We start from the raw sequence: 144,179 nt of genomic DNA on the forward strand, positions 1-144,179 counted from the left end.
TACAAATTTTATACTAGTGCTGTAGCAACTTGCTGAAAACTCGCTGATCTGTTTTGGGATCTTGTAACATTTTAAAATAGGCAATTAGATTGTAGTTCTGAATCAGCCTGCTATTAGTTTAGCGAATATGATATACGTATGCTTCATTAGTTCTTGTTTTACTGTTCATCCCCTGATCGTAGATAGTTTTAATTAGGTTGTAATATTCTTCATTTGTTTCTACTGCAGATTTCCGAGCCTCATATGCCAGAGCATCCTCAGGGTATGTTCACATTGTAATTATTTGTTTAGAGCGATCTCATCTAATACAGTAGAACAGAGACATATGTTACTGCTCTTTGTAGTGTTTTATACTGTAGGCTGGTTTAGTAAACACTCCTGCCTTATAATGCGAGAATAATCAGTAGTCGTAAATATCTGTGATACTGCGAATTTTTCTCTTCAAGTGAATGCCATATTCAGTCATCATTTCAATCGATGTTTGTTACAGACAAACAAGGAAATGGAGACGAGCATGAGAGTGAAGATTATGCTCAAAAAGATATGATATACTCCATCAAGCGTGAGCGTGAGATGATGTTACGTATGAGATTCATCCTTGACCACCCTGAAATTAAGGAGGTTAGTTGTCTTTCTTTTTTACGATTATTTTACTGCAATACCGATGCATGTATGATATACACAAATGGTTCGTTAAAGGTTGACTGGCAACAAAGTTGACATTACAGTTATTTGGTATCAAAAGATTCACCATGTCTTACTCTGTTGTGTTGTAACTGCCAAATATGTGGACATGGGATTACAAGCTTTTAAAAGCTCGCTACTTTACAGTTTTGTTTCGGCATTATCCAATCATCAAGCCGTTCTCTGATCATGTGACCCTATACTTCGCAAATAATTTTTGCAGCACTTTTCGATTATCACAGTGACCAACAGGTTGTCATGATTATCAGACAATGATTTGTACTCCTTCGAGCTAAGGTTAAAAAGTTTAACGATTTTTTACGGTAAGTTATAAGATATCAGTGCTAAAAGTGACAGCATTACAATGACGATAAAATAGACGCATAAGAACAATAGACATAGTTTTATTGAATGCGTGAAGTATATTTGTGAAAATATTTCGACGAATAAGGTTGCAAGAAAGTGTAAACAGAAACCATCTCTCACAACTACATCACATTTGAGCCGTTTTGGAAAGGGAATCCAAACTACGGCGGTCTCGTGTGGCTGCGATTTTCTGTTCGTTTTTGAGCTTTTAAGAGCTTGTAATCACCTTTCCACATATTTTGCACCTACAACACAACAGAGTAAGACATGGTAAATCTTTTCATATTAAATAACTGTAATGTGAATTTTGTTGCAAGTCAACCTTTAAAGCTCCTAAAACCGCGTGGCATGATAATCTTCATCGCATGCATAGAAGATTATTTTAGAATAATATATTAGATTATAGAAGAATATTTTAATGCCTGGATTTATTGCAAAACAGTTTGGCATGTGGCTGGTAGCTATTATAGTATAGCTCAGAAGGTAGATAAGAAAAAAACTGTTTACAGCTGATGCCAATATGGATTTCTATTCTAAGCCTACTTTCACAAATAATCATTTTCGTTGGACACTCTTATAGGCTATAAAGTTTTAAATACAATAAGATTGTAATAAGAAAGAGTTATGCAATAAAAAGCCTACATTTATAATATTTAGAGAGATGTTTATGTTGTTCAGAACGATTAAGGCTAGCAAAGCAGGACAAGAATGGCCAAGACAATCGATTATATAAAAAGATGCATGAAGTGTAACTGGCGGATTTTAATTTTTGCCTTTAGCTATTGCGAATGTGGAATTTCAAAGAAATGAAGGAAGGCTCTCACTACACATATTATATGGATGAGCACGGAATGACTTATCCAGAAAAACACGTTTTAAATATGCTTTACGGTATGTACATATATTTATCTAATTTATATGTTTAATGAGTGCTATTGTCAGCTCTGAATCAAATCAATGTTTCACATGGTGAGGTTGTGCCACCACAAGGGGGAGATAACTTTATGGCTGTGCCACCCGCTTATTAGTTTTATTTTATTTTGTGATATATTTTCGCTACATAAATTATACAGAGAAACATTTCATTGATGACCACAAGGTGGAGGAAGTCATACGCATGAAAAGGATGAGATTCTACAATTTTGTTCTGCAACAGGACGGGATATTTAGGGTGAGCGAATTTCTATATGATTCTGTTGGTAGGAAGGAACACTAAAACTGGCAACTAAAATGGTAATCTTGTTGTCAATGGTATTTGCCGAAGGATTTTGTTATCGGGCACAGAATTATTTCTTGTCAAATGACTTGTAATAGATACTTCTAATATAATATAAAAGAACTTGTTTAATAATAAACAATTAGTTATATATTCAGAGATGATAAAAATACATATTATTTTTTAGATGTTCTTGAAACAGATTGTAGGTCATGAACTCATGATTTAATCTATAATTTTCATAAAAATTTGAAAAAATACAAAAGCTTTGGGTTGATTTTGTTTTTATAGAAAGACTTTTGTACCACATAACCACATAGCTTAGCTTTTTGTTTAAATATAGATAAACTGTTAACCACGGTTGCTGAGATTACAAATGACTTTTGTTTGTTAACTTTTGTTCACTTCAATATTTTGGTGAGATAAAATATATTTTATAATAGTATTAAAATGATTAATAATGACAATGAATCGATTCAAAATGAAATAACATTTTGAAATATTTTTTATAGTTTAAAAAGCATATCGAAAAAATGAAGCTTTTTGTTATTTTGCCCATTTTACCTGCATTTTATTTATTCAGAGAATAATTAAATTTAAGAATATTAAAAATATAAATAAAGAATTCATGAATTTATAAGCTTTTTATTTATTCAAAGAACCAAAGTTTCAAAATTCAGTCGATCCAGTATAATTATAGTATTTCAATAAGATGATTGATTCTAGTGCAGATTATTTCTATGTAGAGGTTGGCTAAGGAATGGGGTGTGATGATGAAAGACAATGAGCTCTACTGGACTGACGGGTCAGTGTATGAATGGTTGAACAAGGAGGATGTTGTAGCAAAGATATTTGGTAAGTTTTTTCTACTACTGCTACAACTGGAAGGTGATGAATATGTTTGTTTCTTAACCCGGATTTTTTCTTTTGATGGTTTCAAAACACGAGGAGGTCATACTGTACCTAGATTTATTATTGAAACCATTAAACATCCAGTAATGTGAAAATTATTGATTTGACCTTTTGTAGCATTTGCTGAGAGTCTACACTGTTCTGATCACTCTATTTGAACACCCTAGCTCAACTGTGTCTAGAGTTTTTGTTTGTTCCAAACACTGACGAAACTTGTGCTGAATTACTACTAATGTAAATTTTTAAAAATTTTGCGCTCATCTGTTAACATATAAAACTTATAATTGCGTTTTTGCTTTTTGCCCATACTGGAACAGTCTTGCTAGCAATACGACGCATAGAAATATACTTTTTGAGTCAACTAAAAATTGATTTTGCTGCATCATAATTAGATCAAATGTGCCAACCTCTGAATGGCTAATAATTGTCAAACTCTTTCTCGTGGTCGCTTACAAAAGAGCAAGTAGCCTATTACAGATCAAAAAATAGTGATAAGTCTTACAACTACACATATGTCCTTGTGAAGCCTCCTACTAGTCACTCGTCAGCTAGGATTAAAAATCTCTTGGAAAGTTAAAAATTTGACTCACTACTCAACTTATCTATGTAATGTTTCAAAATAGCATTACCAAGTCAAGTAATGTGAATGTGATTTTTAAACGACTGAATATAGAATCTTTTCTATTCCTGAGCTGGTGAAGGTAAGGTTGTAGGGACACGACGGAACATAGTCCTTACTTCCGTAAGTTTTTGAGGGCAATCGCTGACAAAGAGCTTAACACTATCCTAATTATACAAATGAGCTCATTAGAAAATTTGTGTTACTGTTTGTTTTGATGATACTAATCATTTTTGTACGTGGCCATTTCTAGTATTAAAACTATGGTCAACCCCATAGTTTCTCGATTGAATTCAGAAGCTGCCTATACCATCTTTTTTCTAAAGCTTATCCCAATAACTTTTACCAGGAAGTGTTGTAACGTATTTATTACAGATAATTGCAGAATAGTAAGGTTTACTGATTACAGCTTGCCTGTAACAATTAGCAAGGCTTCTCGATGATTGTAAGTTATATTGTTAGCACAGCAAACAATATAACTTACAATCAGTAAATTCAGTAAAATATGCAAATATCAATAAATTCATGTTTGTTCATGTTATTGTCATAAAGAATGAATTTCTAATTTTCTAAAAGTTAATATCACTGTAATTTAATTTTAAATCAATTTGAAATAACTTGACAACTTGGAAGAGGAATAAAACCATCAAAAAACCTTTTTTACTAAAACTAGTGTATAATTGAAATATATTTGTACTGGCCCGGGGCTCCATTGATTCCATACATCAGACTCTGTCATATCGAATGGTAGCTAGCATAACGAGGCATTTTCATAATCACATATACGTAAAATCAATATTTAGCAAAAACTATTCACCAGTACAAACCATTGCAGTGGTTTAGACACAAAGCAACAGAATGAAAACCCTCTCTGAGCCGAAATAGACAACTTTTACGAATCCATTTAGTAATTGCCTTATTTAGAGTTCTCTTATTGATGTTAGGTATACTAGACTGAGTCACAAGGATTGCTAGTTCCTAAATTATTAAACTGTAGTTATGCTCTCTTTCTGCTTCAGCGCCACGCGGCCTTCCGTGTCTTGTAGTGACCAAACTCAATTGGTTATGAATAAAATGTATAAGTCTATAAGATATAAACAGGGATGGCTAAATAAGTTAATCTATGTGATATATACCGGATATAAAATTATATATGAAAGGTTAGTTACATCTATGACATTGCAGATGCTGACATGTTAAATTGTGAACAGACAATTCTTATGTACATATCATCACACCAGACCATGGATGCTGGGGACATACTCATGGAACCGCATGAACCCGAGGGCAATGTCAATGTCATTTCCCTTATTACTGAAATGGTCAGGAAACTATTCATCGACCAAGGTATAGTAGTCACTGATTGTAGAGCTGAGCACATTGCTGAAGCATACTGTAGTCCATTGCAGTTTTGTCTAATTCACTTTGCATTGGTTGCTTTATTATTGCCAGAAAGTCAATGTGGACAAGAAGGCTTGCTGAGCATATTGAAAAACCTAACTAGCCTCAGCACCATTGATGAGGTAGGAGCTCTTCCTTAAATGCCTGATTTAGGAGAAATTGTCATTGGAATAAATTCTCTCATTCAGTTATTGTGCTATTTCGCCTTCTGATGCCAAATTTGAAGCTACAAGTGTATAACCTTTGTGCTAATAAAAGGACAATGGTAGAGTTGATGACATGTGTATGATAAGTGTTGTAGAGTGTATTTATAGGTCCACAAAACTATAAGATTAAAAACTAATGAAGTTTCAAGTCTTTGTAGAACTTTTGTTTACAATCAATATACATTCCTGTTTGTCTAATAAAATTGCACTTCTCACAGGTTATGGCGGTACATCCAATGTTCTCATACATGAAGAATGCCCTACTTATGCGTTACGCTTTACCAGGCAAACCAGCATACACTCAGCTTTCATATGTTCTGGAAGAGCTGTTAAAGAAGATTTATCCAGCAATCGGCTTGAATTACTCCAACCCTCTTGATGAACCGGATGTCTTTTCATTTGCGCGCTTTCCGTATCATGTTGGCACTTACTGCAAGTATGTTTGTGTCTGTATCATGATTAGATTCTTACCGATTGTGAATAACTACGAACAAGGGTAAACTGTGTAACATGGCATAATAAATACTAATTTTTGCAGCTTAGAAATGATTTGCTATATCTCTTAGTTAGACACATATTAGAATTGTTTTATTCTGTTGATACAAAATCATGGAAACACTGACTTTCATCCTTATATACAATCACTCAAAAGATTATGTTTTGAAAACAGTTTTTATATAGCTATGCAATCTTCTAAAAGTAAAAATTTAAAAGATATTATATAATGTTACTTTTTCATAGATTTTATATCATATTAAAACTTCAATGCTCTGTACTATCAACAGTGTTTCAATGTTGTGATGGGGCAAGTCGTATACAAAGATTATATTGTCACAGGTTTGCTGATGTCATGAACACGTGCAGCAACAGAATGATGAGATATAAGCAAGTTGAAAAGCATGCTTGCCATGACAGGTGGCCTGATATTATGTCTTGGATGAATAGTGTTCCACTCGGATTGTGTACCAGGAAAGGGGGAAAAGGACTGGTGCCAAGTCCTGCTACACTCAAAGGTTGGTAATGATTTTTCTTTTTTCTGTGAGAAACCACTTAGTTTATACCGCATAAACAGAAAACCACATATGTGTGTATTATATGTGGGCATAGAATTAATCTACAGGCATGAAGTTGCATGAGAAGTCTGTGACCAGCCACTCTGGTGCTATAGTTTTGAGATTGAATGATGCATCCGCTGTAGAGCTTTTGTCTCACAGTTTTGTCTTTTTGCGCATTCCATATTTTATCGCTTAGGACCATTTCCATGATTCCATTGAGTTTGTCTGACAGTTTGCATGAGTCCAGTGTCTTTGTCTGACTGTTTGCATGAGTCCTGTGTGTTTGTCTGACAGTTTGCATGAGTCCTGTGTGTTTGTCTGACAGTTTGCATGAGTCCTGTGTGTTTGTCTGACTATTTGTGTGAGTCCTGTGTGTTTGTCTGACAGTTTGCACGAGTCCAGTGTGTTTGTCTGACTATTTTTAACACCTTGTAGTGCTGAAGGACAACTTTGGATACATTTACAATTTTCTGGATTGCTTTCTGATGGATAATGGACGATTAACAGATTTCTCTAGTGAGTATATCTACAAGTAGCTATTGTGTCGCAGTAGATTGATCATATATGGAGTCCTTCCATTCTTGAATGGTTTAAATTGAATCTTCTGTGCATTGCCGGAAGGGCATAAACCCTTGTATCAAGAGTCTTTGTATTTAGTCTGTAACATCTCATAGGCGACAGTCTTCTGATTGGGTGAACTCTTGTGAACATTGTGTACAATTATTGTTCACAATAATTGTACACAATAGGAGGTATACGTTATAGACGCTCCTATAACATATACCTCTTATAACGTAAATTCCAGCAAACGTAAAAATTTGTGCAGTTTATGCTTCGCACTACATAAAAATTCCATATAACGCAAAGTGTCTAGTAGAGGCAATTTCTCAAATTTTATTTGATTAGTAACATATCTCGCCGCACTTGGGATCAAAAACAGCATACATGTATAGTGTTATATCTATGATATATACAATTATTATGAAATTTAGCTCAGCGAAAATAGATCATCAAGTCTTTCGACAAAACAGACAAAAGGATAGTTGCGCAATGTTTCATAGTTACGTAAAGGCGATCCATTAGTGCAGGTGTTACATCGTCGGTCCACCAATCTGAATGTCACAAGTTAGAAGTATCGCTGAGAGTTATCTTTTATCCAAAATTTGACCCTGGATACAGATAGACGACGAACAGGATTTTTGTTTTGCCTTATTGTAGACATATAAGTTATGTGTTACCCTATACAGGATGAAATTATGCTCGGAGTTAAATTTCGGGAAAATTGTCTTTTCATGCATATTCGCGGACTAAATTATTTGCGGATGAACACATCCGCTAATAAATTAGTTCGTGAAAGCAGCTAGCAATAGAGTAAAACCTTCATGTGCGTATACTACGTGTTTAGGTTTCTATTTAGCTAATTTGATTTATTCTCTTGCAGCATATAAGATTGTACTACCATAGATTCTGAACTATGAGCAGTTCAATTTTTCTGCACCTCTAACGCTTCAGCTTTTGCAATGTTGTGGCTAATTCGTGTTGTTTCTGTGGCGGTAAAAATAGCAGACCAAAACTGTATCTGTACGATCAGTTTAACGCACTATTACAGCCATTGTTTGTAAAAGTTATTATCAACATAAAAGATTTTAAAAGAAAAATATGTTGTGGTTTTTCAAGTTGAAAGCAACACCTTTGTGGTTGAAGACGAAAATCGAGCTGTTGCTTCTAATCTGGGAATCAATTAATAAATAGTAAGAGATGGAGACAACAGCAAGAACTGAATCAATGCAAAAGAGAACAGAAGTTTTCAGAGGTAACAATAGCAGGTGGCCAAAGTTGAAAATCTTCTGGAAGACAGAATCGAGACATAGATATTTTTGCGTTGCCAGTTTGCCAACCAGATGAAAGTAAAAAATTTTATAACTGGGATATTGTGGCCTTTCAAATTCATGAAAAGACAAGGCCATCAGTTAGGCTATGCATGACTCTGTGTCAGCGGCTTCCTCGAAACTATAAAAACTCTTGCTTCATGTATTTACTTAAACAAGGATAACTGAGAACTCCGTCGAACTACACTAGATGAGATTATTACTATGGATGAAGAGATGTAATCGCGATCAAGTTTTATTAATTTCAATCTATAAACATCCTGGCAGTTTTATCACCTCAAACATCAGAAACAAATGATTCATAAATACCGATACTTTCTGATTTAATTCACCAAAAATTTCTCGAAGTTCATCTTTAAATGCATAGAGCAGTTTCATGTCAATCATCGCTAGTGAATTAGGAAAGCCAGGACTGCTATGTGAGTAAAAGGGTGGTGAGCAATCCTAAATGCACAGGGCTCTATCAAAACATCACCAATCAATTCAGAAAGTTCAGACTGTTGCATGGTGAAGATGGTGTGTGCATTAAGTAACATTGAAATTGAGGAGAGTAGTTCAGTGAGTGATGAGATCTTGAGGCAGTTTCATTTGAACACTGAAGTAGCGGACTTCAATAGTTTCATTGTCGTGGAGGAGAGTGAAGAAGGTGATCAATGTTTTCTGTAAATTTTTCTGTTAGAATATAGTATGCCGACACAAACAGTGCATGTCTCTTACCTGTCAGTGACTAAATTTTTTACTAAAATATATAATGGAATAGTGAATGAGTTCTTGAGCTAAATTTTTTAATATTACCAAGTAGGCAAACTGTTGCTTGAAGTTTGGTGCTGCTTGTACAGGTACAATATCGATTGGCCTTCTAAAACATAAACTGCGCAACTTTTAATCAGGCGCGCTCTGTAGCCCAGAATTTACAGTAATTTTTGTAATATCAGAGAAGAAGGTTCACGTAACCGTGGCACATACTCCTAATGTTTGAAGGCCGATTGACTGATGTGAATTATATATTCATTATTAGAATTATCAAACATTTAAGTAATGTCCATTCTTAGTTTTTGCTATCCGCTAAAAGCTAACAAATTAAAGAAGTGGAGTTGTCCTATTTGTACACATGCTGAATGAGGGTCTAAACATCATCATTTTTCATATACAATTTGAAATGATGATTTGCTGTTTCTCTTACATTATTTCATAAATTGGTTATGAACTCTGTTTATCGCTACGTAGATTAGCTATCGTTACAGTGGATGGAAAGATGGGTCAACTGTATCATACACTCATCAAGGCTGCTCTCAAATGTCGACTTGAGGATTATGCGATGCGAGTTATTAGGAAATTAGAGGGATTTGTGAAGAGCTATGAGAGACGACCGATGGATATGATGACTGTGATGGATTTCATTCAACAAGTTACAAAGTATGCACACAGATACAGTGAACTCTCGCGATATTCAATTTGTTCCAGGATAGGCATCGTAAGGCGAAAATGTTGTATAGAGAGGTATAAAAACCCGTAGTAAATACGTATCTAACGCAAACACCCCCTGGTAAAAATCATCAAAATTTTATATACATTATCCCACGACCAAACGAGCGGGAGCGAAGTTGAGAGTTTTTATGATAAATGCATGTGCACACAACTTACAAAAAGTTATTCATCAACAATGAGACGAACCCTTGTTTTGAAATCTCATCAACAAATTTAACCATCGTTTTGTAGAGTCGTTTAAGTATAATAACGATACAAAACACATATAAGCCTATTTGAATATGTTACCAAGTCTTTGTAAACTGTCGGCATTATCTTAAAACATACCCATCTGAACGAATTATATACAAATAAAGAAATTAATTTGGCTGAAATTCTTCACAAAACGCTTGAAAAGCTTGGTTTAATAAAAGTTAAGACCGGAAATTGAAACGCTGAGCGACAGAGAATAGAACAATTAAGTTGTGCGCATTTCACGGAAAAATAATGGGCACATTTCACCAGTCTATAGCATTGTCGAATTGCCGAAGGTTTCTGTAATTAACGTAGGAGTACTGAAATCATTTCAAGAAAGATTCATTTTTGCCGATTTCAAAGTAACTGACATTTTAGACACTCTTGAGTGCTTTGGTATTCTAACTGATGTCCAACGCAGTGTAAGTAAAGGAAATGATGATGATTTTTTTTCTAACGATTTGTATGAGGTTATTACAATATTTATTTATAAATTTGGGTGACTACAGAACAATGACTATGTAGCGCAGATTTTCTAAAAATCTATATAAATATCACAACTTCTTGATATTGCTAGCTATGACGTTTTGAAATGTAAACAAACATGTGCATTGGTTTTATATTATTACTATATTAATAATATTGGTTATTCTAATATCAGTGCATTTTCTTTTAATATTGGCCAATATTGCATTTCTCCTATTGCAGGGGGAGAGATATAAACATATAATCTTTTCCTTTCATTATTGCTATTTGTTGTATATAATAACACCCAGTGCATTACAGCTACCATTGCAGTTATTCTATTGCACTGCAGTGCCATTTGATTGCTAATATTGCATTTCTCAACCATCAGTACCCTTTCTTTTTTTCCAATATCTCTTTGGTGGTAGGCTGTATGACAGTGGAATTTCTAGTAATATATAAAATAATTATATATACATACTAACATATTGCAAATTAGTAAAAAATAACATTAATGCTTGAGGAAGAAATCCTTGTGGAAGAATTATGAGGTAAAAATTTGGTGTGCCCCAGGAAAGACAACAGGTAAGTAGAACTTGTAAAGTCATTTAAAGTTTTATTCTATTTGGTCTCTAGTTAACAGATCTTTACAAAGATGTATAATAACAATACTTATTTGTTATGCGATGCGTTTACTAAGCATTTTATATGTAATTATTTCTGTGTTTATTTCATAATAATATTATTATTTCTGTGTTTATTTATTATGTTTAGTCATCAGTCATAATTGACATATACTTAGATGTTTTGAATGTGAAATTATTGCATCGACTGTTTCAAAGTACATCAAGCATGAAAGTGCTGTAAAATTCAACTGTAGGACAAGTTAGGGCCACACAAGTGTATCTTATTAAAATTACAGTAGATGCTCCAATAACATATACATGTACCTTTTATAGCGTAAATTCCAATTAACGAAAAGAATTTATGTGAAGTTCTTGCTTCGTGTGACGTATATAATTCCACATAACGTAAAGTGTCAAGTCGGGTGAATTTTCAAAATTGATTTGAATGCTACTTTAACTCGCCGCACTTGCAGAAGAATAAATGATGTACGTATAACGTTATATCTATTATATATAATTTTCGCGACACTTTTTCGTCGTAATAGATCGTCAAATGTGTCGAAAAAACGGAGAATAGGACAGCTGCACAATGTTTCATAATTGCTTAAAGGCGATCGATTGGTGCAGGTGTTACAACATTTGTCAACCAATTAGAAAGTCACGAGTTGGAGTATCATGGAAAGTTATCCTTTATTCTAACTTTGACTCCTGGATACAGATAGACGACGAACAGGTAGAACCGCTTCTATAGTGAAAAGATTTTGTTGTTTTGCCTTACTGTAGTCGTACAAAATATTTGTTATTAGTTTTACTTTGCAGTATAGACTTTGCTGTTTAGAAAAATAAGCAAATTGTTGTAAATGAACAAATCGGAAATGTGCAGTTCTTAGGAACTTCTAAAATCACCGCGATCATGGTCCATAATACTTGTGAGATTGATCATAAAAAGGAGAAAAATTATCGATCCAAACCAATAATACTGCAGTTACAGTACAGCTCACAAATTAAAAGAGTTCAGTCAAGTTTTTCTTTTTTGCATGGCCAAAGGTGTGAGTTTTGAATGATCTTCGAACGGATCAGGCAATTTACATATACAATTATTTTACTGTTCTTATAACGTAAATTCCTTATAACGTAAACGTTCCTGGAACAGATTATTTACGCTGTAGGAGCCCCTACTGTATTATCAAAATCATAATTAACAAACGACGGGTGACGATCTGTTGCAGCATCAAGTATGGCCTTTAGTGTACACTCATTAACTTGGGTTCAACCGTTTGAAGAGGAGCATGCACTGAATGTTAGTAAATTTTATCAGAAACTATCGGTATATGTTATCGTTTGCAGTTTTTTTCATGTGTGACATCTGACTGCCAGGATGTTTCAAGATAAAAACAACAAATCTTTGATCCCGGTTTAAAACGCTCAGATCAAGTGAAAGTGATGCTATGACGTCTATCGTTGCAAAGAGACTGGCGGAATAGAGATGCGTATAATGCTGCAACTTCTGCGCAATATCCAATAGCAACGATAACAACTAGTGACGTCATTTTGCACATATTTTCCTCTTGAATATTTTAGCCATCATCAAGTTTTATCGATTTTAACCTTGAAACATCCTAGCAGTCTGATTAACCCAAACATCAAAAATAATCACAAATGATGAAAAAATACCGATACTTTCTGACAAAATCTACAAAAATTTTGTGAAACTTCATCTTTAATTCGAGTTGAATTACTTTAATGGGATATGAGGTAGGAGTAGATAACTTACATATGCCATTATAGCTCAACTGCTGTACCATTGAGATGTTTGGCCAAAGAGTTCCATCCGATTTGCGCCAAGATGAATGTTGACCTCGGGCTGGCCATGAATCAGATGATGCCAGTCATGGAGTTGGCCTCTCTTGGCCTTTACTCCATTTCATCATCACAAGTTGACTACAGAAAAGCTACAGTAAGTGTTGCCAAGCCTCACCATTCCCTTGCCTATTGCCAGGTAACACAAGAGCTGTACCGTTAGTCATTAAAACCCATTTTAATTCTGTGAGATCTTTAGTTCAGCATTTATGTATACAGTTGGCTTCAAAGTTCTAAAAATTAAAATTTAATCCAAAATCACCTGCGTGGGTAAAATAAAGTAAAACTAATTTTTATACATCAATGTCTATGTTCATAAGGCTACCCAAATTTTTTCTTATTCTTAAATTTGCATGCATAACTTAGTCTTTGTATAAACTAAATTGTTATGTTTAGCAGTTGAAACAAGTTTGTGATTATTTATTCCAGTTTTACATATTTATCTAATATTTTAACCAATTCTTAGTTATGAGGCATAAATGTACCAGCTGCAATGTTGTGATTGGGCTGCTCCATTAAGGTATTGTTAGACAAGGCATTATGTGAGCAGTTTGTACTGGTAAGTACAATTAACCATAGCTACGCTAGTCAGAACTTCATGCAACCAATTGACCAATAGCAAATGGATCACCCATTTGTAGCTTTTACCCTTGAAGAAAAAAAAGTTGATTGTTGCTTTTACCCTTAAAAAATAAATATTCTGAACAGTACTTGGTTTTATTGGCCAATGCCAAAAGTCAACAATTTATTACAAATTGCTGATGAGCATGATTGAATCGCATGCCAGCATGTATGGCATGTTTCTCAGGAGTTTTGGCTGCAAAATTTTTATGTTGCTGTGTTATTTGCAACTATTTATGATAAATTAGCGACGACCAATCTGAATTTTTAGTTGTTATTGAAGGGTGAGAACAGCATACTAGATATGACTTTAAATGTACTCTAGAATTATTATAAGCTCATTTATATCGCCTGGTATGTAGATTTGAGGTAGGAAATCAATTAATTAGCTGTTTGCCTCGAGTTAGCACCTCGAACAAGCATGTATAGCATTTTCATATTTTTTCTATTCACACCCAGCAGAAAGGTGTAACAAAAATGTCTGTGCTTTAGTAGTGCAGCGCTAAATGAAATAACTATATTGTGGTAATATAACTTTAGTAGATGAGCACAGTAGATGAAACCAAATTTGTTTGGCGTTGCTTTAATTTTGGATGTCTTGATGTTGGTATCATCACTTATCACCATCATTATTTGCAGAAATTCAATAGTCGAGACCGTGTTACCGTTATGGTTGTCGGTGATCCACATGTGAAAAGCCTCCGATCACAAGGCGATTATAAGACGTGTAGCCATCTTGAATATTTTGATAACCTTGTCGATCACACTGAGAATGAGCAGTGGAGAGCAAAACGAGATGTTAATGAGTCGTCTACCACAAAATCTTCTAACCTGACCAATCACCATCCCGAGTTATCAATTAATCCAAGTTCAAATACCGAGTTTTCAAACTATACCACTGTCAGTGGGGAGTTGTCTAATCATATGAGTACCCAAATAGAGCCCTCTCATGAAAATGCCCACACGATGTCATCTAATCATACAAATGCCCACACGATGTCATCCTTGCATACCAATGCCCACATGATGACCTCCGATCACACAGATGATCTTATGTCCTCCGATCACACAGATGACCACATGATGTCCACAGATGATCTTATGATGTCCGATCACACAGATGACCACATGATGTCCTCTGATCACACAAACGACCACTTGATGTCATCCAATCAGGAAAGCTTCTACTCTACAAAGACCAAAGACAACAGAACCCACGTGCAAGACAGCGGAGAGAAGCTTGTTACACACACTGTTCAACAGACAACTAGTTGGCCAACTAGTGCCTTATTTGAAGCATTATCAACACTACGCAGAGATGCAGCCCCAGCGCACTCTATCCAGGTTGCAAGAGACAAGGTGCTCCTTATTGCGAATGAATGGTTCAAGATAGAGGGCACTCTTGCTCGGTGGTCTTCAGAGGCTAATGGCACCTACTTTAAGGATGTAAGATGATATTTAATATTTTACTCTTGCTTTTGTCTAGTGATTTTAACAGCTGCAATCACAAACCAATGATCAGTTTTATGCCGCACTTGTCTCTGTTGCCGTTCTCTGTTTCTGACTAAGGGTCTTCTAATTTAGGATTTTGTTATGGCTGGTTTGTGATCCTTTTATGTTAAGGTTAAACTATGAATGTTTAGTGGTACTACAATATATTGGTACTTACAATATACTCTAAAACCTATTCGAACGCCACTTTCAGTTAAACCCAACCCCTAATAGAACCCCGCGATAGAAGAAGATTAAAAAAATAATGCGCCACCCTCTAATTGAGTGCCACCTTTATTAGAACGTTAATTTGATATTCAGTTATCACTACTAACCTATATAAAAAGTGATCATTGCAAAAGTGTCCACAAAATAGTACTGATAATGACTTGGTTACATCGATAACAATTAACTTTTTAATTGTTGCCATGATTATAGTGATGGTGTACCGGAGAAAATCGATTGTTACGATCATCAGAACTACATTCTGATTCAAAGACACTAAACTCTAAAGGTCCGACCACACGTAACGAATTATTCTTTCATTCTGACTGAATTCACGAGTTTCACAGAATTCACAGATTTGTTCGGCCGAATATCCCATAATCGTCTGAGCTGTGCATGCGCACCGAATTCGTCAACTAAACGCTTTTAATTGGCTAACCAATTTTTTTAGCGAGCCCGACTTTAGTAGCTTTGACAAGTGGTATAGTCCAAGACACGTACGACGACACGCAATAAAAGTATCACCGCGATATGACTTTATACATACGATGCAACTGCCTATATGAGCTATTGTTGGTTCTCTCTTGTTGATTCACCATGACAGGAACTTCTCATCGTGTATCCAGTAATTTTTTTTAAATGTTTTAGTAGCTATAAATTGTTTCTTTTTCAGTAATAATAATTTATTTTTATGCAGCAAAAGCTCCGTCGTAAAAACAGTCGCTATCTCTAGCGCATATAGGCAGTTGCATCGTATGTATAAAGTCATATCGCGGTGATACTTTTATTGCGTGTCGTCGTACGTGTCTTGGACTATACCACTTGTCAAAGCTACTAGAGTCGTGCTCGCTAAAAAAATTGGTTAGCCAATTAAAAGCGTTTCGTTGACGAATTCGGTGTGCATGCACAGCTCAGACGATTATGGGATATTCGGCCTAATAAATCTGTGAATTCTGTGAAACTCGTGAATTCGGTCAGAATGAACGAATAATTCGTTACGTGTGGCCGGACCTTTAATCATAATCACTGTTGTCAGATTCGTTCATAATGTTGATTTAAGACTTTAAAGTGTTTGATAAACCATGAGAATACTCTGCAGAAACACTGAATGACAGAAAAGCAGCCATAGATATGGCGTATTCTAACTTTAAAACATTAAAGCGTCTTAAAAGTTACAAACATTACATTCTAACTCCAAAGCTTTATATTTTTTCAACTTTGAAAGCGACACCATCAAAATATCTATCAACAGCACTTCACTAAAATTTTATAATCAAAGTAATTCCTTGCTTAGCTTGATCTGATACTTCGACATGTACGAAAAATGGTGTAGCAAAAGGCTGAGACCAACCGAATTAATGTCGATCCTCCCTAAGTAGAGTGTAAGATGTAGGCGACGTTAACATCGCTTCGCCCGTAGATGTGCTAAATTTATCTTGACAAAATTCTGTCGAGCTAATTGAAAAAAACAGTACCACTTTTTATTTGAGCGCCACCTTTAATTAAACAATAGGGGAAAGGTTGAAGAATAAAGCTATATTTCGTTCAAATAAGTGTATATATACTTACAGTATCTGTAAGTATAAATGTACATATACATTGTCGCTTAGGTATACCCGAGAAAAGAAAGCCACGATTAAATTAAGCGGTTATATCATAGATTTTGTTAATAGGCTACGCTGATGGTACTGGAGGGATTGGCTGGACTGACATCATGGCAAGACTATGACTCATATATTGGCTTCATGTTCAACGAGGACAGCCATATGGCTAGTTCGCTTTCCTTTGTGCGATATAAGAACTACTATAAAAAGAACGAGTTTGGAGATGAGTGGAGAGAGTGGGAAGAGGAGTACCTTGATAGGAACACATTTGAGGTACCATTAACATCGACATGTATATCTCAAGTGGCTTTTGATTTACAAAAAACATATAGTTTTTCACGCAACATAGAATTAGGGTATAACTATTCTATACAGTTTCAATAAAGTACATGTTAGATCAGGTTTTGTATTACACTCAGTGGTAAAAATTGTTTACATCTGGTAAGGACTTCATTGGTTACTGAACAGCTGTTCGTATCATTGTAAGTTGTCTATTCAAATGTTTGGTCTTGTAAGATTTAGTAGAACTAGTGTTGTAGAGGTAGTGTTTTGCTCGATTAATCGATGGCCTTGGTTCATTTTCACTCGTTAAAAGAGAGCGGCTTCCGTTAAGATCTACGCGAATCTAAGGGATGTAGTTTTCCTTGCCATCAAAGAATGTTACAACAGTAGTAGTAGTTGCTAGTATGCTAAGAGTAGTTAGCTACTGGGAACTGAGAAGAAATGTAAGAAATGGAACCAATATGTTTATCTGTGGATAATGTTGCCCAATTTGTTTCAGGTAGAATGATGCACAAAGAAGATATTGTGACTGTAAATTAACTATTTTTGTGCTTAACAATTAAGTAAATAGTCTCACTTAGTGTAAGTTTTGAGAAGCTGTACGTTTTGCATATTCATAGACCGTGCACTTAGCGCCTTTTTGCATTGTATTGTGGCAATTGGGATTTGTCTGAGAATTGCTATATAACAGCTCATTCCTATTTGTTTTTATTGTTGAACTTGCTGTGACTAACCAGGGCAATCTCGCACCCTTGTTTAGAATTAAAAAAAGGCACAATACAATGGAAAACAGACATATTTGAAAGGTCATTCTTCTAAAAGTCTAGCATTTTCACACAGCAGTAACGTATAAAAAACAACACAGTTGATGATCATAGACGTTCTCCTGTTTTTTCACTGCTATTATTTGATCAAAATGTGGTTCCTCGGGGATTAGTGAAATTTTCAGATCCTTTTCAGTGTTGATGGTGTTGCGGTATTATTTTTGATGTATAGCAGAAATGAAAATATGGATTCATGTGACAAGTTGTAAATGTAACAAGAATTTTCTTTCGAGAGAGTTTAATAACCAGTCTTCATGATTGATTCTTGTACACCCGGGAACAACAGCTTACAACCCTTCGTAATGATGTTCAAGTTTGCGCAGAGCATAGCTTGTGTTATCGCTTGCTGAATTTATTAGTCAGAGGGAAGGCGGAGGGGAATGTGGCTTGCTCGCACCCCTACATGGGAAGCCAGGCTATACATGTTCGTTCATGTACTAGTAATAACAATAAGATAGTTTCTCTGCGAGCGATATGTAATAGCGATATGTAATACATGTAGCTATATGTAATAGCGATATGTGTAAAAGAGTCGTGTTGTCCCTATAAGCATGCTAAAGATAGTTGTACAGCAGAGATAAATACAGCAAAGTTGTTCCTATAAGCATGCTAGAGATAGTTGTACAGCAGAGATAAATACAGCAAAGTTGTCCCTATAAGCGTGCTAGAGATACGTAGTTGTACAGCAGAGATAAATACAGCAAAGTTGTTCCTATAAGCATGCTAGAGATAGTTGTACAGCAGAGATAAATACAGCAAAGTTGTCCCTATAAGCATGCTAGAGATAGTTGTACAGCAGAGATAAATACAGCAAAGTTGTCCCTATAAGCATGCTAGAGATAGTTGTACAGCAGAGGTAAATACAGCAAAGTTGTCCCTATAAGCATGCTAGAGATAGTTGTACAGCAGAGATAAATACAGCAAAGTTTCATTCTTTAGATTATGGGCGAGTTCAAGCTCAACCTGGAAATCAATAAGCGAAAAATGCAGGGTGTGGAAAAGGTTGTGATCACGGAGGAAGCTTCTGGAACCATCATAGCATTTAGCAATCCTTCACGGTATTTGTTCACTTACTCATAACCTTATGATTGATGGAATGCTTTTTGTGCTAGTTTCTGTGTGGTTTTCCTTTAAAAAATGTTTGAATGGGGGAAGAGAGCAAGCATTGCCACTTTTAGCTCAAAGCTGCTAAATCTCAAGGGTTAGTCTGCTCATGATAGCAAATGCATACAGGCAAAAATGTTCACAGACAGTCATAGTTTTATGTGTTCAATATCTATTATTACATCATTCATTTTAGTTTCATTTACATGATAGTCTTTGTATATTTGTATCATATACTAGATACATGGCTAGATTTTCTTCATTCTACATTTTACCAACTTGCGTAATGTTCGTACTTTAAATCTATAGGTTAGCTTACAGTACAAGTTAGCTTTGGCAAGGATACTTTTTGCTTATTGATCGTTATTAGGGGTAGCGCATTCAAATTCAAAATTACTTTGTTAAAAATATATCTCCCGGCGCACTGGACTTCAGACCTGCTATTAGCCAATAGTTTTTCGCAGTTGTCTATTTTTTACCCGCTATTCGCTGGGCATACATGTACATTTGACAAAAATACAAACACTTTATTTTATATGTATAATATGAAGTATACGTATGAATATTATATTTTACAATCTGCTAGTAATTTTTTATCTGTAGTTTCACCAACACATGAGGAGTACTTGCTCTGCCATTATTAAGGGTTTGGAAAAGCTGCACACTTCAACTAAGAACTTATCAAAAATAAAATTGATACGTTACATTTTCTTCAAAAGGAAATAGCGAAGGAGTAATGAAATGCTGTGTTCATTTATCTACGGTCTTTTTATAATAACTTGACTGTTTATTGTCAGAGTATACCAGAGTTTGAAACTGCTGTGTTACAGCTTGATTAAATGGCTCCTTCGGAGCGATCGCTTATATTAAACAGGCTTTATTTATGTAAACACAACAAGACAATGATAAAATAAGCAAACAGTAATATTCTCGCTAGTCATGGAGTTTTGTAAATAAGTTACTTCATCGACTCCGTCATCAGTCAGAAATGTTTTTTACTTTATGGTAGCATTTAAAATTAAGGAGATTTCTGTCCCAACTAGTCGACGAAATTTAGTATTTCAACTTCCAAGGACATTTTACTGGTTTATTCATTAAGGTGATAGTATACAAAACTCAATGGTAGCTCTAGATTTATTGACATCCTTGACAGCTCTAGAAGCGCTCACAATAATAAAACTGTTCTATTTGTTAGTATCTGATGGTTGTGTGGCATATATAAATTTTTTTTTGTAGGGATATGGTGAATGTATATGTACGATCGGGTAGGCCTCTGCTCGAAGTCTCCACAGGATTACTCATTGATGGCTGTGGCAATGCGATGAATCGATCAAGCGAAGTAAACAGGGCGTCTAGCAGCAGACCTCGTCGGTCACTTGATTGCTCTACCGACTGCGCCTCGACACCGGATGATGCTCTTAAAGAATTGTGCATGTTTGACTGCGTTTCAGCAGAGGTTTCCGGTTTTGATGAAGGCGTAAGTGTTGTCACAGCGGTGTAATTACATAATACAGCGTTCCATTACTTGTTGCGGTTAGTCAGGACCGGCACTCCCACTATGAGTGAAAATATAAACTAATATATCCAATATAGTCACTTTTTCATTTATGGTACTCATTTCTCGTTTTTTCTGACAACTTTGAGAGTTTTAGAGGCATGATAAAGAGCGGCATAAGCACATAATACTTTCTAACTTCCCAAAATGTAGCAGGGAAGTGGTGAACTGCAACAGCCGCTAGCGCGATGAGGCTTGCAGAGGGATCTCATAGAGTGTGAGAGGTTTATGTATTTTATTTTCAGCAAGACAACTTGTGAAAATGTTGCACATTTCTTTAGTTTTGGCTCATTTGTTGACAAATGAAGATCATTTTACCAGCATGTGGTTAGCAGTTGGTGTTAACTGGCCGCAGTTAACACCAACTGTTAACCACATGCTGTTAAAATGATCTTCATTTGTCAACAAATTAACCAAAACTATGGAAATGTTCAACATTTTCACAAGCTGTCCTGTTAACTGGCCGCAATTAACAGTTAACACCAACTGCTATTAACAGTTGTTGCCATTTATGTTATTAACAGTTGGTGCCATTTATAGTGGTAATGATTTGCTAACTGCTTGCTTGTCAAGAATTCAAAACAGAAGCTTTGTTTATTTTCTGTGCCTACAGTTGTGGTCAAAAGCATTAACACCTATCATCAATTTGTGAAAACAATTTGGTCCTTTTACTGCCACTCTGTACCACCCACGCCTTGTCATATACATATCAAATGATTCCCAAGAATATTTGCTATCTTTTGAAAACATTTATGTTACGTGAAAACTATGGCACTAGTCTCTGGGAGCATGTAAAACTGACTAAGTTTGGTTACTGAAAATTATTAGTTATTAAATTCTTTCGCTACCATGAGCCACGTAGTGCAGCTCATGTAAGGTTGATGTGAGGCTAAAGCTAGGTTCCCATATCGATTGCGATACTCTGGCGGTAAATTGCGCAGCAAAATGTTTGCGACGTTAGACTCGACAACATATGTTCACATATAAGCTGCATCGCTAAACATAATCACATAATCAAATAAAATGTTCGCTCGCCATGCCATTTCTATAATGGTGACCTACACCCGTACAGTGCATTTCAGGAAGGTTTTGCCTGCGGTCCTTTGCAAAATTTGAACAGCGCTAAACTATTGCGATGCCGCCGGCAGCTACCGGCGGTACCCGGCGCGTAGGTTCCCATTTCACTGCTAATAGCCTGCGGTGCTGTCGCCGGTGCTTTGCAACGTATATGTGAACCAGGCTTAAGTTCCACATAGTGCAACTTCAGTAAGCTTCGTACTAAAGGTTTCTGGTTAGTGTGTAGTCAATTAATTAGCCTATTGTGTCTCTACTTGAGCGGGAAAAAACAATCATTTGCTTGTGTTGAGCCAATAGAAAACATGTTTACAGACCATGCTGGGCTTAGTTTCGCTTTGCAAAAATATTTTTATCGCAATTTCTTCGCAAAGGCTATAGTTGCGTCAGATGCTTTGCAGTGACCGAGACTTCAGTAAGTGTAGATTCATGGACTTCAGGTGATTATTTATAGAGCTACTTAGAGTGATTATTTATAGAGCTACTTAGAGTGATTATTTTATTTTTGACAGTAATAAGAGCGCCATAAGTTGTAATAATATTGATAATTCGTCCAACCGGAACATTATCGGAACAGTAGCTGCAGAAATTATGGAAAAAATGTTCGGGCTCATTCTGCTTTTGTAGTGGTTTTATGGCATCAGCTGATGTGAAATTTAATGCGGATTAATTTGGTATCAAATTATTTTTTATAGACTTTGTGGTTCAAAGTTTATGACAGTTTATCACGCCCTTGTCAAATATTGGCTTTTATCGAATATATAATTGCCCCAGTAAAAAAGTTAATTTGGTAGCAATAGAGTTAATCTCACGTATACTGACATCAAATACTCAAATTAAACAAATATTTTTTTATGTTTATCATAAGGTAAGATGTAATGTAGCCATCTATGGGATTGTTTTATGGTTAGAAAGATTTCGAGTATTATAATTTCGGTGTGTATTTGAGGTATTTGCAAATAAAATGTAAACTGTGAAAATGTCTAAACACCTTGAAGTAAAGGATAGGGCTGTGATAGTTTACCTTTACCAGCAATAGATAATCTGTCTTGTCTGTTCAGCAAAAGATTTGTAACTTATCCAGTGCGCTAATCTCCACGACATATTGTAGCTTTCACAACTTCTGTTACTTCAGTCATCTATGTAGCCTGAGCTCCATCAGTTTCTGTGTCTAGTTGACCATTTTGACTTGTATAGTACCTAATAGCACCATTGTTTAGCTTAATCTACTACCTCATCCGTTTCCCAGCTCGTTTATCACGAGATTCACTGTTGTTACAGCTCGGAGCATCAGCCTACAACGAAATTTCAGAGGTGGTTTCAGATGTTGTTGAAGCACCTGATGAGGCACTAATAGAGAAAGCGGTAGAGGAAGTGGCTGTTGAGATGGTCCCAGTGACAACTCCTTCTCCAGCAGATTTGGAAGCCTCCGGAGGAAGCAACCCCGGTGAGTTATACTCGTCAACCGCTTAACGATGTGTTTCTAAGTCTTACGTTCTTTACAAACTAGTCTGACCGGTGACCTCTGACCTAGTATTGTTGAGCGGGTGTTTTGAGATGATATCTGATTTATAGTCAGCCTAAGTGTAAACTCTGGTTTAGGTTAATTTACCAGAGCCTCAATGTTGGCTTGTTTCCCTACTATATGACACTTTAACAACACAAACTCGGATAGTTTGACTATTCTGAACTATATGTATAGCGGCTGACGCTGCCAACTCTTGAAAGATGGGAAGAATAAGTGCTGCCCTCTGGCTGTACCAGATCTGCAGCATAACTTATAACTTGAGTAAAAGCTGTAGATCTCTTATCGCTAGATGAGATCTACAGCGTAACTTATAACTTGAGTAGAATCTGTAGATAGATATCCTATTGCTAGATGAGATCTGCAGCGTAACTTATAACTTGAGTAGAAGCTGTAGATCTCTTATCGCTAGATGAAATCTGCAGCAGATGAGATCTGCAGCGTAACTTATAACTTGAGTAGAAGCTGTAGATCTCTTATCGCTAGATGAGATCTGCAGCAGAGGAGATCTGCAGCAGAGGAGATCTGCAGCGTAACTTATAACTTGAGTAGAAGCTGCAGATCTCTTATCGCTAGATGAGATCTGCAGCGTAACTTATAACTTGAGTAGAAGCTGCAGATCTCTTATCGCTAGATGAGATCTGCAGCGTAACTTATAACTTGAGTAGAAGCTGCAGATCTCTTATCGCTAGATGAAATCTGCAGCGTAACTTATAACTTGAGTAGAAGCTGCAGATCTCTTATCGCTAGATGAGATCTGCAAGACCTGCTATTCTTTTGACTCACTTCAAGTTTGCATTTTCTTCATTGACTTTAAATTGACTTTTATCTCAAAGAGCTCTTTAGCTGATAATTGGATGAGTATTATATCAGCATATAAAATAGTGTTTATAAGGAAATAATACATTTTAAAAACAATAAAAGAGGGGAGGTACTTTAGCCAAATCACATACTTTAGTGAAGCCATTTTTTCATTAAATTTATATAGGGATATTTTAGTTCATGCTGCTGTAGTTATTATTAATTTAAGTTGATACGATCAACATATACTTTGTACTAATGATTACAAATGATGTATTTAAAAAGCACTGGGGGTTATCTCAGCTTGAGTAACAGCAGTGTAAGTATTCCTTGGACTAGAAATAGGATGCATAGGTTTCCTTACGCGAAAGGTATGTAGTTCTGGTCAGGGTTGGCTCAGTTTAAACCAATGGTTTGAACTGATTGGTTTAAACCGGCCGAAAAAAACGGTTTTCGGTTTTTTCATTAATTTTTGTGAAAACATAATATTTTAAGCTCCTAGTGGTTTATATGTGGTAGAAATGCAATTATATGTAATTATCAGTTGTGGAAGTTTATTTAGGACACAGTGGTAAATTGATGGCATAGCTCAAGTTGCAACTACATGAAATCCTAGCACAACAATGAATTAGTGGATTTCATTTTCAATTGGTTTTATCAAGTGATATGATGATCTCTTTACTGATGAAATATAAAAATCATGTGAAATATTCTAATCCAATCATCATCTCTAATAATGAATGAATACTTTCTCAAGTCTGGCCACTGAGAAAGGATTACTTATAATTAGAAATTAAAACAATAAAATCCTTTTGGGCAAAAGCTTTGAGTTTGCAAACTCATATTTCATTTATTGGGCACAAGCCAATATAGTTGGATTGTTAGAATTCAGTTTATCAAGTTTTTTGTGTTTTGAAAAGTTAAAGTTGTGCCTCAAATTTTCAACATGCCTTGCAAACAGGATCTCGTTTGGCAGTTTTTCACTCGAACTGCAAAAGGCAAAGGTTTTAAGGCAAAATGTAATAGGTGTGCATGCTGTCGTAACGCAAGGTCAAGCAGATAGGCTTAAAGCTCACGTAGCAAAATGTCAAGCTGAAAACACCAATATAGACAGTGATGCTAGTATTTAGGTGATAGAAATTGAGTCATCTGCCACTGCTCCAAACACTAGCATTGCATCTGCATTATGCTTTGCTCTACACTACCACACGACTAATCACTTGGATTAAAATCCCTACTTATACATAGAGCTGTATGTAAAGTATTCACTTTATGTGATAAGATTTCAGCTCTGTATTTCATTGATCATGTTTGATTAAAGACTCATTCCGAAATTTTCATATATTTTCTCTTTTTTCCATAACAACTCTCACAATTTCATTTTTAACAGATGATTCCACATATGTATGTTCAATGCTCAACCATTCAGCTATAGTGAGGGATGTTAATTAGACTTAAAATTATAAAAACTTTGATAAAATTATAAAAACAGGTGTAAACCATAAAAACTGGTTTAAACCATAAAAACTGATTTAAACCAAAAAAACCTGGTTTTTTTGGTCTAAATAAAAGCTTTAGCATATATTAAGGCGCACATTGATGCATGATAACAGATTTGCAGATTTGGTTCATTGACAGCGTCATCAATAATGATGCCCTAGATCTATATGCATAGTTTGATGTTTAAGTCTGCGATAACCAACTGTTTGCCTAATAAGAAATTTAGTGTATGCTTATTGGATTTGTTTGAAGATAAGCTATAGAGTAATAATGACTGTAACAGTTGTGTGGAAGATAACTCCAAGTTTATAGATACGTACAACACTAGTGAAGGCTTATTACGTACTGTACCTGATGCCGCAGGGTACACTTTGAGAATTCATAGGTGCCCATATTAGTGAATGGTTAACCAAAGCATTCGTGCAACATTAGCTCTGTTGCATAACATCAGGCAAATAAAGGCCTTAACATATCTACAATATCAATGTACCAAATATTGGAAAGTAAATAAATTCATTTGTAGGATGGCTTTTAGAACTAGCATTTGATTGGTTGGCTCATTGTTGAAATTGAAAACTGATGGCATTTTGTATTCTGTTTGTGTTAATTGTTGGCTTTGAATTCAGCGAGTTTGTAAAAATAATTTAAGAAAAATAATATTACCACATTTAAACGACGAGAAGTTAGAGCACTGCGTTTAGATATGAAACAAGTGCTCACCTGGGCTACGATGTTTGTGTTATATGATTTTTCGTCTTACGATTTGGAACACGATGTTTTTCCACCTCTGCAACATTTTTTGCCGTACGATATCATCAAAACTTTCTCTCAAAGTTCAAATCTAGCAGTCGGTGTGCTCAATATGCCGGAATAACGAAGATGCCGATATGCTCTTTGCTGAAAGCCCTCCCGCACAGCACGAAAGAGATACGATGCCTACTCACCCTTTCAGTTTTTTCTTGTTTCAAAAATGTTTGATATTTCGTAAGTGAAACGAAAGTTAGTAAGCAGTAAGCGAAAGCTTTTTGTACATTTTAGCGATTAATATAATATTTACTATGAACTTTAATTCATTATAACTTTATATGTAAATCTCAGTTTGTTTGTCTGTTCTTCTGTGATTCTGTACTTCTGTGTGTCCAGCTAAAGCTATTAAAATCTTGGACCGAAAAGCTCACATCATGCTGGATTTGAACTCACAAAGACTGCACCCATATGTTAGGAAACTATTCATCTAACCACGAGTCTGTGAAGGTTCTTGCAATTGCAACGCTCTTACTACATTATATACCGTAGACCCTTTTCCCAACTTTGCACGCTAAATGACATATTAATTGATACATTGCGCCTACGGGTTACGAGGCTCCTGTTATAAAATATTGTTCGCCTAACTCTACAAAACACGATGCTTTTTTTTCTTCGCCATACTAGGGCGAATTTGTTTTCCGACCATATAATAGATGTCAACAGAAATTTCTCCCGAAATTAAAATTTGGCCATATGTGTACTGATTATATACGTTATATGAAGTAACGTTGCTTGCTATGGCGAGTTCAGCGTTGCAGGTAAAATCACGGATTGTTTTTTCTTGTATTTATTAACGTATAATTCAATTAAAGAAACTTTTTTAATTTTATTCTCACTTTCGCATTATCAGGTCATCTTGATAATTAGAGAAACATCATTTCCGCACTTTCATATCCAAGTTAGTTGTAGATTGACTTTATTGTATTTTTCAAAAGTCAGTATAACTGAACTCTGATGATTTTTTAGTAATGATAGAAGAAGCTCTAGCAGCCGCGATTGAACAAAACTCCAAACAGGACATGGATCAGCGCGTGACTGATCCAATCGAGGAGCCTCGTGAAAGTGTTAGAAATCGTGATGTTTTTACTGCCTTCGGAAAGATGATTAACGATACTACAGTTACCAGCGAGGTTGTGATGACCAGCGAGCTTGAAATGACCACCCGACAACCTGGGACCACCCGACAACCTGAGACCACCCGGAAATCTGAGACCGCTCGACAACCTGTCACCACCCGGCAACCTGAGACCACCCAACAACCTGAGACCACCCAACAACCTGTCACCACCATGCAACCTGAGACCACCCGGCAACCGGTAACGATGATGTCAACAACAAGGGTGACTACGAGGACCACTACAAAAAGACCAACCTCTAAGAAAGCCACAACTACAGAGTCTCTTCTCACTACCTCTTATGATTCTTCAAATGACCTACTAGCTGAGCAGAAAGCGAGGGGAGAGATTAAACACAGCAACATTCTTCTCATTACTCTCCTACTCTTCATTCTACTTTCTCATTTTTAGTAAATAATTTGTTGCTCTGTTGTCTTTTAGGATAAGTCTTTCTGTAAATCACTTCCTGTGCAGTTGTCACGAGGTCTTTAAAATTATTTGTCATGTATCTAGAATTCTGGTGGAATTTTTTCTTGTTATTTAATATGCGTTTTATCTCAACATACACTATTTTAAATACAAAATGTTTACTTACACACAATTGCTGCAGTGTGTTATTTGCTGGTCATGGTGAAGTATATTCTTAAATAGGTGAAATGAGAAAGCATCTTCATGTGTAAGTTTTCCATAAGTTAACTTTATTGCCACAAACCACATATTGAATCTGCGTTAATGCCTAGCCCACACGAAGGCAAATACTCTACAAAACCTGGAACAAAACTTAGTAACTATATTCGTTTAGGCCAAAACGAAGGCTTCAAGCTTTCATCGCAATAAAAGAGTGTTCAATTTCGTAAAATTATTATAGGTTAAGGTCAACACGATTGAATAATTATCGTCACCTCTATTGGACGAAGCTAGGTCAAAGTTATTGGTCAATTATTTGCGGGAAAGTTGTGATGTTCAGGTTTGTGCCAGGCTTGTGTAATCTCTGGCCGAAGTGGTAGGACTGATGTAGTGGCTGGATAAATTTTGCTTGTTCGTGCAAGAATGTAGTATCATTAAGTTGACTAATTTCAATTGTTGGCAGTTACAAATTTAGGCTTTTAATCATTGTTACCAACAAAACTTGCATGGTCGACAAACTGCCTTTTAACCCTAAAAGCATTCTGGTGGCTTCTTTTTACATTGAATTCTCAGTAATTTGTGCGAATGTTGCATGGGACACTCATCTGGCATGTTAACATCCCATCTAACAACAACGTTGTGTTTCTTGAGCGGATTATTAACTCCAGTACGGCAATAAAGTATAATAGGGTTTGTACTTTTCTTCACAGAGTTGTTAAATACCAAGTAATACATTTATAACATACTTGTAAAGTTTATTCCAAAGATGTCGCTGTATCCTTTGTATTACTAAAAGCATTTAGGATACACAGATCTAGTTTAGTGCTGATTTAGGGTACAAATCTTCAGCAGAGTTTATGTTATCGCTAAAGACTAGTTTATGTGTGAACTAGGCAGTACCTCAGGATGAGCGCTAAATTGGTTTTATGTTGTCTGTAGCGACAGCAATGCTGTCCTTAACGGGTGACTAGCATTAAGCGTATAGTGCTCGGAATTCCTTCCATTTTTGATCGGATAGTTTCAGATAGGTGTTTAGGAGGCTGGGTCTCAGAAACCAGATGTAGTTTTGGAACCAAATATTTTTAACAACCTGATGGAAGGCTTGAAGCATATGCGTGTGGAGTTGGGTTGTAGTTGTTCAGAAAATTCAAATGTTGTCAAAAATGGATAGGCCTAAGTAAAATTTAAATTGAACTTGGGTAATATGGATTAGCCTGGATACAAAAATTTTTAATGGATTTTTTGTAACGGTAATTGAATAATGATTATTAGCTCACCTATATTTTCGTTTAATAATTAGCATTATTATTATTTATTCATTTAAGGAAAGACGTATTAATAATAAAAAGTTAATCATTCATGTGGTGGACACTCACGGCTTAATAAACTACAAAATGATCATTGACAGTGTCTTGGATCAACTGAAAAATATTAGTAGAATATGCACCAAGAATATGCTATACACTTTGTCTGCATAATTCCTTAGCTAGTTTTCAACAAGCTCAATATTATATACTTTTATGTTTAAATTATGTATTTTTAAATAAATGTGAGTAGCCCAAAATTAATGTCTGTTTTTACATTATTTAAATGGCCTACAAGACAATAATTATTCAAAATAACCAGAGGAAATTATTCTGGCTATTTAGTTCCAAACTTCGATGAATTCAAAGTCTAAATTTGCATCTCTAGAAAGCATCACCAATTTATATCGGAAATCTAAAAAGGAACAACCTATAAAAATACTGAATAGTACACTTAATGGCCCATTTTCATTACATTTATATAAATCTCCAATTTTTGATGCTACAAACAATTCTATCAGCTCCATTTTATTCTCAAACTTTTAAAACAGTAACCAAATTTTTTAACTTTCAATCCCCTAATGCTCACTAATCTTACTCGTGCTGCATACAGCGCAACATTTTACTCTATGATCAACCCTGTGAACAATTTAAATATTTTACATAAAATTGTTATATCATCTATATATATTTCTCAAAGTATGTTTTATGTATGCCATGTGTCTGCATTCCAGCTATAGCTATTAAAATCTTGAAATAAAGAATTCCCACCGAAGAAGATTTGATCTCAGACCCTAACATTCACCAGTCCAACACCCTACCCAATAGGCCACAGAGAATGAGTTAATAACATGCATACCCTACATACCCTACATACCCAACGGCTTTGCATACTCCGTAGGGTGATTGCGTAAGTGATTGTCATTAGTTAGCTTACTAAAATTTTCTATTGGCAGTCTGCAAGGCTAATAGCAAGTGGCAGGCAACTCTCATTACTTCTCATTGTTTATAAGCTGATTTTTAATGCTCGAGCAACGCCGGATAGCCCAGCTAGTATTATTATATATTAGGCTGTTACATACTATTATGTTAGCTTACCCTATATTATATCGTGTTATATTATATTAAAGTATATTATGTTGTGTTTACTTATATGGTATCATATTAATATGTATTGGACTATATTATGTGGTATATTATTTCTCATAAAATTATACCATATTATGTTATATTATGTATTGCTTGATAATGATTAGAGAATAATCGCATTATTTTTTTAGTATTTATCAAGCTTTTTAGTGAAAATTTTTGCTACTCAACACCTGTGAACAATTTGTAGTCTCACATTTGGTATGAATTTGTGGATCCAAGAACTGTTTCAAAATGGTGAGCATGCATAAGTATATTATTGAAAGGATAATATAAAACACTGCATAATATGTTATTTTGAATTGATTATATTTGTATTTATTTCCTGATCACGTGCGTTACAGTTCATCTGAGGATGTGAGCCATTACATCTCAGCCAAATCTCATGAATGATGTTAGCCTAGGTTTCAGTAATTCACCGTAAATAAAAGACGCAGCTTGATAACACAATACAGATGATGTTTCAAAAATTATTATAGTAAGTACAGTAAATCAATACAAAGAGTAAGTACAGAAAATAAGTACAAAAGGTGAGTACAATAAGTAAGTAGATCAGCTTACAAAAGACATCTTTTGTTGGAAGTGAATGCCCTTATATAAGCTTCGCTAATCCTAACTTGTTGAAGTCCCTAATCGCCTCCTTATTAATGTCACATGATAACAGGTCTACTCATGGCTCTATCAGAACGTAAAAACTGCTGAGTCATTTGTTCAACTGTTAACAAGTTGGAAATCAACACGAGTAGCTTGTACTGGTTGTGAAGGTTGTGAAAGTATAAACACTGCATATATTGCAACTACAACAACTCCTACAGTAATCCAAATTTTTGAAGGCTCTGAACAAGGCTCATGGCTTCTTTTGCCAGGAAATGTTACAAAAGGTATTATGTAACATTTTAGTGTCACATGCTCTACCTCAGCTCTTACAGCATCACACAATTTCAGTAGTGCTGACTGAACTTGCTTATTTGAAGGCTCGACAAGCCATCATTTTAAAACTTTCCATTTCTGGTTAACGTAATTTGGCAAGTTATTAAGCACGAAAAGTTTTACAAGTGGTTCTTTCTTTGCTGTGCTCCCGTTTATCTTTGGCTATGAGTACCTCATGTGAGGCTAACTCAGGAACTCTTAAGGTTCTCATTGCGATATATACAGTACGGTATATATATAGTATATATACTATATATATAGTATAAATACTATATTTATAGTATATATATATATAGTTCATTTCAAATATTTCATACTCCACTAATTATCTTTTCGGTTTTTAGTGTAGAGTTCTAATTTTATATATATAATACTTTAATTTGTTCATGTGACAGCATTGCAAATCAAGTGCTTATTAGAATGTCTGCACTTTGACAGAAGCTCATTTTCTGAGTTTAAACATGCAAGCTCAGGTTTGTATAAAATAAAGTATTTCTCCCATATGCACAAATTACAGAGTTTACTGGTCTTATTGTAGCTACTCGCTTCAAAATAAGCTTTTGTCAAGGTGCAAACATTCTAATAAGCATTTGATTTGCAATGCTGTCACATGAACAAATTAAAGTATTATGTGATGTTGGCTTTAATCTTTAGGCTTAATGTGTTGTTGCATACAGTCACGTGAGCTCCAAATCATTCCAGCTTTACCTGATGAATGATAACAATCGAGAAACTTTAAGTAGTAAACAATTTTTAAAGTTTTCAGTTACACTATAAATACATTATATATAAATACCTTTTATATACCATATGCATAGATAAGTGGTCAGGTCTACTGCTAACAGCACTCTACGCTCTAAGAAGTGTTGAGAGTTATAACTAACTAATGTGATGGAATAGGTTAAGGGTACTTTTTTCCAGATTGGTGTTTGTCTCTGCGCTCACAATAGGTCCGTTTCGTGCTTCTACACTCGTCAGGTGACTTGAGTAACATAACCAACCAATTAACGCAAATCTATATATAGTTTATATATATATATAGTCTATACATATACTGTATATATAAACTATATATATACATGTAGTGAATATATATACTATATATACTACATATATAAATTATAATATATACTATATATAAATCTATATATAGTATATATAATACATATACTATAGTAACTAAAAGCAGGTGCAAAAGCATATATATTGTTGGCTTTAATCTTTAGGCTACTTGATGCGTTCTTGCATACAATTACATGAGCTTCGGATTATTTCAATTTTACCTGACGAATGGTAGCAACCATGAAACTTTAATTAGTAAATAGTTTTGAAGCTTACAGTTCCAAATACAGCTTATTTAATTGCCCTATTTTAATATTGAGCACTCTGCTTTTAGTGAACTGCAACCTTCTTCTTCATCAGTATACACTCTCCTTTTAGTTGAGCACTTTTAGCGAACACTAGCAAACAAGTAAACTTTGACTAATCAGATAAGAACGTTCCGATACCATCAGAGAAAGAGTATATCAGGTAGCTCATTAAGAAAATTGAGCAGTTTTGTAGAAGCATGAGATGGAAAGCTTTTTTCTATTTAAACCCGAGCATGGCATCAGAAGATAAGGATAAAGTTTATGTCTTTTCTAGTGCAACCTTCTTCTTCATCAGTATATTATATGTATATGTATATATATATATAAATGTATATACATACATTTTATATATGTATAAATATACATGTATATTATATTGTATCTACACGTGTATAGTGTTATGTATATAGTATAATGTATAATATGGAGAGTAATTAGCTGTTGGTGATAATGACAGATCTGTTTCGAACAAACATAGGTATCCTCTCATCATTGGTCATTTGAAATAGTTTATTTATGAAACTAGCGTTTCTAGCAATAATAAGTATATATATATATATACTTATTATATATATACTTATTATACATATATATATGTATACTATATATGTATATATATATATATATATGCATGCCTTATATATACCTGTATATATATATATATATATATATATATACAGTGAAACTCGGATAACTCAAACTTCAAGGGTCCGAGCAAAAGTGTTCGAATTATCAGAGCGTTCAAGTTATCAGAGCTCTGTCACAAGTCCATGTATTTACTTATTTATTAGTAGATACATGTACATATACAATCTATAATATAAATCAAAAGCACAAATGGCTTGTTTCAAATTAAATGCTTCTAATGTAAAGTTTAAAACGTTTTTATCAAAAAGTATAGAGATTTTTCTATCACTTGAGATTGGTTCGTTGTTTGAGGTGATGTTATTACCAGGACGTTTTTTAGATTGACATTGGCAAAACTTGATCGTTGTTGAAATGCTCAAAAGAAAATACATCAGTACATATACAAACTATAATATAAAGCAAAAGCACAAATGGCTTGTTTCAAATTAAATGCTTCTAATGTAAAGTTTAAAACGTTTTTATCAAAAAGTATATTTTTCTATCACTTGAGATTGGTTCGTTGTTTGAGGTGATGTTATTGCCAGGACGTTTTTTAGATTGACATTGGCAAAACTTGATCGTTGTTGAAATGCTCAAAAGAAAAGACATCTTTTTCTTTTGAGCGTTTTACCCACGATCAATTTTGCCGATTTTTCTTGAAGTTTATGCAAAGATTACCTCACTTTACCTCCCTTCCGAAGGGCGATCACTACGCAGATGTTTGGTATAAATCAAATTTCACCAAACCTTTAGAAAAGTCGTCGACAAAAATATTTTGCTGATGGTGGTAATAACGACGCTTATGAATTACGAAAAGTTGAGGTTTACCTCTGTGGCTTGGAATAAAGTGATTTTCTAAAGCGATAGCAACCGTTTCGGTAGCCGTTGGGCAAAAAACAGTTCGAATTAACAGTGTTGAGTTCGAGTTATATAGAGCCATTTATCATTGCGTGGGAACAGACCAAGCAAATCCATTCGAGTTAACCATGTGTTCGCTATATCCGAGGGCGAGTTATCCATGTTTCACTGTATATATATATATACTCATGCTACAGACAGTACTGTTTTGGCTATTGAAGCCTCATCAGTGCAGCTCATCAGTGCAGATATATATATATTTATATATATATATATATATATTTATATATATATATTTATATATATATATATTTATATATAGATATATATATAGTATATGTGGTTTACACTGTAAAGTAAAGGGCTCAATAATCGAGTCAATTAGAGCTGTGTATGAAGTTTATTAAAAACTACAGGTTAAAGTCATTACTACTATTTGATTCATGCAATCGCGTTGCAATCTTCAGGTAGAATCTACCTGAAGATTGCAACGCGATTGCATGAAACTAATAATAGTAATGATTTTAACCTGTAGTTTTTAATAAACACTATATATATATACATATATCTATATATACTTATTATTGCTAGGACTGAGACTGAGGGTGGAATGGGACTTTTTGGCTCAGATTTTCTGACACAGGATTTTTTGGTGCAAGTTACAAACTCAGAATATATCCATCTTCCAAGACTTATGATTCAAACAATTTAAATAAAAAGCGCAAGAGAAAATTGTGAACATAACGGCTGCATTTGCGTATTTGGCAGGTGTAGTTCACGAGAGCCTTCCATTAAATGTTGACGATGTGAACATAAAAATTTATCTTTTATGTATTTCTAAGAAAATGATATTATGTATGAAGTTTTATGAATAAAATAATGTTGTTTTGCATTTTTTGTTATCATCGTGCTGTTTATTTACTATATATAAGCATAATTTCTTTTGTATAAAAATCCTGAAAATATTAAAAAGTATATAAAGTGCTAAAAAGTTTGGTACCAAAAAGTCTGTCACCAGAAATTCTGGTACCAAAAATGGTGATACCAAAAAATCTGATACTAAAAGGTTTGGCACCATAAACTTGTACCAAAACGTCCTGCGCCAGAAAGTTCTAGACCAGTACTTGTGTGGTGACTACAGTTGATTACACGTCTGCATGCTGATCAATTAGATTTATCAATAATACATTCCAGGGTTTAATAATGACAATTGACTAATCTCTAGTGTCATCTAGCTCTGAAACTGCGAGATTAAATCCTTTGGATTAGTAAGAAGGTTTAGGAAAATAAATTGGTTCGCAAGCTTTGAACGCTTCCTTTTAAATCTTGCGCATGTGTTTTCCTGTGAAATGCAGAAGGAAATGGTCTTGTTCAACACAATGATATTGAAAGGCTAACCGAAAGATCGAAGGAGAGAGCCTTTAGAGATGAGCCTGATTGGATTAATGACCTTAGTAAGCTGTAATGAAGCTGAGAGAAGTGTCCGTGTGTGACATCTGACAGTGTCTGGGGTGCTTTCTAAATTCCTATGCTTATCACCAAGTGGTACGCAGAGCAAAATAATGAGTGAATATTGAAAAAAATATGTATTCTTGAATTGGGAACTATTTCCTAATTGCAACTTTGACAATAACATTTTTTAGCATACATTGAATATATTGTTCCAAGCAAAGCATTTGCTTATCAAAGCATAAAAATAGCAAAATATTTTTAAGATCTCGGGTCAAAGAATTTAATGTTTGTTTTCATTTACCCTGATGTAGGCTATGCCAATCGACACATTTATCATAATTTTCCTAAAATTGTCAGGTTTATGCAATTAGAATTAAAATACCTCAGTTGGACTTAAGCATTTTCAGTGTCTCAAGGGCATCAACCTCCTCAAAGGCCTCAAATATTTCAAAAGCCTCAAGTGTTTCAAGGGTCTCAACTGTCTCAAGTGTCTCAATGGCCTCAACTGTCTCAAAGGCTTCAAGTGTCTCAGAATCCTCAAGTGTTTCAAAGGCCTCAACTGTCTCAAAGGCCTCAAGTGTCTCGAAGGCCTCAACTGTCTCAAAGGCTTCAAGTGTCTCAAAGGCCTGAAGCGGGCCAAGCATCTCAAGTACCTAAAACATTTCAAGTGCCTCAAGCGTATCCCCTCGGTGCATAGAAAATCTCGGCACAAAGGAAGTGCTTCCTTGATTCAAAACAACCTTGATCTATAAAAGTAGTTAAGCTTCAGCTACTGAACAGGCAAAAGTATAAAACTGCACAGATTATGGCGCAGGTCTGTAACGTAATAAAAAGACTTGAACTGTCTCATGATGATGGTTACACTTCGATCCTACCCTAAGAAAATAAATAAGCTAGCATGAAAACATTTTACAGTCCTTGATACAGCTTGATGAAGGATAAAGCAGTAAGACAGGAAAATCAGCGAAGACTATATATTACAATCTATTTAAGCACAAGACAACTCAATTATTTACAGGTGGATTCCCATAACTCGTTTATGCTGGTTTAACCGACTTCTATTTCATTTATCATGAAATACCAATATCAAGAGTTTTCTAAATCAAATATTAGCGAGTTGATAAACCCGTGTCAACTCTCGTAAGGCATGTGATTAGATATCTGTTGATTCAACTTCATTATATTTAAAATACTGGGAAATGCCTATTCAATTTGTTTTTGGCTGAAGGTATTTTTGGAAGAGTAACGTCCAATCAAATTTTGTTGATGGGAAAGGCACTGTCTCGGACACATGGGCAGCAACATGCATATTACAAAAACAACAGCTTTAGGTGAATACGTGGCTTGCGGATAAGTATAACTGTCCTCTTCAACAGTTAGTAGGATTCCACAGACTTGAGAACACTTGATTTTTAGTATTTTCCCTTACTCGTAGTTTCGTTACTAGCAAAGTGATATTATTTTAACTTATTATATAAACTTGTTTTTAACAACACTATCTGTTAACCAAATAATGGCCTTCTTATATTTGTTGTGTTAGTTTTATGAAAACCAGGAGTGGGCAACTCTAGCAAGATGACCAAATGCATCCATATGTATTTTGGTAGGTAGTTGATGATTATCACATCTGTTTTGAGTGTGTAGAATGAAAGCCTGAGTTTGACATTAATAGAAGTTTGATGTGTGTTTGATATGGATTTGAACAACTGTACCTGTCTGCTAGACTCAGTGAGGTCAGTGAGCTTGCGGGTTTGAGCAGACCTTTCAAGCAGCAATCCAGCACAACCTTTCTTTTACTAGCTTACCTGAGAATTAGAGCTGGTCTAATCTTATTATAAATGAACAGTTAAAGACCTTATGATTATCAGAACGCAGAGGAAAAAGGAAATGACATCTCACAAAATCATTGGAAGGGCGAGAAAAGCTAAGCTTTACCAGATTCGCTCATTTTCCATCTATGGATTATTGGTTTCTAAGCAGATTATATGTTGTATTAAAGAAAAGTGTAGGATTAGGTATCAACATCTGGAAATGATTGCCAAGCTGTTAAGATTTCAGAAAATTGAGTTATCTCTACAGCATAATCTTGTTGTATCGATGATTACCGCACAAATGTTTTTAGATCACAATGTGATTGCTGATTAGAACTCATTGGAAGCTGTCAAAAGGAGAGAAATCAAAAAGAATACAAACGCAAATATCAAACAACATTTGCATAAAATACTTCTTAATGGGAATATTTCAACAACTGAACTTTGAACGCTTGTTACATCGGCTATTTGGATTATGTTGCCCTTCTCCTCCATCTTTGCTATAATAGGCATCTTCACTATAAACAATGGCGTCCAACGCCACCATTTTAGGTTAAAATAGCACTGCACCACACGGGCTTTGAACTCGCAGCGTTTGGCTTACCAGCCAGACATGGTAACACTTGCCCTTAGACATTGCTGAATAATTGTGCGCATATTTATTCCCTGTGCTTTATCAAATCATCAGACTATTTCTCACGGTAATTGATCATGCATCATGAATCATGAATAGTAATGAATAGTAATGGTTGAAGGCTTACTAAACAGGCTATTAGTTGATATCAATGTTATGTGGTAACCACCTGCTGTTGATGTCATCAAAACTGAGTCTACCATTTTTGTCTTCTTTCACATCACATAAGTTTTTAGCAATGAGTGCGCTTTACATTTTTGACAGTTAGAGGAGCTAATCAATTGCTGAGGCTACTACTAGTTTAATGAAAATATATTAATTTTATGAAGTAGACAAGCACCATAAGCATAATCAAAAATAGCAATTTCCGTAGATAGCAAAGTTACAAAAAAGCATCGCGGTCCTAACACTGTGGACACTGCAAATGACGTCTTTTAGATTAGCATCGGTATAACCAATAGGAAATATTTATCTACACATATAGGCTAACATCTTTACAAGAACAAACATTATTTGCTTGGAATATTTCGTGGATATTTACCCAAAAAAGAATGCTGAATTGAAAACGAAAACAAAAAAAAATAGTAGTACTACAGTATCTTGGAAACTTGACTGCTTTTTAAGAATGACTCACTCACATATAGAGCTTAGGTAGTATGGTAAGTTATTAAATTATAATTATTATTGCATTATAGTTTTGTAAAATAGACCTGCATGCAAAATATTTTTCCAACTTTTGTTTTTTTTAAACTATATAAAGAACTGGATGGCTTTGTATATTAGAACATTTCTGTAGTTTGTGGTAAACCTTGTATCCAATGGCAAAGCCAACAGATTTTGTTAAAAAATAAAATGAAAAAGTTTAATGGCAAAGTCTATTAATGTATCCAAAATTATCAAAATTTGTAGTCATGTTGTAGAAAATGTGATAAAACATTAAATAGCTTTTACATTTATAAATTTTTCATCTTTTAATTAATCTTAATTAATTTTTGAGCAAATCTTTTATTTGTCTTCTAGTTTGCTCTTTATGTAATAGTAAGTTTAAATGCTGGTAACTGCCATACTTCTTAACCTCATGTAAGAAAATAATTAAAAAGGTATTGCCTTGTTTCTAAGGCAGCTGAAAATAAAAGGCTCTGAGGCTATTTTAATAAGTTTGATAAAAATTAGAGTGCAAATAATAATGAAATTTGTTTAATTTTTAAATACTGCAGAAGCAATATAACGATGTTTGTAATAATGATCAGTGACACAGAATAGAAGATCCGTCCATAACAGCGTCTACCTGAGAAGGCCGGTTTTTTAAAACACACGCATAAATATTTTGGTTCTATGCATTCTTTCAAAAAAATTATTGGGATCATAGAATCTTGAAGGTTCTATTTGAGCAAGGGGAAAAATTGAAAGGTTTTTTCACTTTGTTAAGGTATTTATCTAAATAATTTAGCCGAACATACCTCCTAGTGATCAGAATTTATACCTAATATTTGTTTACTATTTAGCAACCTTTCGAAACAAATACCCCAAATCCTAGTTTTTCAACAAAACTCTTGATAGATTCTGAGAAACTAAACTGCTATTACCGTGTTGTTAAGCAGAGTCATTTATGTTGAACTATCAAACTTCAAGTAATGTGAAGCGAAATTTTCTTTGTAACTAGCAAAAATGTACACACATATTTAACATTGGTTTGAAATATAACTACAGTGACCAGCGGCTTAATGACATTATATAGAATTGCGCTGTACTTTACTTGAACTGAAATACTAATAATAATGCTTTTTATGCCATAAAGTTTTAAGCAACGTTCTAAGTAGCACAACCATAACGACATAATAGCTTGTAGCACTGGTTAGTGCCAGTACTTGTTAGAGAACATGGTCCATGAACCACTTATGTTTAAACAGTCAGACCTTCTTTTAAGGATCCTCTAAACTATAATAATAATATTATCTCAAAAATAAATCTGCCAATTTTACGACTACCATGATGCGTTTTAAGATTGTAATCATCAGAGAGCTGGAAATCCGTTGGGCATTTAACTTCACTAGTTTGTACATTTAGATTGCCATGGACTGATTTATGATGAAAATCATCATATTGTTTGACTAAAGTTTATTCATTGAATAGCTGGTGAGTGTTCTGAGCTACTCGCTGGATAGCTATACAGAAAGGGGAGATAATTACCAAAACAAGATTTAGAAATGTTTCCTAAGCGCAACTGTAGCGTAATCTGCAGCAGACTGCTAACTTTGTACATGCATGCTGCGCAATGTAATCGTTGAACAGCTGATGTTGCATTGCGCTATAGTTAAACAGCTGATGTGGTATTGCGCAATCCATAGTTGAGTCATACTATTCCTTTAATTAATAGAATTCACTTACTCAGTTATTACGCAATATTCTATTTTTAGCAACTGACTAATAATGCTGTTTTTCTGAAAATTACTAGAATAACTTTTTTAGTATAATTATAAGGACTGACATGCTGCTGGCCTAGGTCGATCGTTATTCACTTGCAATAAAGACAAAATCTAATGAAAAGTTTGAATCTTCTCTTGATCGACCCGCACAAGGGTCGTATATAAGAACTCGGGGTGTCGCCACATCTACTCTGTGACAGCAACAAAACAGATATTCACAGGCAATTTTTTATTTCTGTTCATTTTTATAGTGCCTAATATATTTATATTTATGGCACTATAAATATTTATATTTATTATTATATCCATAATAAAAAAAGATTACTATCCTTTTTATATGGTTCATTTTATTTATACATTCTCCATTGATATAATTTGATTTTTTAATATTACAAATTTTACGTAAGTAGACTTTACTATTTTAAGTGTGTATTCTGGACCAGAGACATTTTGAGATATTTAAGCTTGTAGATATGTTCACACGCCTAAGTCTACGATGTTACATAAAGTAGTACCTATCTTATTCTGCTCAGTCATGGCCATTAATTCAAGAAACTAATGCTTAGGAGCATTTTTTGCAACTTCCTTAAGCATGTTCAGTAACAAAGATTTTGGCAAAATATTATTTGACGCCTTCAAATGGCTGCACTAAGTCTAAGTAGGCTAGTGATCTTTAATCATCTCAGGCTATGAAGTGATCCGTTGTTATAATCCTCTTAAAATGAGTCGCTGTACAAACCGTTTTTAACCATGCTGTAGAGAATTCAAGATAAATTTGTAATAAAAGTTATTCCTAGGGTTGCTGTTAAAATGTGCCGACTCATTTAAAAACACTTTTTCAGAAAATCTTTAGAACTAAAACGTTTCATTACTCTTTGTTGGATAATAGAACCAAGGGCATTTTTAAATTTGGTTTTTGGCTATGAAATCAGTTTTCTTTGAGACAGATTATTTGAGCTAAAAATGTCTGTTTTTAAACTAAAGTAGTTTTGGACAACGTGATACAATCTACATTTCTGTTAGTATCATGTCAAACAATATGTTATATTATATAGATATTCAAAACACAAACAGTCTTTACATGACAATATTGTTTCCCATGTGTCTAAACCTACATCAAAGGTCACGATAGAATCAGTTTAGAAAGATTTTTCAAATTGAGTTTAAATTGCTAAAGACAACACAAATATATTGAAAACATTTTTTAAGTAGATATATTGAATGAGTTTTCAAGTGTATAAAGAAAGCTTAAAGTTTATACTACTGTGTATGTTGTGCTCAACAATGTTGCTATATACCATCTACAGAGCCTTACGTAGTACTTTATCTTTGAAATAAACAAAAACAAAGGCAAACACTCGAATACACAAAAGTTATCAACATAAGTCAATCAATAAAAGCTTTTTTGGAAAACTAATGCATTGCACTCATTATGGCGCCTTCAATATATTTTTATTAAAAATTCTCATATTTAAATGATATTGTTAAGAGGGCTTTGATATACAATGATATATAACAACAACTAAGAGCAACAATAATATAGCTTAAAGTATTGTATACGCTATTCAATGTTACCAGATACACCATTTTACAGATGATAGAGATTCGAGGTGTAGAAAATCAGTGAAACCTTTTTAGGTTTACCATTCTAGTCTGATAATGTTGGAATTTTCTTAATTCCTTAAAATGTTCCAGATTTTTTTGCTTTATGACGATTGATTACAAATGATGAAACTAAACGAATATCTCTGTTCACAAAAAATTATATTACAATCTTTACGACAGTTTTTATAACTTGATCCAAAGGCTTGTGGTTATCAGCAAATCCACTTTATCAATCGCTCCATTGTGGCAGATAAACTCAAGCACTGGAGGTCATCAGCAAGACAAATGACATTTTAGTTAGATAATTTATAATGGTTAATATTTTGGTACTCATCCTATTACTGAATAATAAATCTGCAGTTGTTAACCTCAAGGCACAACATGGGTGTCTAGAGTGTCGTGATAATCTGTTAATATCAGTACTTATACACTTCACTGCTCAATTCATAAAACTCCTGGTACAGAGTTGCGTCAAGATAGGTATAAATAGGAACCAAGTAGAAATGTGGATCAGTATTGCCTCTAATCTCACAGCGAGCTGGTAGACATGGAGAGACTGATCACCATCATTACCTTGGGTAAGCTAAACATGTTAGCACTGGAGTTTTGCTCACATTCTACACTATCTCAATTTTTCATTTTCATTTATTTCATGATTTTTTACAAACCAAAAATGTAAGACGAAAAGACCAGACTAAAAATATGGCTGAAAGGCTTAGCTTACTTATTGTAAAACAATCAGAGAACTCAGACAAAAATCTAAAAGTCTCATCAATATTTGTAAAATAGCCTTAATAATTGACATCAAATATATGCACGCTAATTTATATTGCAGATTAAATTTTAATTATTTAGAAAATCATTAAATATATTAATGTTTTATTTCATAGAATTTTTTAGCACTGTTTTTAGTTTTGAAAGTTTATTCTTTGCCACACTTTATACACTCCAAAATTTATGAAAAGTTTAGAAATGTTTGTAACTGAATTCTGATACAATTTGAAGTTATAAGCATTTGCCATTTGAGCAAGGAATAATATAGGTGAGGCATTTTGATAAAACGTATCAAGTTTACATGTAGGTCAGCTGACATGCAGTTAACATCTTAGCTTATGCCTGCTGAATATATGGCCAAAACAATCTTTAAGCGTGGAATGTCTAAAATCTTCTGTACAAACTTGTCGAACTTGAAAAAATAAAACAGCGACAAAATTACCTGCATATTAAACTGTTTAAGCATGTTATTTTACCTGTTTTGTTTGTTACAGGTCTAGTGCTGACAAGCCTGCTGAAGGGTGCATACTCCTGGGTCAAATGTAAGCTTCCTGTTTCACTCCTTTTTACTTGTTCCCCAAATGCTATGTGACAAGCCTGCATTCTTAAGCTAACCTGTTAACAATGTGGAGATAACTCCCTCTGGTTACCTTTCATATGATAGGAATTATAAGCATATATATATATATATATATGTATGTCATTATGGATTACATGGATGTGTGTTACTGGCTCTATTGAGATAAAACTATTTGGTTTACTGTCATTTTACTGGCAAATGACCTTAATCTCTGCCGTATATACAAGTTTACAAGCTCACCTCAGGATTGCTTTTTAAAATTTTCATAATGATATAAATACATTATTTGAATAAAAATTTATGAAACTCATTTGGAACCCTGCTTAATACGAAATTACCAAAACAAGAAAAATTTGGTTGCTAGAAGCACAATAATTTAAGGATTATATTGATATTCAATCAGCAAGATCTTCAATGTCTGTTTACACACTACAGAGTACATAACAACTGACAGTGTAGCAATTATTTGGTTGAACTAAGTACATAACAGAGTACATAACAACTGACAGTGTAGCAATTATTTGGTTGAATTAAGTACATAACAGAGTACATAACAACTGACAGTGTAGCAATTATTTGGTTGAACTAAGTTAGATTGCATTTTTTTTAAAAATTGATCCTAGAGAAAAAACATATATTACAGCAGCTTAATACAGTTGAAAAAGAAAATTTATAGCTAGAAACATTATAATCTGAAGATTATATTTATAGTGTTATTAATAGTAAATATAATCTGAAGATTATATTTTCTATTAATAAAACTAGATTTTTTATATTTGATTACATAATATCATAAAATGGCCAACACTTAATTAAAACTTATTTAATCTAAAAACTTTATATGTATTATATTAAATTGAACTTATGAACGCGGTAGAACATGGTAGCAGGAAATAAGGGAATTACGATTATTTGTTGAATTCAGTTGAACAGTGTGCTCAGCTCCAGGAGTGCATGGCCTACCATGAATCCGGCTGCAACTCGGATGGCACAAGGCTTGTTTGTCTAAGGTGGGAAGCCGTCTCTGGATGCGCCAAACTCTCGCCTGGTGATTTCCTCAAAATCTGCAAAATGAATGGTAAGTTTATTATGAAAAACACGCTAGTCGATTATTTTAGTTGTTTTTAGTTTTTATTTTGTTTAAGACATTTTTCGTATGAAATATAAAAACTACATTTACAATTATTTCAGATTTAAAAATTTCTCTGACATTCAGCTAATTTAAAATGATATCCTGTGTAGAAAAACACAAACCAGCAAAAAAATTGCTCACTTGCCAATGCTGAGAAAAGACAACTTTAAAATTCAGTTTTAGCTAAGCAAATATGAAGTTACTTGGCATAGTTGATGGCAAATTGAACGACAAGTCAGCACCAAGCCTATAATCCTGTCTCTTATAACTCTAGACAGTCTTCTTTGCTTTTAGGAATTGTCTTCTTTGCTTTTAGACTTTGCTTCAACACAAAACAAATGGGTTGGAGAAAACATTTGTGAAACTGTTCGTGGAGGTGAATCGTACAGTTTTGGAATCGAAAGTGTCTTATTAGGTGAACCTAAAGGTATGTAAATGCATAATATGACAAAAATTATGCTAAAGAATTATAATTTTTAGTCCGTTCTCAAGCTCAGCCATCTCATTAGCGGCTGCCGTGACAATTACACAGCAAATTTGAACAAATAATTAAAATAAGTTAATAAAGTATTTTACTTTGATTTTCGGCGTAAATAAACTTATTGAATAAAGTTTTGGGCACTTTGGTTTGCTGACATTAACATTTAACGAGAACGTTTAGATGCTGTCTGTAACTTTCAACAAATTTTTGTCTGTTTAACTTTAACAATTTTCAATTTTATGAGCTTCCTTCCGTTTAGTTTGTTACTACAATAGTATGCTGGCAGGCCCGTGTGCCATGAGAGATCATCATGTGTAATGAATATATGCACCATTATTATTATTATTATTATTATTATTATTATTATTATTATTATTATTATTCTGTGATGTGCAAGGTGGCTGAGTGGTGCAGTGGTTAGTGTTTCGGACTGTGATTCAAAATACAGAAGTTTGATTCTTCTACTAAGCAATATTTATTTCCTGAACGCCTACGGCGTTCAGGAAATAAATATCTAAAATAAATATTTATTTAAATAAAAATATTTAAAATATTTATTTATTTTAAAAATATTTAAAATATTTATTTATTTTAAAATAAATATTTAAAATAAATAAATATTCACTCAGGAAATAAGCCTGGTTTCCATATACGCTGTAGGCTCCGGTGGCAGGATCGCAGGGCTATCGCCCGCAAAATGGGAGCTTACACACCGAGTGCCACCGATAGTTGCTAGCGGTCAACGCAAGAGTTCGGTTACCGGTGAAGTCATGTGTTGTACAGGTGAAGGTCAGCTGTACATGTACTGGACATTAACAGCTGTATAGCAACTGTATAAGGAAAGGTCAGCACTTTCAAAACGGCATCGCAAGCAGCCATTTTTATGCGATAATCAGTGATTTGTGTTTTGCCGTGCAACATTACCGCCGGGGTCTCGCAGCCGATTTGGGAACCAGGCCTTACGTTCTTAGCGTACCTTCTAACAGGCATACAAGTGGACATGACTCTTATTATAGTAAAGACTGTTGCCATTGATGTATTTTAAATTTTTATTAAAATCTGATACATTGCTTTTTCAGCAAGGGCAATTAGCATCACAGGATATACCAACGGACTGGCCCAGTGTGACCCGTTTGTAAGCCATTGCTCATTCTCTGGCTCAAATGATTTCAAGCTGACGTTTCAAGTGACCCCATGCCCTACAACAGCGGCTGCCACTACTACATTAGCACCAGTTCCATCTTCACCCAGATGTTCTTGCCCAAGCTGGTCTAGCTGGAGTGCATGCAGTGCGACTTGTGGCTCTCAGGCTATGAGAACCAGAACAAGAGGTGCCTGCTCGTCTGCCTGCACATCAACGCAGACACAGAGCGAAACTAGTCTTTGTCCAGGTGTACCAGTAAGTCAACCAGCTTTCTATGGCAAACTTTGCCATAACCTTAATTAGTTTCATTAAGAAAATTTGTCGTCTCTTTGTTGCTAAGCGGGATGAGCAACACTTGGCTGCTGATCTGATCAAAATTTGAGCTGATATATCTAGATTACAATTGATTTTAGAAACCAAAATATGAAAGTGTTAGATACGAATGCTTAAAAATGGCTCACTTCAAAGCTTAACCAACTCAACCGGTTTGTGAACTTACTTGATGCAAGGAGAATACAGTTACGGAATTTAAGAGCACATTTGATGTTATTCTTTTAGCCATGCCTTAGTAGATGCCCTGTAGTCAGATCACTACATATATGACAAGAGTGATGCAAAAAAAGCAATATTTTAATGATAGGCTTAAAGTTAGACGTATACATCAAACGCAACATAATATTAACTTACCAAATAGAAAAAAGATTAAAATCTTTGTCCTATTTATAATATTTTATGAAAACCTATCAAACTGAAAAAATTCATTGCCAATCACTAATGTATCTTACAGGTAGCAACAGGTGAGGCTATCCTGTTATAAACCAATCCTACCCTCTTATAAACCAATCGTTTGCCACTTGTAACACTCACTAATGTCTCCACTCCCTTTGTAGCATGAGTTACCGCAGTTTAATAAACCATATATAGATTTCTTGAGTTTCTGAAATGCAAAACCTTAAAAAACTAGAGTCTAATATATTTGTAGCCAATGAAAACAAGGACTTCAAAATAAGTCATGGTTGCTGACCTCGAGACTCTATCAAGCGAACCGCTAGTGCAGTCATATTTTTAAGGTTGTCCTTTTCTCATCTCTCGCATTGTATCTGTTGATACTTTTCTGTCTGTTGTACAGGCTAACTGCCCAGTTGATGGCCGATACACGGGATGGACTCAATGGTCTTCATGCCCTGTGACATGTGGTGGGAGTGAACAGACCAGAAGCCGAACATGTTCTATGCCTTCCCCACGATTTGGTGGGGCAACTTGCAACGGGCTGTCGAACGAAAGAAAACCCTGCGCATTGGTGAGAATCATGACTTCTCTGTATTTTGTTAAATTACTGGCACCATAGGTAACCTTCACAGTTTTTGCTGTAGCCGATTAGTTAGTGGAAAAAGGATTGGTTTTGGTTTTAAGAGTAACAAACTCAGATAACTAACATAAATAGAAAACAATCTAAAAAAAACCTAAACGCCTAGAAATTTTATCCCGCGATGTTGTGTTTTAGCTGCTACTATGCTACTCTGTCTCAGCTGCTGACTAGCCTAAACCTGGAACAGCATATTAGGTGTAGCCTTGATAACCCTCGATTAGTTGCCAAGGTGTAGCCTTGATAACCCTTAATTAGTTGTCAAGGTGTAGCCTTAGTAAGACCCGTTCAGTTGCTTGGGGGAAACCTTGTCAGTTAATTATACAATGTGCATAAGGTATATTTGGAGCAGACCTTTTGTCATTTCAAAAACTGATTAGCAAGCTCATGGTAAAAACTCAGTTTTACTACTGACCATAAACTCTAGTCAAGATGTTTGACACTATTTCAGTGTTGACCATAAACTCTAGTCAAGATGTTTGACACCATTTCAGTGTTGACCATAAACTCTAGTCAAGATGTTTGACACCATTTGAGTACTGACCATAAACTCTAGTCAAGATGTTTGACACCATTTCAGTGTTGACCATAAACTCTAGTCACTATGTTTGACACCATTTTAGTACTGACCATAAATTCTAGTCAAGACTTTGGACACCATTTTAGTGCTGGCCATATACTCTAGTCAAGATGTTTGACACCATTTGAGTTCTGACCATAAACTCTAGCCAAGATGTTTGACACTATTTTAGTGCTGACAATATACTCTAATCAAGATGTTTGACACCATTTTAGTACTGACCATAAGTTCTAGTCAAGAATTTGGACACCATTTTAGTGCTGGCCATATAAATGTTCTTAGTCAAGACGTTTGACACCATTTTAGTGTTGACCATATACTCTAATCCGGATGTTTAATACTATTCTAGTACTGACCATATACTCTAGTCAAGATGTTTGACATCATTTTAGTGTTGACCCAGCAAGTATTGCATAGAAATCTTAGCTCATGTTGCCTTTCATGAAACTTTACAGGCTGGCTGTCCAGCCGGCGGCTCTGGCAGCGGTGCAGGAGGAAGTGGTGCCGGTGGCAGCAGTTCGAGAGGTAGGGGTGTGAACAGACGCGCTAGAAGGCGCGGCCAACAAAGAGGACGTAATAGAGGTTGTAGAAGGAGAGGAGGTTTAGAAGGCTGCAGGAATTCTCGGCGTCAAGGCAAAAGGCGACAATAGGGCTTCGTGGATTGATTGTGGAATATTGATTTTACCCCAAATAACTCTGATATTTTTATACCAAACTGGTTTTTAGGTGGAAAGTTAATTAATTTATAAATACAAATATAACTAAAGCTTTTTCAGACTTGTTACTTTTAGCAAGAACGTTTATCTCTATTAGAAAGCTGTGAAAGCATTACAAAAAGGACTGGTATTTTTCCAAATTACATATTTGGAAAAATTATGTAGTTTTTCCAAATATTATTACATTTTTGGAAAATATAATAATATATTATTATAATATAATAATATAATATTATATATATTATATATAATAATATATAATTATTATATATTATAATAATATATAATATTATTATAATATAATATTATAATAATATATATTATAATATTTTCCAAATATTATTGGAATATTTGGAATATCCAAATATTCCAAATTTAGTGTAATATGTACACTAAATTACCTATAATTAGTGTACAAAAGTTTAAGTAGTAACAGCAACAAAGATGCTCTATTTAACCTCAAATGTCAAATCTAATGGTAAAAGTACTCAAAACTGAAGTTCAAATCACTTTTTTTATTATCACTATCAATAATGAGTAAAGACTCAAAGTTTTTTACTATTACCATCTGGATGACGAAGAATAAAACTCGGTCCCGTAACCAGACCTTACAATCTGGTTCACATTAGATACTAACATGTCGCCGGGATTCAAATCAAACATCGGCATGATGTCACGAATCACATTAAACACCCACATGCTGCTAAGTGTCACATTAAACACCCACATGCTGCTAAGTGTCACATTAAACACCCACATGCTGCTAAGTGTCACATTAAACACCCACATGCTGCTAAGTGTCACATTAAACACCCACATGCTGCTAAGTGTCACATTAAACACCCACATGCTGCTAAGTGTCACGTTGCCAAACAAGCACAACAAAAAGGTTTAACCAAGCCATACAGCTGCCTATGACGTACACAGTTTATACTTTTGTCTTCTGAACGTTTTGTTTATCTTTTAGTTTTTTGTGTGAATGATGACCAATATTTAGCCTATTTTTAAAACCTAGCACAATAGCTTACGTCTTTAGGAAATCTGGGCAATGCCACTAAGGCTACCAGCTAGTTATTTAGCAAGCGTGTTTTTCAACAGCGACAAAGAGATTGATCGGATCGCTCTACTAGAATGAGTGATTAAAATGTAAAATGCTAACACGAACAGTTGCAGTAAGTCCATATGTTATACATGCACTTGTATATGTCTCTTAGGCTACCAATTGTTGCTCTGCTGCCAAATCTTTGACCAAACATGAATTCAAAATCAGTTTTAAATTCATTGCAATACGGCAACAAAAGTATTTAAAGTCTGTGAGCTGACAGAAACGTTACTCATGCCAAGACAGCTTGGTTAGCAAAAATTTAATTGGTCAAAGATTGCCATCGCTTTTACGAGCATTTTTGGTAGCAGTCACTCAGCACCATATCATGATGTTCTCACAAAATGAAATATCCTTGTAAACTCAAAGACTTGTTACCATCAATAGAAGCTCTCACGGACACTCTGCTTATACAGCGCATTGAATAGCTCTGCGTTGAAAATCCTGTTCATGTTTTGCTTACAGCGTGAAAGTTTAAAAACGTGTGCAAAATGATAGAACATATGAGATTTACATATTCAGGAAGTAGCAGAATACTTTTGCAATGATTGTCATTGATGTATTGTCTGCGCAGCATGTGCTAAAGTCATAACCAATAGTGTCAGGCTTAATTGACAAGAACGAAAGGATTTAAGAAAGAAAATAATCAGCTAATAAAGAGGAATGACATCAGCGTAAAAGCAGCTAACAGTTTATGAGATAATCTCATCAGGAGCCGGGCAGCGGTTCTTCAAGCAGCATGGCAGCGGTATGAAGCTGAATAAGGTTTTAGGTATATCTGGCTATTAATGAGAGGGCAACTCCTCACAAACACTTCAGATTCAGTCGACAGGGACGAGAGCATCGGTCAAAGCTGGTTGACTGTTTCTCGGAGTAGCAAGCATCTGAGGGTCTACAAATAAAAACTAGCAGTTATTATATCAGCAACATTGACACCATAGGTATAATAAACCTTATATTATATCTATGATTAACACTAATCAGGAGTTGCTCCTCTTGCAACTAGAACTGGCAGCAACTAGTAAATAAGCACTCATAGAAACAATAACAGAGTGTGTAGTTTATGCTTTAGTACTATTTATACAACAACCGAGACTATATATTATTCCTAAATATACACTACTAGCTGAATATGTACTATTGTTTTGAATAAGCAGTTCTGTATCTTGAGTACTCTGAAATGCTGCTAAACAAATTCTATAGAAACTGTGAAAAGAGTTGAGAGACAAATTTTCACACACGGGAGAAATTGATATTCAACTATAGATTACGACGGAGTATTTGTGATATCAAACTCTATTGAATGAATTATTATTGAACTTCAAGGATTACCGTACTAAATCTAATCACAATATAATATGTTACTTAAGAGGTGTCAAAATTATTACCAAGTTGAGATTCTTTATTGCTGGAGTAAACGTGTATTGTATAATCAGTGATGGCGAATATTTGACTGGATACGGCTGCAGCAAGACTGTGAGTTGCGGTCATTGTCTTCACCTTAAACAGAGGAAACCATAGAGGAAACCATTAGAGCTCTTGTAGGTACTTCCTTTGCACATCACTGTATGTTTAAATATGTGATGCATTTTATAAATCTATGTAAAAAAATGGTACAAAAAGTTTGAGCATTTGCTTGTAGGAGTTGTTGACTTGACTGCCACATCTGGAAATTTCGTGATCGGAATATCTCTGCAGCAAAAGCTAGGCTTTGCTTACTCCAGATTTAGAGATTAATGTTTCATGTTTAATTGTGCCTAAATGCGTTGCTATCAAGTCTCTAAAATGTTACAAAAAAATTCATAAATATTGCAGTTGTTTTCATTAAAAGGAGAAACAGCTGATGTGATGAAATGGTGGTGTTATATCATGGCAACATCAACATGGCTCTTTGTGAAAAAAAAACAAATCAAAGCGCTTGCACATTATTCGTGAATGCAAGGGTTGTTTTGGATACAGAAGGCTTCCTAACCAACAAAGATTTATAAAAATAAAGTTATGAATAGCTAATTTATGCCAAGCCCGAGAATAATCTGACAACGGGAAAAGCTGTGTTCAGCATTTTAAGATTGGCTTCCTTTACAGATGGAAAAGTTTGCATTTTACTAAAAATTTAATAAACCATAATAAATCACATTGAAACATAATGTATGCTTGTTGCTTAAGGAAGTCGAATGAATGAAATTTTTTTAATGGTTTTAAAAATTGAGGTCATACATAAAGGCGATTAGCAAATCAAACTGTATAATTTTGTAAAAGCTACGTACCTCACAAAGCTAGGTATGTCACAAATCTAGGTACGTCACAAAACTAGGTACGTCACAAAACTATGTATGTCACAAAGCTAGGTACGTCACAAAACTAGCTATGTCACAAAGCTAGGTACATCACAAAACTAGGTATGTCACAAAGCTAGGTACATCATGAAGCTAGGTACATCACAAAGCTAGGTACGTCACAAAGCTAAGTACGTCACAAAGCTACATTTTCCTACAAAACCTTCCTTAAGATAAGTTAAGAAATTTTTATTTTTTGCAAAATATCAAAAAACAAGGAGCTAAAATACAGGTCATTTTCTCCATCCTTACAATTTACTTAAATGATGCACAAATTGAAAGCATCTGAATTGATAAACATTTGATGAAGAATTGTTGAAAAAGTCGATAAACATTGAGGCACTTGAAATTATGTTTTTATTATGAATTTGGATCTCAATTAAAAAATCTTTCTAGTCACTACCTTGAGAGTGTTGGCATGCAGGTTATGAAGAATTCCAGCATTTCAAAAAATTCATTTACACAACTGAGATCTATGCTATAAACTAACGCACTTGTTATCTAACAACATTGATTGAAAGGGCTATGAATGGCGCAAGCCACTTTTAACATACAATTTTATTGTTCTAATATTATCAAATAGATTGAAAAGTGAGCATGCTTTTCTAGAGCACTAATTAGCACAATTTATTTAAAGTAGATTAGGCTGAGAGAATGGTCATAAAGAAGCAGGTTTCAAGACTTGCAGGTAGAAAAACTTTATATAAATTGCTGTATAACGAGTCCCTATCAGTAATTTCTAGACAAATGTAAAGAAAACAAGTTAAGATAAATATACAACTACCTTATTATGTTTTTCAAGTTTGCTTTTCAAAAGTGTACTAGAGGCTGCGAGGTAGACGACAGACTTGTCCTCCTTGCTGTAACAGTCTTGGTACAGGATAGATGTAACTGGAACTGGGTTTCGAGGTTTCAACCTCCTCACAGGAAGCGGCTCTAAATGATGGTGAATAACATTGTCAACACTCTAAAACGTTGTTTTCTTTCTTAATAGAACAGTGTTTCAATTACAGTGGAACCTTGGTTTTCGAGCGACTCGCAGTTCAAACAAATCGGAGTCTGAACAAAAATTCGAGAAATTCTTGCTTCGTAGTTCGAACAAAAATCGGAGTTCGAGCGCCGGTATGACGTGTGAGTGCGTACGTGAGGGTGGGATGCTGAGTGGCGTACGGGTGTAGATCGCTCTCTCTGTGACCAACTCTTGTCGCATTGTCAGAGATTAAACAAATGTGTAGCAAATGAGCCGAGTTACAGAATTTCGTCGAACTCCACCACCCTGATAAAGCTGCAGCCACCAGAGTCATCAATGACTTTAACGACACTATCATGAACCACTTCCGAAAAGTGCTAAAAAGAAGGCAGAAGCAAGTGTCATTGGATAGATATTTTAAGAGAAAAGAACATCCTGTAGCTGAGTGAAAAATTCTATTCATAATTCTTTTCTTTATCCTTTTGTTTTATTTTTACACGTTCATGTTAGCGTAATCTTTCGTATGGAAGATTACGACAACGCGAACGTACGATTAGCCTGGGTTACATTTATGTTTATGTTATTTGTGTCTTTGCCATTTTGCGTAACATTTTCTGAGATATACATTGCTTTTTATGTGTTGGTCAGCATTTTAATGTGCAATTTCATGCATAAAATAATGTATAAAATACTAAAAAGGTAAACATTCAGGGTGCTGGAACGGATTAAAACTTATATTTATTAATTCTAATGGGAAAACCTGTTTCGGATCTCAAACAACTCGGTTTTCAACCAACCTTCTGGAACGGATTGTGTTCGAGAACCGAGGTTCCACTGTACATCGAATTACTCAGTGGGTAGTTTCAAGTTGTCCAGCAAATGTCTTTAAACTAGAATAATGTTTAGGCTGAGAATTAACCAACAATTACCATACTATAGTGTTTGAAGTTTAAAAGCAATAATATAGGAAATGTTTGCGACTTGCTCAACCTTTTTCCAATTATCAAATAAAACTTGATAAAAACTGGCATGAACCACAACTTACCAGTTGGGCTTTTGAGTACTTTGTAGTTTACCTGCGATTCTGTTACTTGTTATTCTGAATTTGTTTTTTTTGTAAACTTTCTGGGCTATCCAGTAAGCTGGATTCATAGATATGTACAGCATGCGTATACAGTTAACTCTAACGTGTACTCCACTGAATATCTTTATCTATTGTCTATTATTATTTATCTCAATGTTTGTTTGTTTTTTGTTGGTCTGTCTTTCGGTATGTCCAACTATACTGATAAAAAATTTTAGGAATGGAAAATCCACTGAGCACTAGATTTGAATCCCAAATCTCCAGTTTTGCTGACAGGCGTTCATCCAATACACTATGCTGTCCAACTAGCTATATCATAGAATAAATTGTGCACATAATTATTACGCCTGCCAATCTTTCATGGCTTCACGCTTAACACTTTAGCTAGTGTTATGTGTAAAAGCATACCAGAAGAAAAATACGTGCCCATAGGTAGAGAAAAATGTTTAAACTCACATGACCACCAAAACTATTGCAATCAGTATAGTCTTTACCAGCTGTAGTAGGCACTGCAGCAGGTACAGTATGAATTACACAGAAAAAAACACAAAACGCAGAAATAAAAAAACACCTTCATTTAAAATTTAAAATGGCAAATAGTGAAAATATGTTGATTAAAAGTTAATAATCTGTGCAAAAACTTTTTTATTACCTGTGCAACGCCAGGCATCCAGCTAGTATTTATATAAAACAGTCTTATAGATAGATATCAACTTTATTTACAATGGTCAATGCCAGTTAGAACAAATTAGAGCGCAAAAAAAACAAAAAAAAACAAATAATAATAAAGTAAATTATGTGTATAGAAAGGAAAAAGCTCCTTTTGCATAACTCTGTTCTATACTGTAAGTTCTTGAAGAGTGTTAACTTGTAACATGTTTACGGAGCTATTCTTTAATGCAGCTTTATGTCATGGCCTGATGAGATGATCACATCTGCTAAAGGTGTGATCTGCTAAAAGCTAAATATTACTTTGTCAAGCAATTTTAAAGACGTTTAAAAAGGTGTTTGATGCCTGAGTGCTTTGTTGAAAGGTTCAATGAAATGAGCTGTAAGCAGTTGTTAGTAAATATGCTTCGTGCACGAGGCATTTACATTAGCTTGATTTGAATACTCCATTTAGAAATATAAGTAATTACACGCGTGTTCAAAAGGTTATCATATGTTTATGTTCAAAATTAATTCTATGACTAAACATAAATAAAATAAAGCAAAATCTAAAGTTACAAAAAACTCTCTACTAATAATAATAAGTGGAGAAACTCATTAGACTAAAACTTGTCTGGAAAGTTGAAATTTTCACTAAAAATCTATTTTTGAACATATTCGTAGGATAACCAACTACCGTATGTATACTAAAGTATTCATGTTATGCTGTCTCTCAGTGGGGCCAAAAGACTGACTGCAAATTGACTGGTGGAAAAGAAGCCTTTTGGCTTCTTTTCCACCAGTCAATTTGCATCTTCAATCAAATAAATTTGTGTTGTATGTCTATATGCTTTTTTTTGCTGAATCGTACCAAGAGTTTCTTGTGTTTCTAGCCATAACTTACACACAAAACACAGACTTGTTATTCTGCAGCTAACAGATCAAGTTTAACCAACATTCTTTGACGCGTTTACAAGCCATCAATCAGTGTGTACTAACGCTAGAAGCTGTTGAGAATTCAGTGACTAGTAATATCTTTTGTGACGTTGAGCTTCATTCAGTGATAATTAAACAGGCAGCGACTAGCACACATATCTAGTGCAAATACTAGTAGGCTATAGTGAGTGACTAGCATGCCTTTTTCATCAGAAGGCTCATGTTGACCCTTTTTAGTTATTAACAAAGTTAGAATGTTTGAGCATGAGCACTCTCATAGCATTTGATAAAAACATCTTGCTCCTTCATGACCATTCTAATGCCCACCCCATGCACATACAGTACCAATTAAAGAAAAATGCAGACATGAGGGGAATGTACTGTAATATCTCTTTAGCTTTTTGGTAAATGATAAAACGTAGGTACATGTATAACATAACTGTCATGCGTGACCATGCTATTCTTCCATTGTGGCTATATAGAGTATAAATAATTATATATATTTCTGAAAGTACGTTTTATGTCGTTTGTCCGTAAGTATGCATTCTGATTTCAGCTAATAAAATCTTGTATTAAAGATTCCATACTTAAGAAGATTTGATCTCGGACACTGCTCTTTGCCAGTTCAACGCCCTACCCAATTATAGGCCACAGAGCTTGAGTTGTCAGCTTGCTGATATAAGTCGCTATATGGGAGCAAATGACCGACGGCTTTGCATACCACACAAGGGGATTGCGTAAATAAGTGATTTTTGTTAGTTAGCTTAGTAAAATTTTCCATTGGCAATCTGCCAGGCTAATAGGAAGTGGCAGGCAACTCTCATTACTTCTCACTGTTTATAAACTGATTGTTCATACCCAGGCAAAGCTGGGTAGCACAGCTAGTATCTAATAAGCCGTACAATAACGTATTTTTGTATTTAGTCAAAGCTTTCAAGACATTCTGCATGCTATAATAATTAAGTTGCATCTTTGACTATGTATAATGGCACTTTGCTGCTATTCGTTGACTCTCTTGTTATTGAGCAGAAACGGTGAAAGATGAGATAGACAATATAATCTAGTTTCTAGCATCTTGACAACCTTGAGATTCCCTCTCACCACTTAGGTGGACGAATTAAGGTAATTTGACAGTTTTTGTAATATATACGTACTAGTTTATATATGTTGTTAAGTTACCCAAAATATTTTGATATGTGATGTAAAAACACTAAAATACCGCTGCAAAATAGGGATAGAAATGCCTAGTTTAGTAGGCACTTGAAGTCACAAAAGTGGTAACAATTTACTATATTGTTTTTACATAAATTAAACTATTGATCATAAATCTTTATTACATATAATGTGTGTTGTTTTAAACTTGGAAAAGTCACTTAATTTCAAAGGCACGGAGTATAAAGCTTTCAACCTCAAACCCTTGTCCTACCCTAAAATAGTAAAAGTTCAAGTAGAGCATGCTTCTGTCATAGTTGACAGTGCTTAAATTGTTTTGCATCTTTGACATTAATCATCAGAACTAATTAAGCTGCCTTAGGTAGTCTTAAATTTGACCTAGGATTTATCTTGCAGCAAAACCTATAGAGTCAAAAACAAGGCACAGCCAATGCATTTGAAGGAAATTCTCGAAGCAGAGACTGTTGAAGAATCCTAATATAGAGCACCAGCAACAGGTTGCGGCTGCGGGTGATAGGAGGGGCTTTTACTCCATGTTGAGGCATGTAAGGAGCTTGAAACAGGATGCCCTCCCTGGCACCCCATAGCGAAATTTGAACCAATGACCTAGTGGGCAGACCTGCACACTAACCATTACACCACGACTGCTCCCGATGTAGCATGTTACTATTTGCTATATTAACAAGTACAGGAACTATATATAATTTAACAAAACTAAAGCTGCTTGCTGTTACACATGTTTTCCAAATAACATGCTTGATGTTTTCTACCAACTACAGAATCCATGCTATGCTGAGGCGCAGGAGCAATTTAAGACATGATGCCCTCTCTGATATTCCACAGCGAAGCTTGCACTACTCATGTGCTGCTTGGCAGTCTGAGTGCTGACCAATGCACCATAGCTGTATGGGTATAGTATGAGTAAACCCTGCATAAAAAGTCACTTGCTAGCCACACATATGTGTATGTGAGGTGACAGAGTCTCATCACAGCGGAAGACTCAGCTGTAGGTGCGCCAGCTTAGCCTACCGAGCTACCGACCTACTGTGCTAGCTCGGCCTAATGAGCTGGCTAGACCACAAATCGATGAGCCGAGATGATGAAAGGGGCGGAGCCTAAGGCATGAGCTTATTTATATAAGGAGCCGAGATGAGCAAATGAAAACGGAAATAGCTGGCAGTCTCTCCGCATGTTGTTCATTGTAATGTGCACACGTTGATCACATGTACCCATTATATTTGCAAAATATATATTCATATTGTTACTTATACTTGGTGTCTTTACTCTTGTGAAGCAGTAAAGGGAGCCCTCAGTTTCTTTTACATTGGTGGCAGCAGTGGAATTGCAGATTCTGGCTCCACAAGAAGCGGAGACCTCCGAATGCCGAAGCCGAGGCTATCCTAGTAAAAATAAAGAGAGAGCATTGGAGACAGAGTGCCCCCAGACAAGATACATCGCTGATCTTGACACGCCGTATTGCCCTAAAGCTATGCTGCTCTTAATTGATCAGCGAGCTCTTGCATGGGTAGCCTGAGAGAAGAGACTGATAACAACGGACTGTATTGCCTGAAGCAACGGCGCCCTTCACCGTTTGGTGAGCACTCCCAAGGGCAGCGTCAAGATAAACACCAGATGCGCTTGAAATTCAGACAGATGTACCGACTGTCTCACCGAGGTACTCGATAAGATGTTGTTGGCTCTCCTGGGCCCCGGTCAGACAGTTCAAATCACTCAAAATACTCTGGCGCAAAAAACGTCAAATACTTCATCAACTGATTTCAAAACGTAACTGATGCAAACAGTCGGATAAAGGGTCTGCTCCAAGTCTGAGAAGTTTTGCAATTAGAGGCAGAGAACTTTAAGCAAGCCGACCGGGTGGAAGCTGTCTTTGAGGTGCTACGAGCTGAATTGGTTTCTCCCTTGGACAGCCTTGGTGTAAGCTGAGTCCCCTTAAGCAAGCCGCAGTCACCACTTTTCAGGAACATGCTTGCCAGGTAAAGTACCTGGTTTGTTTGGCTTACAGAGACTTGTTTGGGCCCTATAGGACGGACATGGCCAAGGAGCTGTTTTGCAGTTTTGTAGTTCTCGCGGTGCTACGGTGCCACCTGTTGGCCATGCTGACTGCCGCGTTGACAAAGGTAATTTGAGCTTGGAAAGAATTTTACTAGGTCAAGCTGAATGGACATCTATCAGCAAACGTTAGGTCCGTGGAGGAGGCCTCAAAAAAGCGATGGGCTATGCTTTAGAATCAGACAGTCAAAAAGCTAGTACTGCTCATGCAGCAAATGACAAAGCAAGTTCAAGAGCTACAGCAGGGGAAGGGTCGACTTAAGGAGGTCACTGAGAAAAAACCCCTACAGTGCTGAAGGTGTAGAGGCCAAAGACACACTTCCTGGGACTATCCTAGCAAGAAGCCTCAACACTGAAAAAACGGCAAAGGGCCGCAACAGCAGGGCCAACTACTGATTGAACCAAGACCCCCATACTGATTGCTCCAAGGGCCCTACTCGTGTTGAAAGCCTGTCTTAAAGGCCAGTTAAAAATGTTGCCAGTTGGAGACATCTTGCCAGAGGGAGCTCTAGCCTGGAGGAGCCCAAAAATTAATCCAAATCTGATATCTATACCTGCCACACTAGCCGAGACAGTGGTGAAAGGGACCCCGACTATAGCTATTCGAAATTACTACATGACTCAAAAGAACTGAACCCAAAGGCCCTGCAGAGTGGGTCAGATATGGCAACATGCACTGAATCATATCGACCCACCCCAGGCTATGTTGACAAGAGTGCTTTTAGATGTTGGCTTGAAAAACCCTGGCTGGGGCTATTTGGGAAGCCTATCTTAATGGGCAGTTCGACTTGCCTTACGCTCTTTTTTCAGCTCAATATGACACCCCAAAAGCCTGCTCTATAACGGTGGTCTTTCGAGGCTAGTTTTGAAATTGAGTCAGAGCAATTGACCAGCACACTGTCAAAAACCCGTTTTAAAGGCAATAGAGCCGACTTGCTGTACACTTGTCAGTCAGATTAAACAGACAGTTTAGAATAACTTACCTTGCAAGACGAAGGTAATGCAAAACCTATCAGACCCCAATCTACTAGTAACTTCCACATCAGAAAGTTGGAAGGGCGGCCCGCTCAGTTCCTGAGTGGCACGGGTTCACTATGAATTTGCTGAGCAAGCAAGTGTTTGACAAGCTCCTTTAGGGCACCAAGGGACTTGTTGGAGGGGAGTGACAGTCATGGTTTCTTGACAGACGGGACCTGGCTGTCATTCTACAGAGGCGTGTGTCTGCTCGTAGGGCTCCATAATATAACGATCGAAGAGGTCTTTGTGGTGAGTCACATCAGTGAGGATGCTATCTTAGGGATGCTATTCTTGGTGGTACACTAATGCTCAAAAGAATTCCAACCGCTCGTGAACTTTGTAGATAGTTGGCCACTGACCTGCACAGACAGACATGACCTGTTGTTGCTCGATGAAATCCAAGTGGTACGGAACTTGATGGTACTGACCAGAACCAAAATGACCATTCCATGTCGAGTGGCCACTAGGAATTACTGCCTGTTAGGGTTGATGAAGAGCTGTCCAGGTAGGCTGTCATTGGCTACAAGCTAGAATCGTTCTGGACTAAAGGGAAGCATATTCACATGGTGCATCTACCTCACAGACCAACCTCTACACCTCTGAGCTGGTGTCACAGTTGGCACATTCACAAGAATGCAGGACCACTAGGTGGATGGCAAACCACCCCTCTTCATCTAGGGTGTTGCACCTCCGAGTGTGAATACGCCAGATGTAGAAATGCCAGCCTACCTGGAGAACCTGTTTGCAGCAGCAAAATAGAGCTGTATAAAGCCGAGACAGGTTGAATGGCTGGCATGGTTGCTGATGCGCTATCGAGGTGAGCCACCAGCAATAGAGACCTGGAACAGACTACTGAAAGAGAACATTCTATCCCACTGAAAGAGGAGATCCAACCAACCTGGCAGCTTCCCCATCGGTTGGGACAAAAGGCGGGGGTCATCAAAAATAAGTTGGAGAAAGGGGCGAAGGTTGAGCAGCAAGTCTAAGAGTTGCTGAGCAAGAGTTTGATCAAACTGGCTAGAGATGCCTGGAGCTTTCTGATCTGGCTGGAAGATCTCGCTTTGCTGGTCTAGAAAAAGGATGGCAAGTGGTGGTTCTGTGTTGACTACCGGCGGCTGAATGCCGTCACTGAGCAAGATGCCTACCCCTTTCTTGGGTCGATTGCAGCCTCGATGCACTGTCGGACAGCAAGCACTTCTGAACACAAAACCTGACCAGTGGCTACAGGCAAAGACCACTGGACATCGATCGACGCACAAGAAAAATCGACATTCACTACTCGCTCCGATCTCTGGAAGTAGAAGGCCTTGCCCTTTGGTCTTACCTTGGCACCGGCCACCTTCTAGAAACTAATAGGGTGTATGCTACACAGCTTTTCTAGAAGACGTTGCTGGTCTACATGGATGACATCATAAAGACCACTCCTGACTTTGACACCCATCTGCAGCAATTGGAGGAAGTGTTTCAGCATCTGAAGGGGGCCAAGCTGAAGCCCTCCAAATGTGAGCTGCCCCAGTCACAGATGCGTTACATAGATGATGCGGTTAGCGCGAAAGGTGTATTTACTGATCCAGAAAAAATGCTGCTGGTCCAAGAATGGCTGATTCCTAAAGGGCTCAGGGAGTTGCAAGGCTTCTTGAGTATGGTAGGCTACTACCGGCAGTATATAACTAACTTCACTGCCACAGCATGGCCTTTGCACCGGCTGACTGACAAGAGCGAGAAGTGGACCTGGGGCAAAGAAAAGTAGACGACTTTCGAGAAGGTGAAGGAGTTTTTGTTCTTGGCTCCTGTACTGGGCTACCCTGGTCTGAGCCAGCTGTATATCCTGAATACAAATGCCAATTGCTGCAGAATCGGTGTTGTGCAATCACAAGTACTGAAAGGGACTGGGAGGGTATTCGTATTTTTTAACTAGACCATGGCGCTGAGAGGAGTGCAACCCGGACAGAGTTGTTCACTACAGTAACGGCTGTGAAGCATTTCAGGCCTTACCTGTACTGTCATCTGTTCATTCTGCATACAGATCATGCTTCTTTTCAATGACTATTCCAGTAAAAGGAACCCTTAAACCAAGTGGTCAGGCCGCTAGAGATCCTAGTCAGGTTTTAGTACACGCTAAAACACCAAGCCAAACTCTGCCACGAGAATGCTGATGCTTTAGCTAAAGGACCTGTGAAAACTCTCGGATGTGCAAGCTCATTGATCTAAGAGGCAAAGGACTCACTCACAAGGAGCTTGCCATAAAAATCCAGATCTCATTGGAGAGACTTGAAAAAAACCCAACAGCTGTGCCAGGAATCGCCAGAACCGCACACAAGACAGCCAGCCGCATGAGCCTGTTTGCTGCCACAGCAGTAAAAGGAGCTGGCTCAGGACCAACCCGAGGCCACCTTGAAACTCTATGACACAGCTCAAGTGATGACTCAAGGGAACACCAACAAAAACTGGTTTGGATGCAAGCTGTCGACCGGGGTCCGGTAGCCACCACATACATGCCACTGCTCAAGCAGAGGAACTGATGTGGGATCATCTAGAGCTGAGAGGACGGGGACTCCAACAGTTATAAAAGACTCAGTTAATTTTTAGGCTATGACCTAATGGGGTACTAAAGGCCTGGATATCTCCTAATGGTCAACCTCGGTGGTGCAAAGTCTGTTTACGAGCCATCAGAGAAACAACCCTTTGGCACACTTACACCCACCCTTGCTCACTTGGGGTGGGTAAGAGGATTAACTGACTGTGACTGACCCAGTATTGGCAAGGAAGTGCAGCCACGGTAAGGAGACTGATCAAGAGCTCTAAGGTCTAAAGCACAGTGGCACCAAACCAAACAGCCAGCACTAAGCATATACTCTACATCAGGCGCCATTGGCAAAGGGTGGCTGTGAACCCAGTAGAACCGATGCTTGAAACACCGAGAGTAGATCCTTGTGCTCACTGACAACTTCACAAGGTGGCAAAATGCCTTGGCTTTCCTGAAGACCACGGCCCTAGTGGTGGCAAATGCGTAGCATGAATGAGTGTTCTGCTACATAGGCCTGCTGGAGCAGATCCACAACGACTAGGGAGCACAGTTCGAGATTCAGTGCTCCAGGATGATCAAGCTGTGCCAACTCTGACGGGTGAAGAAAACTCACATGACGCCTGCCCACCCACAAGCCAACAATGTAATAGAGTGCAATAACGAGCAGCTGGGCAACTCCTTGCGAGCACCACTGCTAACCCAAGGTCAAAAGGAATGAAACAGGCTGCTCCCTCAGCTGATGAGAGTGCACCGAGATTAGTGTTGGGCCGGTATCTAATTTAGTGCCGGATCGGATATCCTTGAAAATTTTTATCGGTTTTCCTGGTATCGGTATCCTCGGTATTTACCATCTTTGGTATCATTTGCCAACTAAGAAAGTTCGGTATTGTCGGTACTATTGTTCGGTATGTGGTTATCAGTGTGTGTTTAAATGGTTTAAAGTTTAATAGTTTAAACTTTAAATCATAACTGCCTCGAACAACTTTTATCGTTGTGCAAAAAGTAGCCTGTGCAAAAAAACATTCTTTAGTCAGCAGTATATTGTTACGGCAAATAGACTCCTTGTTTTAGAAAGCCAAAAAAGAAAAGAAAAATAGAAATATAATTTTTATGATAGATGTTTTTATTGTTTATTCTATTAAAAAATATAGTTATTGACACAAACGTTATGTATAATAAAGAACAAATAGATAATGGCAAGGGGCTCTCTTTGTTAAATATACTGAAACAGTTTACAGAAATCTTACTATCACATATTGTAATCAGGTAATGTAATCACATAATTATGCGCAGTCCAATTGGAGTCCAGTCTCGTTAGAGTCTTTAATCTTTATACATCCTCCCGTCTTTGGAGAACTCTCAAACCTTCAAGGCTGGTGGCATTATCAATGTAACGTAATATAATAGTAGATACAGTAAGCGTGGAAATTTTTGTTGAATTTGTTCGCCAATGCGTGCTGTGATTAGCATGTTCGTCACGAAGCGTTTTAAAAATCTCTCCGGATATCCGTATAACCATTCACCGGTAGGCTTTTACGGATAAATACCGATCATATCAAACCGGCCGCAGATACCTAGCTGTCACCGAAAATGGGTGGTTTCCTCGGATACCGAGAATCCCTCAGTATCGGTAAGAGCGGATAACCCAACACCGGCCCAACACTAACCGAGATGCACCACACTCAGCCACAAGAAAAACAACAATTCTGCTTATGCTCGGATGGGAGCTGTGACTAGCTTACCAACTGGAATACATCCTACTACTCACCCCGGCCCACCCTTACATGAATAAATAGTAGAGATGTTGAGAAAACTGGAAGAGGTACATGCAACTCTCCAAGAGGAGCAGATGGCCATCCGGCGAGAGGACCAGGAACAACCTCCACTGTAAGCACCAGGAGACTGGGTTTGGCTCCTGAAGAAGAGAAAAAAAATGAGACAACCCGAAACTCAAGGCCAACTTTGTGGGCCATTTTAGGTCATTAAAGCTTGGCCCAACCACATTTACCTGAAGGCGCTTCAAGGCTAGTCTTCTGGGAAGAATTGGAGCTGTCGAGAAAACAGCCAGTCGAGTGAGCCAAATGAGACACTTCTCAAGATTTACGAGCGTTTCGATTTGGTGGAAGAAATGGAGAGAGTCAAGTTGACAGAGCCGACCTTTGATCTTTTGTTTAACAGAGACTGAGCTCGTTGCCTCACCGGCTTTTGGTAAGACATTGGCTCAAAAGGTACACATCCCGTTAAAGACGCTAGCTGTGAGGCAAATGATGAGATCATACCTACAGAGCATTTTATTAGTGGTGACAAGTCGGAGCAGGTGACTGAGGTGTTATGAGAGCCTAGCACGTGTGGCATTACCACTAGTGCCCAAAGAAATTGACAGCTGTGCAACACTTCACCATCTACATGTGTCTATGCCATTGTTTGCATGTTTTTCATGAAAAACCTATATTACATAAGAGAGTACGCCAGGACACTGGGTGTGGAAACATGGTGTACTTGGTAGATAAGCTCAAGTGGCATTCTTTTTTGCAGACCAGAGAATGGCCAACCTCCCTGTCTATGAAATCATCCACTCCTACTCTGACTTGCCTGACCAACCCCAAGAGAGCACGAGCCCATGCTCAAGGAACACCGCATGAAGAGGAGTGTGGACTCGCAAAAGCCCAAGCCAACTCAGGGATTGAAGGTTGCTCCTTGCAACTGAGCTAGCCTGAATCGCCTGAGCCTCGAGCCCACCTTTAAAAAGAGGACAATAAAGGATCGGCCTGAATGTCTCTCTGTCGGACTAAGGAACCAAGGGGAGGAGCCTCTGACATGGATCGAGTCCTGCTCTAAAAGGTTGAATCATCCCTTAAGCGTGCCGACAGCCGATGAGCTTATCTACAGCTGGCAGTAGGAGAAAATCTGCCAGTTGCTGAAAGACAGCCGCCGATAGCAGGTGCTGTCTCTCTATACTGTCAGCCTGATACGAACCCGGAGACTGAGAGAGGACTATCTAGCCTTTGCCGAGTTTGAGGTGCAGCGGCTAGAGTTCGACTACTCTTGCCTCCTAGCTCTGAGTGGACAGCCTACGGTTTCCACGAGAGAGGAGAGGGAGGTGGCCGAGTGAAGAGACCAGAGCCACCTGTCTAGATGACAGGTGGCTCTGGTCACCTGTCATCATGTCATAACCTGGCCATGACATTAATCCCAGGAGTAATGTTATGGCCAGGTTAAGTCTCATCACAGCAGGAGACGCAGTCGTAGATGAGCCAGCTTGGCCTACCGAGATAACTAAACAGGGAACTGATAAGCTGAGACAATAAAAGCGGCGAATACTCGTGCGTGAGCTTCTCTGTAGAAGGAGCCCAGATGACGAAAGGAAGTCAGAGATAGCTAGCAGTCTCTGTGTGTGTTGTTTTGTTCATTGTGAGGCGCACACATTGATCATATGCCTATATAATTATTTGCTAGGTATATATATCCATATTGCTGCTTGCATTCGGTGTCTTTACTCTTCTGGAGCAGTAAAAGGAACTGGCAGTCTCCGTACATATGTATACTGAAGCTAATAAAAATCAATATTTGGTTCATAAGTTTCAGAAAATCTGGCTAATGGCTTTCACATAATTGTTTTTAGATCAATGGAAGAAAACACATTATATGACCATTCGAACTTGAATAAGAATCTTATTTTAATTTATGAAATTTAAAATTTTTAGTTATATGTACATGAGCAGCTGAAAGGCTCTTGATGATAGTACCATCAGACATCAAACAACTCTGACTGACCTTGACACTCCTTGACATCAATGGTCACATGATTCAGATCACAGTCTTCAATCTGCAGCTCTTCTCCTACTGAGACTTTATAGGCGGATATGCCAAGAGTCAGTCGACGCCTCTTGTACAACAAGCAGACAAGGAGAAAAGCGATGACCAGAACAAAACTGATAGGAATCACAGCCGATATTTGTTGACCTGTAAAAAGAAACAAGATGTCAGTTGAAATATGTAGAACAGCTCTTAAGTAGATGGTCCATTTATAGACAAATGAAGGCTAAAAATGTTTGAGTGCAAGTCTAATACAATATGTATGTGAGTAACTCCTTGAAGTATGGTGTCTGCTGAGCTTGCTACAAGCAAAAGCCGGGCTTGTTTTAAGAGCCCCTGCTGTCTAAACAATGTTTCTGTAGTTTTGGCTAAGCTTGTCAGAAAAGAACATAAAGGGCAAAAGAACATTATTGACTGGAGACCCACCCAATTGCGATCATTTTAGGGTTGGTCTTGTCACCACTAGAATCCTTTATTGGACAACTCAACCATAACCTGTTGTTTACATGTCAGAGGTTATTGACCTCTAGACCACAGCTGCTAAAAGCCTAATACTAAAAGTTTACCAAACTACATCTTAGATCAAATTTATGAAAATGTGAGCTTTGTCAAAAAATGCACTATTGACAACAAACCGAAGTGTGTTCTAAGGAATAAGAAATGGAGCCAGGTATCTGAAAACCGAATGATAAAAGTAAATAGCAAAGGTTTTATAAACTCCCAAAAGGAATCATTACAAACATAATCAAGCAATGATTAAGCTAATCAAGCGATTTTATAACTGTCTCACAGTACAACAAACTAGTGGTGTCTTAGGAGGAGTGACTCATTGATGAATCTACATGTAAAACAAAATTGGCCATCAACATTTTGATAGCATTTTCACCTCAAGCTTTGCCAAGCCATTGCCAGCTAAACTTTTGCGAAAAAAATATGCATTATTAGATAAAGCAAACAAGAGAAAAAAGCTACCGAAGATAGCTGATCATTGCCATAACTAACACAAAAAATTAGCCATAACTAACACAAAAAATTAGCCATAACTAACACAAAAAATTAGCCATGACTAACACAAGAAATTAGCCATGACTAACACAAAAAATTAGCCATGGCTAAAACAAGAAATTAGCCATTACTAACACAAAAAATTAGCCATGGCTAAAACAAGAAATTAGCCATTACTAACACAAAAAATTAGCCATGGCTAACACAAAAAATTAGCCATGACTAACACAAAAAATTAGCCATGGCTAAAACAAGAAATTAGCCATTACTAACACAAAAAATTAGCCATGGCTAAAACAAGAAATTAGCCATTACTAACACAAAAAATTAGCCATGGCTAACACAAAAAATTAGCCATGACTAACACAAAAAATTAGCCATGGCTAAAACAAGAAATTAGCCATTACTAACACAAAAAATTAGCCATTACTAACACAAAAAATTAGCCATGGCTAAAACAAGAAATTAGCCATTACTAACACAAAAAATTAGCCATTACTAACACAAAAAATTAGCCATGGCTAAAACAAGAAATTAGCCATAACTAACACAAAAAATTAGCCATGACTAACACAAGAAATTAGCCATGACTAACACAAAAAATTAGCCATTACTAACACAAAAAATTAGCCATGGCTAAAACAAGAAATTAGCCATTACTAACACAAAAAATTAGCCATTACTAACACAAAAAATTAGCCATGACTAAAACAAAAAATTAGCCATAACTAACACAAAAAATTAGCCATGACTAACACAAGAAATTAGCCATGACTAACACAAAAAATTAGCCATGACTAACACAAAAAATTAGCCATGGCTAAAACAAGAAATTAGCCATTACTAACACAAAAAATTAGCCATGGCTAAAACAAGAAATTAGCCATTACTAACACAAAAAATTAGCCATGGCTAAAACAAGAAATTAGCCATTACTAACACAAAAAATTAGCCATAACTAACACAAAAAATTAGCCATGACTAACACAAAAAATTAGCCATGGCTAAAACAAGAAATTAGCCATTACTAACACAAAAAATTAGCCATGGCTAAAACAAGAAATTAGCCATTACTAACACAAAAAATTAGCCATGACTAACACAAAAAATTAGCCATGGCTAACACAAAAAATTAGCCATAACTAACACAAAAAATTAGCCATGGCTAACACAAAAAATTAGCCATGAATAAAACAAGAAATTATTCTAAACTAACAGAAACATTAAAAATAAGGCAAAGAGTAACACCCAATAATAGAAAAAATGAAAAGACTAAACAAATAGAAAAATGTTGGTTGATATTGCCGATAAGTCAAAAATATGTTATTACACTATAGAAAAACACGTATCCTGGTGAAACTTTTGATTAATGGGAAATATTAAAAACAGCTTAGATGTAGATCACTTGTGCTATCAAGTAGAAGGTAAATATAAGTGTGACCTATTTATTCATGTATTGCTAAGCCTAAAGTACTTTGATGATAGAGTTTCATCAATACTTGAAGGAAAATTGGTATCAGTTTTCATTCCTTGACTAATGCAGAAGTTAGTCAAGTGTCTACAGTCAGTGTCCAGAAGCATCTCTAAATACATGAAAGGCATTTTGCTGCATAGCGCATGATCCGTTTTGAAGCAACAGCATGGGTTTTATACATAATAGTACATAATGATGATATTCTAGGATATGCTACTAGAGGTTTGCTAGCAAGTGTTTAGAAAGACCTTTCAAAAACCCGTTGCTGGTGTCTGGGATCAATGAAATTGACATAGGTTATCAATAAAAGGACAGGACAGACGCTATTTAACGATTCAAAGTGAGTTGAATGATTAAACCTTTGGTATAAAACGGTATACCTAGTGATAACTGTATACCTAGTAACAACCGTATACCTAGTAATAACTGTACACTTAGTGATAACTGTATACCTAGTAACAACCGTATACCTAGTAATTACTGTACACCTAGTAATAACCGTATACCTAGTAATAACCGTATACCTAGTAATAACCGTATATCTAGTAACAACCGTATACCTAGTAATAACCGTATACCTAGTAATAACCGTATACCTAGTAATAATCGTATATCTAGTAACAACCGTATACCTAGTAATAACCGTATACCTAGTAATAATCGTATACCTAGTAATAACTGTATATCTAGTAATAACCGTGTACCTAGTAATAACCGTATACCTAGTAATATCTGTATACCTGATAATAACTGTATACCTAGTGATAATCGCATACTTAGTGTTATGCCAGTCCCATCTTCAGAATCTTTGTCCGAATCCAAGGTTTTGTTAATCATAGATACTGCTAGCTTCACCCAAAGAGCCCTTTTTACAGCGTGTCTGTAATATACATGCAGATGTTTAATGAATTTTAAAGCTTACCTTAAAAGCAGAAATAAAGAAACAGTTTGCTTAAAATAGAACCTGTAAATTGAATTGTCCACATTTATATTGTTATTGTTGTTTCTGTATAGTAGGTTAATAACTAACTAAAACATCTTAAATGAGATATACCTGTGTCAGCTGTGCCAATGCTACATTCTTGCTTAATCAGTGTAAATTTAAAATAGGAATTTTAGTTTCTGGATATAATCTGAGTTTATTGAACTAAAGCGAGTGTCCAAGCAAACAAGTGATGGAATACTATAAATTGGAAACATTCAAATATTTTCAAGGCCAGTCTGCTCATAACTTTTAGCTGCCAGTCTTTCCTCTCATGAGCCTGGTGAGAGGATTTGCATCTTTTAAACTGACAGGAGCTGAAAGCTGAGTGCACACTGTTCTTCACACTTCTTATAGATTAGGATTCTTTCTGGTGTTCAGCACTCTTCACTGAATTTACGCGCTTTACGCTTCTTTACGTGCCTAATTATCCTTTAAACAACATTTACTTCGGCAGGATATACATATATGTATATATATATATACATATATGTATATATATATACATATATGTATATATATTCTGCTAGATATATACTGTAAAAGTTATATTTATACACATTAGTAAAATGAGTGCTCAATGTTTTGAGTAAAAACCGGGCTGATATAAAACTATGTGTACTAAAAAACTACAAGTTTAGTTAAAACACTTATGTTTTAACAAAATGTTTTAACAAAACTTGTAGTTTTTTAGTACACATAGTTTTATATATATATATGAAAAATTGTTTCCTCACCCCGGATACCCCGTATGGGTGGTAAATTCTGCTCTAACTCGGGTCTCCTACCAGAGGCCTGGGAGTTTGAGCACTCGCCTCAAGATCTTAGCTGTTCCCAATAGCGCACTTTTCTGCAACTCACCTGAGTTGATTGTTGTTGGTAAATGGGCGAACCACATTTTATGCGCCGGTGTTATTGCGCCCAGTGCCCCAATGACTACTGGAATTACAGTTGTTCTTACATTCCAGCATTTTTCAATTTCTTCTCCAAGAGGGAGATATTTCTCTACCTTTTCTTTTTCTTTGCTGGCTATATATTGTAGTCATTGGGTAGTCATGTATATATATATATATATATATATATATATATATATATATATATATATATATATATATATTATATATATATATATATATATATATATATATATATATATATATATATATATATATGGAATATATATATATATATATGGAATATATATATATGGGATATATATATATATATGGAATATATATATATGGGATATACATGTACATGTATATATATGCGGGATATATATATATACATGTATATATATATGAGGGATATATATATGCGGGATATATATATATATATATATATGCGGCATATATATATGTGGTATATATATATATACCACATATATATATGCCGCATGTATATATATATCCCGCATATATATATATATATATATATATATATATGTATATATATAGATGCATATTTACTCAAACATGTAATATAGAGTAACAGCTACAGTGTGCTGACTTGATTAGTGTAAATGAACTGATGGGTTATTGTCCTCAATGAAGTAAAGAGCAGAAGGCTTGACAGCTCATGCAGTTCAAAGTATCAATGATAACTCACTCTTATAGTATGAGAGTTGGGTGTAAAAAGAAACCTTTCTGGATGGCAGTAGTGCAAGTTGTAGCAGTGCAAATTGCTACTGATTGGGGGAAAGTAGCAAATCACAAAAATCTATTTATTTTTCATGTATTTTAAATGATCCGACAAAGCTAAGTTAATAAAATGCTTAGCATCAAATGCAACATCTATATATAAAAATCTCAATGGTTGATAGGATTCTGTTCATCTGTCAAACAAAAATATACTGCGCACTGAATTTGAACTCTTAATCTCCAAGTATGCAGACAGGCATTTATCCAATACACTACATTGCCGAACTGGCTATACTACGAAATAACCTGGCCACATACTTATTACAAATGCCAATCTTTAATGGCTTCTTACCTAACACTGCAGCTAGCGTTAAGCCTGAAACCACACCAGAAGGGAAATGCTTAATCTCTCATGGCCAACAAGAATATTGCAATCAATATAAATATGTAGTAGACACTGCACCCAGTATGAATTACTTAGAAATAAACACAGTACACATAAATGAACAAAACGCTCACATTTAAAAGTTAGAATGAAAAAGACTTTTCTGTGCAAAAACCTTTTTATAATCTGTGCAGTGCCCGACATTCAACTAGAATATTATATAAAAGCGCATCACCAGCTCAAAACTACTTTGCCAGCTGTGGTGAAACTTGTTCATTTTATTTTCACATTTTATGATGCGGTCAAGGTCAAACTTTATTTTTAAAGATTTACAGTAAAAAATACATTACTTTGCAGAAATGACTGAAAATGCCTGCTTGTACTCCGGACATCTATAAATAAAAGTTGTCGACACTTTTAATAAAATTTAAATAATGAAGCTTTAAAGGAAACTGCAAGCAACAACACGAAGCTTTAAGTGCCCATGAAATATATATTTACTAAATAAATACATATAAGTTTACATGCATGACAGGCAATAGACTACATTCAAAGGATGCAGAGAAGGTGCGCATACCGCTCTGCCAAAACGATCGAATCTTCTTCCTTTTATATTTTTACTTTCGTTTTAAGCTACACTTGGTTTCTCTTTCATGGTCTCTCAGTTTATTCTTGATAGCTCGAGTGCCTCAAATTTGAAGTATTTTAAAGCATTTTTATCTCAGCGATTCTACTAGTTAGGTCAGAGCTTCCCAATCGAGTGGCTGCTCACATCTTTAACGGAGTGTAGCTGTTGTTCACTGATATGCAACTAATAATCGTGATGACAAAGGAAAGGTATTTGTCATTGCAATAACTTCCTTATGTGATTTCGGATTTTTATCTTTTTTATATATCAAAAATAATTTAAATAAATACTGTACCTTCAACAATCCTGAAAATGACCTGCATATTTCACTCACCCTCAAGGAATCACGTTTCTATCAATTTCACTCACCCTCAAGGAATCACGTTTCTATCAGATTATAATAGAGAAAAAACAGGAAAAAAGTCAAAGGTCATAAAGTAAGTTGTTTATTTATATGCTACTGTGTGAAAACATTAGACTTTTTTCAGAACGATCTTGCAATAATATGTTTTTTCCATATATTTCAAATATGTTTGTTTTATTTTTTGTGCCTTTTTTTTTAATTCTAAACAATTGATGTGACCTCTCCCTCATCAGTCGTAGTGATATCGGCTATGAAAACAAATAAAAAAGCGCTGAGTTAGATGTATATGTATGTATAGATATGACCGGAAATTTATAAAACAATTAAAAAAAACAGAGTTACTCGGAATGTGAGGTTGCTATACTCTAATAGATATAAAATGTAAGTAGGCCTACATGTACATCAAAAGAGCTGTGGATGCAAGACTGGTTTGCCACTGACATACTAAACAATCATACTAAATGATCATATATCAACACCATCAAACATTTCCTATAGCATACTTCTTCCGAATGATTAAGTAACAGGGCAGTTTCATAGACTTTCGTTGCCTATTTCAGTCAAGGTCAAATATGGAGACTAACGTGAAAATAAATTCATATAGATCATAGACCTATTAACTATACTTAATATAGTATAGTTAATTATAGGTCTATGATATAGATAACAAACGGCACGATAAAAAGTTTAAATGTTCTTGCCAAGCAGTCAAAGATCATAAAGTGAGTTGTTTGTTATATGTTGCTACTTGTTAGCCGGTGCAAGTAGAGTGAATGCATGAAAATTAACAAATCATTGGATGGCCATATGAAATAATCATGGATTGAGGCTAGGACCATAAGCTAGTTATCAGGCTCTGGTATGTCTATGAGTCTATGAACTTAACATCACAGTGAGTAAAGCTACACCACTAGTGGAACAGTGATAGATATATCTATGAGACTAGGTATGAACATTCTACCAGTCTGCCATAGCAAGACTCAGAGTTGAAGATTAAATCTAGCCAAGTGATGTTATACTGAGAGTTAAAACTAACAGTCGAAGGAATGCAGCGATGATGCCCAACTACAAACCATAGACTTATAATCACAGTTCCTTGACTTTCATATGTAGGTCAACAAAAGTACAAATTCAAACTTATTCTGTCATTCACTTGGTAGGCTCCGAGAAACTGTAGCTAGTGATATAACCCATCCTAGGCACAATGTTCATTACGCTTAAAAATGAGATTACAGAGTTGTTCATGAATAATAAAGGCTTTACCTTTTTGCCAAACAAAATGATTTGCCTACAGTTTAACCAGTCGTATCATCCAAGTCTCCTACCTTGCCATTACGCCAATTCGTGCAATCGACGAACTAAGTGTATATAGAAATTGTTCATTCAACGCTTGCAAATGAGAACTATAGCATCAAATAACAATTTTGTGAAGTAGATTATTTTTTGACTGTTTAAAATTTATATTTAATAATAAAAAGAATTATGGTAGACTTACTGCTGCTGTCTAACAATCAACAATTGTTGCTGACAATAATGCTTAGCATGCAACGCGCGCTGGTTTCTTAATGCTTCATCTATTATTATCTAAGAAACTCTCAAAGTTTAACAAATCAATATAACCCAATTAGCAGACAGCTACACAAGGGAGTCCAAACGTCAATAACTGATTCACGTGTCTTTTAAGCTCATTTAACCTCACAGTCAGAGAAAAGGGAGCAAAGACTGACACACTTGCTACTGGGTGTCATATGCGACTGACACACTTGCTACTGGGTGTCATATGTGACTGACACACTTACTACTGGGTGTAATATGCGCTGACACATTTGCTACAGGGTGTAAAATGCTTTACAGTAATTTACTCAATTCTTACATTACAATCAACTGTTTACAGGCAACAGCCATGAAACTATGATACGCTCTCTGGATGACTTTCAACTATAGACTTAAGCTGAAACATGGACGCTGCTAAGAACCTTTGTTTGATGAGAGATGCGTTGCACAGTTGAACTGTAATAAGAGAACTTAGCCTCAAACTCTGTGTTTGAAAGTGAACTATGCACACTTGTACTTGAAAATAGTCCTTATACCTCTGCTATCCTTTGCTATCCTTTGTATCTATATCTACCATAGCTATAGACCCTCTATTGCTATGCCTCTATAGCTTGGGTTGCTATAGTCTTACAGCCTTCTGTTGCTAAACCTCTACAGCTTGTTGCTATAATTTTATAACAATTGATATACTTTTGCAGTTTGGGTTGCTATACTTTCACACGCTCCTGTCACTATACCTCTGCAAGCTTTGTTGCTATACTTTCAAAACATTATGTAACTTTATACCTACAAGGTTTGTTGATATACTGCCACAACCTTCTATTGCTGAACCACTAAAACCTTTTTTGCAAATCAGTGTGCTAGACAATTTGTGGACAGATAACTGACCCTTGGTATTGTACTTAAGATAATTTTTTTTACAATTTAATGAAATCTTCTGGGTTTTCAGCTTTTTGAGCAAGTGTATGCACTCAAAAAATTTACCACTTTTATTGCTGTCTGACTCACTCTTCATTCATATACCTTTCGCAACTCACACCATCAGCAAGTGACAAAGACATATTAACAGAAAAAATATGTAGTTGCAATAACACAAGTTCAACTTATTGAGTTTATATGGTATATTCAATAATATAATCCTATATTATTATGTTATGCTATTGTTATATAATATTATATTCTGGAGGTTTTATTACAGGAATGTGTGTTTACAGACTAACGCAGTACACAGGTATAAAAGTTCAACATAATATAGTATAGGTTAAAGCAGAATAAAATTGGGAAGTTGCAAATTTTAACCAGAGTCCAATGAGAATTCGAAGGAGTTATCTCAGTGGACCGTAGTCTACACATGCAACTATGAGAAGTTGTCTACACTTGACATTGTAAAAGTTAGTCTATACATCTGACCATGGAAAATTGTCCAAACATGCGACCATGAGAATTACACTACACTTGAGACTGAGGAACAGATGCGCAAAATATGATTTGCAATTTTTAGATACGAGTATCACAACTTCATGGAGATCAGGCCATGAAGCTATTTTCAATTTTTCATTAGTACTCAGGGTTGCCAACTGACTTCTTTTTCCTTCTTAAATTTATCAAAACTTGCTGATAAAACGGCATCAGAAATGGTAGCTCTATGGAAATATTCGTTTTAAGAATCTATCACAATATCACTAATCTATATTCTGTTACTTTGTAAAATGATTAGGTGAATGCTCAACGTCGCCCGAGTAATAAAAAGTTTTTGCACAAAAGTGTATTTTTATTTACATGTAGCATAATTATACAACAGTTATCATTCTAACTTTTAAACTTCATATCATGAGTAAAGTGTTTTGTGCAGTTCAAATAAATTAAGAAAAAAATACAACAACTGTAAAAGTGTTAAATGTGAAATAATTAGCAAGTAATGGCTACATAAAGTCTGTGTTGCTATGATAAAAACGAAAAATGATTTGATAATGATACAATTAATATGAGCTGAGAAAACAAATTAAAAATCATGAATATGTTGAATTAATAAAAACAGCAGGTGCTTCGAAGTGTGTGTACAAAAAAGGTTATTGTTCAGACAGAAGCTATCTATCAAAACTTGGATTAAGACAATACTAGTACCTCTCAATGCTGGTACAAATGTAAAAATGAGATATCTGACTGACTTTGTCTGATACTTTGTCTGACTGAACGGAAAGAGAACATAGACGCAATTCCTACTCCAGATAATACAATTTTCCACGCGAAAAATATTTAGCTTTTACAGATTTAGCGATCAATCTTATGAAAAACCAGAAATGGGGTGTAATGGCACATTTGAAATTAAAATGGCACATTTAATAATTACAAATTAAAAAAATAGGTAATGGTAAAAAGCTTTAAGAACATTTCTAAAGAAAAACAAATGTAAAAGGTAATACTAATTAATAATAAAAAGTATATGTTTAACATGTACAATCGCTATAAAGATAGATAAAGAGTTTGGAATGAAACGAATGGCATAGCCTAGTGGTTACAGGCACTTGTTAGCAGACGTGCGATTTGAATTTCATAAATTCAAATTAAGTACGAAGGTGATTTTTGGTAACTAAAGTTACTAGTTACTGTGTAACTGGACAGACGAACAACAGACAAACACTGAGATTTCTTCTATATATAGGTTATTCAACTAGCAAATGATGTATTGCTGTCTTATCCCTGAAGTGAAATTACCTAATCTGACTGCCCTGTACATATTTTTAACACTCCAACAGGGTCGGTGCTCACTTCGCCCTACTTGATGAACTCAGTTGCCACGAACAAAATCTAGCGGTCGGAAATTATGTTTAATTTCAGGTGACAAGTTTGCTCCTTCAGGAAAAATCGGATCTATGCACACTTGTATAATAGAATCGGCCATCTCATCCCTCAGGGAGCTGCAAGTAGCAAAGTGTAAAGGCAGTTTATAGCTAACATGAACAATGGGCTGCTTATGGAAAGGGTGGGTGAGAGAAAAATTGCTGGACTTACTGCCTCCTATCTTTGCAAAAAGCGCAACTAAAAAAAATTGTATTTACGAACTTAAGTTTTCATTTAAATGTACCGGTTGGTCACTAATTGAACTAAAAAGCGTCTGCGTGATGCATGCATGATAATGCCCAAATAAAAATATGAATAAGCATATAAAAATATACTTATATTTGTTACTTAAAGAACTCTTCCCGGTTATTAAAACTAACGATTGTCAACTTTCCTATTGACATTAACTGAACATAAATCTTCGAAAATCTGCTCAAATATTATATAATTATCTCCCCTTAGCACTCCAACAAAGTTTGCAAGAGTGTTCAAAACCTACTCACATCCTAACTAAAATTAAAAATATGTTGAACTTGTAAGAATTAAAACAAAAGTTTACCGGCTAGCGGCTGGAGCTCCATTGATCTCTAAAAGCCAGACTTTATAAGTATCATCTAAGAGGAAATCAAACCCAAAGAGTTGAAAACTCTGGTAGTCAAATCCAGTAGGTGAGATCTTCTACCAAAATAGAGAGGATATAAGTTTAACTTTCGGGACATTATTATAGTTACAATTATTATTATTGTTGACATATAAAGGCCAATAATAGTATAAATATAATAATTATTAAATATGAAGCCATATAGTAAGCACTATCCGCAGCGTGTTACATACTTGTTATGCTTAGCTACAATAGTTAATCTTGAGGTACAATCAGACTTAGACTTGAGGGTAATCAGTACTGACATTAGCGTGTTGGAACAACTATTCTAATAAGAAAACATTGTGTTTCTAAAAAATTGCATCAGAGCAACAAAGTATAAAGATTAGCATTTTAGGTAATTATATACAGCGGTACAAGAGATGTATTATATTAGCTATCTAACAACTTAATGTAAAAAGCTAAATATAGTGATAATCAATAAAGATGCTTCTATTGTCACGTCACTTTTCCATTAAAGGTGTTTAATTATTTGTAGACTTAGTGACACAGACAACCTACATGTATGGTGTGTACGCAAAGGCGGTGATAGAGATATGAAACTAGTCTGACTGAGGTTACATAAATTTAAGTAAACTAATGTACATTTTTATACAATTTACGTTTAAAACAATTATTTTTGCTTACTTTATTCAGTTCACACATCTCCTTGTTTCAGACCTTTTATACACAGAACTTTCACTTTCTTAACAACAGCTGCTTTAGCTGTTGTTCTGTGGAGCTGCTAGAGCAGCTTCACAGAACTTACAAGTAAGTAATCTGAAAGTGTTTAGCCACGTTTCCTTTAAATTGTTATTTTAATTCTAATAAAACGTTGTTCCTTAGTCTTCTAGGAACCCACAATTTTAAAACTATAAAAACCTAATACTTATAATACTTATGAATTGAACAAAAAATATAAAAATATACAATTATACAAAAAAGAACTGCATACACAACTTTACTTGTATAAATTGCTTTGAATGTGCAGAGAAATATAATTCAAATTTTGAATGGTATGTCAAGATGTTTCTATGTTCAAATTTGACAGTACTCAGCGATAAGAAGTTTCTTACACAAACATATATATCCCCAGATGACTATACTGCTGTGTTCCAGCGTAATATTTAATACGATGCTACTTTTAATTCAAGCCAGCAAAGGCAGTCACTATGACCTACCAAATACAAACATAATGAATGAATGGACAGTGAAACAGCCGAAGTCCTCAATAAGCCGAATTCAAATCAATTGAATTGATTTGAATTCGGATTTGAACCAATTCTATTGGTTCAAATCAATTGAATTGATTTGAACCAATAGAATTGAATCAATTCAAATAATTGAGTTGAATAAATAATATTGAATCATTCAATTCAAATTATTGAGTTGAATCAATAATATCGAATCATTCAATTCCAACCCAAATACCCATTTAAAAGCTCCCGATATTAGGTTAACATACAACCACTTACACAGCACATAAACTGTTTGAAAAAAATGCACCATACAACCATACAAGTGTTTATAGCAAGCGTCCACTCATACATATGATGGTGCACAGTGGATGAATGAGATAGCTGGTGTATAGAGCTGTTTAAGCAGATGTATCATCCACACATAGTTTTTGTCCAACATAGATACATGACGCTTGCAGTGTGAATAAAGAAAAAATGCATGCGCAACCATGTACTCAAGTTTGTACTGTGCATATGCAATTGCAGTTGGCTGTTAAAATGATCTCACAGATGATGCTAATCTGTATAGGCTTGTTCATAAATAATGATGACATTTCGAGTTATTTGATGCCAACTACACATGCACATTTGCTCCCATTATAAAATTCTTTGAGTTAATTGATGCAGTATTTTTTTGGCTTCAGATAATATAAAATATAGATTTACTGCATCAAATAACTCTAAATGTCCCATCATTATTTATGAACACGCCCATATATATAAATGTGAATGTCTGGCTACATTTATCTATGCAGTTATAGCGGTAAAGTTTTAGGAATGAAAAATCCACTTTGCAGAGGATTCGATCTCGGAACCTCTAGGTCTGGATGCTTCGAGCCTATCCATTAGACCACAAGTGTCAAACACATTGTACAAAGGGCCAAAACTCTAAAACACAATTTACGTGTAGGTCGCGGACCGAACAGTTTAAACATTTATTGAACATACTAAAACTAAATTGTTTTGGAACATAAATATGCATAAAAACAGACAGGAATATCATTCTGAAACAAACTTCAGGTTAAATTGACCCGAAAAGTTCGCAACAAGGCAGCTGAAGCATTGCATTATGGGATCTGTAGTTCTGTACAGTATTATGTCATCAGCATTTGATATCGATAGGCCATGAATAACAAAAATGTAAAATGATGTTGAGGGCCAGATCTGATTACAAGATGGGCCGGACATGGCCCGCGGGCTGTGAGTTTGACACATGTGCATTAGACTATGCATTTAACTGAGCATAATGGTCAGTAATAGTGAAGAGAAATAGCATAACGACATTGCATTACACATATCGAGCTGATCAGCTGGTAACAAGCTGGCCTCACTAGGTGAATACCCAGCGTTACATGGGTAATAAAAACAGCTTATAAACAGTAGCAGGTGATGTAGTTTAAAGGTAAGGTAGGTAAGGTAATGTATTGTTAATAAGCTGTTTTTTATTACCCATGCAAAGCAGAACATTTCGCTAGTATTCATATGGAACACAAACTACCATGGAATTTTAGCTGTTCTATAGACTCACAGTTTGAATAGCGAGTAGACATTCAGACACTACCTTGTCCACCTGTGGCAGGATGTCAGTATAGAGGCTGCATCTACCAGATGATATCTGGGTGAGTATACTGTAAAAACCAGCATTAAATACAGTAGAGGTTCTACGGCCCCTCGCATGGTTGTTGACACTTGCATTGGAAAAACAACTCCTTTTGAACTTCATTTACTTTCAACTAGTTCATCACAGAAATAAAAAACTACCAACATAAATTTAAAATGTTTTGTAACTAAAATTGGGCCTTTTTGTCTAATTGGCTTGATCGTGGCTGCAGATTAAAATATTTATTAACTTAATTTATTTAAAGTTACATGCACATGAATCATAACAACATGTTTGATGTTACAACTTATATGTAATGTTATGTAATATGTAACATTCATATGTAATTTTAAACCTAAATGTTATGTAATATGTAACATTCATATGTAATATGTAATGTTAAACCTAAATGTTATGTAATATGTAACATTCATATGTAATGTTACATAATATGTAACATTCATAAGTAATGTTAAACCTTCACTATGGTAAAAGCCATGTTCATCCCTCTGTCTGATGCCATGCTTGGAGGTTGGTGACAAGAGTACACCATACAGAAATTGAACTCATAGAAATTCGGCGGCCCCTTCCATGGCCGCCAACCCCGAAAGAGGAATGATTGACATGCTACCTCTTGCGCTAACCATTGCCCTTCCATGATATTATAGTGCACATACTTATAATCTTGCTTTATTGGTACACCTGCCGATCTCTCATAACAAATTAGAGTGCCAGGGTGCTAGTACCAATAAAAAGCTAATCGCAACTGAGCAGCTATAGAACTATAAATTACTCCCAGGAAACCTGTCTGTATGACTCACCTTAAAAAACCCACTGCAATCTTTAAGATATCAGTCTTTCACTGTAGGTTAGAGGCTATGATTAATTATCATATAATCAACCACCTGTCAACCTTACCAAATAAATTCTCACTTGCTGTACGTTGCCAAGAGAAAAATAGCTGTTAAACACTGTTAGTAGACATAAAAATACATAAGCCATAAAATCATTAAATAAAAGAAATAAATAATAAATTACATCATGAAAATACATGACAGTTACAGGTTCTCAACTCATTTCAACTTACGTGATATGAACAAATTGCATACAACCACTACCAGTTATTTTGAAAATATCATTGCCAGCTGCTTTAATAATCTTCCACCTAATATCCATTCTCTCAGCAGGGAAAGGCGTTTTAAACACTATTTGTCAAACTATTTATTCAATTTTAATGGCTAATTGTAGCACTTTTTTTTGTTTTACTACTATTGTATATGGCCTAATTTAAAAAACATTTCTATTGGAAATGAAATTATTGCCAATAAAGTAATATATTATATAAAGCAATATATATATATAAGCGTGACAATAGCCAATCACATTCATGGCTATGAACTCTGCTGATAGCAGCATCCGTAAGAAATCTACCTGTAAAAATACTAGTAGTAATAGCCACAAAACCACCACATGCTGGGGCGCTATCAACTGCCACAAATCTGCTAAAAGTTCACAGGTATTTAGTCTTTAAACATTACTGACAATCAGCCATGCAAAGAACAAAGTTTATAACCAGTAAGCACTCACCTATCAAACTCGGAAAAAAATATCTCATTGTTAGGTTCATATAGGCCAAAGTTAGGAGATAGTTGCTCCTGAAGACAGTGGTTAGAGAGGTGACTTGTTAGTTTAGTGATATCATGTGGGTCATATGCATCTACAGACACATCAATATACTGTAACAAACATTCTGTCACAGGGCAGCCAATGATATTCAAGACAGGAAACATACCGTAAAACCTCTATTTGAACACCAAGGCATTCAAAGACTATTTGAACACCAAGGCGTTCAAATAGAACGCCTTGGTGTTCATTCTTAGGCGTTAGGCGTTCTATTAACTCTTCTTCAAATGAAAGTAGCGATCAAATAAAAGTGGCGTTTAACTACAAGTGGCATTCAAATAAAGATGGCATTCAATTAGAGGTTTTATGGCAGTTGGCAATTTCATAAAGATACCTGTGCTTGACGACCTTGACCTTTAGTTTAACAAAATGAGGTTTGCTAAGTTTGTCATCAACTAATCTAAACAATTCTGGTTTGCTATTTCAAAGTCTGAATTAAAGAAGAGCTAAAGGCTAAAACACTGCCTCCGACTGGATAGCTCAATGCAAACCTTTGAAAAGCTGTGAAGTTATCTTTCCTTACTAATGAATATAAAAAGGAATGACAATTTCTTAAGTTGAGGCATTGAAAACAACATAACACCTCTGTGGTAATGCTAGATATTTAAATGCAAGCATGTTGCTTTTAACTAAAACAGTTTAGCTTCTTAAACCAAATTAAATGAAAGAAAGGATGAGCAAAAATGGTATTTATTAGCAACTAAAAATACTGACTTCAACCCATCAACTAGAGTTGCCCCGATTCTAATATCGGAATAGGTATCGGTGCCGATATGGGCGTTAAGTATCTGAATCGGTATCGGCCGATCTTTTCTTAAAAAATCGGAAACTTCAGATACTTTTTACAGGTCAACTATTTAGCAGAAAACCGTATTTTAGCCTGCTACACTAATAACAAATCATCAGCTGCAAGTTCCTTCTTTTTACCTAATGATTTCTGAACCTGTCACACAATCTATTTCATGTCTATAGCCTAATAAACATCCACACAGCTGAGGAATATTTTGGCTTTAGTCAGGGTGTAATCACAAAGTGCGGTATTTCCCAATTACAGCGATATGATTTATTGCAGCCAATCACGAACAAAAGAACAATCATGAGAAACAAGAATGCGGTGTAATGTTTCTATTTACTTGCATTACGAAAGTAATTTGAGCAGCTGATGCATAAAGTTATCTATCTCTCTCTTGATCCTGACTATATGATGTATCGTTTGTATCGCATAAAATAACCTCAGTGGCGTATCGGTATTTAGCCTGTCCTCCATCATCTGTGACAAGTGAGTCCTTCTTCAGTATTACTGGCTACATCGATAGTGATAGAAGATAAAGACGTCTCACTGAGATAATTGAATCACTAACGGTAATTAAATGAAACATTTATTTTCTTTAAACAGTACAGGCGCAGCAGTTCGTTCACTAGTAGAAGAAAGACTTAATTATCACAGATAAAGCTGTACCACTAACAGTAATTACCATTATTAATAACAGATTTCAAGAACCATAGACTGTTTTGTTACTAGATGCACGATATGGCAGTATGTGAATGTATATACATGTATGTCCATTTTCCATAAATACAAACAAATAATACATAAATATTTATATTTTCTTTGCATTATATTTACATAATAAAATTAACAATTATCTATGCAACCCAAAAGATCTGAATCGGTATCTGAATCGGATGATTATCCAATGAGAATCGGTATATTGAATCGGTATCTGAATCGGCTGGTGAAATTAGAATCAGGGCATCTCTACCATCAACCGGTGCAGATTTTTTCAATAATTTTTAAACATTCTAGAGGATAAATTCAATTAAAGGTAGAGGGTTATACAACTCCAAAAGAACCATTTCACACGGTGGTACAGATATAGACAACTGTTAAAGAGCTAACTCACTAAGTAGGACTGACGGCATCTGCAGAACCAAAAGTGAATAAAAAAGGCTATATATTCTACTGAGGCAATGCGTTATAAAATTATCAAAATACTTTATTATTAAAATCAAGAAATACGAATTCGTTTCTTGAAAGTTTATGACAAAAAAACAAAATGGAAAAGGATGGGTTCATATCTGCTGATACAATACCACTCCATGATCAAAGCTGAACACATGTACTAGCAGCGAATTGAAATAAAACTTTTCAAATTATACAGAAGCATTGAAAAAAGTGAATGCAAGAATTGTGCCCACCTGAACAAGTTCTGACAACTCCTTCTCTGTATATATAAACATTGTACTGTTGGTCGAGTAGAACCCACACTCTAATATCAAACTTTCTGTTTTTGGGTAAAAGAAGAGGGGTTTCTATGTACCTTTGTACAATATGTGACTGTCCTTGGCCATCTATTGCTGATAGCAGCTCCTGAATATTCCGTGAGATGATAATTCCTAATCCTGCAACATAATTCACCAACTGCATCTAGAGAGTATGAATAATTAAACTGTTGATTAGTGATATAGAGGAACTTTAGGTCAATTTAAAATTTATCCAAAGAAATCAACAGGAAACTTACGTTGTCTTAAATTAAATGCCCTTAGTCATAGCTGCGCAGGAATAATTAAAAATATATCAGCTGTTTACCCTTTGAACCGGTAGAAATTTTGGCTATCCAGATATGATCGCTGTTAGTGTGCCTTTCCAGCAGTGAATCTCTGTCATCCTGCCAATAAAGAAGTAAAAAGAATGAATGAATTGTCTTTTAGTTAGAAGTGATACCATTGGCACTTTGCAAACCTGACAATGAACCTCAGAGAGTAGGAACATGATCAGCTATTTGTTAGCTAGATGAGATTAAAACTTTGTTAGCACGGGTTCCTAAGATACGATGGAAACGACTCACATATCATTCACAAATCAAACTTGCTATAGCTAGAAAATGAAAAGCATAGGCTATTTTTAGCAGGCCAAGTTGATTCAACCTACGCAAGAGTTACGTAACAGCAAGCATTGCTCCTCTTGACCCGCTTGATTCATAGAATCTCAATTTATGATTTGTCTTTTTACTTTCTTTCTGTAAGAAGTAATAGATTATCTGCAAAGGTCTTGTAACTTGAATGTTTCCAAACTGTAGTGACTAAAGATCTCCAAATAAAAAATTAGACCACAATAAAATATATCTGAAGGCGGCACTAAATATCAAGAGCTAGAAAAAAAGGGATATCCACACTCGGACAGACCTTAACAGGTGGTTGATTGGCTGAGTGGGAAGACTTTGGTACAATAATATATGACTCAGGTAGAAAGTCATAACCTTCCAATCCAAATTGCTCCCTGTAGCTTCTTAAAAGCCTGCGATATAAGTTTATTTATTATATATATAGACAATATGTATATTAGTATGTTACATATCAAGATAAATTGCATAAATACGCATATTGCATATACCGTAAAATCTCTGTTTGAACGCTACCCTTTAATTGAACGACACCTCCATTTGACCGTCACTTTCACATTCTTTGATCTTCACGAATCCATAATAGCAAGGGATCAGTAGAATTATCCACAAAATGGTGCCAATAATGACTCAGTTATATCATTAACAATTAATTCTTTCGTGGTTGCTGTCTGTATTGAAGTCCATTATCTAACTCCAAAGCTTACGATTTAAAAAAAAACTTTGTTAGCAACACCATAAATAATTAATAAAAGTAATGAATAATTGTACCAGGCTAATAGTATTCCTTGTTTAATGCAGTCTCGATACTTCGACGTATGTGAAAAACGGTTTACATTTATGATGGAATCTGTACTACTATTTTCATGCTATAAAAGTTACGCTTAGCGCATGTGTGTAACAGTTTATCATTATTTTCACAAAAAGTGTTCGAAAAAGCAATGCATAAAAGTTTTGCTCTGCTAAAAATATTTGTTTGGATGCTAATATCATCTAATTCAACAGGACAGAAAAAAAGTTGAAGTCAGTAGACATTGCGGAAGGTATTAAAAAGCCAGAAGGTGAAATGGCTCCAAACAAACACAACAATCAGAACGCAACTGGCCGAGCAAACGATGCAAATATTTGTGTTTCAAAAATTTAAATTTTGTTTATGCATGTATTATAGACATGGTTTGTTTATGTCACTTGTTCTTGAATATATATTCTTAACATTTGATAGATTATTATTATTATATAACTTATAAATTTGCATATTTATGGCATATTATTTGATAGCATCATTGCGATTACCTAAACTTGGCCTACAATGGATCGGCGCTCATAACTTCTCTTCTATTGCACATGAAAAGCCAGTTTTAGCTGTAAACTGTAGCAAACATATCAAAAAGTGCAATGAGCTTTTAAGCAATTTTGTAAAATCTATAGACATGTATATAATTCTCAAAGTATGTGTGTCGTTCCAGCTATAGCGCACACTGATTATTTAACCAATGCTCCCACACGTTACGACGCCCCTGCTAGGGAATATTTTTCGTAAGGTTCCATTATTATATCTTGGGTCTAGGCCAATTCTTCTCACTCGGACGTTTATATTATCTCGCGTAGGAATAGCCTCGACATTATCTCTCCGGTCAGTCAGACAAAGACAGTCTGATGTCTTATTTTTACCTTTGTATCACTATCAAGTGGTACCAGTATTGTTGTATTCAAGGTTTTGATGGATATGTTCTGCTGGAACAGTAATCTTTTTTATACACACACTTCTATGCAACGAATTGTTATTATTAATTCTACATATTCGGGGTTTCTATTTTGTTTTCTCAGTTCGTATTAATTGTATCATTATGGAAGCACCATTTATTGTAACCGTAGCAAAACCGACCTAATTTAACCATTACTTGCTAATTACTTCACATTTACATCCAAATCTTTTTATAATCATTCATTCTTTTAAATTTATTTGATATGCGCGACACATTTTCCTCATGATATGAAGTCTAAAAGTTGTTTGACAAAGTTTGAGAACCTTTACAGTTGTTTTCATTTTCTCTTAAATTATTTCAACTACACAAAACACTTTTCTCATGATATGTAGTTTGAAAGTTAGAATGGCAAATGTTGTTATATGTTGAATACAAATAAATTTTCAGTGCAAAGACTTTTGTAATACGAGAGCAATGCAGGTTAGTACAGCTAGCATCAAAGTCATTGTAAGTATCTATAGTTACTAAGGTTAACATAGTATTTTGGTACTATTTTTAATGAAGATGATTTTTACCAGGAGGTGATGGCATTAGATAATGGCTATGGATTTCTATACCACTCTATGTACGTCTATAGCCTACGATATTTTCACATGCCAACACTGAAACGAACTGAAATCATATAAATGTATACCAAATAATTTTTGATTGTAATCGTAGCAAAATAGACTATATTTAGCCAATACTCTCTAATGATTTTACATTTAAATACCTTTACATTTTTTTTTTCTAATTTATTTAAAAAAACTTCTTTCAAGTTATGCAATTCTAAACTTACAGCTGTTTGAAAACCTTTACAGTTGCTTTATTTATTTTTAATTTAGTTTCCCTGCACAAAACCAATTCCTCATAATATGAAGTTTGAAAGTTACAGTTGTTTGACAAAGTTTTAAAACCTTTACGGTTGTTTTTATTTTTCTCCTAATTTATTTCAACTACACAAAACACTTCTCTCATGATATGTAGTTTGAAAGTTAGAATGGAAAATGTTATATGTTAAATACAAATCAATTTTTTGTCCAAAGACTTTTTTATTACCCAGGTAACGCGGGTAGCACAGCTAGTATAGTTATAAAATAAAAACCTGCCTTCAAAATTATAATGAAATAAAAAATTGAAAGTTTCGACAAATTGAATAAGGTATAAGACCATCGTAGGTTAATTACAAGCAATAGATATTCATCGGTAGAGATATTTCTCGGCTCCTCAATGCATATTTATTTAAAGATCTATGACAAGTTGGAGGTAAGTTTAAGTTAGAGCAGATTTATTGCATCCAAAAAGGTTAATGTCGCTCTGCTCAAAGGAGTACAAAATTTAGGCAACATTAACTTTGCCCGTAAAAGGGTTCAATTTAGCTTCCCGAAATTCTGACAAACTATTTGAAAAATACAACGCCATTCCTCTATTTGAACGTCACTTTTAATAAAACACTACCACCATAAGGGAAGGGTTGAAAAATAGAGTGCCATTGCATTCAAATAGAAGCATTACAGTACATATGCTGCCTATATACATATGCTGCATATATGCATGTGCATATGTATATATATATATACATGTATATATATATATATATATATATATATATATATATATATATATATATATACACAGCATATGTATATATATATATATATATATATATATATATATATATATACATATGCTGTGTATATATATGTTACATATATACTTATACTGCATGCATATCTATAAAATAGAAAAATTTGTTTCAGGAGCATTACGTTGCAAAACAAAATTTGGCTGAATGTTAAGTTATTCACACTGATGAATGATGTTCACCACACTGTAATAAACAGGCTTGCCTCTAAGGACCGCGAAGAACAATGACAATACAAGTTGATGTTACAGAAGCAGGTTTCGTTATCCCAAATTGGCTATATTTGGTTTAATGGTTGGGAATCACGTAAATATGCAGGGTAGTTGTCCTACTTTTGAGGCATGCTAAAATGACTTTGTTAAAGATTGACTTGCAACAAAATTCACATTCCAGTTATTTGTTATCAAAAGATTCACCATGTCTTAATCTGCTGTGTTGTAGGTGCAAAATATGTGGAAATGTGATTGCAAGTTCTTGAAATCTCAAAGACGAACAGTTAATCGCCGCCATCACGAAACCGCCGTAGTTTGGAATTAATTTATTACTCTGACGTCGTCAAACGATTTCGTTATTGTTTTGACACGTGATGTTCTCACGTGAATTGAAAAGCCAATAAAAGGCTCGATATAAAACTTCTTGTAGCACTAGTTTATGACACACTTCGGGTTTTACCAAAGAGCAGTTACCAAATATAGATGCTCGCTAGTTTACAGTTTCATTTCGGCTTGGTCTAATCGCCTAGTCGTAATCTGATCATGTGACTCATACTTAATGCCAAACAGCGCGAATAGTTTCTGCAGCATTTTCGACTATCACAGGTGACCAACAGGCTCATTCTGTTTATCAGAGGCTGATATGCAATCCTCTAAGCTAAGGTTAAAAAATTAAACGAATTTTTATAGTGGGTTTTGAGATATCAGTGCTCAAAGTGACAGCATTACAATGATGATGAAATAGACGTGTAAGGACAACAGACATGGTTTTATTGAATGTGCAAAGTATACTTGTGAAAATATTCCGACAAATGAGGTTGCATGAAAATGTAAACAGAAGCCATCTTGTTCAGCTACGTCTCATTTGAGCCGTTTTGGAAAGGGATTCTAATCTATGGCAGTTTCCTGATGGCGGCGATTAACTGTTCGCTTTTAAGCTTTTAAAATCTTGTAATCACATTTTTACATATTTTGCACCTACAACCCAGCAGAGTAAGACATGGTGAATCTTTTGATACCAAATAACTGTGATGTGAATTTTGTTGCAAGTCAAAATTAAGTTTGCTGAGAAGTGTTTGAAGGTGATAGACTGGCGTATAACGTGTTCAAACAATAGAAATACTATTGTACAACTGACTGCTCTCCACACCCAGATGTTGAGTTGCTTTCTCCTACCTGAAGGATGAGACTTTCCTGCACAACTCTGAGGACCCCCTGTAGTAGTTGACCAGTTGAATCTGTCCTGGTTGCTGACCTTGTCAACAAGAATGAAGATGTAGAACTTTCCACAAAAAACATTAAAAACAACATAAATGGCATAAAAGTACTAGCAATGCGATATCAATAATACAAATAAATACATTTAATAAACTTCACAATTATAATGCATATTAATGTAATTAATAGACATGATATATTTGCATAATATAATATTAATGTACATTACAGAATTTCTCATTAATGTAATTATAGTTACATTAATGGTGAATTATTACATAAATTGCATATGGCACCGACAGAGATGACAAACGTAATAAAAAATATCTTTGCTAACTGACACTAATAATAATAAAACTTACAACAACAATAATTAGAAGGTATAAAATAACATAATACTACTAGCAATCTTTGGTAATACAGCAAAAATAATAAATGTAATAACATTAATAATGGTAAAAAATTTGCATGGAAGGAAAACAAAACACGCTTCATGTAACATAGTGCGTCTGTGACCCTTTCACATGTAGCCTTTTGCAGACACGGCTGAATTGCAGGCACAGTATAAGTTGGTTATATATACATATACAGTTTAACATAACATTAACATAACTTCTGAGTGAGAAACCCCCGTAATATAGTGCTATTATACCAATGACTAGCAATTCCTACATGCTAGAACCAGAGAATATGTAATTTTGTTTGGTAGATAACGGATGTACATAGCTAGTATATTTATGCACTACCATTGTTGTTCAGAGACACATTTTAAACTTAAAACTTTTGAGAACTTTTGTAAATAATAATTGTTATTCTTTTAACTTATAACATTTATTATAGATTGATTATAGATTGATTATTGATTAAGATGAGATTGTATGAAATTTGTCAAAACTTCTCACCTAGCTGGTTATAAGGAAGATTGTTTCGGTCTCCGAACATAAGATTGAAGTTAAGAGAACTTGGCCCTGCCCTTTTCCAACTACCTCGTGCAAGCAATGTTTTAGCGACCTGTTTGTAGATGCTGCTATTTGGGTCTCTATTTATGAGTATGTATGTCATGATTCTCGGCAAGAGTTGTCTAACCCTGCAAACAGTAGGTTCAAATGGTACAAATGATGTGCAAAGCAAAATGTGTTACAGTTGAAACTTAACAGAGATTAGCAGTAGTGAAGAAGTAACACAACCACATCAGACAGTATAACCTAGTTACAATGACAATATGATACCCTGTTTAAATAGTACCGTACTTTTTGGACTATAAACCGCACCCCTATATAAGCCGCATCTGCTTTATTTTCCAAAAAACGATAATAAAACAATACATAGGCCGCACCTTTGTATAGGCGGCAAAACTCGGGACGGTGCTTTTTTAACGCGGCAGCAACTTTGCTGTTTAAAACGATACAGTGACTAACTGCACTGTTTCGTATTAACCGACGCTTTTTAACCTAGTGTCTAACGGAACAGCACCATTAGGCATCGTTTCGTATTTTCTTTCATCGCTAGAGGCGCACTAACCGGAGATTCTGGTTAATGCGCCCTAGTGATGAAAGAAAAAGCCACAGAATAGCCGCAACCTCATATAAGCTGCATGGCTCAAATCATCAGAAAAAAGTAGCGGCTAATAGTCCGAAAAGTACGGTGAGTTAGTGAATGCTATAAAACCTTTTGATTGGATTTCAAGGATATAATAAACTGAGTGTTTTAACTCTGATCAAGTCTTGTCAATTTTAATCTTTAAACATCCTGACAATCAGACTGCTTGAAAAACAAGAAAAACTTCAAAAGATAGAAAAAATCTATAATCTCTGATAAAATCGGCTAAAATTTAGTGTAATCACATCTTTAAAAGGCATCCAGCCTCATAACCTCCGATTGATTTAAAAATTCTTCTTTTTGCTCTATATATACTCGTCAATCAACACAGTAGCTTATTTTAGATTTAGTCAAGGACTAAACTAAATGTTTAGTCTATGAAGCAGTTATTTGAAACATCTCCAGAAAAAAATCAATGCTACTAGTTACTGTTTGTCCATATTTTCGCCAGGCAACCGAAGAGTTAACAAGAACCTGAGACATACTCTAATGGTTTGTTAGAAAAGTTTCGAGATTCAGAGTGTCATTTTACACACTCCTGATGTGTAAATTTAATAGAGTTGATCATTGAACAAGCTAGCTGAGTTAAAGGTGGTGTTTATGAGTGAGTGGGAAAGACTTATTGATGTACACAAGAGTTCCAAAGTATATATCTGCATACTAAGAATAGTAAAGACAATCCAAACGTACTCCAAACATTCATGAATATTTTCAACTTACTAAAATGAATGTTGTTCAGCGTTTATTATTATCATCAACCAACAAGCTGAGCATTAGATGTTTATGAGATTGTGTAATCAATTCACTCACTTTTCACTATTTGTGAAAGGGTACCAAATAGTGTTGAGAATGTATTTAAAAAGAACTAGATTGAAATAATAAAAACTGTTTTAAACCTGCGAGTTTAGCAACATGCAACTTGTCTTATAACAATATTGTACAAACAGATGCCAGAACCGAAGCAACGAATGCGGCCTTGCTTCACGACCAACTTAGTGGTTAACAGAAAGTAGTTTGTACTACAGCCAGATTATATACAGAAACCAAAAAACGATATTGAGCACGATATGTTGTGTATCAATTTAAAATGCAGCTACTAAGGTTTTCAAATCGCACAGGACGTATGCTAAGCTAAAAAAACATTGTTGCTAATATTGTATCACTTTGTAGTAGTTTCTCAATCTACGTACATACCACAACCAAGATATTTAGTCAACTCTAAGCGATAGACCTATTAACTATACTACAGTTAATATGGTTAGTATAGTTAATAGGTCTATGTTCTAAGCACTATGGCCGACTTGTTACTGGTTACTTTCGTATAAAGAAATACTATTCACTATAGCAGCTCCTCAGAGCTGTAGCCTCAGGCCATATCAGCAAGTCAAAAGCTAATTAAAAAGTAGAAGCAAAATAAAACCAAAGTTTTAGAAAGCTATCTCCCTTATACCCTGGTAAAGGATGTGGTAACTAGGGTATTCCAGAATATATTATATATTGTGTGCTAACTAGGGTCTTCCAGAATATATAATATATTGTGTGCTAACTAGTGCTTTCCAAAATATATTATATATTGTGTGCTAACTAGTGCTTTCCAGAATATATTATATATTGTGTGTTAATTAGGGCCTGAACACAGTAAAAGAAAGTCTAAAGGGTTGCACAGCTGAAGAAGCTACTCATGCAGCAACAACTTGAAAATTGATCACAAAACTTAATTTGAATTGACTTTGAAGACGTGTGCTCCCCTAAACTTAACGTAAAATTACTATATCAGAGATCAGAGCCAGAACCAATTTTTAGCATTAGCTTGCTCTGTTGATAATAAATAGCGGTCTGTTGAGCGATGATGATACAAGTATTTTTCCACTTCATTATTTTGGATAATTCCGTTTTAAACTAGTCTTTTCTAGCTAATTCTTAAATTAATAGTATCCTCCTCAGCGCTGTTGATGCTGTTGTACACTAAATACAATAGATCACTTCAGTTTGAAAGAATTTTTTCTTTGTCATTAATTGGTCAGTAGCCATCTGTTAGTCCCAACAAACATTCATAACAATTTGAACAAAGTGCGAGAATCAGAAGAAGTCAAGTAAAGAAGGAGCCGGCTATAAACAAAAACATTGGAGAGCTATGAAAAAGCTAGATAAAAACCTCTTATCACCAGCCGGCAAGTTTGCCATCTCTTATCATGTACCTCTTACCTCTATCCATGTTTACCAGCTAGAAGCTGCAATTCTAAACAGCATGAAAATTGGCATGAAATCAGAAGCTGACACAAATGTATAGCTGTTACTCAGTAATATGAATATCCAAGGTACTGCATTACGCTACACTCATCTAAACCTCGCTACCAGAAGCGATCCAGCATAAGCCAAATGACTAGCACAGACTTGAGCTTAGAGAAATAGTTTCTACTCCTACTTTATTTGCTAAACATTATCTTACTTTATCTTTGTTTATCAAAATATAAATTCTATATTAATATTTCGTTGAAAAAAATGCATTATGCCTTGGTGAACACTGACTGTATATTTCATGTTAGATCTGATTGATCAATAATCCTTTATCCCATATTTTCTCGCAACAATCTCGGGTTATATTACATTCCATTTTACTTTTTTTTTCTCAAAAATAGTCAGGAACTATGACGGATTTATTAGGTGAGCTCTTTCCAAGTAAAAAATATTAGTCATTCACCAGCAATTCCACACTCTGCTGCCAGTCAGTGACCTACTGTTGATTCATGGCTACCTCGACAAAATTATCATCTATAAACAAGTTAAAAAGAAAAAAAAATCTGTAGTTATGTTACACTCCTTCCCTTTTGAAGTTCAATTAAATTTTTAGACATGAGTATATGTCATGATTCATCTAAGCCAAATAGCAAACGACAAACAATCTTAGGCCTATACCTTAGCTACATGTCACTATTTTAAATTAGTCTACTTATTTATAGAATTTGGAATAATAGCGCTTCAGCTTGCTATGTTTAGTTTCCATCAAAACTAATAACTTTTGTTGCTAATAGTAACGTATGACAACATTATGTATCACTAGCTACACGATATCAACTTTTATGAGCTCATTCACTCTAATTGCGTGTAATGTAATATGAATTGTTATAACAATTACCATGCTTATTGCAATTGTTGTTGTATGGAGACATCACCAAAACCGGGTATCAAAAGGGAGGATAGCCTGAGCCACAAAAGATGTATGCGACTCATTCTATTAGCAAAACATCAAAGGATCCTCCGAAAAATTAACAAAAAAGATGCATCAATTAGCATATTAGAAAACTTCTAAAAGGAAAAAGTTAGGCAAAGACTATGCATCAATTGACAAGCCAAGAAACAGCCAAAAGAAATTAGAGGCGATGACATGTACACGGCTGAAAAACCTCAAACATAGACGAACCAAATAATTGGAATAGGTCATTGTTTTCAATCAGTGCTTTTTCATGATGTACCCAGGACAATTTAATTCAGATACATAAAGAACAGAAATTGCGAACCTAAACATCTTCTCACAAGCTAACAGAGATGTAGATCTATTTCTCATAGGCTCACAGGCTAACAGAGATATTGATATACAAAAAGAACAGCTCTAATGACTGCCTATTCTCCTTCTGCCTGTTGAAGTGCTCTCTCTTAGGACTGTCACTGCTCTGTTTTGATGTTTTGACTGTCAAGACTCATAGACAGATGAGACTGAGAAAAAGAACATGGATAACTTCGCTTTGTAACTTTTTAACTTTTTGTCACTATTATTATTGTTTTAAATTTTTTATTTGTGTATTTAAAGTGTTCGACTTGTAAAAATAAAGATATATCCTTTACTGGTAAGCATTTGTATTGATTATAGATTAGCACCTTCACTTGTGTCTTGACCAATATTAATCAGAGTAGTTCACAACCATTGTGTTCTGCGTTATACAATGTTTACTTAGAGATTATATTTGTATCATTTTGGAACTATAATATTTCTGACCTAAAGACATGCTTGAAACCTCCCAGTAAAAACAAAATAGGTTAGCTTTTTGTCACCTTACCTTATGTATTACTAATCAAATAATTAAGCTAGTACAATCATAGGCAACACAAAACACACATAACCCAAGCAAAAGCAAACAAGCTAAATGTTGTAAAAACTAGAATAAGACTAAAAAGGAAGTTTAATAATGATCTACGTTCAGAAGTTGACTAATTGTGTATAACATGATACCTCAATAAAAACCTACATAAAATTATTGATATTAATGTTAGGACTTTATAGTTTAGTCTACCATAACATTACATCTATAGCAAGAGTAATGTATGAAACCAACCTATAGCCATACCAGACCAATAAAGAGGTAATTACTAATCTTTTTTTTATAACGTATTTCTTATCGCATTCACAATATCTTGCCGGTTTTTACAAACTTTACTCATGACATTGTGACTTTTATTTTATGCTGCGCTGCATGCTACTGTAGGTACGTTCTGTGACACTATAATTCAATTTTTACAAAATAAATTCTCGCAACTGAAATCAAAGGCTTGTATTACATTCACCGACCGTCAGAAAGACATAGCTAGCAGCCCTACCCATACTACAAAACTGGAGACCTGGATCAGCATCCTGTCAGAAGCGGATTAAAAAATAATTTAAGTATATGTAGATTTACGCAGAGTGTCAGATGGAAAGCTGTATGGCAGTACTCAACAGGACATGGACAAAATTAGCCATGAGGTCAGAAGTCTCACTCGGAAAGCAAACCAGCTTTTTTCACAGCAGCAGAAGAATCCAATGACGCGGGGGAAAACTCTGAAGAAAATGACAGTGTGGCAGAACAATAGTCTGATATACACATCAAACTATCTGTTCAGTCAATCTGTTAAGTCAGCTATTTCCAAAACACGAGCCTTGGTTGAGGCAATGAAAAGAGAAACTAGCAGTAAAAAACATACCTTCTAAGCTGCTCCAGTCAAGACACGCATAGGGGTATAGCACTAGCCAAGGAGTTCGCACAGACGATTGCTATCAGCTTTGCGCAAAACATGGAGCTGCAAAGAGTACCAATACCCAGCATGCATGTGTTCAATAGAGATCCTCTGAAGTATGCTGACTGGGAGATGGCATTTTCAGCGGCAGTTGACAAAAATGGAATATCTGAAAAGGAAAAGATGAGACATCTACAGATAATTGAAGCAGGGCCAGCTATAAAAACGATACAACGCTATTTCAGACTGAAGTCACCTAATGCTACCAAACAAGCCCAAATGGCCTTGAGAGAGAAGTTTGCGATGACTTGAAGATATGCGATGCCTACAAGAAAGAATTGGACAGCTGACCAAAGATTAGTGGTAAAGACCACAATGCACTCACCGACTACTCAGAATTCCTGCAACAGTGTCTGATTACCATGGATGACTTTCCAGCTTTGTGCTCACTGAATGATTGGAGTGAGATACGAAAGGTAGTCGATAAGCTACCAGACTGGCTGGTCAACCAATGGAAGAAAAGATTCACATCATACAAACGCAAACACAAAGTATATCCAAAGCCAAAAGGCCTGACAAAATTTCTACAAGATGAAGTAGAAGTTAATGGAACAGAGGTGTCAACATAAAGTCGCGACGCTACTGCAACGGTGAAGCCAGCTATAAACAATAAACACAAAAAGTCAGCTACACTAACCGTCAAGTCGACATAGAAGATGCCTACCGAGAAAAAAACTTAAGTCGGCCTTCCCATACATTCTGTATACATATTCTGTATACATTCTGATTATACTTTGGTTGCCTGCGGTCTGGTCATCCATACAAAATATGTCAGAATAGAGCGCAGTGTACCAAATGCTCAAAATGTCACCCTGGCTGCCTACATACTGATGAGAAGCCTGAAAAAGATAAGAAAGCAAGCGTTAAAACTGTTCAAACCTGCGGCAAAGTATAGAGCACAACAGACGAATTTACATTAGCAATGATTGTACCTGTTTGGGTGTCACACAAGCATAACCAACATTGGGAACTACTTACATATGCCATGCTCGATACCCAGAGCAGCTCTACCTTCATGTTAGACAACCTGTTTGACAAGCTCAGATGCCCAGCAACTAAAACAAACCTGTCAATCACTACCCTTACTTCCAAAAAAAAGACAACAGAGAGTCTGATGATCAGTAACCTTCAAGTAAGAGGATATAGGCAGTCTAAGAAACTGAACCTTCCACCAACATACACAAGACAGTTCATTTAATTTGACAAAGATCACGTTCCTACAAGAAGCAAAACTATTTCCTGGCCTCATCTTCAACATGTGGAGAATGAGCTAGAACTCTGAGTGCGATGCTGGTCTGCTGATAAAATATGATTGCATGAGTGCCTTAGCCCTATTAGAGACCATCAGAGCAGAAGGTAATGCTCCTTACGCTTTCAAGACTGAGTTGGGATGGAGCACGGTGGGCACAGTAGACCAGAGGGAGGGTGTAGGTAGACTAGGAATCAGTCACAGAGTAATCATGAAAGAGAAGCTGGAAATCAGCTAGCTTCTGAATGCAAAATGCCATAAAGAAAACTTTTTTTTCCAAACGAGATCACAAGAATCATGGAGACAGATTTCACAAACATCAAAGACCACAGCAAAACGATCTCTATGGAAGATAGATCATTTCTGCAACAACTAAGCAAGAACATCCAGAAGACACATCATGAGGACTTTGTCACCATGCCACTGCCGTTTCGTGAGAGACCTACCGATCTACCAGACAACCAAAAAATGGGTGAGAAATGACTCCATCTACTAGGTGAAAACTTCAAAGTGAACTTACATTCAAACAGCAATACACAGATTTTATGACCGACCTACTGGATCAGTGTAATGCAAAAGAAGTCACTACGCCTGGAAAGAAAGAAGAGTGTTGGTTTCTACCACACTTTTGCAGTTTTTCACTCAAGAAACCTGACAAGATCAGGGTAGTATTTGACGGCAGTACGAAGTTCAAACAACAATCCATTAACCAACAATCACCTACTGCAAGGTCCCGACCTCCTGAATGGATTATTAAGAGTGCTTCTGAGATTCAGAACAAAGAAGATTGCCATCACGTGTGACATCGAGAAAATGTTTTACCAGTTTCGGATGACAGAGCATGACAGAGACTACTTCAGATTCCTATGGTGGGATGACAAAATGGAGACAGTCAAGGTATACCGCATGGCTGTGCACCTTTTTGGCGCTACATGTCTACTTGGTTGCGCCACATTCGAACTGAGATATCTGGCACAGAAACACCAAGACAGATCCAAAAACTGCAAACTTTATTCAACAATCTCTATATGTGGATGATGGATTGATATCGGTCAGTAGTGAACAAGGAGCAAAGGCGCTTATAGAATCAGTTAGAGATCTCTTTTAGAAAGGCAATATTAGACTACACAAATTTGTAACAAACTCACCAAAAATGCTGTAAACTGTTCCAACTTCAGAAAGATCACAGAACCTGCAGGAAGCCACTATAACCACTAATACTCAAACAACCAGAGAGAGCATTAGGAGTACTCTGGTGTGTACAAACGGACACCTTTCATTTCACCATGCCGGTCTCTAAGGAGATGCAAACTAGATGAGAAATACTATCCCTGATAGCTTCAATATATGATCCGCTAACATTCCTAGCACCTTTCATCATTACGGAAAAGCAAATACTACAGGAGCTGTGTAGACGCAAAGCTGATTGGGAGAATGAACTACCATCTGACCTGACACCAATGTGGCTAAAGTGGACAAGAGGACTACAAGATCTGGCGGAACTACGTACAGTAAGAGCTACCATGATAGAGGAAGATGCTGCTAAGACTGAAATACACTGCTTTTCAGATGCAAGCACCACCGGCTATGGTGCATGTGCCTACCTCAGACAGATAAAAAAAGAAGGAGAAGTAAAGTGTAGTTACTTGCTTGGGAAAGCAAGAATAGCACCCCTTAATATGATCACGATTCTGCGCATGGAACTTCAAGCTGCTGTTGTTGCCACACAACTAGTGAGTGTACTTGAGAGGGAGCTGAAAGACTTCCTGTCTACTAACACTGCCACACACTACTGGTGTGATTCTATGATTGCTGAACTACATTTCAAATGATGCGAAAAAATTCAAGCGTATCCAGCAAATTCAAGATGTGTCAACACCTAGACAATGGCACTGCATAGCATCTGAAGATAACCCTGCCAACCACGCATCCAGGGGTTCTGAAGTAAAGGACATAATTCCACATTGGATTAATCCACCAGATTTCCTTCAGCAGTCAGACATCAAAATACCTACACCGAAGCTGGAAAACACAACGGACAAGCTGCCTGAAGCACGCTGCCTCTCTAACTCTGTAAAAGAAATACCTGGGCTTGTAGGGATGATAGAGCTATAATCGAAATGGGAAACGCCAATCAACAACTTCACTGTATTCATCAAGGTTGACATACATAAGAAAGGACAAAAACTAACGCCCCTACAACTGGGAGAAAAGGCTATCAGGCTAATCATCAAAACAGCCCAAAGTCAACTGGAGAACGGACATCTCAAACAGCTAGAACCGTACACGGATGACGATGGTATCGTACGCGTAGGAGGGAGGCTAAAATACTCTACCACTCTCACCAATGGCTTGAAACACCCAGCAATTCTGCCGAAGATATGCCACATCATAAACTTGATCATACAATACTATCATCGACTAACTGGTCACTCTGGAAAACAATTGAAAACTGCTACAATACGACAGAACGGATACTGGATTACAAGACTATCTACCGCAGTGTCTACGGTAATACACAATTGCGTAACATGCAAGAAACTAAGAGGAAATACGAAGACTCAAAAAATGGCGGACCTACCAGCCGTACGAACGGAACCAGCCACACCATTCTACTACTCTGGAATGGACTGTTTTGGGCCATTTTACGTCAAAGATGAACGCCGTGAGGTGAAACGCTTCGGACTGCTGTTTACATGCCTAACATCTCGAGCAGTCCACATAGAAATGCTAGACAACTCACTCAGATGCCTAATAGCCATGCGAAGCAATGTGAGGTCGCTCTATTCAGACCAAGGCACTAATTTCAAAAGTGCAGAAACAGAACTGAAAAAAACCAGGATGAGATAAATGAAGAGCTGCACAAAAAACTAGCAACAAAGTTTGAATGTGAACTACTTTTCAACATCCCCATCGTCGAGCCAAATGGAAGGCGTTTGGAAAAAACAGATTAGAACAGCGTGATAGGCTCTGGAAGGACTAATCCAGGAAAGACACGCACAGCCCACTAGTTCTTCTTTTTGAACACTCTTCTACAAGGCTACTAGCATCATAAATAGCATACCACTCACAATGAAAGATCTGAACGACCCCAACAGCCATCCTCTCACACCTAATCACTTGCTGCACTTTAAATTAGATGTTTGCCTACTACCACCAGAAGACTTCAAAGATGCAGATGCCTACTCTCGAAAACAGTGGCAAAGAATACAACATTTGGCCAATGTCTTTTGGAAGAAATGGAGACTGGAATATCTGCAAACCCTACAGCATAGACAGAAATGGACTAAGGAGAATGAGTCGCTGAGGGTCAAAGACATAGTTTTTGTGGTGAATGCTAACCCACTGCGAAACCAGTGGAAGCTAGCTAAAGTAACAGAGATGATCGAAAGCCATGACGGAAAAGCTAGAAGAGCAAGATTGGCACTAGGCAACACTCAGATAGGCAAGAGTAAAGCCATCAAACGAGCTACGGAGATAGAAAAAGCGCTGAACAAGCTGATCATACTAACTCGAGTTTGAAATCGTTCTTTCCAGGAAACATTTTTGGGGGAGTGTAAAGAACAGCTTTATATATTGAACTGTATATCTAACTTTTCTATTTAACTTATTTAATAAATAAAAACAAATTAACCTTGTGACTCCAAATACATCAACACTGATGCCTTAACAAAGCTATGTCAGTGTGTGTGTGTGTGTGTGTGTGCGTGTGTGTGTGAGTTGTGCAATGAAATAACTTGGCTGGGGTGTGCCTTCGCCGTCGCAATGCGCCCGGTCACGGGGTGGTGTGTTCCGATAATTTCACTGCCATTTTATGGGTGTCATGCGGAACCGCTTAGGTTTTCTACGCTTTCATCTAGAGCAGATCAGTTGGTCATACCGGTCTCTGCATTTTTGTTGTGTTACTATATCGTAAATTAGACAACTATACTACTCCATTTCTATGTATGAGTTAGGCACAGCTACGCAACCTCTGTGCATTAAAGAACACCCAAGCCAAAATAAGAGGGCTGAAAATCAGAAAAAGGGTAGGAGCAATACTGCAGCGACAAAGGAGATTCTCAGTACACAGATACGTTTCAGTGCGAGAAAATGTGTTTTAATAAAAATGGAAGATGGCAAAATAGGACAATAGTGCCACAAACATGGCTATGTGAAGAGAGAAATAAGAAATCTATGTGGAAATGTTGCCCTTGAGAAAATCACAAAATTTAAAGACTTCTCAAAATCTATTAGTTCAGTTCTCCAAGCAAGATAAAGTTGACTCTGCCATCTCTAAATGGCAATCATCCATACTAAGTGGCACAACAATTCAAAAGACCAAATGAAACAAACAAAGAAACACAGGGCCTGGCATATGTAGGTTGGCTAAAAAAGTTCTTTAAGAGATCTCAAAGGAAACACGCAGCTCTGAGGCCAAAAGCCAATGCAATGTAGAAAAAGTGTAAAAAATGAAAAGGAGAAGCATTACAAGAGAAGAACAGCTGCAATAAAAAAATCCAGTTTGAAACATTCCAGGACCTTGAAAATGTTATGCGAGACAGTATTAGAATTGATCACATCTTTGTACAAGTGGAAGAATGGGAGTGTAGAAATGAGGTTACCCAATGCTATAAATGCAAGCGATACGGACATACCAACCGTTCTCCAAAAAATAAAACATGTGACACATGCGGTCAAGATGAAAATAATACTCACCATAATTGTACAGAAGCACCAAGATGTGTAAACTGCAATGGTCATCCCAGATCATGAGACAAGGAGAGATTTTCAAAATATAAAAATATTACAAAAGACCCATAACTACAACACCACCCTGCAGTACTGCACTCTGTACACTATTTCTATCAATTATTCCCTGAGGAAGCCTTTGAAATGATAGCTGATCACACAAACAATTATGCTCTGCAGTTTCTGGATGGCCCAAAGGATTTTGGTGAACATTCAAGATATAACAAATGACAAGGTACCACCACTGAAGAAATCAAAGCTTATGTGGGCTTGCAAATTCTAATGGGTTTAATCTCAAAACCAAAAGTTGAGGATTACTGGGCTTTTGGTGACTTATATGCATTTTCAGGTTTTTGTTCAGTAATGTCAAGAAACCGATTTCAACTCCTGAACACATTCATACATTTCTGCGACAATGATGAGCGAATACCTAGAGGGCAAGCAGGATATGATCCATTTTACAAGATATCTCCCCTAATTGTGTTGCAGAATCCCCGCGCAAGACAGTCTTACATACCTCATTGTGAACTAAGCATAGATTAAATGATGAGAAGGTTCAAGGGAAGGACTTTTTTTGGACAATATATGCCAAATAAGCCTATACGTTGGGGCATAAAAATATGGTCACTCTGCGAGAGTAAAACAGGATACTTACTGGACTATAAAGTTTACACCGGGAAGGAGCAGAACCCTATCGACACAGACAAAGGCCTTGGCTACAATGTTGTAGTCAGATTGTTAGGAAATGATTTTTTAAATTTTGGGCCATATGTTTACATGGATAAAAGTCCAGATCTGTTTGATGCACTGCAACAGTTGAACACTGGAGCCTGTGGGACTGTAAGAGTTACCAGAAAGCACATGCCAAGCTCCCTAAAACCAGCTAACCTAAAGTTGAAAAAGGGTGACAATCCAGTATTTATGAGGAAAGGTGATTTACTTGCATGCACATGGCAAGACACTGCCAGGGTCAATTTTTCATCAAATATTGATGGAGTAGGTTGCAGTGAAAGAGAGATACAATATCGGCATAGCCTCACTGAGTTCAGAAGGATCCAAAAACCCAATGTAGCCATAAATTAAAACGCTTTAATGGGTGGTGTTGACTTATTTGACAAAAAATGTGTTACTCACCAATACCGCACAAGGTAAAGAAATGGTACCATGCAATTTATCATTTCTTATGAGAGGCTGCACTAGTGAATGCATTTATTCTATACCAATTAGATAATCCTCATTCACTTCTGGATGGGGCAGCTTTTAGAAGGTCACAAAAGCTTTATGTAGCACACTACCATCTAACCCGAATGTATACAAAGGTCATCACAGTATAGGTAATTCAATCACGTCCGTCTTACCAGCTCGCCTTACTAGCGCCACTTCATGACAAGATATGCTGAGAAAACATATAGACCAAAATGTCTTGTGTGTAGTTCTTCCTGTACTGAACCCAAGAGACGACAAACCAGCTTTGGGTGTGGACAATGTAAAGATGGTAGAGGCACTAACATTGCCCTATGCCCAGCTACCAAAAATATCACACTCAAAAAGGCTTTACTCGCTGAAGTGGTGAAATAGCATTTAAAGATTGGTTTCAGGTTATATTTATTTTGCAACTAAGTCGTTTCAGTAAAATATAAGTTGCAAAATTCATTTGTAAAGTGTGTAATCATTTACAGTTGACTTCATTATAAAGTGTCAAATTTGTAAAGTGTCTTTTGCTCATTATAGCTAAACGAAACTTTAGCACTCTAAAAAGCAAAACTAAATTAATTATTTGTATTGCTTATACACTGAACTTGTTAGCTGAATAAATTTTACATAAAATAAACAAACCCGTAACATAGTCACACCATTGATAGTTGACCTACAAGTATGTGTCAAACATCTAGTCGTTTTTAAAATTATAGCTTCACATAGCTATAGCAAGCCATATAATAAAGCTACATTGAAAATTTTTGCATGGTCATGTTCCTAAACATGTTGGCAACATAAAATAAGTAACAATCTACGACTAAATAATGTTTAAAGAATAGAGAAAGCATAATATTATTATGCTTTATTAGTTATCTTGAGGTGTTGACTGATGCTCTAAAAAAAGAATCAAGAAGATTGAACCACTAGAAGCTGAGATATAGCCAGCCAAACACAGGTCTACCTAATAAAGAATCAGAGGAAAACCCTTCGAAAATCCTGAAAACTGTGACGTATAAAATCGACTTAATGTTCATGTGCCGGAGTTGTGCACCCTTACCGCCGTTACGTATAATGATTGTTTTGGCTACGAGATGGGAAACGCTTCTCGCGATAGTAAATAATTTACAGACTAGCTCTGGTTTCTCAGGAAAATCAAGCAAACATTGTGTGGTAAAGGAATTTGCCCACAACCCCTCGCCGTGATTTTTCAAAACAGAAGAGCAGATTTTCACTATTGTGCTTCAAATTTTAACTCGATCTCCACAGATATGCTCCGAAGATCCTCTGTTCAACGAACAGCGCGTGAATAGTCTATATGCGACATCCGCGATTGCAGTTCGTTTAGAATAAGAAATGAGAATGTGAATTTTTGTTCATTCATCATTTTTCTATTATGTATCTACTGCAGCATTTAGTTGATTTTCATGGTTATCGTCACTATTAACAGACTGTAAGTTCACTACAGCCATAATCTTAAAAAGAATAACTTGACCGTGCTGCTCTTGCTGTAAGAAAAGAAAACGATAACTTTTGATTTGATTTTTCTATTGATCTATTATCTTATCTATGATTATTTTTTATGATAAATATAATAATCATGATGCATATTATACAAAATGATAATATAACTGCGTATAGAATAAATGATGTAACTAATATAATTTGTAGAAAGTGATAGCAGAATGTTGCGAAATAATAGATGCGTGTAATTATTTTATTCTAAAACTAATCTACACGTCAGAGGGACTGGTTCGGAATTGTCAGAGCAATGATTGTTAGGCCCAATTTGATTGTTCTATACTTCCAGGAATTAAACCAATTAAAACGCCGTGATTGTTATAGGAGAGCGCATTAGTTGGCTTAATTGACCAATGGCACACAAGTCGATTTCATACGTCATATATTGATGATTACCAAAACACTTATGTTTTTTGGGAGACCTGTGTTTGGCTGGCTATATCTCATAGTCTAGTTGGTAGAGGGGGTCTGCGTGCACCCCCCGGAAATCAATTTCTAATTGATGTCTTCCTATGGGGAAAAATGTGTAGAAAACAGTTTGCTATGTTAAAAATTTGAAATATTGTCCCACGTGCCTATTTTATGCAAATTAAGCCGCCATTACATGAAAATACTAAAATCGCTATAACTCCGCCAATGCAACAGATAACTGCAAAAATAAGGTGTCTAGACCCAGGTTTTGAGGGTCTAGCATCAATATAAGACCAGTCTCATAGTGACCACATGTGTTCCTGACATGTAAGATATGCAAATTAGTGCCGCCATTACTGAAAAACCTATTTTTACCATATCTTTGCAAATGTTATAGCAATCGTGAAGATTGTGTTGTCTGTATCCTTGTTTTATGGGTTGATGTTTATTATTAGACTATATTTGAATGTGCCTTTTGCTTATTTGTTTTATTATAATGAGATATAGTCAGGTAATGAGAGATTCTGAGGGTACTTACCAATTAGTGTTTATTAAGCAGTGAAATATTTTTTATCATTTCATCATAGGTGGCAACACTTTACTGAATAGGAGAGGATGTGATTCATTAAATCCGTGTCATTTATATTGGATGAAGCAGTGTGTTTTTCAGCAATTTATGAATCATTCTAGGTTTATCTTTTCTAGGTTTATCATAATTTAGTCTGCTTATAGTCAGATAGGTAAAAGGTGTTTATATAATCTCTCAAGCTCTATTTGATAAGACAATTAATGCAATTACTTGCATGACTTAGTGTCATTGGTAGTAATATTTCAAAACACTTCATCATGTTGGTTATAGGCCTATACTTCTCATTTCAGAGTAATAGTTTTGGTATAAGTTCGCCATCATGCCAAAGCGAAGGAATGCTGAATCTGCCAGCACTGAACGCACCAGCCTGAGCAAAAAGCCTGCTTCACCTGCACCTGTATGCATGCTTCATGTGTTATCCATCTCTGATCATGGGCCTTTTACCCCACTCAGTAGAATCAAAGGAACTGCATTTGATAAACTAAAGCACCTTCATGAAATCCGGGACCTGCGGCTCTGTCAGCCACATGCATCTCCCTATCGTATGCAGTCTGTATGCGACCAGATTCCTGAGACTGTCCCCGAGGACCTTGAAAATAATGGGTATCACCGTCAGTGTTATCAGCGGTTCTCTGGCAATCTGCATCTTATAGAAAATAAGACAACTGAGGAACCACAGGCATCCACCTCGCTATTGCATTCACCTCGTAGACATTCAACTGGACCTGTCTTTTCAGAGGAGTGCATTTATTGTGAGAAAGTAGAGATCAAAGGTGCTGATCGAAAAACTGTACGACCTGTCCATTTCTCATCTTGGAGAAACAAGGAAAATGCATGGGAACAAATTGACACGAGAGCTGAAAAAATGGGCATGTTTCGGCTTCATAGACGTGTGAAAAATGTAGACCTCTTTGCTGTAGAAGCAAAACATCACCCATCATGTTTGAGATCATTCCACACCGCATTTGCTAACTTTGAACGCGGGGTTAACAGAGCAAATGACCCAAAGCGTACTGAACACGCGAAGATTTCGGCCGCTTATGAGAAGGCACTGAATTTTGTACGGGAGCACATTTGAACTCATGTCATCCAACGGAATGAAGTCCTGCGTCTAACATCATTGCGCTTGCTCTATATTGAAGAACTGAAACGCAATGGGCAGGAGAATGAAAACTACCGCTCAGAGAAACTCCTGAAACGTCTACAAAATGATTCAATCAAGGAGCATGTGTCCTCTCTGAAGGTTGATCATGACAAACTTGATGCAATTTCATTTTGGCTTGTGTACAATTCCAATATTTCGGTTAACGATGCTTTAGCACAAGCTTACACGCTTGGTAGCAAAGACAAATACCAAAACGCTGCTCTGCTTCTTCGCAGTAATATTCTACAGGCTTACAAAGACTCCAAAGTCCTCCCATGGCCGCCAACATTAGATGATATGGACCTCAGCTGTGATGATCTACTACCATCTGATCTCATTTGTTTTCTAGGCATGGTGATGTCAGGAAAAGAAGACATAGATACAAGTGAAAAGATGAAGCGACTGGTATTCTCCATTGGACAAGACATTTGCCGTGCAGTGTCAGATGGAAAATGGAAATTACCAAAGCACATGCTACTGTGTGTGACCGACAATTGTTTCGTAGCAAGCAGCTCACCAAGATATTGCACCGATTTGGTCACTCCGAGACATATGATTTTGGTTTAGAGATGGAAACTGCACTGGCCAAGGTCCTGGATGAGGTATCAACCTATCTCACACCCCAGATTGTGACAGGAGAGGGCAACATGGTATTTCATTGTGAGTGGGACAACCTCAACAAAACTACAACGAATGTTCATGGCAGCAATATTGTCAACAGTGCTGGGGGAATCATGGTACAGGAGGTCAAGCCCGGGATCCAAAATTCAAATGTCCGAATGCTTCCAATGATGGATAAATCCAAACAGCGTAGCTTGAAAGTTGATACACCAGAAACCCTCCCACCCCTGCACTTCACTCGTATGGACCAGTGTTTCCAGATGGCTCTTCATTCACACCACCTGTTAAAAATGAAACAGTTTATACTACCAAGAAAGAAGAGTACTACGTCTGGCTCTTCAGCAGGTATATTGGAAGCAGTGGTGAACAGCCTGTGCCTGGACTAGGGGGGTTCATCTCTGCAACTGGAACTCCGCCACCAAGGAAATCAACTGTTGACTACTTTACACCTATTCATCAACCAATAACTGACAACACAGTCGTTCGTGAGCTACTGAAGCGGTCCGAGGCAGCCACAGCCGAGGTGGGTCAGAAATGGGTCCTCAATACATTTGACCTTGGCGTTTGTATGAAGGCACTCCCCATTATTTGGCGTTGGCCAGAAGAGTTTGCCAAACATGTTGTAATGATTGGCCCCTTTCACACATCCATGAACTTCATCGGCATGCTCACAGGCCACAAAATGAAGGGTTCAGGATACACTGAGATTCTCTTAGAGGCACAGCTTGTGACAAGTGGATCCATAAAAGGTGTTCTTAGCGGAAAAGCATATGCCAAGTCCCTGTTTTGCATTAAAACTGTTTGCGAAGCAATGGAAAGGCTGTTGATTGAACAGTTTGCTGAGGAAGAGAACACATTGATGATTGACAATCCTTCCACACTACTGGAGATTATCGAGTCATGCAACCGGGAGAACCTTGAGGACGCACTCAAAGATGACTCCACCATGAACCTTATTAGAAAGTATCAAGCCTACGAGGACAAAGTACGCCAGGGCCACTTGGCAAAGTACGCCAGGGCCACTTGCATTCCTTCTCCTTGTGAAGTCACAGTGCCTAGATGAACCAATTGACTTGGATGAACTCATGAAGTACAGCCTGATGCCAGTGCCTCCAAGTATTGGAACATCAGATGGATTTTTTGCGAAGACCAACAAAGCCACCATTCTGCACTACCTGATGGAAGAGTTCAACCAAGATGAGCTGCCTTATCCAAAGGATGCCCTATTCATCCAGGATGGAATGGCACTTCTCCATGTCCTTTCTAACTTGCCCCCGACCTGTGGGGAGATCTGCCTTCAGATACTTGACCAGATGATTGCCAAAAAACATTTCTTGTTCTCAACTGACAGCTATTTTCCGGGATCCATCAAAGCTCAGGAAAGACTTTGACGTGGCAGCTCAGAGAGGATCATTCTTGCCGGACCAGCAACAAGAAAGCCATACGACTTCAAGGTGTTCCTTGCAAATGACGACAACAAGAAGCAGCTCTGTCAACTCATGCTGCAGGTATGGAGTGGCCAACAGGCGGCATCTAGACTGGAGAGAACCGAGATGGCAGTACTGATTGTCGAGGGGAGAGCTCATCAGTTCGTTTCCAAAGAAGGCAAGGTATGTGAAATTGCACCTTTATTTTTAGGATGACTACATTCATTTACATGTTAATCCAAAATATGCTCATTGACCTTTTTTGTTTCAGGTCGAGGTGCTTGAGATGCCCACTATATACAGTAACCAGGAAGAGACAGATACGAGAGTGGTGTTGTACCTACATCATGCTGCTGCTCTTGGTTACAAGAATGCTGTGGTTAGAACCCCTGACACGGATATCTTCGTGATTCTACTCTACCATGCCCATGCTATCAAACTGACTGTGTACCTTGATACAGGATCAGGAAAGCAACGTCAGCTCATCAATGTATTTGAGCTTGCACAATCATTAGGGGAGGACTACTGTGCTACCCTTCTTGGCTTCTGTCTTCACTGGGGAGGATTGTACCAGTGCTTTCAAAGGAAAAGGGAAGGTCGGTCCAATAAAAAAGCTTGAGAAGAACCCGAGATTCCACAAGGTGTTCAGAGAACTTGGGAATGACTGGAGCATAAATGGCCTAATGTTGAACCAGTTAGAACAATTCACTTGCTTGATGTACAGCCAAAGTCGTGATTTGTCTGTGGATGCCGTCCGATCTAAGATGCTTCGAAAGATGGTAGGAGAAAATGAAAAATTAACATTGAAATCTAAGGTGGACTTTGCTCGCCTCCCTCCATGTCTTTCAGCATTGAAGCCCCATGTCCAGCGTGTGAACCACCGGGTTTGTTTGTACAAACGAGCTAACGAACCCATTTGTGAAAAGCCAAACCCCTACGACGAGGGCCAGGGATGGATAAAGACAGAAGAAGGCATGCTGGAACCATTGTGGTCATGTGGTTCAGTACTACCTACCTCACTAGTTGATCTCCTTGAAACTATTGATGATCAGGAGGAAGCAGAAGATAATTGCGAAGACGAAGAAACAGATTCATTTGACTTCGACAGCGATGAAAGCGATGACGATTGAAGCTTGTGATGACAGGGAACATTTAGATGATTTCCAGAAGCATCTATATCTTAATTTTTTTTTCTTCTTAATGTGCAAATGACACTTGTGATGAAAAAACGACTGGTCTTATGATGTTCTTTCACCCTTAAAATACGAGTACAGGCGACACGTTCTTCACGATTGCTATAACATTTGCAAAGATATGGTAAAAATAGGTTTTTCAGTAATGGCGGCACTAATTTGCATATCTTACATGTCAGGAACACATGTGGTCACTATGAGACTGGTCTTATATTGATGCTAGACCCTCAAAACCTGGGTCTAGACACCTTATTTTTGCAGTTATCTGTTGTATTGGCGGAGTTATAGCGATTTTAGTATTTTCATGTAATGGCGGCTTAATTTGCATAAAAAAGGCACGTGGGACAATATTTCAAATTTTTAACATAGCAAACCGTTTTCTACACACTTTTCCCCATAGGAAGACACCAATTAGAAATTGATTTCCGGGGGGTGCACGCAGACCCCCTCTACCAACTGTACTATCAGCTTCTGGTTGGTCAATCTCCTTGATTCTTTTTTTAGAACATCAGTCAACACCTCAAGATAAATAATAAAGCATAAAAATATTATGCTTTCTCTATTCTTTAAATTGAAAAGAATAGTGAATATGTATCATGCTACAAAATCGGAATTTTTCAGTAAAATGCCTGGCAGTAGGCCAACAGCTGAATTCGTACATGCTTGGCAGTGAAAGAGTTAGTAAGGAGACATTGTATGTAACAACAGACAATGCAGCAAATATTGTAAAAGTTGGCCGAATTGCACATTTTCCGCACATGCCGTGTTTCGCACACACCTTAAACCTGTCAGTTCAAAAAGGGTTACGTGTGACTACGGTTTCTAACGCCCTCGCTCACATTCGTTTTGTTGTCAAATTCTTTCATATATCTACTCTGGGCACTGCTAGTTTGCATGAAGATCAAGTTAACACGGGTTCGGAAAAGCACAAACTAGTGTTAGATTGTCCCACACGATGGAATGGCACCTATGCGATGGTGACTGTATTCAAAGAGAAGTACTCAGCTATTGCTTATCAATGTACAACCACAGACTAGCTGCTGCTGATCTGAGTGCCTTGCGAAATCGTATGGATTAAATGACAGAAGAGGACCTCACATGTTTGTGTGATGTCCTTAAGCCCTTTTATGATGCTACAAACCTTATTTCTGGAGAGAAATATCCAACAGTTGGTCTAGTACAATCATTAAAAGCCATGCTCCTAGAAAAGTAAGTCATTAACGAGAAGGACACGACTGTTTTAAAGCAACTTAAGCAGACTGTTGGCTTTGATCTAAACAGCAGATATGATAACAGAGATATAAAAATATTTCTTCTGGTCGCTGCTTCTTTAGATCCACGATTCAAATCCTTGAACCTTTTCAAATTTGAAAAACATATAGATATACATGAATCAGTTATTATCAAGGCTCTGCAGATTATCACTTCTCTATTTGAAGCTGCAACTGCAAGTAACCATAGTCAGCAGGATAGTCATCTTTCTGCAGAAACTGCTATGCAACCAGAAACAGCAATAGATATTGAACAAGGTAGCAATGTCAATGTCACAACTTCACCTTCTACTTCTGTTCTAGACAACTTATTTGAAGATGAATTCAGTTCTCTTCAGTCAGTAGACATAGACATTGGTGAAGAAGTCAGAAGAGAGTTCCACATCTATATAAAAGCACCATCCATTAACATCAATGAAGACCCTTTAGCATGGTAGGCAGCAAATAGCCTCAAATTCCCAAACCTGAGCATAGCAGCACAACATATGTTAACAATTCAACCGACATCTGTTGCATTTGAAAGAATATTTTCTATTGCAGGACAGGTAGCTTCAAAGCGACGAGCTCGCTTGACACCTGAAAATGTCAACATCCAAATATTTTTAAACAAAAATCTTGAAAAAGATGAAGAGTAAATATTTTTATTTACAACTATATTCACAGTCAGGACTCAGAATCTAAAGTTTTAGGTAACCATGACTGTTATCTTTAAGATAGGCATTTTTTGAAATTTTTGTGCTATTTACATGCATGCAGGTTTTTTGTGCTAATTATCTTTTTGCATTGTTTCTGTTTAGTTCTATCTATTCTATACTACATATAGAATATATACTATATGTAGTTCTATAGTATATACTATAGAATACTACTATACATACATGTTAATGTATATATACGCAAGTTTTGCTTTCCTACTTACATACATACATTTATGTATACATATGCATGGCATGAAAATGAATATGCAATTGTTCACTTCGAATTTTTACAAGACAATGTCTCGAGTCTCGTCGCGAACTTAAAAAACCTGTCTCGTTCCACCTCTACAAATGTTCAATATACACTGTTATCAACATGATGAAGGCCCACTTTGCCAGATTCGGGTGGCCAGTACAGCTCATATCGAATAATAGACCCCAATTCTCCTCCAATGACTTTCATGAGTTCTTAAATAATTGGGACATAAGAGCATGTTACTAGTGCCTCATAACATAGCCAAGCAAACGGGCTGGCTGAGAGAGCAGTTCAGACAATCAAGAAGCTGATGGAAAGAAATTTTCAAAAAGGGGTGATATATACATGGCTTTTCTAATTTTCAGAAGCACTCCTAAAGAAGAGCTCGGCTCACCAGCCCAACGTAACAAAAGTAGAAGGGCCAGGCCACCCTTACCTTAAACTCTGAGAAAGTTCAAAACCTGCGTTCAGAGTGTTGAAATAAGCAGGCCACTTACACAAATATACATTGCAAGCCCAGATAGCCAATAAAGAACAAGAGCAGAAATACCAACAGAAGATACAAAACCACTATAATCTACATGCTAAGAGACTTAAGCCACTTGAAGCAGGTGTTTTTAGAGCCAAGCCAACTGTACTAGAGGTGAAAAGATGGCAAAAAGGTGTTGTGAAGGTGTGCTGACCTCACACTTACGGGTTCGGCGTAAAACAAGACGTTCACTCTAAGCATTAAGCGAGATATTGCATTTGAGTCAGATACACTGTGCATATAGCAATAATATGTAAAGAACTCCTGATATACAGGTATAGCTAAAATGGTTCTTTTATTCAAAAACTGTGACAGCGTGATTGACGTCAAAAGATAAACTTTGCCAAACACAACTTGGTACGTATATGTGACACACAACATTAGCTAAAATATACATTTTATGTTTTAGACACTGATGACACGACCAAAGTTCACAGGAAATTATATCATTAAGTTAGATGAAATGTATCAAGAATAAACTTAGAAGGCAGAGACAGGATGAGATTGTTGGCTTTAGACATTGTTCATAGTAATTAATGTCAGCGATGACTGTCAATATAAATAAAACAGTAAACATTGCATAGCTTGTGTAAATGAGTGTCGTTTTTGGAATGTTACAGCAATGTTATTATAATGCAATAATGGTTGTCATATAAGGCTGACATATTTAGGTCAACTCCGGCGGTCTTCTTCTTTGAGATATTATAATATCTTTCAGTGAAATACAAAGTTGCCATAGTAGGCGATCACATGATGTAACAATGGGCAATGGAACCGAATGCAATGAAGGAACCGTGAACATCTAAGGCAATCAGCTAAGAGTACATCTGGGATACCCATAGTGAACAAAGCTCTGATGACAGCACTGGCAGAGTGAATGACAAATCTAATAGTGAAGTCACCTCCAATACACCTATAACCGTCCGTCAATCTTGCAGAGTACGCAGACCTCAACCTCATCTAACAAAGCTATATGATATGACAAAATAACACTCACCTCCATCTGCTGCAATGTTTTCATCAGAATGACTTACAGCTAGAGACATTCATTATCTCTCAAGTAATCAAGGACTTAAGTTACATTTATTGTGGTTAGATTACCTGTACTTTATGCATCTTTAGTGAATGCTTGTACCCTACATTTTGTATTTTATGTTCCCAAGCTATATGGTGCTATAGCTTGTTTAAACAAGGGAGGATGTTTATATATCAGTTGATTATGCTTTGTTTTAAAATGTCATTAAAACAGACCCACATTCAGACGACGCTGTTTCCGTTTTTTTGGGCATAATACTGACAAGCAAATGTTCTGAACTATTTATTAATCCAACACATCTGGAATGTGTTAGTATTAATAAGCCTCTTAGCCAATAGTGTGGAGCTTGCTTATTACTGCGTACTGATCATAAATAAAAGTAGTTCTGTACCAAGCTATGAGACCAGCAAATTATTACATGAATACACAGCAAGTTTCGAATGTTTCGTAACACAATATAGTGCCCAGTACGTGGTGACAGCAGAACTCAAAGTGTGCCACAGGCAATGGCGCCACCCTGGCGGACCTCGGTGTAGCTCCCCTATACCCGAAGCTAAGTATATTTGGATTAAGGTGGTCTATACTTATACTAGCAATAATAACAATAAAAAGAAGACTGAGTAGTCTGGTGGTTGATGATAGTAGCAATAATAGTACTATTACCACGATGAATTATTAAGGATAATCTTAGGGACTAACTCTAGATAACAGGCTACTGCAACGTCTGTGTTTCTCAACTGCTTCAGGCGACAACAAAATCAGTAGACACACTCCTGTCGTTGATACTACTACTACTACTAACTATACCAACATGGCGGCTCAGTGACTGACTAACCTGTCAATACTCATCGTCAAGCTAATATGTCCAAGTTTAGCCCTCCGGGAGGGTTCGATTAAGTGCCAGAGAACTAGCAAGAGTGGATCGCTAGATGGGATATGTTTTATTCTATCTCTAAGCTTAGAAAAGAAAACAACGCAATTCAAATAAACAGTTTGTTATACAGTATGCGGCCTGCAAGTAACAGCATTTTTAAGTGTTGGGCTTTCTAATGATGATGCAAAAGACTATGCTAAAGTTTTGGCTGGGTTCATTAGGTATTTTGTACCCAAAAAGTATATAATATTTGAGTGTGCCAGGATCTTTAGGTGAGATCAGCTTGTAGGAGAGACAGTTGAAGAGTATGTAAGGGCGTTGAAAGAAATCGTTCATAAAGGTGAGTTTGGAGACAAGTGGTTTGAGCAAATAAGGGATTGCATAGTGGTTGGGATCGTATATAAACAGACGAATAGAAAAATCCAAAAGATGGACATTGCGCAACTCACCGAGGAAACCGCAATTGCAATGGCTAGGCAGGCTGAGCAGATTGAGCGAAATATCAAGGAGCTCAGTTCTATGGCGAAACGTTCAGAGACGTGCACTGCTGACTGTGTCTCTGAGCCTCATAAGCCAACAGTTGATCAAGTGAAGTCTGATGACCATGGCATTCTTACTGATCACCAACATGGAATCAAAGCTAAACAAAGCTGCACTTCTCAACTCTTGTCAACTGTGAATGACTTTGTTGAAAATTTTGACTCAAAGATTCTAACAGATGCTGTTATACTGGACTTCTCCAAAGCATTTGATGTGGTTAGCCACAATAAACCAATTTTCAAAATGAAAACGCTTGGACTGCATCCATCTATAATTGATTCAATTCGTAGTTGGCTTACTGATCGTAGTTTTCAGGTAACAGTCAATGACGGGCTTTCCTCACCTCATCTTGTTACGTCCGGAGTGCCTCAAGGTTCAGTCTTGGGGCCCCTACTTTTTCTTATATTTATTAACGATTTGCCCAACTCAATATCCAAGGATAGTCAGCTTAGTTTATTTGCTGATGATGCACTACTGTACAGAATAATACGAAACAACAGTGATAGTCTTGCTCTTCAGACTGATCTAAACAATCTTGTCTCATGGGCTAATGACTGGCAAATGAATTTCAATCCTGGTAAATGCCAATCTATGCGGATCTCGAATGAATCTACATTAGCTTGCAAATACTATATAAATCAAATTTGTCTAGAATCTGTTCGAAGTTTTACATACTTGGGCGTTGTGATCAGCTCAAACCTTGCACCAGACCTTCACATTAACCATATTTGTGCTAAAGCCAATAGCACACTCCACATGCTCATGCGATCCTTGAAATCAGCTGCTACTAAAACAAAATCTGTTGCCTATTTTACTATTTGTCGTCCCGTTGTTGAATACAGCTCAGTAGTGTGGACGCCATGCATTCAAGAGCGTAAAAACCAACTTGAAACGATAAACCGTAAAGCATATAAAGAAAGTATGATAAAATCACTGATCAAATGGACATGGATGACTAGCCTTCTCTTGAATGGCGTCACAGACTTACTGACATAACAGTAAGGGAAGAAATTCTAAGTAAATCTGTTTCAGTGGATACTGAATTTCCTGTGCAGCATTGTGAGGCATACCCGTCTACTCGTGTAGGTAGAATTAAGTTCCACATAAATACAGAGACTAAGAGAAACTTCTTCTTTCATTGAACTGCAGGCTTATAACATATTGTTTTGTTTTACAGTCTTTAACCACTTGTATACTGGTCACTAACACCATCTGGCAATCTAAAGTTTTGAAAAACTATTGACCCCAATCTCTAGTTCTATAGGATATCACAATAAGGCTTCTGCACAGGAGCGGATGTGATAAGTGAGAAAAAGAAGCATAACAGAATTTCTCCATATTCACTCATAACACGGCAAATAGCCACTGATACTGATGATTGTGGTTCATAATTACTGTTACGCATGAATTTTTTTACGTCACTGCTGTGCTAAATTGGTGGTTAGTCTAACTGAATACAGTACACAATCTGCATGCATGTTATCTTGTTCCTACAAGCTATTTCGGCCATTTTTAGCAATGGCTGTGAAGTTATCTGATCTAGTACGCTGCTATGAGGACAACAGCTCTGGTGACTTTGTTGACTTGTGTGATAAGTTAGAGTTGGTTGCTAAATTGCAAAAGATCAACGATTTATCAGCATTCATGCCATTGTTTTTGGCAGGGCCTGCATTTGCTGTGTACAAACAGTTATCTGAGGAAGTGAAAGTGGACTACAAGCTAATTAAGAAGGAGATGCTGACAGCGTTTAGCGTCAACAACTTTGGCGCTTACGAACAGTTGCGAGTAAGGACATAATCAGAAGGAGAAACGGTGGACGTTTACTTAGCTGATCTGCGACGTCTGGTTGCTCTCACTGGCCAAAAGAATGCTGATCCCATAACTAAAATGTGCGTTCATGGCTGGATTGCCAGTAGAGGTATCTACAGAACTAAAGTCAATCAGTTCAGTAGAAAAGCTGGAGCTCACTGAGTTGGTGACCAAATGATGTTGTCAACAAACAACACTACAAGTAGTCCCGCTATGTGTGCTGCTGGTCAGGTTCACCCATTTAGAGGAAAGAAATCAGCACAGCCAGTGAAATGTTGGAACTGTGGCCAGTTTGGACATATTTTCCGTATGTGTAAGCAGCAACCACAGGGACAGGGAAACGCCGGCGGGGGAGCGTCGTCAGCGCCGGATGTCTCCCCCAATGTATAAGAAACCATTGGCCATCGTTACTTACTGTTCGCATTAGCGTACACGGGGCAATTATCAAAGCATTAGTGGATATTGGATGCGAGCAGTCCGTTATATTTCAATCATTTGCGAAACAGGTACACTTGCCACTTCTTGGTCCAGAGCGTAGAGTTATGATGCTAAATGGACATGTAACTACGTGTATGGGAGAAACTGGGGTGAGTGTAAAAGTGAATGATATGTACCTGAACAAATTACACTGCTTAGTAGCACCTAAACTAGTTAGCAATTATAAAATGATTTTGGGTGTTGATGCTATTGATAAGCTTGGTGGTGTAACAATAAGAAGTAATGGAGAAGTTGCGTTCAGCATTGATGCCACTGCTAAGAACGGTGGAGTCGTCGGTCCACAAGATCGCGGTTGCTGCAACAGACTTGAAATAGAGGACAACGACTTTCGTGCATTGTTTGATAGCAATAGATGGACAGTGTCATGGAAGTGGAAAGATGGTGAGCCGGAGTTGTCTACTCATTGTGCGTTGTATACAGTACCGGAATACGTACGTGAAGAATTTGACAATGAAATTAAACAGTGGATATCAGATGGTTGGTTACAACGCCACGATGAGTCGATTCATGGGAAAGTGACTGGTATTATTCCGTTAATTGCAGCTGCTCAGCCCAACAAACCGAAAAAAGTTCGCCCGGTTATGGACTTTAGCAAAGATCTAAACTACTACATTAACAGTAATCCTGGAGCTGATGTTGCCATTTGCCAGGAAAAACTGCGTAATTGGTGAATGCTTGGTGCAAACGCAGGCGTGTTGGATTTAAAAAAGACATACCTCCAACTGCATGTGAAACAAGACCTGCAGAAGTTTCAAGCAGTCAAATACAATGGTGAGTTGTATGCTATGACTCATATGGCTTTTGGATTGAACGTTGCACCAAAAATCATGACTAAAATCTTAGATGAAGTGTTGTCACTTGATGAGCAGATTAAGCTGGACAAGGACCATTATGTGGATGACATTATTGTGAATGAAAGTGTTGTGGCAGTGAAGCTAGAGAAGGAGCACTTGCTCAAGTATGGTTTAGTAACCAAAGAACCTGTAAAACTGACTGATGCGCGAGTGCTAGGGCTGAGAGTGACCGAGTCGAACGGTGCACATGTTTGGCAACGGGATGGTAGGCTACCAACGTTGAGTGATAACGTGACTAAGAAAGAGCTATTTTCAGTATGCGGAAAACTCATTGAATATTATCCCATTGCTGGCTGGCTAAGGGTTGCCTGTGGGTATATGAAGTGACTTGCTAGTGACACTGATTGGGACAAAAAGTTGCCAGAGAAAATCATAAATATGCTGCGTGAAACATTAGAAAAGGTTGCAGTACATGACCCAGTAAAAGGAGGTTGGAGCATGGAGCAGACAAATGAGGGAAATGTTTGGTGTGATGCAAGTAGCTTTGCACTAGGAGTTTGCATCGAAATTGGCGGAGAGATTGTAGAGGATGCATCGTGGTTAAGGAAGGCGGATGATGGCTCGCATATAAATGTAGCAGAGTTGGATGCGGTGTTAAAAGACATTAATTTAGCTCTCAAATGGAATGTGCGGCATATGCATGTATATACAGACTCGGCGACAGTACAAGCATGGGTTAACTTTGTGGTGTTGAACACACAAAGGCCAAAGGTCACTGGTCATAGTGAAATGATTGTCAGACGGCGGTTAGGGTTGATCACCCAATTAGTTGACGAGTATGGCCTCACATAATGCGACACGCAACTGTTGAATAACCATCCAAAAATATATTATGTTTACAATGTTATATTTTTGTAGAAGTAATGCGGCAAATTTTTCTATTCGTGTTATTATTACACTGAAAGTTTCCTGTCTCTCTCTTCCGGTTACAAATTTAATAAAGTTCCATTTCTTCTCGCTGCAAGTTCACCCTTTTACCGATCTGTACTTACGAGCAACCAACCAACAATGAACACACACACAACAGTGTGTGAACACACAATTTTCGTTGGTAATAGTGACTCATACAACGTATGGGAGACAAGATTCATCAACTACCTATACACCATAGACGAAAAGCTGGTTAAGGCCATCGAGCCAAAAGAGAATGAAGAAGACGACACGGACTTCGCCAGCAGGAACCGAAGAGCATACGCCAAACTTACTCAGGTACTAGACGAGAAATCGCTGGAACTAATAATGAATGACAATAAGAATAATGGCAGAGCTGCCCTGGCCACATTCCGACGACACTATGTAAGCACTGAAACACTACGTGTACTAACTCTATATGAAGAACTGACTACACTAAGAATGACTGAGACTGAACACATTACTGACTACATTATTAGGGCCGAAAGAGCATCGACTGGACTCAAAACAGCAGGCGAGACAATCTCTGACAACTTATTAATAGCTATGATTTTAAAAGGACTACCAGACTCATTCAAACAATTCGTAGTCGTACACACAAACTGAACCAACACAAATCTCTGTCGGACTTTAAAGCAGCACTACACAACTTTGCCAATACAGACAATCTACGACCTACTACTACTACTACCGCCATGAAAACAACAACATCTCATACTAGCAGACATCAACCTCATCATCCACCAAGCAGACCTACATCAAACAACAAAATGTGTTTGGCCTGTGGCAACACTACTCACACAACAAAAAACTGCTACTCTAAGACTAAACTGAACTGCAACTACTGCCACCAAAAAGGGCACATTGCTAAAGTTTGCTTCAAAAAGAAGCGGGATGACTCCAACCCTACTACTGAACACAAAACGGCGACTGCACAATTCCATCAACCTAACTTCACATTCATTACTAAGACCTGCACTGCTACTGACAAGACCAGTCACATGACAGACAAACTACTGGTGGACTGTGGCGCAACTTCACACATTGTTAACAATCCTGACAAATTCATCACATTTGACACCAACTTTGTACCAGACAAACACTACCGCGAACTAGCCGATGGACGAAGGAGCAACCAACTGGCTACTGCACGAGAAGTGGCTGTGTTCACAGTCACTGACAACCACGGTATTGAACGACAGATCAAACTCAAAGACACCCTACTTGCTCCGACATTTTCTACTAATCTCCTCTCTGTACGGGCAGCAACTGACTCGGGCACCAAGATCACATTCCCACCTAAACACTCCGAACTCATTTCACACGGCGTACACTTCAACATCATCAAAGAAGGACAGCTATACTACCTACATCAACCCACAACAACTACCACCCCCAGCACTACCAAACCTCCAACTGGACATGCTATGAAGACGGGCGCCTACATGACCAAGACACTACAAGACTGGCATATCTGACTAGGACACATGAACTACGAAGACATACGTAAACTCGAGACTGTAATGACTGGAATGACAATTACACAGAAGGACTCTACACCACCCACATGCACGACCTGCACACAAAACAAGATAACTAGACAACCAAAATAACAACACAAATGGACAATACTAGCCACGACGCCACTAGAGAGGATTCACTCTGATATATGCGGACCCATACAATCACGCGAAGGAAACCGCTATGTCATCAATTACATCAACAAATATTCCAGCATGATATTCACATACTTCATGAGGAACAAAGACGACACTGCTCTAACACTACAAACATTTCTGGCTGACATTGTACCGATAGGACAAGTAAAGGATATCCGCACTGACAATGGCACAGAGTACTTGAGCAAAATTCTCCAGGACATTCTATTAGCAAGAGGAATAAAACACACTACATCTACTCCATACAAACCTTACCAAAACGGTAAAGTTGAACGTTCATGGAGAACGCTCATGGAAATGGCCAGATGTCTCAACACTGACACAGGATTCCCAAAGAACTATTGGACTTAGATGTTAGATGTTAGACACTCTCAATACCTTAGAAACAGAGCATACCAGCGCAGAACCAACAGCACAGCTTATCAACTGTTCACTGACAAGCAACCAGACATGAGAAACGTACATCGTTTCGGATCACAATGCACATTCTACATCGAAGGTCACAAATCTAAACTGAACAATCGAGGCCAACTTGGCACCTACCTAGGTGTAAACCTGCGTAATAATGGATTCTACGTAATGAACAATCTAAACCACAGCGTTGTCACCACACGAAACATTATTGTACACGACACTGCAACCAACCCTGACTATGACTACGAAACTACTGAGCCTTCCTATAGTACTGAGACACAGACTGACTCAACTGAGGCCACACACAGTTCAACTGAGCCACAGTCTGACTCAACTGAGTCAACTCACGGTGCAACTGAGCCACAGACTGACTCAACTGAGTCAACTCACAGTTCATCTGAATAATTTCCACTCACTACACCATCTCTGCCACAACCTATATCACAAGCCAGACCCAAGTGAGTAACTCGACCACCCAGCTACCTAGCTGATTACCACACTAAGACAGCAACTGTGGAGTACGCCTACAGCACAACGCAGCAGATACCCACTACATACAATGAAGCAATAAACTCGGAGGACTCCGATGAATGGCGTACTGCTATGGACAAAGAAATATCAACACTTCTCGACAACAACACATGGGAACTCACCACCTTACCAGATGACAGGACGGCAATAAGAGGAAAATGGGTATACACACTCAATCAATCCAAGGACCAGAACAACAACCAATACAAAGCGCGATATGTAGCAAAGGGGTATTCTCAAATACACGGACTAGACTACGAAGACACCTTCTCACCAACTACCCGCTTCACCTCAATCAGAACACTTCTACAGGAAGCTAGCAACAACGAACTATTCCTGCATCAAATTGATATCAAAGGAGCCTACCTGAACGCAGACATCGACAAAGATATCTACATCCAACAACCCCCAGGATATGAACAGACACAACAAGACAGTAAGAAACTTGTATGCCGACTTCACAAGTCACTATATGGACTTGAACATGGCGGTAAAAACTGGCACAACACACTGACTATCTGGAAACACTAGGACTCACACCAAACAAACTTGACCCATGTATCTACACCTACACAAAACCAGACAAGCGACTCATTATTTTATTTTGGGTAGATGACATAATCATTGCAAGTGACAATCAGGACACAATAGCACAGGTAAAGGAGAAGCTAAACTCACGATTCAAAATGGACGACCGAGGACCATTACAATGGTTTCTGGGAATTGACTTCACTAGACACTCAGAAGGTACTTATCAGATGAGCCAAGAAAGATATGCGAGATCTATGCTACAAAGATTCAACATGGGAGACTGTAAGCCAGCAAATACACCAGCTGCAATGGGACTTCAATTTACCAACTCGACCGACGAGGAACATAACGCTTTCCTAGACACAAAATTCCCCTACAGACAAGCCATAGGAAGCCTGATATACTTGATGACTGCAACACGTTCCGATATAAGTTGGGTAGTATCTGAACTGTCACAATTTCTGGAACGCCCTGGACCTGCACACACCACAGCTGTTAAACGGGTCTTCAGATACATCAAAAGGACTCTCACAAACAACCTTCATTTCACCAAGACAACTGGAACGCTAACAGGATATACGGACTCGGACTGGGCTGGAGACATCAACGACAGACGATCAACAACCGGATATGTATTCGACCTCGGAAGCGCACCTATCAGCTGGAAGACAAGAAAACGGCATACAGTAGCACTATCTTCTTGTGAAGCAGAATACTTGGCACTAGCTGAAGCAACTAAAGAAACATTATTTCTACGAGGTTTATGTGCATCACTAGGTATCGGACAATCAGCACAGACAACACTCCACACCAACAACCAAGGAGCCATCGCACTCACAAAGGACGGTGCTAAACACTCGAGAACAAAACACATAGATGTATGCTATCATTTCGTAAAGGAACAGACGAATATCACCTACAAATATATCGCGACCCAGTGTAATCCAGCGGACTCTATGACCAAACCAGTATCCCGACACAAAATACAGATGCTCGATACACCAATGCTACCCTCACCGACGTAATGGCCACGATAATATATGTTGGATTGAGGGAGGTTGTTGAATAACAATCCAAAAATATATTATGTTTACAATATTATAATTTTGTAGAAGTAATGTGGCAATATTTTCTATTCGTGTTATTATTACACTAAAAGTTTCCTGTCTCTCTCTTCCGGTTACAAATTTAATAAAGTTCCATTTCTTATCACTGCGTGTTCACCCTTTTTCCGATCTGTACTTACGAGCAACCAACCAACAATGAGCACACACACAACAGCAAGAAAAATATCACGGCAATTCTCCATAGTAAATACGATGCAACCAACTTGATCGCGCTAAAAATGGCAACATTTTCTACCACAAAACTTTTGCTGCAAAAAAAATTTTATTATTAAAAAATAAACATATTGTAGTTATAGTGTCCAAAAGATAAATACATACAAGAGCACAATCTAAGCAGTTGCATCGTGTGTACTATGTTGAATTGCACCTATACTTTTATTGTGTGTCATTATACGTGTCTTGGACTATACTAATTGCAAAAGCTGCTAGAATCGTGGGTGAAATTTATAAACAATAGCTTTCCGCATAGATGACGCTTAGACAGCCTATTGTTAAACCGGAAACAGTCGTGTTTTGTAACGAAATACCCGGAAATTTTGATAAGGAGATACTGTGAAAAAATGTCGGCATGCTTCTTCTCTTCATTGGAAGAGGCCAACAGCTATATAAGAAAAGAGGAGCTACGAACAAACGTTCAATGGTCGACGTACAAAACAGAGAAGTTATCGGAGACTATAGCATTTGTTGGTATGTATGTCGTTAATATTAATTTTTAAGATGATGCAAACCCAATTCTAATTGCGGCCTGGGAACTGTATATCATTGCTTAGAAATGAGTTAGATACTCTAGACAACTAAATGCCATACGCTGCCCCTACACCGCCCATGACATCATAGTCGGTGAAGCTGATATAAATTTCTGTTTTCCGTGACTTGTGGTTGAGATGTTTCTGATACTACACTATTATATTTAGGTTGTCTGGCCTTAGTAACCCCAGCCAAATATTTATTATCAAATATTTAAATAAAACTAAAAACCAAAACGATACAGCTCTCCTTTTCTTGTCGCCGTCGTTAGTCTGATTATTCTGATTATGGACTAACCAATCAGCGATTATAATACAAAACCAAAACGACGTCGATTATTTATAAACTTAGAAGTTAAAATGTAAAAAAATTTGTTTGGTTTGTTTGGCCGGTGCTTCTTGCATGCTCTGACACATCTGACACTTCTTAACCTGATCCTCTATTGCCTGATCATCAACATCACATTTTGATTTTGAAGAAGAAAAGTTTGATAATTCTGTAAAACATTATTTTATTGTTTCAGATACTGAGTTATTGATATGTGACTTTCATAGAGAGCAAGACTGGCATAAGTTCATTGTGAAAAATGCCAATGGCATCCCAAAACAGGAGCAGAAACCAATCAAGTAATTGCTTAACAGAGCAGCTCGATCGAGATCTGTGCAAGACTTCCTCATTAATAAACAGGCGATGCTGACCAACCAACTTTTCATTAAGCGGCCCATTCTTTTGAACTACATAACAAGCACATGACTGCCAGAAGAAACTGTTAAAGTATGTTTGGTTTATCAAGACTTCTTGATAAACTATACATCTGAGATTTGGTAGGTGGTGCTCAATTATCTGCCCTATGCTTACAATATTCAATTAATAATCAGTCATCAGTGAACATTCTGATGATGAAATTATAGGCAGGTTGTGTACAGCATAATAATACTAGTCCTAGACTTTAAACGGGTGGAGTTGCTGGCCCCATTAGTGCACTATAATAAAACACATGTCCAATTTTTTTGGTATTTTTTAGAGCTGGGTTGATTGCTTTAGGGCAGACAGGCTCCTGGTGCATGTGAATACAAATAAGGGCATTGAAGGAATCAATCATAGGTTCAAACCAGGATTTATACAGAGGAGAAGCACCATGTCACTGTCGTTGCTTTTGAAAACAGTGGTAGAAAGGTTTATACCTGATTTGTTAATAAGGTAATCATCACTTTACTCATAGGTGAAATACTCACCAAATCATATGTTTAAATTTCTTCTTGTTCCGATCTACATGTATATTGATTTAGTGTCTCATCATTTCCCCATTTGGTTTTTAGGTACAACAGAGACAACATAATGGCAACATCTGCTGTGAAGATGTACAACCAAAGTATTTCTAAGTATCTCCAAGATAGACCATGACAGATGGTCCTTCACTGCATGAATCGACTAAATTCAGCAAAACAATCAACTCCATCCAGGGGTCTCAACTACTCGGATTTAATCCGAATTGGTCGGATTTGAAGTTCAAAAGCAGTCACTCGGACGGATTTTGTCCAATAAAGGTTTATGCTCGGATTCCTTGTAATCTGCTAGGATTTTTCAACCACTTACTCGGATTTTCTTGTTTAAATTTCTTATCAGCTTAATCCCTGTGTTAAAAGAGATAGAAATTCATTAAAAATTTTATTTAAAGTTTAATTAATTAGCAAGACGTCTTTGTCTTTGACAAAGAAAGAGAAATGATTATTTGAATCGCTAAATTTTATAACCTAACTTCTGTAACTGATAAAGGGTGAATCATGAAGGTTTAATCATAATATACCCGTATGATACGAATGTGGGTAACTCGTTGAATCGATAGTTATATATAGTAATAATCACACATTTCAAATGAAATCTTACGTCTTTGGCATACGCTAAATGCTCATTTTTTATGATCGCAAGCTAAAGCTAGTCTGAGAAATACATGCAGCAGAATTAATGCTCAACGTAAGATGAAATCTATCATGCGTAACATGCATGTTATCTACAAAGCAACTTAGTGTGCAGAAAAATGGCTGCTGCTTCTCCCTTAGCGGTCAGCAGTGATAGTGAAGAAGGGGTTGTTGTTGAGGCTGCCCCACCATCTAAAAAACCTAAGAAGCTTGCTGGCAGCAAAGCATCTGCCAATTTACTTGCTGAGCTCAATGAAAGTTGTCCAAACACGTTTAAAAAGCACTCTGAATATGAACTGTGTTGTTTGGAATGCCGATCAGTTATTAACATTCGAAGAGGGGGAGCCAAAGATGCTAGGAAACATACCAATACCACCAAACATATCAAGGCAGTGGATTGAAATAAAAAGCAGAGTTCTTTGGATATGTATGGCTTGAAAAACAAAGAAGATAACAATGTAATAGAATCCGAGGTCATGCTAATTCAGATGCTTACCACGAAGAATGTCAGCTTTGTTGTTTGCGCTGAGGTTGCTAGGTAGGTACAACATAGTTTAACTGAGAGTAGTTAGTAAGCACTCTTACATGACAGTGATTCTTTCCTCACGAGTTGTATATAGTCTAGGTAGCCTATTATTTTTCATAATATATTTTCTTTTTCACTTGTAATATTGATGGAATATTATTCTAACAATAATAGACTACATACTGTACATTGTTATACATTTTACAGGGGATTAAAATCTGTATGCTCTGACAGCAAGATAGCCAAGTCAATGATGTGTGGAGCTACTAAAGTGGCACAAATCACAAAGTGCATTGGAAATGATTATAATACTCAGGTCATCGCAGAGCTGAAGCTTAAGCCTTTTACTCTAATGATCGACGAAAGCAACGATTCTAGTGAAAAGGTATTAGCAATTCTGGCATCGTTATATGATGAACCTACCAAGACAAATTCCACAAGGTTTGTTCAGCTGGTCAAATGCTCAGATGCCTCTGCTAATGGCATATTCAAGCTCGTGGACTCATTCTTCAAAACTCATGGTGTGATAATATGGACTAATGTTGTTGCCTTCCAGAGCGACAATTGCAATGTGATGAAAGGCAAACACAAAGGTGTGATAAGACTCATTAGAGACCAAAATCCAAATGTGGTAGACATGGGTTGTATTTGTCATCTCTGCAATCTCTGTGTTAAAAAGGCCAGTCAAGCTCTACCATTTTCCGTAGACGACCTTTTTGTAGATATTCATTACCACTTTGACAACAGCATGCCCAGAACAGAAGAGCTGAAAAGCTATTTTGCAGCATACCCAGATCTTGAATATAAGAGGATGCTAAAGCATTGTCCTACTCGCTGGTTGTCAATAAGGCCCTGTCTAGAACGGCTGCTGGTATTCTATGAACCCATAATGAAGTACTTCATAGATTGTAAGGAGGCCGAGAAGCGACGAAAGGCAAAGAATATAAAATAGATCCTCACTGACCCGGTGACAAAGCCACTGCTGTTCTTTTTGAGTGATACGCTGAAAACTGTTGACAAGTACAATGTACTCTTCCAGAATGAGCAGTTTATACTTGATAGAGGTTATGAGGCAACCCTGTCTCTGATCAAGGACTTACTGGGTCGCATTCTCCCTCCAGAAAAGATTCGACCGTATCTGCAACATGATCTCTCCCAGATTGATTTGAGTAGTTTCCTAGAACCATCAGAGTTTGCCATTAGTACTGATTGTATGATATAATTGGAATGTATCTATGATGAAGACACCGAGACCGAACACAAGGTACTAAATTACTGCAAGGATTGGATACTTGCATTTTTTACCAAGCTCCGAACCACCTTTCCAGTTGACCTACTAAAAGCCTTCAGTGTCCTCAACCCACAAACCATTTCTGAGAATCGCAATGTCATTAAACTATTTATTGATATGTGTAAGCTGATAGGAGCACCAGTGCCAGAAGACCTTAAAACACAGCTGAGGATGATGCTTTGTGATGAGTTTGACACAGCCAAGGATTGTATACCGTTCTGGATTCACATGGCAGAGAAGTATCCAGCTGTGCAGTTAGCCATGAGCTATATTCTAGCTTTTCCCAATAGCAACACAGGTACTGAAAGGCTATTTAGTCTATTAAAGGCTGTACACACACCAGTACGCAATAGTCTTGCTATAGAGACAATAAATGCAATCCTACAAATGAAGGTCAACAAACGATCTCCAGCCACGGAAATTGACAATAAAGATGAATTGTTGAAACGTTGCAAAAAAGCTACAATGGACTATAACAGATTGCACAGTTCCTAAATTTCTTTGCCTGTATAGCGATTGTTCTTATTGTTCATACGTCATTAAGTGCTACATCCCACTCACTTTCTGTTCTTCATCAAGTTGAAAGCCCTCACACCAATAAAGCTTTTGAACTCAGGTAAGAAGTTCCTTACCAAAGAAATGTGAAGTATTTGCTAGGATCTTTTTTCTGGACAGGTTGAGACCCCTGTCCATCCGATTTAATCATGTTAGACTCTGTTTATAAGTATTAAGTGTTAGGGGTGTCAGGGCCAATGTATGAAGTCAACTTCAATGTGCCTAGTTGTAGTTGCATGGATTTGGAGGAGAACATTGACCTATGTAAACACATATTTATAGTAATAGAGCACAGTGGTTTGGAGTTTGTAGATCTTCCAGATAAATACATCAACTGCCCATGGATGAAACTTGACAGGTATGTCATCTCATCAGTGATGCCACTGCCAGACTACAATCACAGTGCAGAGACAGAACGATCAAGCTCTACTCATATATCTGATGAACCAGCTGATGACCCGCCTCCCACATTCACTTCAAGTTGTCAGCCCCTGGAGCTTGCTAGAGAAACGTTAAAGAGAATTACCAGCATTACATACCTGGCTATTCCACCAGATGATCAACACCTTTTACACCAGGACCTTCTTGCCATGGAACACCGGCTGCTAGCCTTACAGCCCAAAAAAGAGGGTATCGCCTTGGCAGCGCCTAAAAATCAATTCGACGACTCCCAAGAACTGCTGCTCTGCCAAAGAAGAAAAGGATGTGTACCAAAAGTTTCGTGATGAAACCTCCTGAGCCATCTGACCCAGCCCTTGGTGATCAGACTTGCATTGTTGTTTCTGCCAATGTACCGGAAATGAAACTGAGTATCAAGTCCAATATCAATATATAGATTTTTCTTCCAATTAGAAGCTGATGCTCAATATGGGGCAGTATGCGAATGATTATTGAAAATCCTGTTTGTTGGTATTATTGCCAGTGAGGGAGAGGCCAAAGATATAATTGGCCAAAAACAAACATAAACCACACAGTCGTTTCCCCAGTAGTTTCCACTCATGTGATTCAGCACCATTGCATCAAACAAAGCATGCGCAATGTTTATGTTTACATTATTCAACGATATGATTGGCTTTCGGACAACGGCCTGTGATTGGCTGCGGAAAGCTGTTGTTTATAAATTTCACCAGAATCGTGCACGCTAGCACGATTCTAGCAGCGCAGAATAATTCTGTGTGTTTCGTTCATATTGTGATTTTGATCAGTACCAACGAAAAATTTGTTACGTGTGGCCGTACCTTTACTAACTTATTATTTGTCCATAAATCAACACGATCAAACGAAACTTCATTAGTTTTGGTTTGAAGCAACTGGCCTAGCATTTATAGAATGCCAGGTAATTAGAGTAAACAGCAATGAAATGCCACGACACTGACAGCAAATCCGTTTTCAAGTCTGTGACTGACAGTGATTATTAAAGACAATCTCGGTCTATTTTCAGTTAAAGAAGTGTACTCCTAAAAACCTAAGACGTCTGTCACTCTTCGCGCAGTAATCAGCAACGCTCCCAAACATCGCTAATAAGTTTGTGAAGGTCGCTAGTTTGAGCCATGCTTTTGATTAGCAGGAGTTCAAGCTGAGCAAGTTTCAGGTTTTCAACGCAACCCAGTGCCACCAGAATGGATATTCGTATTGAAATAACAAATGTTAAGAAAGAGGTTGTTTTGGTTACCAACTTGAAAAAAGTGACGACAGTGAATTAAAAAGTGACGACAGTGATTTTAAAAGTGACTAATCTGACGACAACTTTGTGTGGTAGGACCCCCAATGCTTTGTTAGCACATATACGGGATCGGCGGCCACCACATTGGCTGGCTGAATTTTATGTTTTTTAAACTTTGCTGCAAAGAATTGGCTGTCAACATACCTGCCAACTCTCACGCATTGGGGGTGAGACTCATGCAATCACCTCAAAGAAAAAATGAAAATGCGTGAGATTTTTGCCCTAATTTTCACAATTTTATATATACTATCATTGATACATCAACTGCCCCAAAACCAAATCTCACGCATTGCCCCACCCTTGGGTTGGCAGGTCTGGCTGTCAAGTGCTTTGTATATAGTATAATTTAGTCTATAATCTTGACAATCATCCTTGCTCAGTATGGTGTACGTACGTACACTTGCATTTTGTGTTTCAACATTTCATTTTGTGATCTTATAGATCATGGAGGCATGTGGTTCATAATTACTGTTACGCATGAATTTTTGACGTCACTGCTGTGCTAAATTGGCGGTTAGTCTAACTGAATACAGTACACGATCTGCACGCATGTGATATTGTTCCTACAATGATACCATAGTTTGCATAAATTTAAGAATTTGCACATCACTATTTAAGTTAGTAAAGGTATATAGAATTAGAATATGCCAATTCGCATAACTGATAAGTGTTTACCACCAATTTTGTTTATATGAACAAAATTCCCACTGCTAAAAAGCCGAAATGGACGCGCATTATATCACCTTGACCGTAAGCCAAAATTACTGCTGCTAGAGATTAGTCTGTGAGAACACCAAAGCCTATCGCCGTGTCGTATCATAAAATTGAATTTTTTGCTACAATGGTTTGTGCAAGATTGACAAGCTAGATTCTGTTCCAGTCAGTTTTTACCATTGGTGCATAGCTGAATTTTGCAAGTCTATTTAATGCATAATTTTTAAAATATTGCGTTGTGTAACTACTTTTCAAATATGTTACCAATCTGTATTCTACATTAACAATATGCAGCGATAAGAGTGTTGGGATATTTTTGGAAATGGCCAATGAAAGATTGTTAATAATTACCAGTCGGTTGTAATTTAAACAATTTTGAGTTTTAACTTCAGTCTAGTGCTCCAGATAATAATAAGAATGCATCAGTGTTGATTCTGGTCTGTCACGTTTTTTTAAAAGAGCTACCGTCAAGCAGATGTTTATTAAAATTATCCGCTGTTGTTTCTAATATACGCTTTGTATTTTGCTGCTCCTTGCAAGTAGTTGATAACCGGTTGCTTTTGAAAATGAGTTGTTCTAAAACATCACACAATTATGATAAGCCTAAAGTTTTGTTAAATTTCTTGTTTTCGTATTGTTACGGATTTTCTAAACTCAGCTGTTTCTAATAGCCTTATGCATCAAGCTATCCTAGGATTAGCGTAGTAATATGCAAGCTAGCTTTCATGGAAAGCCAATAGACTATCACATAACATTGTTTATAAGGATATATGTAAGCCAGTGTATAACAGGATGGGTAAGAATAAGTAACGAAGGAAGATACACTAGTGAGACAGAAGAACAAAGAGCACAAAGCACGAGATACTGTGTACAAGCGATGAAACTATATATGAACATTTGTGGATTATTTAAACATTAACTCATTTCTGTGCAGTTTTAGGTTGCGTATTAAAGGGCCATACTCATTCACCAGTCATCGTGCTTGCAACAATTATAGTTGTGTATGAGAGCTAATACTCCTTCGGTATAAGACAATTTGTAACCAGAACTCACTTGCAAGTGGATAATCAGCGCTGACTTCCACAACAGTATTTCGTATGTATTATTTTGCCATAGAATGGATAAATGAAAACAGTTTTCGGTGTGACACAGAGAGTTACTATGCGATATTCTAAGCATATTAAATGCACACATCAACTCTATTGAACAGTTCCCACAACGTATCCCTACTGGATGAGTAAAAGTTTGCTAACACCAGAGTTATTTCACTGAATTTTGTCATTTAAGGTCAAGGGTATGGCCCATTTTGATCAAAATGTAAAAAATACTGGTAAATGATTAAAAAAAAACAGCATAATCACTAGCCAACATGTTGGTGCGTACTAATATTTATTTCGTTCGTTCTTTGATTAATGTGCTACACAGTGATAACTATGAGCTGACTCAAGTACAAAATCTTTTACTAAGGTAACCAAGTTTGAGCTAGTTTTCTCTAGTTACTAAAAAGACTGTAATATACAATGTCACATATACATCACAGAACATGGTTTGATATAAGATTCGCATAAGTTAAATAAACAAGTCAATTTAGTGAGTAGATCTTGGAGTATCATGGTAAAAGTTTATTCATGTATTACCCATAACATAGCTGGGCGGAAAGTCGGAGACTCCGAATATACAAAAGGCAGCTTTCTCACTTGCAAGATACAAAACATAAGCTATCGCAATTTAGCTATTATCAAATATAAATGCACACATAATAAGTATAGTGGCATCAAGACATAGACAAGTTCACGGCGCTAGTACAGCAACCTTTTTAATTACAACGCAACCTCTATTTACGAAAGACTGCATACAAAATTTTGACATTACAAAAATTTTTTTGGTCGAATTACTGCTTGAACTTAAAAAAGGTATTGCCAGTTTTTTTGCCAGTTTGCTTGTTTCAATCTTAGCCCATTTGCTTTTAGTGGGTACGATGTACAGTGCGTCTCCCTCAATTTTATTTGCAAGTGAAAGCCAGTAATGATAGGTGGTTTGTTTTCATTTGTTGTATAATTCGAAGTTATTTTATATCACATACGGAGTAAGACAACTTTTGTTTCTAGCAATTCAAATTTATTGTTTTCTGTATGATGACATAGTCTTTTTCACTTTGTGTCAATGTAGACTAACCTTTCTTCTTACGCTCTCAAAAACTTTTATTATAAGCAAAACCAAATCAAAAATACAACACCCACTTCTTGTGACCGCTGACCTTTCACTTCCCACAGACTTCGCTTAGCCTTGTCTAGACAACCAATGGTATACTAACAAACGTGCCGTTCATAATTTGTTTGTTGGTTAATATTGGAATTATATCACTGCATAATAAATAGAAAAAATAGACATGAAAACAATATTTTTTATTCTATTTTTATATTATAATTTTTTATATTTTTTTGTTTAGTAATGTAATTCCAACATATATTTGTTAAAGGTTTTAACCATTACATATATTATACTTTATACAAATGTTATATCCGAGTTTTTTGAGGGCTTGGAACAGACTATCCCACTTATATCAAATGGGTTTCTACATATGAAATTTTCTACTTACAAAACGGCTTTGGAATAAATGAAGTTCCTAAGTAGAGGATCTAGAGTAGTCATAAAGTGATGCTAACGTAAATAGAGTGATTGCACGCTTCTCTAGCTAAAACTACCGGAACAAGTGCTTACGGTTTTCAAAACGCTACTTCCTTCAAACACTAGGCCTTCTGTTGTTCAACAATAGAGTTAGTAAACACTTTTAATGAACTCTGATTTTAGACTTGAGGGAAATGACCACATTGAAGGACAAAGTTGCTGTTGTGACTGGATCGTCCAGTGGTATCGGTGAAGCTATTGTAAGACATCTTGCTTTAGCTGGCGCGAAGGTCTCTCTGGGTGCGAGAAGAGCTGATAGGTTAGAGGCTATCAAGTCTGATCTGTTGTCTCAGGGACTGAAAGCCAGGTATACTGTCTGTGATGTGACAGACTCCAGTCAGGTAACTCTTAGGTTGATATTAGTAGAATTCCAGACTATTAAACAAAGAAATTTCTACTCATAAACTGTATGCACTAATTTCAAGTCGCATCCAAGAGAAATCACCACTCAATGAGCAGCAATACTGAAGGATAAGTCATGCAACCTTCAGACCCATCTACAAATAGATTTACATTTACTTGGGACTAGTTTTGCATTTTTCTCAAGGCTTATACTTTACCTAATGCTACTCCTTTTGTGCTGCCTCATTAGTATAAACCATCAGTATAGAAGGCATACTTTTATCTATTAGTACACCTTCTGGAGACTAACGTTGGCACTGACACCATCTACAAAGTGAAATGTTTATTGACCATCTTTAAGTGTCAGCATGCATATCTCACTAAAGATGGAATTTCACAATGAGTAGGTTTGGAACACGGTTTACTGGATGACCTACCCAAAGATTATGAACTATTAGATCAAGATTTGCCTTCCGCATTTCTCCTATAGACTGTTACAGTTGATCCAATTAGAATTTTTTTCTCTCAGATAAAGCGGCTGGTAGAGGAGACGGAGCAGGAATTTGGACCAGTTGATATTCTAGTCAACAATGCTGGTGTCATGTACTATCGTGGTGTGTTAAAGAGTTCAGAAGAACTGGACAACAGAGAGATAGACATCAATTGCAAAGTATGACTGCGTGTTTCCTGTGTTTGTGTGACTATCTAATTAAAATGTCGTTCACCAATTTATAAGGAAAATAGTTTCCAACACTAAACTGTAAAAGTTAACTGCAGCACTCAGTTACAGTGAAGTAGCAAATTTTTTTTCCTTCTTCGGTATTAAATATTTAGAAATAATATTATAGTTACCATAGTGCTGACTAAACTAGCTGCTCATAAGATTAGGCAAGTGCTTACCGGAGTTATTGGCTCTCAGCTAAAGAAGAGCACAACTCTAATTCACTCATTCTATTAAATGTTAGTGTGCGCATTCTACAATTTCTACTAACTTGTTGCCTTGGGAAAGGTATAACAGTTTATTTTACAACAGTGCCAAGAATAGGCAACTGTTACTTGAGAGGGCTTGTTTGAGCTGTTGTCCTGGCTATAGAGTAGGATATCTATACTGTAGGTAAAGGGAAGCTATGAGTGCTCACAGCAGCTTATGAGCTGTGTACTGTAATCCATGTTGCAGAATTTGCTGAAGCATTTGACTTTTATTTTATCATCCGTGGCACCTGTTAAATTTCGTTCTGTCAACTGTTGAGCCTGTCATTTAATATTCAGCCAACTGTTGAACCTGTCAGTTTTCATTCTGCCAACTGTTGAACCTGTCAATTTCTATTCTGCCAACTGTTGAACCTCTCTATTTTCATTCTTCCAGCTGTTGAACCTGTAATATTTTATTCTGATAGCTTTTGGTATGAAATCATTAGTTGGAATAATTTTTTCACTTTCTTGTGAAGCCAGTTTTAATTTAAGCTTAATTCGTATATCTGCCAGCTAATGGCTATAATTATAGTCTATTTTAACTAACATATTTTAAGAACTAAACACTTTCTCATATAGTATGGCAGTTTGGTTCATCGTAACTTGCCAAGAAACATACTACTTAGTTAAATACCAAGTATATAAAAATTTATATACTTTGATTGATATACCTGATTTGTTCATTCCATATCTGATGAAGCCTCCACTTTGTCAACAATTTCAATTGTGAAACCTTTACCAAATCTCTCAGATATATACCTCGTATGTAGTACGTTTGTTATAACTGCTGTTCACTAAGGAGCAGATTTTACTTGTGTTTTAGGGTGTTGTAAATGGAGTTAGTGCTGTGGTTGAAAGCATGACCAGCAGGAAATCTGGTCATATTATAAACATGTCATCAAATGCTGGCCGAAGGGTGAGAAATATAAAATTTAGCCGCTCACCATTATCCTTACTATTGAAGAAGTTGTCTGCACATGTGTCATAGCTGTCTGGATATGGCGCAGGCAGATACTTTAGGCACTATTGTACCTTACATGCCTTTAGATTTCTTTTCCTAAAAACAACTGAGCTTGTGTAGATATTTACATATATCTAATATATACCTGTATGGTATATATATGTACCCATTATTCCAAAAGATTTTAGACGATAAATCAACAGTTAAAAACAAATCATAATGCAGCATCTTCACTGGTATGATAATGTTGAATTCTGATCAGCGATAAATATGTGTGTCATGCGAAAAACTGTCTAATTATTAATCATAATTGAAATTTGAAATGGCAAGTTTTCATTGATCAACACATACAACTAGAAAGTCTTCAAACTTTCTACTAATCATATTCTGTGGTTAAAATAATTTTTCTTCTCTGAACATTGAAATATTGACTGCTGTTATGAAAAACAGACAATATAGTTTCTGTAAGAGCAGATAAATCTTGAAACGGGCATGAAAAAAAAATTGGCTGTTTTCTAATACAGTAACGGCAGCCGTGCTGTTTTCCTTCATTGCTATTAATATGCTTCCAGGGATTCGCTGGCTTGGCTGTTTACTCCGGCACAAAATTTTTTGTTGAGGGATTCTCACAAGCATTGAGACAGGAGCTTGCTGAGCACAATGTCAAGGTTTCTACTGTACAGCCCGGAGATGTCAAGACAGAGCTCATGTCACATACAACTGACAAGGAGGTAACTAGGCAACCAATAGTTGGAGAAAGGACATCATACGCTAGGCATAGAGTACATAGGAGCTGAATTTTCCAATATCTTCGTTTATGAAAGACTACATACAAAAATTTCAAGTTACGAAGTATCTTTTGGTCGGAAAGACTTGGAACAGAATTTTAGAGACAAAAGGGGTTTTGTATCTAGCTAATGGTAAACAAACATACCTCTTTTATTCATTGTTTTTCTATTTTTCTCATGCAATCTTTTTCTATTGATAATGTAGTAATATAGTTCTAACATTGTTTGTTATCGGTTTTAATAATTACATGTATTCATAATTTGTAAAAATATTATGTCAAAGTTTTGTGGGGTCTTGAAACAGAGGCATTTATATAGTAAAACTTGTTGCTGCTTAGTCAATTTTCTAATTACGAAACAGCTTCCGGAACGCATTAATTTTGTTATCAGAGGTTCCATTGTATTGCAAAATCTGTAGCAATGATTTTTACTTTTAATCACTTAAGTTTGTAGCTTTTATATTAAAATAGAGTTTGGATGATTTGTGAGCCAAGAAATACAAGCTGACAAGTAGAGCTATCAGACAGCTGATACAGATTAATGTGATGCTGCTCACAAAAGGTTCCCAGCACACATAGGTTCCTGTACAATGTAGTAGTAGAGTGGCTATTGCTGACTATGGTGTAGATGCAACTTATGGACCTCAAGCTAGCTCATCCCACAACTTCTATGATATTAAATTAAAATAATTGTTTTTTGACTTGACCTGAAAAAATATTGGACCACACATGTCTACTCAGAGTAAAGCTTATATATAAACACTCGAATATCTGATTTCCTACTTTACCAAGTCAAATTCCCGACCTGTGTGAATAGTTGGGGTCAAATCTAGGTGTTGGAGGTCATGTCTTGCCCTCCAAATCTTAGATTTGACACCAAGTAATTAGCTGTTATGTATAATTTTATCATGTCTATGCACAGTCATGGTTTTGTGTTTTAGGCGGCTGCTAAATACGGTGTCGCTGAATCGACATCAATAATAAGTGCAGACGATATTGCCCGAGCTGTGGTCTACATCGTTTCTCAGCCAGATAACATCGCCATTAATGAACTGCTCGTGGAGCCATCAAGCATTCCCATGTAGTTACTATGCAGTCATATTTGTGCTTCTGATTTCATGTTGCAACTTCCTGATTTCTAGTCTCCGGTGCGACTATTTACCGAATTTCAGATTTGCATGCTTCGGACATGTCTGTGATTAAACAATTATGAATTAATGAGTCTAACCAAATGTTATTAGTATTAAATTTTTAACAAATTAGTTTGTATTTTGAATTTTCTACTACTTCATAAATATGTCGGCTGCCACGATGAATGCTCAAGCTTATGATGATTATAGCAATTAATGTATTACCTACAATAATGAACAATATTGATAACAAATGCGAGGAGTTTTTCATTCAATTGTTTCTATTATACCCGCTGTTCTCAGTTCAACATTTACGTATAGTTGCTATCAATCCTACCTAGTTAAACTTTACCTGAAATATTGCTTGACATTTTTTTCTATTTTATGCCGAAAAGTAGTAGTTCATCGTCGTACCTAGTACCTAGTAGTAATTAGTAACCTAGTATTAGTTACTATCCTAGCAGTAGTTAGTAACCTAGTAGTAGTTAGTATCCTAGTAATAGTGAGTAACCTAGTAGTAGTTAGTAACCTAGTAGTAGTTAGTAACTTAGTAGTAGTTGGTAACCTAGTAGTAGTTAGTATCCTAGTAGTAGCTAGTAACCTAGTAGTAGTTAGTATCATAGTAATAGTTAGTAATCTAGTAGTAGTTAGTAACCTAGCAGTAGTTAGTAACCTAGTAGTAGTTAGTAACCTAGTAGTAGTTAATAACCTAGTAGTAGTTAGTAACCTAGTAGTAGTTACTATCCTAGCAGTAGTTAGTAACCTAGTAGTAGTTAGTAACCTAGTAGTTTCTATCCTTGTAGTAGTTAATATCCTAGTAGTAGTTAGTAACCTAGTAGTAGTTAATAACCTAGTAGTAGTTAGTAACCTAGTAGTAGTTAGTATCCTAGTAGTAGTTAGTAACCTAGTAGTAGTTAGTAACCTAGTAGTAGTTAGTATCCTAGTAGTAGTTAGTAACTTAGTAGTAGTTAGTAACCTAATAGTAGTTAGTAACCTAATAGTAGTTAGTAACCTAGTAGTAGTTAGTAACCTAGTAGTAGTTAGTATCCTAATAGTAGTTAGTAACCTAGTAGTAGCTAGTATCTTAGTAGCAATTAATAGCCAAGGGGCAGTTATTAGCCTGGTAGTATTGAGCGGTGTAGTACATGTTAGCATGTTGAAACCTGAGCTAATGTGCAGCAGATTATACAAAGCTTCAGTGGCTCAAAATGATCTGGATTATTGCAGTAAGCGTACTTTTTGTTTGACAAAATGAACATCTTTGTCAGATTGAAACATTTTATTCGTAACATGAAAGCTTGGTTAACAGCGCTACCTTTGTGCTGGATTACACAAACTAAATTGCTTTTTCGAATTTACTTTGTACAAAAATAGAATATATTGTACTATTTATTTTCTTGATTAGTAGTCTCACTGGTAAGAAAGTTGTATGTCACAATTTTGGGAAATAAAAGATTTGCTATATTCTAAGTTGCAAAAGGCAACATCAGTTAGTCGCTATTACAATAGCCATGGGATGTTTGGAGCTATAAAGCTGAAGCAAACTTTTATTAAAAATTATTATTACAAAATTATTAGAAAACATTACAAATCACTAAATATACGATAATAACGAGCAACTTCTAAGAAAAAGTTGGTAGAATAGAAAAATGGCCTTTTTCATATTGAATTCAATATAGAATTCAACATCATTAAGAGTGGCTAGCTGAGTGGCTATTTAAGGGTGGGAACGTGCTTACTGACTAATTCATATTCCGAAAAGCAAAATTAAGTTCTGGGATATTGTATCGCATATACTAGCTGGGTTCAAGGAAATGACACATAATATCACATAATATCCTAATATCTATAACACAGGGTAGGCACAATGAATTCATAATAATTTTTAACATCACATCAAATAGCAAAGCACCCAGATGTACTGTCAAATAATTTTTTATTCTAGAAACCCTGGCCAGTAAAGGGAAGCAGCAGTTTTTTAAAGTCGCACACATCAAAGCATCGTTGTGATTGGATGATATATTATCGGCTACTAATGCGTTCTAATTTGAATATTTAAAAGTTATGATATTATTAACTCTAGAGTGCTCTTACACACCAATATCCACCCACTTCATACATGAAAATCATACATTGTTGACACCTTTTAAACACTTCACTTGTACCTGACTATAAAATTAATGGTAAGAGTGTTTGCTCTTAGCTTGACTTATTTTAATGGGTTGACATCTGGTTGAAGTCATTAATAATGGTTAACGAAAAATTGATTTTCTGCTGTCAAGTGCTGCCTTTTTAAATGTGTTTTAGTTGCATCCTGGATTCAAAAACAACTTTCAACAATATCAAACACTCTGTTGATAGTGGTCAAGCAAGACAAATAGACGATTTTACTTGATCGGAAGCACGAAACGACACGTGAAAAGCATAAGAAATGAACAAGGTATATGACTGCGTACAAAATTTCTTAAATACAAATCTATCATTTTACTTATTGGCATTCTGATCATGTTATTATTTTTCGCTTGTATTATAATTCAGTATAGTGCTGCCGCTATGTGTATAAATCGTCATAGTAGTTGGTGTTTCACTGACAACTTATTCACCATGCTCCAGATCATTTTTCTGATTATACACAGACTCTTTTACTCTGTGCTGTTAATTACTGCCATTTTATCAACTTTTTATATATTTAAGTTGCTTGCATTAAGTGTATCAGAGCTGTTGCTATGGCAATAATTGAAAGTTAATATATATGGGTCACTGTAGATAAAATACGCAGGTACATTTTGAGTTCCGACATATATTTAAGTATTAGCCTGCTTATGAACTGATCATCATAACTAAAGTGTATTGACGAGATTCTAAACTAAATACGTCACAGCATTTAAAAAAAAGGATTGAAACTAACTGAGGAGACATTAGTCGATAAAGTTTTTAGTTTTTAATATTTTGTTTAAGGGTTGCTTCTATTTAAATTAATCAGGTTTGCTGGCATTTTGACTACTGATTGAACACTGACATTACAAACCATTTATAGATAAATCATGTCCGTCATACTGCCGTTGTAATCTATTGTACATGTAAATCTCTAGAGGGTTTATTGTGTGACTAACTACGCTGCTACGCTATGCGGTATTGCTCTTTCAAGTACGCGTATGCTAAGCAAGTGAAGGCATTGTCTCATTTTATTATAACAAATACCAGGCAGTCTCACGTGCCGTGAGAGATTTTCAGATGTAACAACTAAGCTTACAATAACTCCAAAATGCTAGTACGGGTGGGTGATTGGTGTGGTAGCTAAAGAGTCAGCCAACCATGCTGAAGGGCATGAATTTGACTCTGGTATGATACAGTACTTTGGTGTGATACAGTACTTTGGTGTGATACAGTACTTTGGTGTGATACAGTACTTTGGTGTGATACAGTACTTTGGTGTGATACAGTACTTTGGTGTGATACAGTACTTTGGTGTGATACAGTACTTTGGTGTGATACAATATTTTTAAACAACTTCGATTCGTGGATTCAAATGAACAGATGAATTAGAATGCTGACAGTCCTGAGCTTCCTTAATAATCATCATCATGTGTAATAATTATGCGCATAATTATTACATGATGCTGCAAGGTGGTCCAATGGTGCAGCTGGTAGTGTGCTTGTGAAATGCAGATACTTGAGTTCAACTCCTGTGCAGTGCAGGCTCTTTTCGTAATACTCAAAGCGTAGCTTTCGATGGATGAATAAGTACGAATGATAAAAAAATTCACATATAAAGTGATCTTACAGTTTGAATACATTGCTTACTCTTGTTTTTTATAGGTCGACACTGTTGAAGCTCCTCTAAAGGAAGCGATTGTCTCTCATGATTTGTCCCAAGAAAGAAAACTTCCTCAGTCAGTCACAGCTAAAAAAATAATAATCAACATTTCAGGACAGAACTTTGTTAGTACTGTTGGCACTTTGCTGAAATACCCAGAATCTCGGCTCGGTAAACTTGTACGGAAAGAACCTTCTGGTACCAATTACTTCTTTGAGAGCGATGCTGAAATATTCAAGGAGATTCTCAAGTTCTATTTAAGCGGTGAGCTTCACTGTCCTAAGAGCACCTGCTATTCAGACTTCCTGTCTCACTTGGAATTCTGGGAAATTGATACTGGAGCAGTATCAGATTGCTGCTTTCAAGATATGTCCGAAGAAAAAAACCTTGACAGGCAGTTTGAGTATTTTAACAAAAAACCTAAACCAAAGTTTAAAAATGCAAATGGAGATTATCTAAAGTCCTACTACGTTTGGTGCTTCCTGACAGATCCATGTGGCAAAGACACGAAGTTTAAAGCAGGAGCGAAGATATGGTCTTTGTTCTACTTCCTTTTCACCATCTCATTTGGATCTGCAGAGGCAATCAGTACTGTACCTTCTTTGTGGAAGGGTGGGAACGACTTTAGAAGAAATCGATCTGATGAACACATCTCACTAAAAATGTCTTGTGAAGAGTTTCAGGCCAACTGGATAGACATAGCTCCGAAATCACTCGATACAGTAGCATATATCTCATTCGCCCTTTATGCTACAGAAGTCTGGATACGGTTTTTGACCTGTCCATCTAAGAGAGCGTTTTGGAAGACAATACATGTAGTTGATATGATTATATCAATAATGGAGTGTGTCTGTTATGCCCTGATTGCGATCGTGTACACAGTGATCCTACCGAATCCTGATCGATATCCAACGAGTGGTCGATGGTGTGTCAGCGCATCGTTTGCTCTAGTTCTGAAAGTTTGGGTAGGGCAAATGAGATACCTTCGCCTCCTCAGCTACGCTTATGTTTACAGGTTTGTGACTTATTTTCAGCTTATTTGTGCAGACTATCATGTTTTACATTTCTCACATTTACACGTAGCTGTTACGTCATGCATTCGCAAGAGTTGTGTGTAAATTATTTTGCTACGGAAGAATTGCAGCCAACAAGAACATGTTTTAATTGTT

The 144,179-nt window shown here is 36.5% G+C and overlaps 5 protein-coding genes across 5 annotated transcripts in view; 4 read left to right on the forward strand and 1 right to left on the reverse strand.

Annotated features, from left to right (window-relative positions):
- The first annotated feature begins 41,176 nt into the window (after positions 1-41,176).
- Positions 41,177-49,126, forward strand: LOC137406070 (thrombospondin-2-like). The gene is made up of 6 exons (XM_068092596.1): positions 41,177-43,658; positions 44,622-44,774; positions 45,145-45,255; positions 46,389-46,708; positions 47,583-47,753; positions 48,855-49,126. Exons 2-6 carry the CDS (start codon positions 44,651-44,653, stop codon positions 49,047-49,049), a joined length of 921 nt encoding a protein of 306 aa, XP_067948697.1. The 5' UTR covers positions 41,177-43,658; positions 44,622-44,650; the 3' UTR covers positions 49,050-49,126.
- A 12,724-nt stretch (positions 49,127-61,850) lies between these two features.
- LOC137407179 (uncharacterized) lies at positions 61,851-62,201 on the forward strand. The gene has a single exon (XM_068093781.1). The coding sequence runs from the start codon at positions 61,851-61,853 to the stop codon at positions 62,199-62,201; it is 351 nt and encodes a 116-aa protein (XP_067949882.1).
- Positions 62,202-76,601: 14,400 nt separating this feature from the next.
- Positions 76,602-92,034, reverse strand: LOC137407180 (tubulin--tyrosine ligase-like). Its single transcript, XM_068093783.1, has 10 exons — positions 92,015-92,034; positions 91,454-91,638; positions 90,510-90,588; positions 86,015-86,126; positions 85,419-85,497; positions 85,028-85,231; positions 82,733-82,862; positions 81,074-81,173; positions 78,227-78,345; positions 76,602-77,744 (listed from the first exon to the last, which is right to left on the reverse strand). The coding sequence occupies exons 1-10, from the start codon at positions 92,032-92,034 to the stop codon at positions 77,615-77,617; spliced, it is 1,158 nt and encodes a 385-aa protein (XP_067949884.1). The 3' UTR covers positions 76,602-77,614.
- A 43,094-nt stretch (positions 92,035-135,128) lies between these two features.
- LOC137406277 (uncharacterized) lies at positions 135,129-139,379 on the forward strand. The gene is made up of 5 exons (XM_068092818.1): positions 135,129-135,342; positions 135,873-136,013; positions 137,139-137,231; positions 137,849-138,007; positions 139,005-139,379. The coding sequence occupies exons 1-5, from the start codon at positions 135,136-135,138 to the stop codon at positions 139,146-139,148; spliced, it is 744 nt and encodes a 247-aa protein (XP_067948919.1). The 5' UTR covers positions 135,129-135,135; the 3' UTR covers positions 139,149-139,379.
- A 3,129-nt stretch (positions 139,380-142,508) lies between these two features.
- LOC137407181 (potassium voltage-gated channel subfamily B member 2-like) overlaps positions 142,509-144,179 on the forward strand; it is a 3,789-nt gene continuing 2,118 nt past the window's right edge. The window contains exons 1-2 of the mRNA XM_068093784.1: positions 142,509-142,535; positions 143,013-144,025. Of these exons, the coding sequence (XP_067949885.1) occupies positions 142,509-142,535; positions 143,013-144,025 (1,040 nt within the window). The remainder of the gene's footprint in view (positions 142,536-143,012; positions 144,026-144,179) is intronic.

This window comes from Watersipora subatra, chromosome 10, assembly GCF_963576615.1.
Source record: "Watersipora subatra chromosome 10, tzWatSuba1.1, whole genome shotgun sequence".
NCBI classification, from domain to species: domain Eukaryota; kingdom Metazoa; phylum Bryozoa; class Gymnolaemata; order Cheilostomatida; family Watersiporidae; genus Watersipora; species Watersipora subatra.

Coding starts and splice junctions, on each gene's coding strand:
- LOC137406070 (XM_068092596.1), top strand. CDS start 44,651: ATGGCCTACCATGAATCCGGCTGCAACTCGGATGGCACAAGGCTTGTT. Junction 45,256..46,388: donor CTTATTAGGTGAACCTAAAG/GTATGTAAATGC, acceptor TTGCTTTTTCAG/CAAGGGCAATTAGCATCACA. Junction 47,754..48,854: donor AAAGAAAACCCTGCGCATTG/GTGAGAATCATG, acceptor GAAACTTTACAG/GCTGGCTGTCCAGCCGGCGG.
- LOC137407179 (XM_068093781.1), top strand. CDS start 61,851: ATGGATGACATCATAAAGACCACTCCTGACTTTGACACCCATCTGCAG.
- LOC137407180 (XM_068093783.1), bottom strand. CDS start 92,034: ATGCCTAATGGTGCTGTTCC. Junction 90,589..91,453: donor TCTTCCTTATAACCAGCTAG/GTGAGAAGTTTT, acceptor CTTGTTGACAAG/GTCAGCAACCAGGACAGATT. Junction 82,863..85,027: donor AGTTGTCAGAACTTGTTCAG/GTGGGCACAATT, acceptor ATGTGTCTGTAG/ATGCATATGACCCACATGAT.
- LOC137406277 (XM_068092818.1), top strand. CDS start 135,136: ATGACCACATTGAAGGACAAAGTTGCTGTTGTGACTGGATCGTCCAGT. Junction 135,343..135,872: donor ATGTGACAGACTCCAGTCAG/GTAACTCTTAGG, acceptor TTTTTCTCTCAG/ATAAAGCGGCTGGTAGAGGA. Junction 137,232..137,848: donor CATCAAATGCTGGCCGAAGG/GTGAGAAATATA, acceptor ATATGCTTCCAG/GGATTCGCTGGCTTGGCTGT.